The 139,935-nt window shown below is 35.7% G+C and overlaps 17 protein-coding genes and 1 long non-coding RNA gene across 25 annotated transcripts in view; 9 read left to right on the top strand and 9 right to left on the bottom strand.

The window, feature by feature from the left end:
* The window catches only part of LOC108981474, a 4,187-nt gene extending 1,448 nt beyond the window's left edge, over positions 1 to 2,739 (top strand). For both annotated transcript variants that reach the window (XM_018952662.2, XM_018952664.2), the window contains exon 2: positions 1,147 to 2,739. In XM_018952662.2, coding sequence (XP_018808207.2) covers positions 1,199 to 2,494 — 1,296 coding nt within the window. In that variant the 5' untranslated portion in view covers positions 1,147 to 1,198 and the 3' untranslated portion in view covers positions 2,495 to 2,739. The remainder of the gene's footprint in view (positions 1 to 1,146) is intronic.
* Positions 2,740 to 5,948: 3,209 nt separating this feature from the next.
* On the top strand, positions 5,949 to 7,875 carry LOC108981477 (mediator of RNA polymerase II transcription subunit 21). The gene is made up of 4 exons (XM_018952666.2): positions 5,949 to 6,318; positions 6,736 to 6,813; positions 6,915 to 6,966; positions 7,569 to 7,875. The coding sequence occupies exons 1-4, from the start codon at positions 6,103 to 6,105 to the stop codon at positions 7,643 to 7,645; spliced, it is 423 nt and encodes a 140-aa protein (XP_018808211.1). The 5' UTR covers positions 5,949 to 6,102; the 3' UTR covers positions 7,646 to 7,875.
* Positions 7,876 to 11,902: 4,027 nt separating this feature from the next.
* Positions 11,903 to 16,879, bottom strand: LOC108981473 (polyadenylate-binding protein RBP45-like). 2 transcript variants are annotated; one of them, XM_018952660.2, is made up of 6 exons: positions 16,469 to 16,879; positions 14,729 to 15,200; positions 12,801 to 12,856; positions 12,593 to 12,723; positions 12,381 to 12,480; positions 11,903 to 12,283 (listed from the first exon to the last, which is right to left on the bottom strand). In XM_018952660.2, exons 1-6 carry the CDS (start codon positions 16,751 to 16,753, stop codon positions 12,122 to 12,124), a joined length of 1,206 nt encoding a protein of 401 aa, XP_018808205.1. In that variant the 5' UTR covers positions 16,754 to 16,879; the 3' UTR covers positions 11,903 to 12,121. The 2 variants fall into 2 exon arrangements, with proteins under 2 accessions (XP_018808205.1, XP_018808206.1); XM_018952661.2 differs by having other exon boundaries at positions 12,384 to 12,480.
* A 2,514-nt stretch (positions 16,880 to 19,393) lies between these two features.
* Positions 19,394 to 22,545, top strand: LOC108981476. 2 transcript variants are annotated; one of them, XM_018952665.2, is made up of 2 exons: positions 19,394 to 19,602; positions 19,908 to 22,545. In XM_018952665.2, the coding sequence occupies exon 2, from the start codon at positions 19,957 to 19,959 to the stop codon at positions 20,866 to 20,868; it is 912 nt and encodes a 303-aa protein (XP_018808210.1). In that variant the 5' UTR covers positions 19,394 to 19,602; positions 19,908 to 19,956; the 3' UTR covers positions 20,869 to 22,545. The 2 variants fall into 2 exon arrangements, with proteins under 2 accessions (XP_018808210.1, XP_035544709.1); XM_035688816.1 differs by having other exon boundaries at positions 19,420 to 19,602; positions 19,821 to 22,545.
* Positions 22,546 to 24,165: 1,620 nt separating this feature from the next.
* Positions 24,166 to 25,095, top strand: LOC108981472 (15.4 kDa class V heat shock protein). The gene is made up of 2 exons (XM_018952659.2): positions 24,166 to 24,477; positions 24,629 to 25,095. Exons 1-2 carry the CDS (start codon positions 24,339 to 24,341, stop codon positions 24,892 to 24,894), a joined length of 405 nt encoding a protein of 134 aa, XP_018808204.1. The 5' UTR covers positions 24,166 to 24,338; the 3' UTR covers positions 24,895 to 25,095.
* A 963-nt stretch (positions 25,096 to 26,058) lies between these two features.
* Positions 26,059 to 41,662, bottom strand: LOC108981478 (abnormal spindle-like microcephaly-associated protein). The gene is made up of 20 exons (XM_035688998.1): positions 40,877 to 41,662; positions 40,072 to 40,540; positions 39,874 to 39,965; positions 39,530 to 39,643; positions 39,251 to 39,439; positions 39,063 to 39,128; positions 38,782 to 38,838; positions 37,972 to 38,094; positions 37,773 to 37,889; positions 31,862 to 31,969; positions 31,642 to 31,774; positions 30,862 to 30,996; positions 30,129 to 30,305; positions 29,450 to 30,042; positions 29,077 to 29,254; positions 28,748 to 28,989; positions 27,818 to 28,007; positions 27,168 to 27,393; positions 26,905 to 27,060; positions 26,059 to 26,783 (listed from the first exon to the last, which is right to left on the bottom strand). Exons 1-20 carry the CDS (start codon positions 41,558 to 41,560, stop codon positions 26,690 to 26,692), a joined length of 4,143 nt encoding a protein of 1,380 aa, XP_035544891.1. The 5' UTR covers positions 41,561 to 41,662; the 3' UTR covers positions 26,059 to 26,689.
* On the top strand, positions 32,796 to 33,381 carry LOC118348069. The gene is made up of 3 exons (XR_004801216.1): positions 32,796 to 33,010; positions 33,103 to 33,179; positions 33,293 to 33,381. It is a non-coding gene; the product is annotated as an uncharacterized LOC118348069 (long non-coding RNA).
* A 1,408-nt stretch (positions 41,663 to 43,070) lies between the features above and the next one.
* Positions 43,071 to 43,952, bottom strand: LOC118347967 (uncharacterized mitochondrial protein AtMg00810-like). The gene is made up of 2 exons (XM_035688667.1): positions 43,889 to 43,952; positions 43,071 to 43,498 (listed from the first exon to the last, which is right to left on the bottom strand). The coding sequence occupies exons 1-2, from the start codon at positions 43,950 to 43,952 to the stop codon at positions 43,071 to 43,073; spliced, it is 492 nt and encodes a 163-aa protein (XP_035544560.1).
* A 3,134-nt stretch (positions 43,953 to 47,086) lies between these two features.
* LOC108980781 (derlin-2.2) lies at positions 47,087 to 51,876 on the top strand. Its single transcript, XM_018951786.2, has 6 exons — positions 47,087 to 47,386; positions 47,906 to 48,005; positions 49,609 to 49,823; positions 50,095 to 50,178; positions 50,397 to 50,450; positions 51,429 to 51,876. The coding sequence occupies exons 1-6, from the start codon at positions 47,288 to 47,290 to the stop codon at positions 51,609 to 51,611; spliced, it is 735 nt and encodes a 244-aa protein (XP_018807331.1). The 5' UTR covers positions 47,087 to 47,287; the 3' UTR covers positions 51,612 to 51,876.
* Positions 51,877 to 53,927: 2,051 nt separating this feature from the next.
* Positions 53,928 to 60,436, bottom strand: LOC108980782 (tobamovirus multiplication protein 1-like). Its single transcript, XM_018951787.2, has 11 exons — positions 60,094 to 60,436; positions 59,443 to 59,533; positions 59,293 to 59,345; positions 58,558 to 58,650; positions 58,353 to 58,424; positions 57,692 to 57,764; positions 57,308 to 57,353; positions 57,055 to 57,118; positions 55,626 to 55,679; positions 54,634 to 54,711; positions 53,928 to 54,534 (listed from the first exon to the last, which is right to left on the bottom strand). The coding sequence occupies exons 1-11, from the start codon at positions 60,250 to 60,252 to the stop codon at positions 54,442 to 54,444; spliced, it is 876 nt and encodes a 291-aa protein (XP_018807332.2). The 5' UTR covers positions 60,253 to 60,436; the 3' UTR covers positions 53,928 to 54,441.
* Positions 60,437 to 73,797: 13,361 nt separating this feature from the next.
* LOC109014064 (cardiolipin synthase (CMP-forming), mitochondrial) lies at positions 73,798 to 77,042 on the bottom strand. The gene is made up of 8 exons (XM_018996368.2): positions 76,421 to 77,042; positions 76,118 to 76,184; positions 75,950 to 76,024; positions 75,791 to 75,842; positions 75,417 to 75,499; positions 75,218 to 75,292; positions 74,688 to 74,782; positions 73,798 to 74,605 (listed from the first exon to the last, which is right to left on the bottom strand). Exons 1-8 carry the CDS (start codon positions 76,921 to 76,923, stop codon positions 74,512 to 74,514), a joined length of 1,044 nt encoding a protein of 347 aa, XP_018851913.2. The 5' UTR covers positions 76,924 to 77,042; the 3' UTR covers positions 73,798 to 74,511.
* A 2,311-nt stretch (positions 77,043 to 79,353) lies between these two features.
* Positions 79,354 to 85,499, top strand: LOC108979454 (probable serine/threonine-protein kinase PBL23). The gene is made up of 6 exons (XM_035688666.1): positions 79,354 to 79,519; positions 80,955 to 81,136; positions 81,249 to 81,438; positions 81,543 to 81,934; positions 82,269 to 82,462; positions 85,372 to 85,499. Exons 1-6 carry the CDS (start codon positions 79,354 to 79,356, stop codon positions 85,487 to 85,489), a joined length of 1,242 nt encoding a protein of 413 aa, XP_035544559.1. The 3' UTR covers positions 85,490 to 85,499.
* A 14-nt stretch (positions 85,500 to 85,513) lies between these two features.
* LOC109014060 (phospholipase A I-like) lies at positions 85,514 to 97,213 on the bottom strand. 2 transcript variants are annotated; one of them, XM_018996364.2, is made up of 18 exons: positions 96,374 to 97,213; positions 93,367 to 93,514; positions 93,176 to 93,257; positions 92,894 to 93,047; positions 92,584 to 92,793; positions 92,244 to 92,489; positions 91,991 to 92,153; positions 91,607 to 91,867; positions 91,359 to 91,480; positions 90,403 to 90,564; positions 90,045 to 90,237; positions 89,764 to 89,900; positions 89,181 to 89,319; positions 88,308 to 88,514; positions 87,735 to 88,206; positions 87,424 to 87,640; positions 86,910 to 86,999; positions 85,514 to 86,106 (listed from the first exon to the last, which is right to left on the bottom strand). In XM_018996364.2, exons 1-18 carry the CDS (start codon positions 96,914 to 96,916, stop codon positions 85,663 to 85,665), a joined length of 3,990 nt encoding a protein of 1,329 aa, XP_018851909.1. In that variant the 5' UTR covers positions 96,917 to 97,213; the 3' UTR covers positions 85,514 to 85,662. The 2 variants fall into 2 exon arrangements, with proteins under 2 accessions (XP_018851909.1, XP_018851910.1); XM_018996365.2 differs by having other exon boundaries at positions 85,515 to 86,106; positions 93,176 to 93,254.
* An 8,951-nt stretch (positions 97,214 to 106,164) lies between these two features.
* LOC109014061 (cytochrome P450 77A1) lies at positions 106,165 to 108,214 on the bottom strand. The gene has a single exon (XM_018996366.2). It carries the CDS (start codon positions 108,005 to 108,007, stop codon positions 106,469 to 106,471), a length of 1,539 nt encoding a protein of 512 aa, XP_018851911.2. The 5' UTR covers positions 108,008 to 108,214; the 3' UTR covers positions 106,165 to 106,468.
* A 6,247-nt stretch (positions 108,215 to 114,461) lies between these two features.
* Positions 114,462 to 119,773, top strand: LOC109000895 (RNA pseudouridine synthase 6, chloroplastic). 3 transcript variants are annotated; one of them, XM_035688975.1, is made up of 10 exons: positions 114,462 to 114,902; positions 115,404 to 115,532; positions 115,652 to 115,906; positions 115,986 to 116,067; positions 116,402 to 116,517; positions 116,625 to 116,679; positions 116,932 to 117,043; positions 117,958 to 118,127; positions 118,745 to 118,976; positions 119,678 to 119,773. In XM_035688975.1, exons 1-10 carry the CDS (start codon positions 114,673 to 114,675, stop codon positions 119,749 to 119,751), a joined length of 1,455 nt encoding a protein of 484 aa, XP_035544868.1. In that variant the 5' UTR covers positions 114,462 to 114,672; the 3' UTR covers positions 119,752 to 119,773. The 3 variants fall into 3 exon arrangements, with proteins under 3 accessions (XP_035544868.1, XP_018833481.1, XP_018833482.1); XM_018977936.2 differs by lacking the exon at positions 119,678 to 119,773 and having other exon boundaries at positions 118,745 to 119,211; XM_018977937.2 differs by lacking the exon at positions 119,678 to 119,773 and having other exon boundaries at positions 114,463 to 114,902; positions 115,663 to 115,906; positions 118,745 to 119,211.
* Positions 119,774 to 119,833: 60 nt separating this feature from the next.
* LOC109000896 (beta-glucosidase 47-like) lies at positions 119,834 to 126,134 on the bottom strand. 2 transcript variants are annotated; one of them, XM_035688973.1, is made up of 13 exons: positions 125,833 to 126,134; positions 125,660 to 125,726; positions 125,509 to 125,567; positions 123,120 to 123,195; positions 122,942 to 123,016; positions 122,768 to 122,855; positions 121,851 to 122,103; positions 121,490 to 121,605; positions 121,154 to 121,409; positions 120,978 to 121,080; positions 120,780 to 120,888; positions 120,401 to 120,611; positions 119,834 to 119,913 (listed from the first exon to the last, which is right to left on the bottom strand). In XM_035688973.1, the coding sequence occupies exons 1-13, from the start codon at positions 125,986 to 125,988 to the stop codon at positions 119,890 to 119,892; spliced, it is 1,593 nt and encodes a 530-aa protein (XP_035544866.1). In that variant the 5' UTR covers positions 125,989 to 126,134; the 3' UTR covers positions 119,834 to 119,889. The 2 variants fall into 2 exon arrangements, with proteins under 2 accessions (XP_035544866.1, XP_035544867.1); XM_035688974.1 differs by lacking the exon at positions 122,942 to 123,016 and having other exon boundaries at positions 125,833 to 126,133.
* A 2,534-nt stretch (positions 126,135 to 128,668) lies between these two features.
* Positions 128,669 to 132,536, top strand: LOC109012572 (putative receptor-like protein kinase At3g47110). Its single transcript, XM_018994277.2, has 2 exons — positions 128,669 to 131,495; positions 131,799 to 132,536. Exons 1-2 carry the CDS (start codon positions 128,810 to 128,812, stop codon positions 132,299 to 132,301), a joined length of 3,189 nt encoding a protein of 1,062 aa, XP_018849822.2. The 5' UTR covers positions 128,669 to 128,809; the 3' UTR covers positions 132,302 to 132,536.
* Positions 132,537 to 133,311: 775 nt separating this feature from the next.
* Positions 133,312 to 137,190, bottom strand: LOC109012573 (glucose-6-phosphate/phosphate translocator 2, chloroplastic-like). Its single transcript, XM_018994278.2, has 5 exons — positions 136,371 to 137,190; positions 135,882 to 136,107; positions 135,560 to 135,782; positions 134,104 to 134,317; positions 133,312 to 133,697 (listed from the first exon to the last, which is right to left on the bottom strand). The coding sequence occupies exons 1-5, from the start codon at positions 136,884 to 136,886 to the stop codon at positions 133,686 to 133,688; spliced, it is 1,191 nt and encodes a 396-aa protein (XP_018849823.2). The 5' UTR covers positions 136,887 to 137,190; the 3' UTR covers positions 133,312 to 133,685.
* Between the last annotated feature and the right edge of the window lie 2,745 nt (positions 137,191 to 139,935).

The following is a 139,935-nucleotide window of genomic DNA, read 5'->3' as shown; positions in this document are numbered from 1 at the left end:
GAGTTGAGATGGGATGAGTTGAGATAAAAGTTGAAAGTTGAATAAAATATTGTTAGAATATTATTTTTTAATATTATTATTGTTTTGGGATTTGAAAAAGTTAAATTGTTTATTGTATTTTGTGTGGAAATTTGGGAAAGTTGTAATAATTAGATGAGATGAGATTAAATGTTTTTTGTGTCCAAACCTAAATGTCGTATAAGTGGATCAGACCAATAATAAGTGCGTCTTCAAATATTTCATTGCATCATGGTGTTTTAACATTACTATATGACATCTAGAGGTTCAGATGAAGAGAGAACAATTCATGAGTTTTTGCTTTAAATCATAGTTTGGCTACCCACCCAACTTAGCCAAATTTCCATGTCATGAATTCAGCTCTGGCTTCAGGGCTTAACATAGATTATGCAGGTTGAGCTAATTTTATCTCTATAGTTTTTGTTCACTTGCTATAAAAAATTCATTTATATGAAAAAGCTTTTTTTTTTTTATGAATTAGGACGATGGTGGCATATTTACTGTAAATGTGTATTTCTATCATTTTTTACTGTCTCTCTCTTTGTTGCTAAGGTAGCGTTCTAAGTAATACTTTTGGTCTTTTGCAATTTTGGATGCATAATTAGTGGCTCATATTTAGGACATGCGTACAAGTTTTGGTATGGGTTTCTACATGACATGTTTGTAATGGTTGCTTAACTATTGAGGTAGTCCTGCAGATCCCCTCCCTTCCCCCAAAAGAATTGTAGTTTTGTTGGACATGCTACTCTTATCAACATTTTATCCTGCACTAGGATGCTGGTGTTATCGTATCTCCTTGGGTGAATCATTCTAGCACATATGACCATAGCTAAGCTTGGTTCATGTTACTTATATATATAAGTAACATGAACCAAGCTAGACCATATATATATTTATATAAATCAGTCATGGAGTAAGTCGTAGCTCAGCAATAATCATATTGGCACAGGTATATTAATTTATCAATAATCTGAGATAATATGAAAATTGAATATCTTTGCCAATAAACTGAAGCATAATTTAGTGCAATATATGCACTCTTGGTAGTGGTATTTAAAATCAGCAATTTTATATCATTGACCAAGTATTTTGCAAATCATAAAATTGGTTTTTCTTTATTGTTTGCAGGGAAAATTTCTAAGGCCATTGTAAAACTGTCATTTGCATCCATTTGTGCAAGATGGACCAACAGAGTCAAAGAACCAGTTCTTTTTCTCCTGCAGACCTCCCTATGAAACGGAAACGTGGTCGTCCACGCAAGGATGAAAATCCGGTGATTGGGAAGAGGAATCCCATGATGGCTGCATCTGACAGCATGAGGAAAAGTAAAGAAGTAACGGATACAAGTGATGATGTTAATGGTGGCATGGTGGGTCAGGTGGTCACTGGTGTCATTGAAGGTTCATTTGATGCTGGATATCTTCTTAATGTTAAGGTAGGGGACACTGACACTCATCTGAGGGGTGTTGTATTTCTTCCTGGACGGTTCACTCCAATTACGGCAGCAAATGATGTTGCTCCACATGTTAAGATGTACAACAGAAAGGAGATCCCAATTGCAGTTCTCAACCCTCAAACAGAGCTACATAATTCTGTTCCCCTATCAGGACAAGGTGGTAAGCAACCCACTGAGCTTGAAACCCGCGTACCTGAGCTTTCAGATCAATTCCTAACTCCTGAGCTTTGGACTCCAATCCAAAATCCACCCAAGAACGAATCTGCCTCTGTTGTGGTAACTATGGCTGCCGACGTGCCAAACAATGATGCAGGTCTTTCCTTGGGAGGAAATGAAGTGCCACCGCAAACATTGGACTCTGGTCTTGAGAGCCAATCTACATCTACTATGGCACAGCCGGATCATCACAAGGCTGTTGAACATGACGAGGCATTGCTGGAATGTGAAGCTTCCCCACTGATAAAAGGATCTAAACCGGAATCAGCTTCTGGACCAGTTGTTGACATAGTGCCAGGTGTTGAAATTGCTACTAAAGAGCCTCAAATTCAACATCAGGACGTTAGTCTTGACCTTAAGCAGAATGAATTGCTTCATGACGAAGTGAAGAACCCAAATCTTGAACTCCAAACTCCTGTATTTGCGGAACACAAAGCCATGTCTCCTGAACAGATGAAGGAGCCCGTGGAAATTTTGATGGAAGAGCAGGTCTCTCCACAGAAAGATATAGCACAAGATACACAACCGGAGCTTGCTATTGAGACTTTACGTGGAACTGGCGCGTCCCTCTCAAATGGAAGGCCTGCAAGTGATTCTGCTGACGCTGCTGAGTTGGGCTCACACCCAATGTTGCAGACCAGCCAACCGGCAATGATGTTAGAGGGAGAGGTTACTCCAGCAGTGTCCAAGCTTGCCTCCAAAGAATATGTTATTTCAGGAATTATGGAACCCCAGATCCATAGTTCTGGTACCACGAGCAATATTGAAAATGGTGTCAAAGATGACCTGCTACCACAATCTTAGATCCCTACAATAGGACCTGAGAATTTTTCTTGAAATTAAACATAGGAGAAAGGATATGAGGATAGTGTCAGGTTTGATGATAATAAATAGGTAGCAGGACGGTCATGGTTCTCATGGTTAAGTTGACGCTTGAATACAACACTAGTCTCCTCCTATATCTGACAATTCTTCAATGGTTGGTTTTGTTATCTTTGTAAGCTCTGTCAAGTTATTCTCTTGAAAATTAATGTCAGGTTTTATCTTTATCTGGTGATGATTTACCCATGATATTTCTGTAGGCTTTGTGCTTAGTATTTTATTAGTTTTTGGTCCAGCTTGCCTACGCACACTATTGTTAGAGAAAAATTCTACTCACCATCCTCACACCACACATCATACATAATTTTTTTTTTCTTTTACTAAATATATGGTATATGAATAATCAGTAGAGAAATCAATTAGTTAAGAAGAATAAAACAAAACAAAAAAAATCAAAAATATTTGTGGTGTGTAGTGTATGAGGATGATGAGTAGCAAATCTCATCTAATTTACTTAATTATATTATAAAAAAATTCTTATTATAAAGTAGACTTGAAAAAAAAAAAACAATACTGATATTTAGGGATGTAAATTTGAACCGGAAAACCGGTCTGAGACTGGTTCTTGTAACCGTAAAATCGGTTGGACTTGATCCGATCCCAGTTTCATGATTTCCAAGACTGGACCAGTCCCGTTGGGGGAAAAAATATAAAAATTAATATTTTATATATATATAAGTTTTATTCAAAATTAATATTATATAAAATATTTTTTTATACATGAGTTTTATATATAATATATAATTATATATGAAATTTTATATATATAAGTTTTATATATAATATATAATTGTATATGAAATAATTTCATATTATAATTTATAAATTATAACATAAAATGTTAGTCTTAAATATGAACATTTGTAATTTGTTTAATCATATGTTATTAATATAATTATATATAAGACAATGTTATTATAATTAATAAAATAAAAGTTTAATCTTAAATATGAAAATTTAATTTATCATTTGCTTTAAACATAAAATGCATATTTAAATTATTAATAACATTTTATTTATAAGTTTATAACTATACTAATATATAACTAATAATGATATATTATATATAACTAAATAATAACTTTATTAAATAATCACTTTATTAAATAATGATATATTAATTAATACTAAATTACTATACTAATACTATCACTATAATAAATTACTATACTAATATTATCACTATAATACTATCAATAATATAGTTATAATAAATTAAACTCACTATAACAATTAACAAACTCACTATAGCTATAGTTATAGTCTAATATAGCTATACTAATAGTCTAATATTAATATTATTATATAGTTTAACTGATACTAATAGTCTAATATAGATTATAGTTATAGTTATACTAATATAGTTATACTAAATCACTATAACTAATACTAATACATAACTATACTAATAGTCTAATATTAATACTATTATATAGTCTAATATATTATATAGCTATAACTAATACTAATATAGATATACTAATATTAATAGTATAACTATATATAATAGCTATACTAATATATAACTAATGCTAATAGTCTAATATAAACTATAGTTATACATGTATTAATATAGTTATACTAAATCACTTAACTATATATAGTATTAGTATTAGTATATAGTATTATTATGATAGTATCACTATAATAGTATAATATATAGTTAGTATTATAATATATACTATAGTATACTATATATACTATATATTAATATCACTATATATATAATTAATATATACACAAAATATATACCATACTATATATTATGCATATAGACTCAATTTTAGTCCCAAAGGCCAAACGTCGTCGTTTAATACTATTACGGTTACATGCCCCCCCTCCCCCCCGGGCGCTCGAGTCCTCTACCATCTTTGCTCTACCTCTCGAGTCCCTGAGTCCCCGCAGTCGTCTCTCACGCTCAAACCCTCACCATCGACATTGTTGGTCCGTTTTGTTCTCCTCCACTTCCAATTGCTCCCGAGGCTACATAATCACAAATATTGTTTATTTTCCAAATCTTACATTTACTTCATAAATAATTACAATGTTTCAATTCATTGCCAATTGATTCATTTCATTTAGGGTTTTTATCGAATTTACAGATTTGAGATTTAGGGTTTTTTACAGATTTCAAAATCTGATTAGGGTTTAGATTTTATAGTTTTTTTTTTTTTATTTGTATAGCTTCCCACCAAGCTGAATCTGTATTTTATAATTGTGGAATGTATAATTTTATATTTTAAAATTTAGGGTTTATATATGTTGTATAGCTCCCCATCGAGGATGAACATGTATAGTTCCTTATCCAGCTAAAAATAGCTTGATTTCTTTTCTTTTTGTTTTTGTGGGTAATTTTGTTTGTTTGTTCATATATATATATATATATATGTTAGTAGATTTGAACTTGATAAATTTTTTTGGGTTGCGTGGATGTCAATTAGTGATTCTAGTGGTTTGGTTTTATTGTGTGTTCTTGAATCATTACAATGTTTTCTTGCATTGTGTGTATTCTCTATTTGAATTTCTTTATGTGTGTATTATGAGTGTATTCTTTTTGTGTGTATTCTTTATAATCTTTCTTGCATTGTATGTATTTTCTATTTGAATTTTTTGATATTGCATTGATGATTTTTCTTTCTCTATTAATCTTTATTATGTGTGCATTGATATAAGGAACTCATAAGCTTTTTCTCTTGTACTATGTAACGAGAGGTAGGGTACTTTGCCCCTTTGGCTTGTAGTTGCAATTCATGCTTGATATTCTTTTATATCAATTTATTTGGTGTCCATTGAACACTTATAAAAAAAGTCAGTTTTGGTTTTTTTTTTCTTTTTTTTCTTTTTTTTTTTTTTGTGAACTGGTATCAATATTTGCATAACTGCATATTGTAAAAACTTTAATAAGCTTCTGATTTAGGGTATATTTTGTTGTTACAAATTTTTTTCTTTTATATCAGATTTTATATTTTTATAGCAGATTTTTCTATAGCAGTTTTTTTGTTATGGCAGATTTTTTTATAGCACATTTTTTATGGCAGCAGTTTTTTTGTGACAGAATTTTTTTTATGGTAAATGATTAAAACCGGAAAATTGGGGATCAGAACTGGTAAAACCAAAAATATCGGTTTTGAGAAATAATTGATGCGTAATCAATTTTTAAAAATGTAAAACTGATACATACCAATTCAATTCTAATTTTTGTTTAAAATCAAATCGGACCAAACCCGACCAGATTCAACCCTACTGATATTCTATCATAGTTTTGAGTATGATTTGAATCATTTGATTTTGATTCATTGCCGCAGGCCCAGACTGACTATGGATTAAGCCCATATTCCTTTCTAGACAAAGGTACCAATATCCCTCTCTGTAATTCATTTAAACGCCGACGTTCTATTGGCAAGATAAAATAATACTCTTCCTCTCGGAGCTCCATCGTCATCGTCTCCCAGAAGTCGGATCGTGGACCAATTTGTCTGCAAACAAGAAGATGTGATTAGGGATTGTGAAGCTTTGTCTTGCGGAAAAAGATGGACATAATCTCCCAATTGCAAGATCAAGTCAACACGGTCGCAGCTCTAGCCTTCAACACTTTCGGTGCACTCCAGAGGGACGCTCCCCCTGTCCGACTCTCTCCTAATTACCCCGAACCACCACCTAATCCCACCGACGATGCCGCCGAAGCTCCCAACACCTCCGAACAACCCAAGCTCCTCGGCGCCGGTCTTGTCAAGGCCGCTAAACAGGTTAACTGATTTTAGACCTCAAATATTGTCGTGATTTTCCATCATTTTGAACGACATATATACATTCAATTGCATTTCTCTTTTAATATTTTCAGAAAATTAAATGGTTCAAAATTTTTGTTACTTCAGCAATCAGCAGTTTCCTCCTCATACTGGCAGCGGACTACTGAAATTTAGGAAGCATGTCCGGTTATGTTTGAGGAAACTTACTGCAAGTTTGATTGATTTACTCGGAATGAAATTTGTATCAATAGCCAAAAAAGATGTAAAAATTTTCAAATATATGGAAAAACTTTGGGATATGATTACTTGCTTTCTGTTGATCCATCCGCGTAGGATTTGACAATAACATCTTGTTTGTCGACGTATTCGATTCTGTCCCGACTATATGAATGCTAACGCTTTGTGCTTTCGTAGTTTGATGCGCTGGTTGCAGCACTTCCATTGTCCGACGGAGGTGAAGAAGCTCAACTGAAAAGGATCGCGGAGCTCCAGGTATGGAGTTGACTGACTGGCCAACAGCTCTCACATGGTGGATTTTAACAATTTAACATCTTGTCTCTAAAGAGTTTCCAATGTGAAACATGATTGCGCAGGCTGAAAATGATGCTGTCGGCCAGGAACTTCAGAGACAACTCGAAGCTGCAGGTATGTCTCTGGCCTTCTGCATAGTCTAATCTTTCATTAAAATTCATGTACGATTGCGAAGCACTCTCTCATTGCAATTGTTTAGAGGAAAAATAGCCAGAAAGAGAAATTTTATTCAAATGCCTACCAAAAGGTACTAGTTTTGAAAATTACTATTTATTATCTTTTTTATCATCCATTTGGCATCATATGATTAGAAAACTATGTGATATTTTTAATTCCAGACATTTGATGCCACATTAGAGGATGATGAATAGCAATTTTTGCTAGTTTATAAAACCCTGGTTTCTGTCTTACTTGATCTTCGATGTGTGCACGAGCACATGGGATATATGGATGGATCTTCTGTCAAGCGATCCACCTCTTTTAGGCATCTTCAGATGGTCTGGCATCTGTTTTATATATCTCTGGGACACTGGTGTTTGATTTGTAATACAACAATCCTTTATCTGACGCCTATAGAAAAGTGAATAACAAATATTTTGGATGATCATGGTTCTAAGCCAAGACATTTCGCTTTATTTGTTCCTTATCTTGCTAAATGAAAAATAGTTTTGTTACTGCTTGGATGTAAGAATCTCATTGTTTTATGGTGGTGCCAGAGAAGGAGTTAAAACAGGTCCAAGAATTGTTCGGTCAAGCAACAGATAATTGCTTGAACTTGAAGAAACCAGATTGAAGAAAAGTGAAACGCATTGTCTTTTAATCATGCAAAAATATTATTGGGGGATGATTTCAGCTTTCAAAAGTTAGTTGGTGTGTAGTGGAGGTTGTTGATGCAAAGCCTTCTAATTTAGTGACTTCAAATTCAGTGTCTTAAGTTTCAAACTCCAGAAAGATGGTAAAGACAATTTGCCTGTTTGGCATTTTTTCCCCCTCCATATATAAGTACTTATATTTGGCATGTTATTTGACGACCTTAAGAATCATTTGGTGGCCGAACTGACAGTTTTAATTAGGGTTGCATGGACTGAATCAGAGTTGGCATCCAGGAAATCCAACTCCGACTCCGACTTTGTCAAAGTTTGAGTCTGAACCTGATATGCCTATATCTTAAGATATTGACGGGCTACCCTATTTCACACTAGCCATAATGGATAGCTCCAACTCCGACTTACATAGGCTTCAATCATACTCCAACTTCGATTTATCGGAAGCAGAGTTAGATTTTGACTTTTTTTGTTTCATATTTAGCTCATTTTTAACAAGACTTTACGTATAACATATTATTTTTTTGTGGGCTTCCGCGTTTAAGTTTACTAAAAACACTACAAAAAGAAAAAGAAACATATTTTAGATATAAAAAAATAAAAAATATAACTAAAAATATAAAGTAGGCCCTTTAGCCTACTTTTGATATACAATTCATCTTTGGAACGGCATATCCTATGTAATGGGTTTATTGGAAGCCAATAAGAAAGTGATATGCCAGCTAAGCACATATTAACAACTTGAACCGCATCGCACCATAGCAACAAAATGAAACCCTAGGAACCCACCATAGTGCATCGCCTTCATTGACAGAAAATCCCATCGACCAGAAAATGTCACTGACCAGAAATATGCATCCTTGTGAACCCACTTCGACCTCCGGTGAACCCACTTTGACAGGAAATCCCTATGAACCCGCATCGCACCATCTCTGTGAACCCACATCTCACCAGAAAATCCCTTTGCACCATAGCACGTCGTACGACCTTCAATCTTGGTGGAGGAGCTCCAGACCAGACCAGCGCACCACACTGTAGTCGTAGGAACCATCCTGAACCTGCTGCCCTCCACACACTACCCATTTTTTTGTAGTTCATCGACATCTTTTGTTCTGCAAATTACACGGTATGCATCATTCTGCTTCTGGAAAGTTACTGAGTAAGAAGGATATTGCGTAGCCATCTTGCATTATTTGATCTTAGCAGATTGAATTTAACACATTAACCAAATATTTTCCTGATAGTGAATAATACGATCTATTCGATGAAGAATATGAGTTGTTTTGACCATTTGATCTTGTTCTAGCCGTGGATCTCAAAAAGAAGAATATTTAGATTTATCATAAAGTTTTAATATAGGTAGCTAGCTTTGTATCATTTGAATATTAGTCAATGAATTCTATCATGGATCCCCTGGCCAATTCCTCTTTCCCACTTCATTTTTATCTTGAATCTTGACAAAGTAATACAAGCTACCATGTTGTAAGGACCAAAAAAAAAAAGTATCTGTCATGGAGGGTCCACCATAGGAATAGCTTTTCCTACCCCAACGTTCAAGGGTTCATCGTCTTGCATGTCATGGTGTGTGTGTATGTGTATATATACACCATGAACAAAGAAGGCTGCATCTATAACCCTTTTGTCTTTGGTTCTTCTTCTGATATTGCTATCTCTTTCGCTTTTAATATTTTTGGCCTTCATTCGTTTGCGAAAAAATAGATCAGAAGAGAAGATAATGGCAGTAGAGTTGGTGGGAGGAGCATTTCTATCAGCATTCCCACAGGTGTTGTTCGATAGGGTTTCGTGGGAAGGAGAGAGAAAGAGAGCTCCAACAGTGTGTGTTTCGGTGGCTGAGACTTGAGAGAGAGAGAGGAGGAGGAGGAATCCGACCTTGGGAATTTTTTTGTTCCTCTGCAATGCAGTCCACCGTTGGGAGGATATGGGGTCTCTGTGGCAGGCTACCATTGGTTGCTGTTATTTGAAGAATATTGGACATATATGCGTGAAGATGTTCTCTTTGATATAATATCATTCATACTAAAACCGATAACAAAAATAAAAAATAAAAAGAAGAAGAAGAAGAAGGAGGAGGAGAAGAAGAAGAAGATATTATATTATTCATAATTTCATACATATTAGTGTCTCAGGCTCTAAAAAATCAACTAAAAACAATATAAGTAATTGTTCAATGATCTAGCCAAGGCCTAAACTAACACCCAAGGCCCCAAATAACAGCTAACAAGTAGCTAAGCAAGAGCAATCATGAGTCATCATGGTCCAATGGCAATATCCATCATCCAAACATTCATTGCTAAATAAATTACAAATAGGAAACACAACCAACCATCTAAATACAAGCTAGATATTGTATTCGAATCTAGTTACATAATATTAGAATATAGATAATAAATTAATAGACTTATAATATATACATTATACATGGTGTGAAGGAACAGCATCAGTAGTGGTAGTATGATTCTATCCATTCGAGTTTAGGTCTATCGGTGGGTTGTCCTAGACCTTTTTTTTTTTTTTTTTTTATAATAAGTTCTAAACTTTTTTATATAAGTATAGGGACTGTGGTGGCGCGTGAGGAACACGCGCCATGCACCACTCTAGGAGTGTGGTAGTCTAGCATTGCGCGTGGCGATCAGTTGGATCTTAAGGATTTGAGGTCGCTGGCCCCAGAAATGCAGCACGTGGCGGCAACAGGAGCTTCTCGATGCGGTGGCGTGTGGGTCTCACGCTTCTTTGATCCGCTCATATGGCTCACACGCCACTCCGTTCGGCAAAATTATTTGACCGTCTGAAAGATTGGCGGCTAAGGAATCCTGCAGTGGGGCACGTGGTGGTCGCTGGGCTCCGGTAGACAACAGATTGGCGTTTCTCCTTACTTTGTACGAAAAAAAAAAAAAAAACACTGGAAAAAGAAGAGTTGTATAGTATCTGGACTAGCCAGATGGGAATAGGGAGGGAGGAGCCAAAGCTCCATCGCCCCTCTGGGTTGAGAAGACTAGATTTTGTTGGATGGGTTTTGGCTGGGTAGAGAGCAAAACGCTAGGAGAGAAATCGATGATTCCTACTTGAGTAAGGGCCTACTTGACGTTGCATCAAGAGTTTTAAAAAAGTGTTTAAATAATCTTAAAAATCCTATAATTATAAATTTAAGTTGTTTTGAGTACTACATATTAAAATACGTTTTAAACTCAAATACGTTAAAAAATATGTTTAAACTTTCCTCAAACGTGTTTTTCTAAATAATGCAGAACATAGTTCCAATTTTAAAAGACTATCGATGTAAGAAAATACTTATAAAAAATTCATATAATTACAATTTTGCCCTTTGATATTATCATAGGCACAACACTACAACTTTCAAATGACTTTTTATGTCATTTTTACCACAGACATCACTTTTTATATTATTTGCAAACAAATATAACATGTTTGAAAGTATTTTAGATATATAGTTACTAAACAATAAATTATTTTTTAGTAATAGAATTTATTACTTAAGCTCTCAAACTATAAGTTTTATGCTACACGTTATATTATCCACTGCAATCTTAAACATGCACTAAATCTTGTGGGATGCAGTAATTGAGGGTTCAAGTTATTGGCTAGTAACAAAGATGATGAGTGAGGCTCTTGGTGGAGGTCGCTGTGACTGAATACCAGTGTTGGTAGCTAATGGATTGTTCAAGAATGCGATCAAGGCGTCCATTGTGTTGAATTTAGTGTTATGGCAACCGTTTTCTGAAACATATAATGAAATCAGTTTTATTTGACGTTTTAATTTTTAACATTTTTATAAAAAAAAAAAAAAAAAAAATTGTTACTATTCATCTTAAATTTTGTAAAACTCGATCTAATCCTAGACTCACCTCCATGAAGAAGCCCTCTATGAGCTCTCTTTCCCAATCTAACACTCCCATCTTCCCAATTTAGGTTGCTCTCTTTCCACCTCTGGTCGGGGTTGGGCTCAGAAGAGCGAGACCGGTGAGTTTTAACATTCGACTCGTACACAAAAGCCCAATCCTTGAGCTCATTCCAAATCTCGACGAAAAATATATTCGTGGGGGTATTATTATCCAGCAACGCAAGGTTAAGGTGGCCAAAATCATGAACACAAGCACAGCAACAAGAACAGAGAATACTTTCTCATCAATTACACCCTACCATCAACACCATGGGGGTGAAGAGTCCACGCTAGCTCACACAAACCAACCATCAAAGAAAGTACATATGCCTTAGAATTGCAAAACCTTATCAGGAACACAATATTAGCAAGTGAATATGTTAACAAGACACAGAAGAAGAATCGGTCTATATTGGTTTTCCTTGGAAAGGCTAGGAAGAGCATCAAAGTAGATTCAAACAGGATCTCACTACTGAATTTATTTATTAAATTAACAAAACCAAGGTAGCCATAAAAGACAAACTTGTTAGCTATACCCCGCTTGCTGCTGTGGTGCCTGCTGCTGGTAATTTCCATAAGCATATCCATACATGTTGGGATCTTGGGCAGCAGGGGCATATCCATAGCTTTCCTGTCCATATGCATATCCGTAATAGCCACCATTCCACTGGTTTGGATCTGGCTGAAGCTGAACGCCAACAGAGATACCCTTCACATTAGTCAAATTCACGCAAAAATGGAAACTTTGATGGAGAGAGAATTGGAGAGTGATAGGTAAAACTTACCACCTGTTTGTTTGAAGGACTACGACCCCAAGAAAGTCGAATACTTTGTCCACCCAATTGAGTTCCATTTAACATCCTCAATGCTTCCTCAGCACAGCTTCTGATGTATCACATACACAACTTAAAAACTACACATGCTGTACTATTGAGAAACACCACTGTACACATATCGGGTAGATTACTTATTAAAAATAACTGGTAAATTTACTTGCCTGTCAACAAATTGAACAAAGCCACATCGCTTGCCTGATGGTATCTTAACATGTACTAAATGCCCGTATTGGCTGAAAACTTGTCTCAAATGGTCATCTGTAACGTTAGGATCCAAATTGCCAACAAATATCTGCAGCGAAAGTTGTGGAGTAAGAAACATGTTACAATAAAAGTAACCTCAATGCAGGATACAAATTATATACTCACAGTTGTATTACTTGGATCATTCTCGCTTTGGGTCCCTTGAGCATTCTGGTATGAAGCTGCATGTGAAATATAAAGGTGGAATAAAAGGGAAATAAAAAAAGGAAGTTTTTTGGCAAAACATGATTTAAACAGGTCACCAACAATAGCTCTCCGTTACAAAACACAAAAACAAGCAAATAGAGAAATTGAACTACCTATCACTTATAACAAAATAAAAAAAGGCAGCCTATTTTGCAGTCAAAAGCTAACGAGTCTTCATTGGTAAATCCCAACATACCAAAAAGAAATCTCATTAGCAAATTCCAATGAATATTGCCAGTCAAAAAGAGAACTCCATTTGATGCATGACTTAAATTATCTCCAATATTAAAAGCCTAATGATGAATAGCAACAAAGAGGATTGACAGCATAATCCATCTCCCATGAACCACCATAGCAAAAAGATAAAAAATAAAAAACAAACAATTTAAGATCCAAGATGGAGATGCCCAGGAAAAGAAAGAGAAAAGAGAGAGAAGATGGAGAAAGAAAGAGGAGAAGAACAACAAGAAAGCTACCAATAAATTAAACTGCTGTAAAATCTGGCATTAACCACCAAACTTACCATATAATGTCAAGGAAAAATGAAATCACCATCAATAGTTTTATGCAGCCAAAAAATACGATGAAAGACAGGTGGCCAATGCCTGTAGCCATCTCCAAGTGATAAAAACCAATAACATAAACCATTAACCACCAATAGCTTTTAGGGTTTTACAGACAATATATTGTTCACCTGATTCATAAACTACTGAGTCAATATTGCAATCCCAGAAACACTGAAGGAACTTGCCATCTGCCTCCACAGGCAAGAAATGACAAGCTACTGACGAATGATCTACAATTCATCTAACCAGAATAGCCCTTATGAGGAGGAAAATAACTACAAATAACAGCAATATGAAAAAAAACATGGACAGGTGAAGTACCGGCAGAACCCTATTATAAATATGACAGAATTAGGTTGGGGGGGGGGCAAAACAGAAACCAGCCAGAAACGTGCAATTTCTGGCAATTCCAATGATTTTCTAGCTCCACACCTGGAACATATTTTTCTATGGATTGAAATCTATAAACATTGACCAGAATCAAGCATTGTGTAGTGGCAACGAAAACAATAATTCTAGCTAAAACGTAATTGACACAAGGAAATTGGGTAAGATAAATTAAAGAATTAATTATTCTGAAAAACTCTATTAGAAGCACCAACAAAGTGAATAAAACTCAAAAACCAAAAACTCTATTGGACCAATGAAAACTCTCAATAACTAGAAGTCACAAAATGTAACTTGACCGAAAGCTCAACCAAAAGAATGAACTGAAACTTGAATCTGAAAATGTAGCATTAAATGCCACACAAAAGTAAAGGGTAAGACATAACTGGCAAACTGACCTAAGTGAGGCCATGCACTATAAGGGTAACCATTTCAGCTGAAATCAGTTCCAGGCCCCTAGATGACAGAGGCTCTTGACACCCTGCTTTGAGACAACATGAGTTCTATAAGTTCTAAGATTTAATAGCATTTGCAGGGGCCAAATCTTAAGGGAGAGTATAGGAAGGAAATGACTTGAAAGTGCTGCATATCTTCAAGTGCAAAACTTAAAGAAAGCAAACTAAACCATATTGTTTAGAATACAGCAGAAAGAATAACAATTGACTATCTGAAGCTCACCAAAAGAATGTGGCAAATACATACTAACCACGGACACTTTAAACAATGAAAGAACACAGGCTTAGAGTACCGAAATCAAATTCAACTGATCACAACTCTCTCTTAAAATAAAAATACTAAGATTTCACAGGTATCTGATGCATTTTTTTATTTTTTCCATTAAGGCCAGTAAAAAAAAATAACCAGCAAGAGAATTTCGTAACATATTTTCCATACCTTTTGGTTGTTGACCTCCGGTAGTGTTTTTGTTTGTAGCCGGCCCAATTCGCATAGGCCTTGAAGAGCAGAGAACTCCATTCATCTCCGTCATGGCACGCAATTGCTCACCTTCATCTCCAAATTTTACAAAACCATAACCCTTTGTCCGACCAGTGAGCCTATCAATCACAACCTTTGCACCCTTAACTGAGGGATAACGGGCCATGAAGGTCTCTTGTAGCATGTAGTCGGTAACATCAGGAGCCAAATCTCCAACAAATATCGTGAAATCAGGAGTATCATCAGACCGTCTCTCACCCGAACTAAAAGTTGCCCAGTTGAGTCTAAAGTTCTGCCCACCGTTTGGCATTATGGTGCCATTGTACGTTTGAAGTACTCTCTCTGCCCCGGCACGTGTTGAAAACTCAATAAATCCATAACCCTCTGACTGACCGGTCTGCTTATTACGGATCACTTTCACCGATATAATCTGCAAGCACAAACATCTTCCATAATTACGAAAACCAAAATTAAAATCCAGGAATCCTCTAACTTCCCACTTATTTATTTGTGAATTATTACTTAACATTTGGACTAATGATGATATAGTGCTGCTGCTTCAACATTAGCTTTTAAGAATTTTGCTCATGGTATATTCACAAGAATAAACCAACCTTCTTCGTGCTGAAAACATACCAATGAGCCATAAACACCCACAATGTTTCACTACCAAGAAATAACAAAAACATTTATGGGATCCAAAAACTAGCATCAGGAATATTAACTTTAAAAAAATGGCCATAGCGACACAGACACCAGAAAATAAGGAATCAATAAATAGCAACCTTTCACAAAGAAAGGTCAAGAAGGTTGAATGGAATATCATTTTTGAAAGGGACAGTAATGACAGGGAAATGGATGAAGTTAAGGCTCTGCTGGTTAAACTCTACAGTTCAAAATTGGTGCTAGAAAGAGAGGATAGCATGGTGTGGATTCCTGCTGGAAATGCTAAGTTTTCAGTCTCTACTTATTATAGAATTTTGTCAAGCCATAGTAGTTGTGTTTTTCCTTGGAAAAGTATATGGAAAGTGAAAGTTCCCTCTAAGGTTGCTTTTTTCTGTTGGGTGGCTTCTTTGGGCAAAGTATTGGCTACTGATTCTTGTGGAATGGGGTTTTGAGTTGGACAGGATTACATTGGGTAATGCCTAGAGAAGTGGTGGATTTATGTTATGAACCCACTAGGTAGAACTACCCTTGAAAACTAGCTTAATTTAATGGTAGGGTGGAAGGGTTTGAAGGGCTGTAAGAAGGTGGCGAGAGTTTGGAAGATGATTTCTCCTTGTCTTATGTGGTGCATATGGCTTGAAAGAAATGGGAGATGCTTCGAAGATAAAGAACGCTCATTGGGAGATCTTAGGGATTTTTTCTTGAGTACTTTGAGTTCTTGGGTTAAAGCTTTTGTAATGGAGGATAATTTTCTGCAGCTGTTTTAGTTTTCTGGTGTCAGTTTCTTTTCGTTTTTGGAAGTTGTAGGTGTTTCCCTTGTATATGTCCTGTGTACTTGGGCTTATGCCTATTTCTTTGATTAAAATTATTACTTATAAAAAAAAAACAAAGAAAGGTCAAGAAGACGAATCAAACAAATAAACTAATTGGAAACACTAGTAAGGCAATCCGAGATCTTAGAAACCTAAAAGAGAAGATAATAAGTAAACAAGAAAACGTGAAGGAATTCGATGGAGGGGTTGCAGTTTGTACCTCGCCGGTCTGAGAGAAACAAGTGAAAAGGTAGTTCTCGTCCATCCAGTACTGGAGGTCCCCGATCCAGAGGGTGCGGACCTCTTCGGCGCTGGTCGGGTGGGGCTGTTGGGCCTGGGGCTGGACCTGCTGGGGCGCCCACATCTGAGGTGGTGGTTGAGCAGCCGCTGGTGGCTGTGGAGGCATCATCATGTAAGGTGATTGTTGTTGCTGCTGTGGCGGGTATTGCTGCGCCTGTTGGGGCATTATTTGTGGAGCCACGCCCGTCGGAGCAGGTTGCATCATTTTGAGATAGAGAGAGAGAGAGAGGGGGCGCGATGCGGTGAGTGCGTTTTGGTCTGAACCTAACCCTAAAGGGGGAGAGGCAGAGAGTGCGTGTATGAATGTGATGGTATGGGATGGGATTGTGGGGTTAATATTTGACTGGACTGGGTTTATCTCATCTATACTGTACGCTTGGGCTTGGAGATTCGAAGCCAGGGCTTGGGTGGTTGGGCCAATACCCGAGGATATTGTCCGGAGCTTTTTTGTATTTCACAAGAAGTATCAAAGCTACTTATAAAATAAAGAGTTTTGATATACAACTTCCATCATACTTTATGTTTTATATTTTTTTAAATTTTTTAAATTTTAAATTTTTTTTAAATTTATTTTTAGTTTATTCTTTTTAAATTATTTTAAATTTTCTATTCATTATTCATATAATAAATATTTAATAAAAGAAAAAAATAATAAAAATTAAAAATAATATAGAATGTGGAGTGTTAAGAAGTTTTGAAGATTTTTTGTAAAATAAAAGAGTCGGGTACTCTGGTCACAGAGTAGCCTGCTCAATCTTATCACTTTTGAATTTTTTTTTATATTTTTTTAATATATTTAAATATTTTAAAAAAATAAAAAATATTTTAATATATTTAAAATTACTTTTTTAATTACTATGTTAAAAATAAATAAATAAAATTTTAACAAGCGGTATACTTGAACGTATACTTGGAGAGATAAAATAGCTTTTCTCAAAATAAAATAAAAGACTATGACAAAATAGTCTGTTGTAAATTTAACTGTTACGAAATTTTCTTTCTTTAAATGGGCCTGCGACTTGCTATTTTTATGTCATCTCAAACATAATTTTCCTTTTTTCAGCATTTCTCCGTAATAACTTGTCATTTTTCTTTGGAAAAAAAAAAGGTTTTTTACGAACAAAAACGGGAACAAAAAAACCTTCTAGGATTTGACTTTATCTAATTCCAATTGAAACGAAAAATGAAATGGATGAGTATTTTGTGTGTGTGCAGGAATTTATAAACTTGTAAAGGAAAATAAATGAAAAAAAAAACAATTGTTTGAAAAAAATACAAAAATTTGTATTAAGCATGCCTACACTACACACTTGTTTTTTTTTTTTTTGTTCCTCAGCAAATATGTGGTGTAGGATTGTTGAGTAGAACCCATTGTAGTTTGTACTATACATGTTAAGACCGTATTTTGTATGCTCAGCCAATGTTTTAGCATCTCGGGCCAAAATCTTCACTTGCAAACATTTAGAAAGTGGGCTCGGGGTTGTACGGAGGGCCTCCAATGCCAAAATTAGTTTCTTTACACGTATTACGATGGATTTTGTATTTAGAGTTTAGAGAGAGGGCTTTTGTACCAAGTCCCTAGGAGACATCCTATTTTTGATGTTAGAGTTGAGTCATCTTGCCTGTCTACATTTTACTTAAGCATTTAATATGACGTGGCGATTTGGGTCAAGGTCTTTAATGTAGCGTGGCTTCTAATATGACACTTTTAATGCAGCATGATTTCCTGGACGAGTCCCTACAGTGAGTATACAGAGCGGTCACTTTTAATCCCCCGATCAGAGAATGGAAGGTCATTTGCATATTTCGTTCATTCTACCATCGTAAAATCTTTAATGACAAATGTAACAAGGGGACATGGAGTCAACGAGTCTCGTCTATCCTTCATGGATGATTTCCCATGTTTCTTACTCTTCTTTCTTTGGTGCGATTCCGCAACTACAAAGGACCTAAGCCCTTTGGATGGATCTAAAGTCCCAAGATGATGAGACAAACGTTGAACGCTCAGAACTGGGCTTAGGCCCACTCGTGATGAGGTCAGGTGGGAGATCATGGCGAACAATACAAGTTGAGGAATTATATTCATCATTTCCTTAATGAAAAATGCTACTTTACCTATTTAACTTGTCCTTTTATTTTGACACATTGTGTATTTTAATTTTTTTATTTACTTAATAGTTAAGAAAATAACTATTAGTGTATTGATTTTTTTTTTTTAAATGTTCTAAAATATAATAAAAAAATTGAACAAAAGTAAAAATGTCAATCTGGCTTAGCGATCACTTAGAGCGATGCTACTCAGATACCAGAAAATCACCGCTCTTTCTTAATTTTCACTATCTTCATGTGTGATATCTGCTGATTGGAAGATAAATAATGAATGATAACTAATTTTTTAATCGTTTAAGTCCATATTAGAAGATGATAGAATGATGATGGTAAAAGATTGTGTACACAGTTCTCTTACAAAATAGGTGTCCAATTTTTCTTATATTCAAACATAGAGTCGGGCTACTCTGCCGTCTAGAGTAGTCTGTTTTAATTTATCAATAGCTATTTTTTGTAATTATTATTTTTTTATTTTTCTATTTATATTTTTTTAATATATTTAAATAATTTTTAAAAATTAAAAAATATATTAATATACTTAAAATCACTTCTTTAATTATTAAATATATTTTTTTTCCTAAACGATCAAGCGACGAAGTAGAGTGGACAAACTAACTTTTTCCTTCAAACAAAACGATTGCATTTTAAAACCAAAGATTTTACTCATTTAGCCTTGAAAAGTAGAGGATAGTAATTCGCTGTACATATAAATCCATTTTTATAAATCTTTTTTCTTCTCTTTAGTCAAATAATAGTCTCCATAGACCATGACTTTTACCGTGGCGGTTCTTGTCCGTCCCAGTTCCAAAGTAAAACTGGTCGGATGTCCAAAACCCTCCGAATCTGACTTGCTCTGTAACGCGGTCGCTCACTCTCCATTCTCCAACACGCTTGTCTACTGCGTCGACAGAGAACTCTTCACTCAAACCAGACTCCAGAAACCCGGTATGAAGCTCTAACCTTTATATCTTTTCAACATCAGAAAATTCATATACTCTCCGTACTGTTATCATGATTCGTAATGTGATTTAAGGGTCTTTGAGTCAATTATGCGATTCCCGTGACTGTCATTTGTGATCTTCTTTAGAGGTTTAACTTTACAAAAATCGCCAAGTAAAATTATCCTTGTTCCTTTACTTGCGCTATTTCACTGCTCCCTGTAGTTGCAGGGTTCTTGTTTTGGAAACATTGGTCACTGCACGTGAACAAAACTTATGCAGTCATATAACCCTTTGTTATGGGGTTTACAGGTGCATGAAGGTTTAGGAGGTTCAATTCTTAGTTAGATCCGATAACAGCATGGATCTACATTTGAAGAATCTGTTTGATAGATTCCAGGAGCAATTTGGGTCTGGTCCAGGGCTTGGTCTTGGATCTGGGACATGTCTCATGAAGGTGGAGGGTATTGCTCCTAATTTTGTTAAGTCGTTATTTAAAGCTTCAACAGCTCTATGTAGGACTGATCCCTGGAGAAGGTTGCGGCCAGGACATCATTTTGGTATCAAGGTGGGGAAAGATTTGGATTGGTCCGGAAAGAAACAGCCTTTCCCATGTGCTCAATTCATTGGAGGGGATGGTGGGGATATAGGATTCATCATGTTTCGATCCTATAATGATGCGAAGAAGATGACAGGCTCGAGAGAGACTATCCGGGTTCCGAACATTGAGCTTTTAAGGGTTACGTACGAACGTGAGTCATTGATGTTTCCTTCAAATAGGAAAATGATCAAGTCTTTGTCACTGGAAGCATCAGGGACTGATCGTTTTCCTGTAATTGATGTTGCACGTTGCACATCTTCAGGGGATCTTCGTTTTAGGAACCCGACACTGGAAGAGCTTAGGTTTGTATATGCATTCATGAAAGCCACCTCTCTTGTACACCCATTGCTTCAGGTAGATAGGGAAGGTGGTCCAAAGTGGTCTATGTTAATGCACTTTGAACCATTTATTGAGACAGTTGATGTTCAGTGGCCTCCAGAATTGTCCAAGAGCAGTGACCTTGTTGCAGTTACAGTCTCACACCCACCTGGTCAGGCATACGAAGAAAAGGCTACTTCTACAGCTAGCTCTACCCCTACCAAGTATGCAGAACCACCAAAGGAGGATTCTTTTGTTGATGTTAAATTATACTCAACAGCTGGCTGGAGGCAGTGTGATATGTGCGATAAAGAAGTTCATGGAGAACAGTGTCTCTGTTGTGGGCAGTTTTGAGCAGTGGTTTACTGCAGTTCTGTGTGCCAGAATCAGTACTGGAAATGGACACATAAAAGCATGTGTGATCTTTACAAGGTAATGATGGAAAAGCATCTGTGGATCATTTACTTTTGCATTGTGAGGTGGCAAGGGCTTTGTGGGATGGCGTTTTTAGTAGAACTGGGTTGGCTTGGGTGATGCCTTTGAGAGTGGTTGATCTTCTTGCATGTTGGAATTGTTGGAATGGGCTATATGGTTGCTCTCAAGTGGCTGCAGCATGGGAGATGATTCCTTTGTGTCTTATGTGGTATATTTGGTTAGAAAGTAACGAGCGGTGTTTTAATGATAGGGAGCGTACTTTGGAGGAAATTTGGAATTTTTTTGTACACTCTTTATTGCATTGGTTCGTTGCTTTAGTGATTAATGGAGCTCCAGCTCATGACTTTTTGTTGTCTTTTTCTGCTTCTTAGAATGTATTTAGGTGTTTTCTTTTGTATGCATCCTGTGTACATGGGCTTCTCCTATTTCATTCGATTTAATAAAATTGTCTTTCTTACTTATAAAAAAAAATGATGGAAAATGATGAAGAGGGCAGTAAAGATGTTTCATGTTCCCCTGTTCTGCTGACCAGCCTTGTAAATGGCTTGAATTGTTAGGTATCCATCAGAAGGGCATGTGAAGGAGAAGGCGTAGTTGCTATTCTCACTGCCCTTTTGGTCTCCTTCCTATGAAAGGTGGGTTATGGGATTCATGGGTGGGCTTGATGACGAAGAGCACCCTCATGATTGTCAAGTCCAATCCTTCTTTCCGGTTGGTTAGAGTATTATAATCTCAGGTCACTGCCATTGTCAAGTCCTGTTGCTGACATTCTCTCCCACCCTTTGACTGTTTATCACATCTTAACAGCCCTCATATTAGTTCAAAGAACCTTTTACTCAAGGGGAAGGAGGTGATTCTTCATTACCTGGAGCCTGAAGGGGAGTTGGACTGGATGCCAGCATTTGCGGAGGTTGGTCATTTACTCAATGGGTTGGGCAATATACAAATAGTAATGGTGGGACCTGAAGTTCCAACAAATCTATCTGGTACGACGTCAGGAATATGTAGCAGAGTGAGGGTAAATCTTGTGAGGGGTGTTTATCAGGAGGAAGTTGCCTTCTCCGCATGTTAGTGTTGCCATGAATTGTGGATTGGATAGCTATGTGAGTTGGGCTGGAGCTTTTGATTTGATAAAATCCAGGGGCACTCCTGCTTCTTCACAGATCAATCTGAATTACATGTGCAAATGCTAAAAAGGTTCTTCGTAGTGCTGGACTGCATATCACACTACCTGTAATGCCAAATCCATTTCGGGTGAAAAATAATGGGGCTTCTTGCAATCTTCCCTCATACAGCAATGGTTTTGTGCTTGGGGTGAATACATGAGCCAGGAGCCATGAAATGCCTTGGCAAATTTCTGCTGCTCTCTCTGCGAGTTGATGGCAATGACTTGCTTTTGAGACTGGGAGGACAGGTGATGTAATGTGATCAAGTTCTTCATACAATTTAAATTATGAGCTTTTTGATTGTGGACATTCTTAATGTTGTAAAACACTTTTTCATTTTTTTGTTATCAATCTACTGTGAGCAGCTCACAAGTCACCAACAGACATGATCGACTGTTCGTTGCCAATCTCTGGGAATGTGTTTGTTCATAATGCATTTCTTTACTGTGTCCTGCTCCGCATTTGAAATTCCCTTTAACTTTCTTATGAAATTCATCTTAGGATGGCTGCATTTGTTTTTTTTTTTTTGGGGTGGGGGGGCGCGTTTGTGGATTGGAAATTTGGAAGTGTTACTGTGAACCAGTTTGTGAGATTATTGGCTGTTTTTTGTACATCCGCAGTTGAATTTTTTCCCCTCCACTCAAAAATCATGGGTTTTGGTTCAGAAAATGTGGAACAGAATTGGGTAACAAAACATTGGATGATAATCCCTTCTCATTAGTTAGTCTGTGCATTCACTGGATTGTTTACCCTTTTATGAAATGAACCTGTAGACCACTTTTAAGTTAATTGAATTGCTAAATTTTTTAAAACTTTAGCTGAAGCTTCCCAGGACTTTCTGTCTTCACCGGAGTTTCAAAATTGGAGGCACCTCTCTGGTTTAGTACGGATTCCTGATTTTCTCCTCTTGTTAATTTCTCTATTTAAATTAGTGGAGAAACACCGCCGGCAAGTTTGATAAGTTTCACGCCAACTTTTGAGGACCTCACATTGAAAAAGTGTTTTTTTTTTAAAGTGAAATCTATTTTTTTACGAAAGATCGCAGAATTTATCTATTTAAAATTTGTATTTAGCATTACTCTTTTTGCTATAGAGGAAGATAAATGATGCTTGAGATATTTGAAACAAAAAATCTAATTTCAACTAGGACATACCACTAAACCCTAAAACTTCTATTTTTTAACAAAAGTAAAGCAATACCATGCGTGTATTTTTTTATTATAAATAAAAAAAAGCTAGAGATTTCCTCAATGGATTTGATTTAATACCATATTGGTGTTGCCTTCTATACACTCAACCATGTAAAAGCTTCGTTCATCACATCTTACTCAATCTTTCCGAATCGGGGTAGATAGGGGATCTCCAACAGCACAAAGTATCGTAATTGATCAAAGGGTGTTTTACACGTTGGAAAATGCTAGTTTTGGCTCTTCATTTTGTTTCTGATTTGACAGTTGGTACAATTTTTTTTAATGATTTAGAAAGTTACAAATAATGTACGTGTGTATTTTTTAAATATTTAAAAAATATTTAAAAGAAAAAAATTATAATTACACTAAGGGCATGTCCAACAGTAAATGTTTTGGGGCCTAGTAGCATCATCCTTTACACATTATTTTTCTTAGGAAATAATTTATACAAAGGAAAAATGATATTTTTCATCGTGAGTATGTAAACGTCACACAATTTATTTGAAAAGATGAGTAAATAAGAAATTCACATAAAAAAATTTAATTTTTTAATCGTAATTTTTCACTTTTTTTAAAGTGATTATCTGGCACTTATACACTATAACTGTATATAATATTACTCTACTTTAAAATTGTATCTAATATTACTCATCTTATATTACGCCAACTCAAAACTTTTTTTAATAAAAGAATTGAGTTATAAACCATGGAGGCTCGATCTCTAAATATCTCTCAAAGTACGTAAATATCACTAGACGACAAGGTCATCGGCATACCAACTCAATGTTAATTAGCGCCCATTTATGGGTAAATCTAGCATCTCATAATTCTTCAAATCACGACCTCAGAATTTGACACTCATCATTTCCTAAGAATGGCTAATATAGGAGGTAATGTCCCGAGACCTCTGAATCCCCTCCGGCCGACTCCAAAGCCCATACCCCAACTTGGCCTATAAAAGACAACAAACGACCCTCCTTTCCCACCTACAAGCCGAACCCACATCGCACTACTCTCTCTCTCTCTCTCTCAAATGGAGCTCCCAGCTCTCAACCCTTCGCTGCAATATCTCTACCCCACTCATCTCCTTTTCCCCTACCACTTCATCCCGGAAAACTATGTTCACTGGACTGAGACCCCGGAGTCTCACATTTTCTCAGCCGACCTCCCTGGTAAGTCTTCGCTTATATTCGTTCTCTGCTTCCCAACTGGTGGGGAGATAAAAGTACCTGGAGGCTGGAGAGTCTCTGCTTCAACATCATCTTTTTCCCGTTATGTTGTCGTATGAATTGAATAGTACTTCTCTTTTTGTTTTCATGGCAGGCGTGAGGAAAGAAGAAATAAAAGTGGAAGTTGAGGACTCAAGGTACCTTATAATCCGAACTGAGGCAGTAGATGAATCCTCAGAGCCTGCTAAGAGCTTCATGAGGAAGTTCCGGCTTCCGGGCATGATCGATCTCGATGGAATCTCTGCTGGGTATGAAGATGGGGTCCTAACAATTACAGTGCCTAGATTTCGAAGGAATGGCTTCTATATCGACCCGGCAGACAAGCCAGAGCAGCTAGAAGTTGTTGCACGAGCTGCTTGAATTGAAACACATGGGGTTTGCTTAGGTTCTAAATAGTTTAGGTTATTGTAGTGTTTCCAACCATTGGTGGTGTGCACTAGATTTGGAGTTTCTTGAACAAGATTGTTTTACAATATATGTTGGTCCTATCTCTCTAGTTGACTAAGAAGTGTTTACGATTCCTATCGATAATTTATCCGTAATGGTATGGGGTTGAATGAATCTGCCATCCTAAGATTCTATTACATGAACCTAAATAGATTCTGCAAAAGAGTTACCAATATCTTGCGCTTTTTTTCCCCCTCTCAACATACCGTCATATTGCATTTGAATAAGACAATTTGATCGACACTATGAATGCATCTTTATTTCTTCTGTTATGTGACTAATCACAACATTCAATGCATCTTTTTTATCCTCTGCCGTTCTATGGGGAAAAAATAGGAAGACAAAAAGTTATCAAACTAATATCATTGAATTTTGAATTTAGGCAATTAAACAGCTTAAATTGTGAAATGGGTAACCCTCGCTTAACACTGATGCAGAAATCCCCCACCCCTGACCATTATTATCAACTTCCCACCAGCTGCCAAACAGACCCAGATGACCGAAGTTGGCAGTGCTGCACGCTTTTCGAGGACAAAAGCCCGAAAGTTTTAACTTTCTTTTGGGAATTTGTTTCGCAAACTTTTTACGACCACGTTTTGGTGCATCATGCATAATAAACCAACTGGCTATTCAAACGAGCCTTGGCCCTAGCGTCAATAGTTGCCAGAATTTTTTTTTCGAGGAATCTGAATCTCATTTGTTTGCAAAGAGAGATTTGTAGACGGCAGCTATAGGGGCCGCAAGATTCATGTCACAGACCCACATGGTAGTGTGACGTGTCTAATTCACAAGTCTAATAATTAATTGACTAGAATATTTGCAACTTGCCAACTCAACAAGAGTCGGCTATTCTGCCCGTCTACAGTAGTTCGTTCATTTTGAAGCGGTAGAATAATCTATTCATTTTGATTTATAGTATTTTTTTTTATTTTATTTACATTTTTTAATATTTTTAAAAAATAAAAAAAATACATCAATATATTTAAAATCACTCCTTAATTACTAAGCACAAAAAAAAAAAAAAAAAGTAAAACGGTCACTTTGAGCGGTCAAAATAGAAAGCAAAGTAGTGGCAAGTTGCTCAGCTAATTTGGCCTGTCTCTGGACATCACATGAACTCCAGTTTCCAGGCTATACGATCACAAATAAATTCCTCTTTACCTACCAAATTAAGAAGAGGAAGCCATTCATTTTGGGGCACCAATTCAAAAGCAGCCCCAAGGCTCACCCATAGGTCGACTAAACAGTGGGTTAAATCCTGCACACTTTTTTAGGACCTTTTGCCCAAAGTATGAACCACAATTATATATGACTCAGCAAGTAATTTATAGAACAATAAATTAGCCTGAAGGTCCGTTCCATGTGATCTTTCTAGGGTAACGAGGGGGCATGATTCCAACCAAGTGGGGGCAAGATAAGACTGGCAGCTTAAATCTGACAGACATGTTACGAACTTCTTCCAAAAAATCATCTATCAAATCAAGGTACAGAGACAGGCACTGATTATAACAGATTCCTGCAATCTCCCACCATACGACCGTGCACTGATCATGAACGCAGGATAGATCCTGACAACCACAACAATCAAATCTCGCCATGACAGTCAAGTTCCTCTATCGCACTAAACGAACGGGAAATTTCAATGGCGAGTATACACAGCTATATTCCTAACATAAGATATGTCTTTTTGCACTGCAAGCATCATTTGCTAAACTGGACCATTTGCTGCCACTTTTACTACTTGGATAGCCTCTCTTAATCTTCTCTCTACGTTTTCTCTTGCAGCTGGACCTCGTGTATTCCTGCATTAGCAGCATTGATTTGGTATATCACCATATCCTAATGAGCCAGAAATGGATTCATGTTCCCATAAGATTGGGCTGAAGTAAAAATTAATTGGCATTTCTTCTGCCAGAATCTAACCTCTTCTCGTGGCTTGCTTTCCTTGTAAGTTCCTCAACAAGACTCTGAAGCCTTTTTAAATGGGTTGGTAACTTGCGAATGGCTTCAACACCTTTGTGAGTTGAACATATCTTCTTCAAAAGCTCAGAAGCAATGAAAAATCCTTCGTCCTTGCTCCTGAAAAGAGTTATTAAAATATAGGACTTGATTATTCTTTCCCATTATTAATGCAGATGATAAAGAGAAACCCTTGTTCTTCTTGACTCTAAGCATAGATACCAGACCTTAGGAATTCCCAGAGAATGATTTCTACAGATCCATGACTATCAATTAGTGCTTCAACCAGATGTGGATGGCAGGCAAGGTTTCTGAGAGTTGAGAGAGCATGCTTTAGAACCTCCTGATCTGGTATGCTTCTGCTGACCGAACGAATAAGCTTCAGCAAGGTGTTGATTGCTCCCGCGGACACAAGTTCTTCACAACACTTCTGAGAATGTTCAGTAGCCATATCTGTAAGGAAAAGTTGGACCTAAGTGTATGAGTATCTATGATTGCTTTTGTCAGGGTCATCTAGCTCATTGTTACAGCAGTAAGCACACAAAGACAGACTATATTTCTTCTAAATTCTCAAATCTAAAATTCAATCAATTGAATTTAGATTCAGAAACAGACCAAGGACCATATACAATAGTCTTATGAAATATATATTAGAAACTACTACGACGGTCTGTGTTATCTACCAAGAAAGCATGTTCTAGAAGTATCCTTACCCAAGCATGTTCACCATTTAGATCGAAAAATTCAAGAATATGTAAGGCCTAAGAATTTAACCAAAACAATGGAAGGCTTCTGCATTACATTTGAGAGAGTCACAAGAATTGCACACTAAAAATGATGCTTTCACTGTAATTAAACCATCAATCTAAACTCTTACCCAGAGTTGCACAAGTATTAAGAATGCCGCTGACACTTTTCATAGTAAGCAGTTCAGAAAGTGCTGCAAGAAGTCTGTTTATGATACGCCGACTGTCATCCACATTTGTAGAAGACTTCTGCACTCTAACGCGCAAATCAAGAAGCTGCCCTCTTAGCTCTTTACGAGCAAGGTAACCTTTCCAGTAAGACTGTCAAATTAAACACCAATAAATAAGGATACCTTGAATGAACCAACTCCCATAAACAAAGAAAAAGACAGCATACTGTTAAAGTAACTGAATTTACGGCAACTTTGCATATTCATCCAACCTCCTAAAACACAAAACTTTCAAATTATCCTGTAAGTCCCAATAACCATCATGTTACTCTCAAATATGTAGACTGTGGATGATACTATCACTCCAAAATATATCTGAATGATTATTAAAAAAATAAAAAATAAAAAATTGTTCTTCTGCACTTGAAATAAATTCTCAATGGCCACAAATAATCTTGAATTTAACACCCAAAGAATTCCAATGCCAACTGTCTGTCATATCCTGAATTTAACACTGGCCACGAAAGCCACTATAGTATGCACTGGTTCATCAAAGTGGGTTACAGCTAACAGCTTTCCTTCCAAATTACCGTTCTTATACATTACAATTTTCAACAAGAAAATCAGGTAAGGGGGTTAGAAGGTAGGAACAGTTTTCAATCTGTCCAAAAAGCTTAAATCCAGCCTGTAGATCAGTAAGCATTAGCCTTTAGCAGAGCACCTCCTATGATACTCTATACCATAAACCATACTTTCCCACTTGTTCTACCTTATTGAAACGCGGATAACCAAAACATAATTCCTTAAACACCACTTTGTAGCACCCTAGATGCATTATCCAATGCTACCATGCATGTGAAATATAGTAATGCAGGGAAGAATCCAGATTACTTGGATCACAACAATACGATGCTTCTCTCTAGCAGAAATTCGCCTAGAAAGCCATGTACGAAAATGAGACTGAATAATGACAGCAGCTTCTGTTCTTAATTTAAGAAACAAAACACTCTTCCACCACTTTTGCAACTTCACAACTGAGCATAAAAACATTTCCAGTTCAATACTCTTGAGACACCATCTTGAACTCTTTGAGAAGCAGCCACCAGGACTGACAGCACGCATGCTACGAGCCCCTGACACAAACAATTACCAGAAAAATTATAGCATGAAGAACAGCATAACTCTGAACTCAAGCATGTTTATTGATAAGATGAATCTACCTAAGAGCCTTTTCCGAGTAATGTGCCCCCTGACAAACCGTTGAATCTCAAGTGCAGCATGCCTCTGACACTGAAATGCATTCCAGCATATCACATATCGAATAGCACTTTGTATCTTTGTAACAGCCTCTCTTCTGAACAAGAAGTCTCTTCTTATTAACCAACCACGGCAATGTCTCTGGAATCATAAAAGCAAAGTTCAGATTAACTTAATGTTAGAATTAGAGATTACATTTAGTTTAAGCCTTTATCCATGATGATAGAAATGTCGGAGCAAATGAATCTAATTGCATACAGCAAATGTAGCCAGAAACAGACCAAGAAAAATAGTAATTATTTACAACACAAGTATTTTAAATCCAATAGAACATACTTGGATTGCAACAATGAGATGCTTGCGTCTACAGGCTCCTCTCCGGACAATCCATCCGCGTACAAAAGATTGAATAACGATGGCTGAGATGGTTTCAATTTTGTATTGTTGGTAAGCCCTCCAACATCTTGTCATGCGGATATTACTTTGGATTTTTACTGAGGCTTGCTTTTGATTTAGAAATCTTCTTCTCGATAGCCAACCAAGGAAATGACTCTGAATTTTAGTTGCAGCAGAGTGCTGATTGCAGAGAGATCTGCAGATGATAAAATTCTTCCAAGCAAGCTGAATTTTAATCACAGCTTTTGCTTGAAGATCATTTGCTCTATTTTCTTCACACAAGTTTGAACCTTTCTCTAAAGCAACCGCATGAATGTATCCACAACTAGATTTCTCTACAACAACAGAAGCACTGACCATATCAAGAGTGGACTCATCACCAGTTAGAACACTCCCACCGATATGTCTTCGATTGATCCAAGTCCTTGTCGCTCGCTGGATAAGTAACACTGACCTCTTTAACTTGACAAAACTGTGCCTATCAGCAATGAACATCAAATATCTCCCCCCTATTGTTGTTTGTTTCCATCTTCCTGGGAGATTAGCCAAACATATAATCTAGTGAGTAATATGCACAAATGCATATAAAAGAGTTATTGAGACAGAGCAGAGACCATACCACTTGATAACTCCTCAACTCGAATAGTGCCAAAATTTATACAAGTCAATTTATTTCTCACAGTTAACCAAGCTCGGATTACAATTTGCAAAAAAGAAGCAGCATTGACCATCTTCAAGAAATAGCGACGTTCAATCAATCGTCTGAAATGAGATTGTATCACTTTTGCTGCATCTTCTGGTAGCATACAATGATATTGCTCAGTCAGAAAAGGTTTGACTAACAGAACTTTAGATATCAAAGTATGAAGGAAACCAATTATGTAAGGGCCGCATATTTCCATAAAGAATTACCTTTTGAACCACTGAGAGGAGAAAACAAAGTAAATGCATACACGTAGAAATGCATGAAATACCAAATATTGGATTCTCAATTCAGAGAAGTGAATTGGAGGGTAAAGACTACACTGAAGTTTCTACTGATCCAACTTATCACTACTTCAAATAAATAATACAATCAATTAGTCCAGAAAAATTCTAAATACAGATCAGATAACAGAACAAATTATATAATAAGAAAAGAGAGGGAAAAAGAAAAGAAACTTTACAACTCTTTTTAGATAAAATATCAAGCAGACTACCGACATTTTATTGAGGAGATTGATTCCACAAGTTATTGAAACAAGCAGCAGTTAATGAACAGAATAAGGGAACACGGTAGCAAGAAATCACCATTCTTGCTGAAAAAGATCGCAATCACAAGACAAAAAGCTACAGAAGGTCATGACTATTACCTCTGTGAATGCTAATAATGTCTTTGACTGTTGATATGCATGGTGAAGGAGGAGCTGGTTTTGTAACCTTTTTGTCATTTTGTTCAACCATATTTTGCCACCAAGCCTGGATGGCCTTAAACTTTTTGACGGCATCTGTTTGAACAGAGACACATTAGATTGGGAAACAAAAAGGGAAGTACTGGAAGAAGCAAAAGTATCATAATACAAGGAAGCCCCAACTAACTTGCTGACTCTGCACATTCAAATACAACTTGTTTCTTTTTTCCCCTGATAGTACAATTTCACATCTAACTCTTCAAAAATATATAAACATAAAGCACAGCATAGGACCCCACCCCAAGAACCAAAAAACCAAGGAACTTACGGACTTATGGCTTTGTTAGAGAGAATAACTGAGGAAGGCAAATGGTTCTTGTCTCATGAGACAAGAAAGTAATCCGCACCATCACTCAATAGTCGTGTAAAAGTTAGCACCAATCCCCCAAAAATAACATTGAAATTATTATGTAAATATAATGTAACTTGCTTTTATAAATTCATTTTAATGGTGATCTGAGATCTCATTCGTCTAATTCCTGTGGTTTTCTAGGATTGTGCTTTCTCAAAATAGAGAATTGCTACAGCAATGAAGTTGCAGCCATTATAGTACTGACCACATACATATTATCCACTGAATCACTTTGGGCCATATAAATGGAAGGTACTGCTGTATTTGGGCCTCAATTCAGTACCATACCATAAAAATGATCAAGACAGTTATAGTATAGAGAAAGAAACCTTTGGTACTGTGCCAATCCGTCTCTTGATTTTGTACTTCCTCAGAACTGACAGTGCACCGCTCCAGACAGAAATGTTTTCTCTCTTGACTTTTACAATCACAACCTAAGAATTTATGGAAATTCAACTGATCCTAACAAGGGGAAAAATAAAATATAATTTTTTAAGAATGTCACCACTAGAATTTAATTATCAATCAACACAATACTTCAAGCAGTACCATATTTTTCTTCATAACCAGTTGTGATGCAAGGAACACTAGCAGAATGGCCACACTCTGATCATTACACGCACCATTATATTCAAGTATATCACTGATTTGCAGAACCTGTAAAAGAACAATATAACCACTTTGTCTCACAAGATCATATATCAACACAATTCACCAAAAACAGTTAACCAATCAAATTTCTCAGCTTAGCAACATGTCCTACCAATATTAGAGTAACTGTATATACTAACAACACCGCAATTTTTCTCTTAATCTTTTGTCTGTGAGTTCTAATCACAACATTGGTATGTAGGCCTAGGTGCCAGGTACTTGTACCCAGCCCCCTCCTGTGAGTTCTGTATTCGGGCGCCCGCCCATGCAGAAAGGCAAGGGGCTGTAGCTAGGCTGGGCCTTGGTCCTGCCCGGGTTTCACCCATCCTCCCAGCCTGTGTATATATATATATATATTAAAAAAACAATTTTTATAAGGAAATGACGTCGTTTACGAGAGTTTATAAAACAAAATTGTTTCATCATAGGTTTAATTCATCCCCCCCACGTCAAACTCTCTCTCAGGCCTCTCTTCCTCTCAGACTCTCTCTCAACTCTCTCTCAGGCCTCTCTTCCTCTCAGACTCTCTCACTCACCGTTGCCAAGTTCATTTTCTCTCTATCTCACCTTTTTTTTATTGGCACCGGGTGTCCGGAAACAACATCTCGACTAATCATGGGGGTGCACAGGCTCTTGGCAAGGAGTTTCCTGCAAATGTAATTCGAGTAATTCAAGGAAAAAATCTCTCAATCTAATGGCCCTTAGAAATTGTCTGCACCAAGTGAGATTCAAATCTTAGACTTGAAGGGAGTATACCTCCAAACCCAAGGCCTTTGCCACTTGAGCCAACCCCTAGGGATTCTCTATCTCCCCTTGTAGGTATCTCAAAACCATAAGTTCTTTGAAATTCCGAAATCTGATTTTTTATATTTTCAATTTGAGACCCAATCAAGTTTGAACTACATCAAGGCAGCCCAACGATTCGGAATTCATTGTCTCCTAGCACTATGGAGGCTTTGATTTGGATCAAATGGAAGTCAATTCAAGTTCGAGAGGTGATAGACTTTGCGGAGAGCTATGAGGAGGATGTTAATCACCCTAGAAGCAGTAATTGCTCTTAATTCATTTTTTGCTTTTGCTCATAATAGATTGTGTTATGTTTATTTGACAACACTTAACTTCAAATTTAATTGTTGTAGGGACAACTTCGGAAAAAGAGACTCCATCTCAATCTACAATAGTTGCAAATTGATAGTTTGACTTTGATACACTATTGGTTTGTTAATTAATTCTTAGTAGTCTGTACTTATGCTATATTATTTTTTCATAACTGACGTTCTTTTCTTTTTAGACATCATATTATTCATATCCTCTTTTTTTTTTTTTCAGGTTTTATGATGTCACTTGGAGTTGGCAAATGATTTCTTATGTTGTTACCTTTATTATTATTTTTTTGTTTTAATGTATTTCCATTGGTGTAACTGTTGGGAACGATAAGAAGGAAAAGTAAAAAGAAAAACGAAATCAATCACACATGAACACAATGTGACTACGTCCATGAAACTGCAGAGGATTTTATTAGAATGAAAGTCAAAACACACTATGTGGCCAAAATCATTGTATTGTGTGGTGAAACCCTAATTAAAGTCAATTATCGAATATTTTGCTCGAGCGAACTCTCTGTATGATGTCTCACTCGAGCCAACTATCAAGCGAACTCTATGTCTGAAGATCGCTCGAGCAAGTAGTCGAGTGGATGTCGAGCGAAATTTCTGTCTAGCATTCACTTGAGTCACTGACAAGCGAAAAATGAGGCTCCACACTAGACCCAACATTCTCCCACTTGGAGACTCAACCATCGCCTCCAAAACTGAAACCTCAACCTTTGCAACTCATAGCTCCTGTCCTCAGGTTATAAGACCACCTAAAGTTGCGTACAATTTCAATTTCTCAAGTGTAACACCCTTAAGTTAACATATATGCAGGATTCTTGCTTCCACAAATCTTCTCAAGTATCAACAGACCATCATCAAGAAGAGATCGAATAAAATGATATATAATTTGAATATGTTTGGTCCTAGAGTGAAATTATGGATTATTGGTAAGGAATATGGCACTTTAACTGCCACTTTAGAGAGTACCCTTTTCATTTATCTTACCTAACTCCTCCAAGAAACACTAACCAAATCATCTCATTTGAGACTTCGGATACAACAAAGACCACACATTTCTATTTGGAAGTATAATGCACACATCTCATCTTCCCACAATATCCAATGCTTCTCCATCAACCAAATACACTTTACTAAAGTCACTAGCAACATAATTCTGCATGATTTCTCGATATGAATTGGTGAGGAATGATGCACACATCACCTACTCCCACGACATCCAGTACTTCTCCATCAGCCAAATACACCTTACTAAAATCACCAGCAACATAGTTTTGCATGAATTCTTGGTATGAAGTAGTGTGAAATGAAGCTACCGAATCCAAAACTCAATCATCAACCGGACTATGAATTGCAAGTAGAGCATCATGTACTTCCTCGGTCACTGCAATTGCAGCATCATTCTCAATCTTTTTTGGATTTTTGCAATTTCTTTTGAAGTGACTCGTCTTGCCACAATTCCAGCAAGTGATATACTGCCCAGATCTTGACTTGCACCTGCCCCTATTTCTCGATTTTGACCCACCCTTATTTGAGTTCATGTCATGTCCTCTACCCCGAGTGTCAATATTAAGGGCAAAACCCAAACCCAAGGTCTCACCAGAATCTCTCTTGCGCACCTCCTCAACAATAGTCAAATCTCGGATATCATCACATTTCAACTTCGTTTTACTAGCAAAATTGCTCATAGCCATTTTCATGGCCTCCTAACTATTTAGCAATGAGGCCAACAAAATCAAAGTCTAAATCTCATCATCAAACCCAATTTCAATACATGACAATTGATTTGTGATAGTGTTAAACTTGTTCAAGTGTTGAACAACAGACTTACCTTCTGTCATTTTCAAATTAAACAACCTCTTCATCAGATGCACCTTGTTTTTAGCCGAGAGCTTCTCATACATACGAGACAAGGCCGTCATAAGATCTACAGTGGTTTTTCCTTGATAACATTGTGTGCAACTAACCTTGATAGGGTCAACTAAATGACTCCTAGAACCTGTCGCTCTAACAGGTTCCAATCCGCATCTTCCATGTTGTCCGGCTTCACAGAGAAAATGAAGTCTCTTCCCGTAAAGATAATCCTCAATCTCATCCTAGGGGTGGGCAGCGGGGCCCCGCCCCCACTGCCCCGCCCGGCTTCCGCCCCGCCCCGCATAGAGAGAGCATAGCGGGGGCGGGGGGCGGGATGACCCCAGCGGGGCCCCGCCCCACCCCTGCCCCACAATAAAATTAAAAATTTTTATTTATATATATTAAATAAATATATTGTATATAAATATACACAATTTATAAAAGACTTAAAATTATATTCAAGTCATTGGATTGCTTTGGCCTCCTAGGCCAATCTTTATATAGGAGGCCAAGGCAATACAATAGTCATCTTTAAGCAATGTGGGACTTACTACTAAGTCCCACATTGCTTAAAGATGACTATTGTATTGCCTTGGCCTCCTATATAAAGATTGGCCTAGGAGGCCAAATCAATCCAAAATCTAACTCTAATGAGTTTAAATTTTTTTTATATTTATAAATTTTAATTTATTATTTAAATTATATTATAATTTTGGTCTAAAAAAATATTTTTAGACAAAAAAATTTTTTTTTTTAATATAATGGCGGGGGGCGGAGGGATTTTCCTGCCGAGGCAGAGTGTGAAAAACTCTCACATGGTCGGGAGGGGGGGGGTGCACCATGCGGGTAGCACCCCTATCTCATCCTCCAATAAGCAAAATCTGTGCCGTCAGACTTCTCGATTCAACACACCTCACTTCTTCTCCAGCCATCGTCCTTACTCAAACTCGAACCCAGCTCTTGATACCAGTTGTTGGGAACAATAAAAAAAAATAAAGAGAAACAAAATCAATCACACACAAACACAAAATTTATGTGGTTCAGCAACGTGACTACGTCAACAGAGCTGTAGAGGATTTTATTAGAATGAAAGTCGAAATATGTGTGTGTGTGTGTGTGTGACGAAACCCTAATTAAAGTCAACTATCGAGTATTTCGCTCAAGCAAACTCTCTGTCTGAAGTTCGCTCAAATGACTAGTAGAGCGAATGTCGACCGAACTTTCTGTCTAGCGTTCACTCGAGTCACTAACAAGTGAAAAATCGGGCTCCATACAAAAATCCAATAGTAACATTGTTATTCATTCAAGCTATTTGACAATTTGTAACACTTTTAGATTAACTTGTAATATTTGTATATTAATGTGTAATAGTTTATACCACTTTTTAATAGGTTAGGATATTAGTTAGCAACTTTAATAGGTTTATTTATATTTTGAGATAACATTTAGGGCAGGTTTGACGCACAAGACAAAACATAAAATTTTCATCTTATCTCATCTCATCATTACACATTTTTCAAATCCCCATACAAAATATAATAAACAATTCAACTTTTTCAAATCCCAATACACATTTTTCAAATCTCAAAACAATAATAATATTAAAACATAATATTTTAAACTTCAAAACAAAACACAAAAATCTCATCTCACCCCCAAACTTACCCTTAATTTATATATTTTAGATTTTAAAATTTTGTATTAATATATGTAATTTTGAAGTGAAAACAGGTTTTGGGCCAAAATTGGCCCAAAAATAGATTATGGCCCATAAAAAGGTTCTGGGCCCATTGAGCGGACGGCCCAGGGGCTAATCCGCCCACCCAAGCAGCGAGACCTAACTAACCCCCTGCCAGCTGAGGGCGAGGGTTCTGGCTACCCACCTGCTACGGGTGGGTAGCACCCCTATTGGTATGGTCTTTTCCAAAAGTTTTTGGGTTTAACTATATAGTAGAAGCAGTGGGTCCAAATCATGTCCTTTGACCAAAACATTATATATATATATATATATATATTTGAAAAAAAAACCATTGCATCTGGCTTGAAAAGATACAAGTTGTTGCTGAAATCTATGGAAAAGACAAAATCCACAGTTCAAATCAATTTAAAGATATGGAGTTAAATTCATATTGTGGAAATATTTTCGGATGGATTCCACCCAAACAGGAAAATCATTCACTATACCACAGGTCAAAGCAATTTAAAGATATGGAGTTAAATTCATATTGTGGAAATATTTTCATATGGATTCCTCCCAAACAGAAAAATCATTCACTATACTACTCTATGTAAAAATTTAAAAATTAAAAAAAAAAACAGAGAATTTGCCACACTGAACCTCAGTTTTGTATTTGTTTTTCCACGATATACCCAGCCTATCAATATACGGATATAGGACCCATAACTGGTGCTAGACTGTAACACTTTGGAGAAACCAAGATTCACAAACCCAGAATAAATTGTTTCTAGAATTTATACAAAGAACTTGAAGCAGGGTTGCACATATACTAGTTTAAACCTAAAGCAAGCATGCACATCTATACACACATTGTGCATGAATATCTGAACCTTTAAATTGCTTTCTTTTGGAACTTTGATGGAGTTTCAATAGCAACAAATCACACTGCATACCAATAATAATGACACTGGAAATTTAATTGCAACTAAACCTAAATCATTAAAAATATCTTAAAGATCTTTTTAGCCACAGAAATCCAGGAATTTTATACTGTTAACAACATCATTCTAACTTAGGGTAAAATGCCAATGTTTTTCCCAGTGTCGGCAGCATGTACAGATTGATAAGGTGGTTGAATACAATCAGAAAACTATGCAACACTTACCTCAGGAAAATTTCCCAATAATGTTGTCAATTTCTGTGATAAAATAAAATTGTGCACCGCATCTGGATAATCAGTAGCTGACATGATTGATTCTTTACTAGTTGCTTTTTGAGAATCCTGTGAACAAAGAACTAAAATAAGCAAAGAAAGCAGATCTGTACATATACAAGATTAACAAGGATAGAGGTATATAAAACACCTTTAAAGAACAAGAACAATGAAGTTCCTTGCGGAAGTAATAATCAAGCAAGCACCATATGGCTTTTCCATCAACCAATGAAGAATTCTTCTCGATCTTGAAACCATAATTTTGACATATGGCCTGGAAACGCAATTACAATGACTGTCAAGTCAAGATAAATCAGTTTTTTTCTGAATACCTAAAGTATGAACAAATGCAATATGCACATTCCAACAAGCTGACAGTCCAAGTTGCAAGGTGGTGAAAAGAAAAAGGAGTAATGTACATGCAATCACAATTTCAAAATTCATCAGTATTCTAAATTTAGACAAAAAGGCATTAAATAATTGAAGAAAGATAGATATGAGCTCAGATGGCCAAAAGAGAGAAAGAAATTAGTGGCTTTAAATCCAATTGACAACTTCACAAAAAACATGAGAAACTTAGCACAATTACCAGTCATCTTCTTATTGAAACATGGCGATTTCCACCGGGGAAACTGAGAAAAACCCAAGTTCTCTGAAGGTAAAATATAGTGCCACTTCTGTGCTACAGATTTTGTTCAAGTTTTTTACTTAATACTAAACAGAGAAAAAACAATTGATGCCGTGACATGAAAATGCCAGCGATGATAGTATGCACAATGCATTTATGGTAGTTGGATGTACCACCTATATACATAGACAGTCATTTCTTTTTGCCAAATAACGGTGTCAAGGTCATAGAAGAAGATAAATGCTCGATCATTGTTTGTTAGATTGCAAAAAAGTGGTATCTAAGGCATAGATAGAGAATTTCCTAATACAATTTCTCACACGACAGCTATACCTGAACCCAATTCAAAAGCATTTCCAAATGAGTGAAGTTGAGGCCACCTGAGTCCTCCTGTGAAAATGAAAGAGAATCAGCGTACGTTAAGCAAACCAAGTTGAAAACAAAAACAAAAACAGAAGAGGAAAGATAAGATAAGATTATCATCGAGTTCTTTTGGTTTAAACTTATTTCCAAAAATCGGAAAACAAAGAAACTTGAATTTGATGCTTTTTCATGGCTTAAATTCTTTAACAGGTCAGCTAAATAAGAGGAAGCCTATCCTTATTAAGGCCTACCTCGTGAACTCCACGGACTTTACAAATTTCTTCAAATAGAATTGCTTTGTCGATCAGAAGAGGTAGCTGCAAGTTTCATGACAAAGTAAGTTAATTAAAATGAGAATAAGTAGAATACTATAAGCTTTTAAAGGAAACGTCAACCAACTGTTGTGAAAAATTGGGTCAGAGGATAGAAACCGACATACCTGCAAATGAACAAAAATATTCCACAGCAAGGAAAGAATAAGTTCCTTATCTCCTTGAACGACATCGTCTTCCACAATCATCATTCCATCTTCATCACATAGCATCACACTAGCCTGCCTAAGATACTGCAGGGCAATGCCACAATTTGCCAAATTCTTCTTACGAGTATCTGATGGAACAACAATTTTCTGCGGACACAATAAAGAATCAAATTTGACCGGAAAGGAAAAACAATTGTTCGCGGGGGGGGGGAGCGAGAGAGAGAGAGAGAGATCAACCGTGAGGATAGAAGAGTCATGCTGCAAGAGCTGAATGGCTCTACAGAGCCGCACCCCATCTTGGAGCTCCACGAATAAATCTGTAACTCTGAAGTCATATTCAATGAGTGGACTCTGCACAATCATGCACATCAATTCTCAAATGGCAAGCTGAAAAAATCATTTCCATTATGCCTCGTCATTAAAGCTAAAAAGCAAACACTCGGGTGCTAGTCTAAACCAATTTTACAAGACAGCAACACGTACACCCTAGAGAAATATGCATACACAGTTACAAACAGATGGACGCAACCATACCTCTCGCAATATATATCCACGGAAAGCAGCATAATACGAGAACGAACCATATACCTGTTTATAGTAACCTTGTATCCCAATATCAGCAGATGTACTAAAAGTTTACCCTCCCCATGCATTACATCCGATGAAAGAAAATCTGATTTAAACCCCAAAAAAATAGAGACAAAATTCAGCCCACAATGGACAAACTACAGTCAACGGAATCAACAAAAAACTGAAATGATGAATGCATAAATAATTACCTTGGACCACTTGATGGCTCGATTTAATACCAGATTGCACCATAAACAATAACGGAGAGCCCCCATCCAATCCATCGATACCGTACTTAAGGGAAAGGCTACTCTGACATTTAGCTTTATCAAGGATAAGAGCAAGCAGCAAAAATCTCTTCAATATAACATTCCCAAGAGCTTCATAGTAACCAGGTCTATATAGGCCTTCTACCATCTTGTTATAGGCATAAGCCTTTGCAAGACCCGCATGCGAGAAGAACTGCTTCTCAATAATCATTTTCAAAAATGAGATTTCTTGATCGGAATTAACGTCTGCATTGGACAACAAAGAATCGCCACCAAATACAATGTACAATCCAATCCGAAGCCATATCGGATTATAACTCATGAGAATTCTAGTGGCCTTCTCTTTCAATCCAAAATCTGTTACTATAGGGCAATTTGCCTTCATTTTCAACCTCCCTTCATCAATATTCTGAGAAATAAAACATACCAAAATGATTCAACCCCCAATCAGTATTTTTACATGTATACATCAAGAATCTTCCGTGAGTATCTAAAAAACAACATTAGGATAGTCACATCTCAATTAAAGAAATATGCTGGAAATCTGAGATTTAGTTAATAGTAACGTGATTATCACCCTTTATTCTCAGCATGGGTAATGTCCCCAAGCCTTACAGAAGCTGCATTATGAAAACCTCCATTCAACGTAACTCAACCGAGCTTGATACAATTTTATTTTCTCTTGATTTGGCGCGCGCACGCGCGCGTGCTCTCACACACACACAGAGAGAGAGAGAGAGAGAACCTTGGTCACTTGAGTCATCACTTCGAAAATCTGCTTGCAACTCCCCAGGCTCAAATAAACACGCATTCGCTGCTTCAAGTCGTCGAAGCTGCACACATCTTTCAACGAACACCGTAAATTCGAGAACATCGAATCCGAAAACTCGGCAGCGTTCTTCTCCCCGGCCCGCCACAGCAAATCCCTCTGCCTCTTGGGGCTCCGCCACGCGGCATCGACGCCAACCTCGATTCCAGGCCCACTGTCCCTCTTACCCTTCGCGGCCGCACGATCCCCATCGCCACGGATGGGTAAATCACAGCCGCAGGATCCGGGGTTCTCGAACAGGAAGTTGAGCCAGACGGTGAGCGACTTGGCCAGGGATTTCAGCGAGTGTTCTTTCTTGATTAGGGCCCTGCGAGAGGACTTGGACTGCTCGAGCTCGAAGGCCTTGAGCCTGCGGGCCGTGGCCTTGGAGCGTGCCGAGGCGGAGGAGGGTGGAGCGAGAGAAGGGCGGTGGCGGCGTAAGGACGAAGATATGCGAGGTGTTTGTTTGGAGGCAGTGAAGAATTGTGGGCAGGGGGAGTGGAAAATGGGAATTTGGGAAGGGCGTTTGGGTGTCTTGAAATTTGAGATGTCTTTGAGAAGATGAGAAGAAGAAGAGGGGAATGGTGACGGGGAGAGAAATGGCGGTTCTTCGCCTTCCATTGTCGTCTTGATTGAATGTTGTGTAACTCTCCTCGGATTTCTGTTGTAAAGTATGAGATTTGGACCGTTAGGGTGTCTGAACGAAAGAAAAACGGAAGCCGATGATGAGAACTTTGAATTTGAAATGTGTGAAAGAGAAGCGGGCAATGCAATCTATGAGCGTGGGGAATCCTAGTTCGGGTCACGTGCGCGGGCGCTGATATTATGAAAACAGCTTTATAAAAGCCCTCATGGGCCGTGAGAGCGTTACCGGCGTCTCAATTTGAATCGGATTGATTATACCGTTCTACGGATCTCTTATTTGAGAAATCTCAACTTTATAAATACAATCGAAAAAAATAAATTTATGAATTAAGAAATGATATTTGTAGTCATCAGTATATAAGTGTCGTGCAGTCATTTTGAAAAAAATAAATAAATACGATATCCATATGAAAAAAAAAAATTAAATTTTTAATAGTAAACCCTATTTTTTTTTACTGTACGGCGCTTGCGGACTCTATATCTGTATATAATATTACTCTTTATAATATGTACTACATGAAATTAGTCAATTTATGAATTTACTTTTATTAAATGTTTTAGTAATTCTCATTTATTAATTGTTTGAAGATAAAATAAGGTTAAAAGTTAACATATTACATTTAACTACATTAGTTGGTATCAGTTTATTTACCTCACGTATTTCCCTTTGCATAATTTACTCTTGACACACGTTGTAAGAAACAAGAGGGAGAAGTATTTTGCTCAAACTGTATATTGATTTGTATTCAACTTTACAGATAAATAGATGTACAAGAGATTAAGTATAAAAAGTTATACATAAGATAAGCAAATTAATTTGATTGATTCCTAAAATTAAGATGATTCCTTATATTGTGTAAGCTAAATATGGTGAGATATATGTCAATACTCTCTCTCAAGTTGGCACATGGAGATCTGTAATGTCCAACTTGCACGATACATGATGAAAAAGTTCGTGTCCTAAGGATTTGGTGAAGATATCGACGACTTGCTCATTTGAAGAAGTATGAATAGTTTTGAAGAGGCTCGAGCGAATTTTATCATGAATAATGTGACAATCAATTTCAATGTGTTTGGTACGCTCATGAAACACATGATTATGTGCAATATAAAGTGCAGATTGATCGTCGCAATGAAGGGTGAAAGGCTTGGGATGAGAGATGCAAAAATCAGTGAGAAGTTACTTCAACCATGTGAGTTCACAGGTGGTGACAACCATAGCTCAATATCCAGGTTAAGCAGAAGAGCGAGCAACTATAGTCTATTTCTTGGTATGCCATGAGATCGGATTTGTGCCTAACTTAATAAAGTAGCCGGTGGAGGAGCAACATGTGGTGGGACAGCTTGCCCAATTAGAATCAATATAAGCTGTAACACGTAGATTGCTAGAGGAGGAGAAAAAAATGTCTTGGCCGAGACTCCCTTTGATGTAACAGAGAACACGAGTAGCGGCAGTCATGTGAGGAACATAAGGAGCATGCATAAACTAATTGAGAATGCTGACTACATAAACAATGTTAGGTTGAGTAATGGTTAGATAGATAAGGCGACGATAAAGGCAAGGATTAGGGAGGAGAATACCATATTGATTATTGAGCTTCAAATGTTGTTTAACAAGAAAAGAGGCAGTCCGAGCACCAAGTTGGTCACTGTCAGAAAATATGTCAATGGCATATTTGGGCTGATTGAGAAAGATGCCTTTGTGAGAGTGGGCAACTTTGAGTCCAAGAAAACATTTCAGAGAGCCAAGATCTTTTGTTTTGAAATGAGTAAAGAGAATTCTCTTGAAAACTTTGACTTGAGAAATGTCATTTTCAGTAACCAAAATGTCATCAACATAAGCAAGAATAAGAGTGATGCTGGTGTGGGTAACACGAGTGAATAAAGAATTATCTGCCTGAGATCGATAAAAACCTGCATCAAGAAACACAATACTTAGTTTAAAAAACCAGTTACGAGATGCTTGCTTGAGGCCATATAGGAATTTTCTGAGTCGACAGACACGAGTCTCCCCCTGAGTGCAGTATCCAGGTGGTGGGGTCATGTAGACTTCTTCATTAAGATCGTCGTGTAAAAAAGCATTGTTGACGTTGAGTTGATGTATTTATCCAATTTTTGGTAGCAGCGATTGCCAATAAGCAGCGGACAGTGCTCATTTTGGCAACCAGAGCAAAGGTCTTATGATAGTCAAGGCCTTCAACCTAGGTGTAACTCTTGGCAACTAGAGAGCTTTGTACCTCGCAATGGATCTGTCGGCCTTGAGTTTGGTTTTGAAAACTCATTTACACCCAATGGATTTCTTACCAGGAGGAAGAGGTTCGAGAGTCCAAGTGGAGTTATCATGTAATGCATGAATCTCAGCGGACATTGCCTCACGCTAATGGGAGTGGTAGATAGCATCAAAATAGCATGAGGGATTGATACAGGAGGTAAGAGCAGTTAAATAAGTGATATGTGAGGAAGAAAAACAGGAATATGAAAGAAAAGCAAATAGAAGGTGAGTAGTACCTGAGGCCTATGTAGCAGGTGAATACGACGTGGGGCAGATGTAGTCATGAAGATAGGCAGGGCGAGGATGAGAAATGGGTGGTGATGGGGTTGGGGAACGTGTATCGGAGGGGGAGGGGGACTTATGGGATGAAGAAATAGATACAACAAGTTCAAGGACAGGAAAATGAATGATGGGAGGAGAAGAATAGGAAGTGTTTGAGAGATCTTGGAAAGGAAATTTTTGTTCGTGACATATGACGTCACATGAGTAGAAAATGGACTAAATATCAAGGTTGTAGAGTTTGTATGCTTTATGAGTGCTTGGGTAGCTAAGAAAGACACATTTAGTAGTACGAGGAGAGAATTTGTCGCGATGAGCACGAAGAGTTAGTTCATAACAAAGACGCACAAACACGTGAAGAGGATCATAGTTGGGTGTTTTATCAAAAAGAATTTCAAAATGTGATTTAATTTGGAGAATGTGACTGGGAGTGCGATTCATAAGATATACTATGGTGAGAACACAACTACCCCAAAAAGTTAGAGGTAAGTGTGCTTGGAAATGAAAGTTATGGGCAACATTCATAAGGTGCTGATGTTTATGCTTCGCAATGTTATTTTGTTGAGGAGTTTCGATCACCCGTAAACATTCAAAAGGGTTGGTACATGTAAAGCCCATTGGATAGATCACCCACTCCAATTGACCTCATCGATTGTGGGTCATGAAATAAGCAAGTATTAGAAGAAAAAATAATAACACGAGTTTTGAAAGGTAATTTGGAAAATTGATAAAAGATTAAAGGATAGAAGGGAAACAAAATAAACATTTGTTAATGTAAGAGAGGGAGAAAGGACACAAGTGCCCAGTCCTTCGGCTGGAATGTCTTGTTCCATGGGTAGCTAAACATAGTGAGGGGAGGCAAGGCTCCTCAAGTCGGCAAAGGCCTTTCGTCGTTGGCAAATATGGTGGCTTGCGCCATTGTTGACCACCCAGTGGAGGTGCCAATTGCAGGAAAAATTTGAGGTGGGGGAGAAGAGATTACCAACAAAATGAGTAGAGGAAGATGAAATCGGGGAAGGGGGGCGATGGTGCGAGCAAGGTGAGGAGTTTTTGGTACAACTCCGATGACAAACTAGGGACGGGACTTGAAGCCGAGGGAGTGAGAGAGGCCTGATTTGCAGTTGATGGAGGCTGCCCAAGAATGGAGGGGCACGATTTGGCACAAGGCTCTCGACCAGGAGGATAACCCACGATGGTCCAGCAACGGTCGCGCATATGGCCATATCTGCCACACACTGTGCATTTCAGAGGAGGTTTTGGACTCCCAACGATTCAAACAACCATGACAAGCGTCTTCGATGATGACAATCGAAGGTTGAGCAGCCTCTGCTGTTCTTCTTGAAATAAAATAGATAAAACTTTGCTTACTGGGGGAAGGGGCTTCATGGCCAAGATTTGTGTGCAAAGAAAGGCGAAGGAGTCGTTGAGGCTGAGGAGGATGTGGTTTGTTGTAGGGAGGAAAGAGCACGTTTAAGGTGGTAGATTCAGGCATTATTGCCTTGACAGAAACGAGAAGAGAGGTCGAGCCAAACAACACGGGGATCAATATGATACTCAAGGGAATTAGCGAGGGAAGGGCTCATAGAGTTGATGATCCAGGTAATAACCATATCCTTCGTTTGGTTCCATTGAGTGTATTCAGGTGTGGTAGGATCGGGGGGTTGAGGGTGTCATCAATAAAGCTAAGTTTGTTTTTGGCATTAAGTGCTCTGGTCATGGCTTTTTGCCATTTTGGGTAGTTGTTGCACGTGAGGAGACCATTGATGATGATTAAACTTAGAGAATCTGAAGGATGAAGGAGATAAGGGGAGGGAATGGGTGGGGTGGAAGAGTTGGCCATAGGGCAGTGTGTATGGATCGATTTAGGCTGATATCATGTTAAGAAACAAGAGGGAGAAGTATTTTGCTCAAACTGTATATTGATTTGTATTCAACTTTATAAATAAATAGATGTATAAGAGATTAAGTATAGAAAGTTGTACATAAGGTAAGTAGACTAATTTGGTTGATTCTTAAAATTAAGATGATTCTTGATTTTATGCAAGCTAAAAATGGTTAGGTATCTGTGAATACACATTGCACTATTTTTTTTTCTCAAAGTGAATTGTTCTATTTTCCTCCTACTGCCTGTGGCTTGTGGGTCTTGTCCTAATTGTTCCTCTAAATTAGGCTACCTCTTTCCTGAATCATTACGAGGTGTGCTATCTCTAGACCTGATGGGTTGAGGGGCAAACTTCATAGAGGTTTATATCTACGACTTGTCTATGGTTTTTACCCCTTCATTTTATGTGATATGAGATTATATCTCTACACCAAATTTCTGTGTTTTTTTTTATTTATTCTTAGTATGATTTCTCTCTTTCATAATGAGCTTGCAGTTATTTTCTTAACTGGCTTCCACTCCTATGATTTAACTTTTGGAAAAAATTTCGTTCTGGATCTTGCATGGATAAAGAGTTCCAATATATAGGGGAGGAGGGTTTAAACCTCAATAATAAGAATTGTTATAGACACAAATAGATTATATAAAATAAATTTATAAATTGATGTGCTTTCATAGAATTCGTTAGATCTATTTTATAATAAAAATAATTTTACATTCTGACGTACCATATCAAACTATATCAATAATGTTATATACAAATTTAGAACGTTTAAAGTGAGTCCAGTTCCTTAAAAAAAAAATTCACCATAAAAAAAGATGAATCTCATATTTTTCAAATTGTCTGGACCAAACTTACATGCCTAGACCTACATAAATTATTTTAAAAAGCAAAATAAAATTCATTGATGAATGGATTAATTCTAGAATCTTTCCTAATAAACTTGTCCACAAACTCGAGATAAGGATAAGGGGAGAGAGAATGCTTGGGTCACACGTGGGCCACTGAGGGTTGTCCACATACAGGCATAAGGCCCATTTTCTGTTAGGCAATGGGCCTTCCGAAAGCAGGCTATTCGCGCGTGCAGATTCGCCTGTTCTTGTCGTCCTTCATTAATAATAGTTTATCCATCTCTCCCGTCCGCTCTGTACCCGATTCCCAAAACCCAAAGCTCCTAATCCCCTTAGTGCTAATTACGTTCTAGTCAGAATTGCAGAAAACTTGGTAGAAAAAGTTGTTACAAGAAAATTGAGATCGGAAAATATTGGAATGGCTCAGGCAATCGAGGAATGGTACAAGCAGATGCCTGTAATCACCCGCTCCTATCTCACAGCCGTTGTTGTCACCACCGTCGGTTGCTCCCTTGACGTATGTACATTTCTCTTTTCCTTTAAACCTTTATCGCTCTAGGAAGGTGTCAAGGGCTTAATGTGCTGAAATTATTTGGATCTTGTTTTTTATATATATACATATATATATTTATATATTGAACTTTGTCGGTTTTGTTTTGTGGGCTGATAGGGTTGTATGGTTTGGTTAGTCTTCAACCGGTTTTTATTTTAAAATCAGTAATTCTCAATTGTATTGTGGCCAATTTTTCATTTTGTAGCCTTTTGGCCTTTGGGTGATCTGAATGATTAACTAGCGATGGTGTAAATGATACCCATCCGTTTCTAGTGCTGCTGAGTTTATATTCTTTGATTGATTGTTATTGGATTTTTTGTAGTTTCGGAAAGTTTTGGCTTTTCCTTCTCAATTTTTGCTTGGGTAGTTGCAATCATTTTTGTTTTCTTTTTCCTGTTGTCCTGGTAGTATTTAAGGAAGGGGAGCTGGAAGTGTGCTAGGTGAAGTAACCGGTTACTAATTCACAAAGTTAAAATTTTGCAGATTATATCACCATATAAGCTGTACTTGAATCCTCTGCTAGTGGTCAAGCACTATCAGTTCTGGCGTCTCGTCACCAATTTCTTGTACTTCCGGAAAATGGGTAAATTTTTTTTCAGCTTCATTCTTGGAAGTTTCATGTTGATTGGCAGTGACATTTGCTTTAGTGGGATTCTGATTTTTAATTTTAACGTAGCATAATTTGTCTTCACGGCTTCAATGTTTCCTCTCAGTAGTTCGTACTTTTGTTCTCTAACGTTTACAATAAAAGTTTGACATGATGATGACAAAGCTGCAAGAGTGTATGAAAGAGAAGAAATCTTGAAGAATATTGGAAATAGGATGGTTCAGAGGGCTATCTCCCAACAACTTTGGGATTTTGTTTTTGTTTTTCTGCTTGAACTTGTTTTCCGTGTTATGTTAGTGAAATACCATGGTTGTTGTCTGTGATGTGGTTGTTTTTTGCAACTTGAGTCAAATGCAAACCATGTGATGGTTGTTACATAAAGTAAGAAGCCTGTGGTGTGCATTCACTTCTAATCTTTCGCTCTTTCCTCATTCTCTCTGCATGGACTCATGCTCACAGCTGCTCAAGTAGTCGGTTTGATTACCATGGTGGGCAATGTCATTGTAGTTTGATGTGCTATTTTCAAACAAATTTCAAGGCCTAAGAAGAATATGCTAATTCAGTCCTCTATGTGAGGCATATTGTCGTGGAATATAGTTGGTCAGTTTCATTTGTTTGGATGGTTTTGGTCCATTGGATTGTATATGGGATAATCTCGTGTTAATTTAGAAGTTTTGTTGATTGTGGTGTCTCTAATCCTAACTATGTTTTCCCCCTTTTTTCAGGTTCTCCTTGAGAAAATTTTGAATATGTATATATTTATTTTTCACTTAAGTGGGAGTCTGTAGGCAAAGTGACAATCTTCCTGGGTTGTTATTTTTTTAATATCTAGCCGACCCTATATTGGCAGCACAGATTCTATTCGAACACTTAGCCTGTTGAAATAAAGTCTCTTGTTACTTATCAAAAAATAAAATTTATTTGCTTGTTGGTAAGGATTTATGGGTAGTCACCACATTGTTGCTATTTGGAAGATGATTCCTTTATGTTTGATGTGGTGCCTAAGGCTGGAAAGGAATGAACGATGTTTTGATGATAGAGAACACTCGTTGGGAGAATTTAGAGAGTTTTTCTTTCAAACTGTGTCTTGGGGCTTAAAGTTCTTGTATTGAATGGGGATAATCTAAATGATTTTCTTTTAGCATTTCCTAGCTCCAAGTCCCTAGCTTGTATTTAGGTGTTTCCGCTTGTATACTCCCTGTGTACTTGGGCTATGCCTATTTACTTGCCTTAATAAAATCTCTTATTAGTTATTAAAAATAAATAAAATAGTCTCTTTTACTCATAAAACAATAAAGTCCCTTGCACATTTTGACATGATGGCTTCTTGCCATCAGGCACCCTCTGGACTTTCCCCATTACTAATACAATAGTTTATTAAGCAAGAGTTATGTTTCTGTTTTCCGCTATTCATTCGTGTTACTGAATCTAGCACAGTAGAACATCCATACTCCTGATGGATGTATCTCAAAGACTATGCTTCCAATAATTATTTATGTAGGTTATTTGAATTCTGATTGAGGCCAAGTAATCACCAGTTTCTGTAATTTTAAACATGATTTTAAACTTGGTACTGCAGACTTGGACTTTATGTTTCACATGTTCTTTCTCGCTCGATACTGCAAGCTCCTTGAAGAGAACTCGTTCAGGGGAAGGACAGCTGATTTCTTTTACATGCTGTTATTTGGTGCCACTGTTTTAACTGGAATTGTTCTTCTCGGGGGCATGATACCTTACTTGTCAGAGTCGTTTGCAAAAATTATATTCCTGAGCAATTCATTGACATTCATGATGGTTGGTTTCTTTCTTTTTTTAGATATATTATTGCTACTTTCCCTACAATTACTACGAATTCTTTTTCAATGGCAATGCCATCTAGCAGTCATAGTATGATGGAGAAGAGCAAAAAAAAAAAAATCATTAAATGTCAGTTAAACTAAGTTATTCTTACCTTTGCTTTGACTAGATTTCTCCTGGTTTAATAAGTTTAGTGATTCATGTCTCGAATGAAGCCATAAGGATTATACTTTGCCAAATAGTCTCATTACTCTTTCCTGTTTTACAGGTCTATGTGTGGAGTAAACAAAATCCTTTCATACATATGAGTTTCTTGGGCCTTTTTACTTTCACAGCAGCTTACCTACCATGGGTGAGTGACCTTTTATGATTGCCTGTATTATCTTGTTGGATTGGTATCCTGTTTGAACTTATAATTACATTGGTATCATTGCTATTTATTTTATTTTTCTGTTCATTATTCAAAATTGAACCTGAGACATAAGTTATTGCGATCAAAGGTTCTACATTGTAGTTAATCTTTCCCCACCTAATAAAGTTTGTAATGCCTATTTCCTTGTTTTCCTGCAGGTTCTTTTGGGATTCTCTGTGCTTGTTGGTGCTAGCGCTTGGGTGGATCTACTGGTGAGACTCTGCACCAAAGTTGAAATATCAAATTGATAGGGCTGCTAGAAACGTCCAGCAAAACCTTGAGCTACCACATATCTAGTTCCGTAATTTCTTTATTCCTCCTGAATGAATGCCTTACATAATGGGAGAAGCCTAGACCTAAGGACATGAGATGCATACAAGAGGGAAAACTTAGGAGGCGAAGGAAAACAAGAGATAAAATCTAAATAAGAAGAAAAGTTAGAACTATTATTACCCAACCCAGACATAAGTTGTTATTATGACCCGACCCAGACATAGATTGTTATTAGCACTGTACTAAGCTCATCCCTTGTCTTCTCACATTCTTCAAAGTTCCACGAATTGTGTTCTTTTCACATGTGCTACCTTGCACGTGAAGGAACCATATATAGAATACCGAGGTCCATACTGTTCTAGCTACTTTGTAGTTTGTCGAGAGATGATTAGCTTTTCCCCTTCTCTTCTTGAACACAAAACACCAATTCATCGCTAAAATTTTTGCCTCTGAGTATCCGCAATTAGTATATTCTCTAGTGCAGCAGCCCACGCTAACAATGTCACCCATAATGGAGCTTTGTTCTGCAAAATGCCCTTCCACAAAAATGAAGCCCGCAAGTTGCAACATATGATACAAATTTCTGACGTAAACTTTATTTTCTTAGACTAAGCCCATGAGATCCTATCCTCAACGCCACCTTTCATCCTAATAGTATACAAGAGATTAAAGAATTAGACCCGTGCTGGGATTAACCTTGTATAAAATTACTGCAGTAGTCTTAGCTGGATGAAGAGAAACGAATTTTGTATGGGATGGATGGTACCACCCAGATGGTTGCCTTGTGATGTGTTGCCACTGTAATCTTTCATTAATGTGTAGACTCTCCTATTTATCGCCCGCCTTTATCTGCATCTTTACCCCCCAACCCCCTTTATGGCCCTTCCATGTCAAACTTTCTGCCTTTTCATTTTCAGGGAATGATTGCTGGTCATGCCTACTATTTTCTTGAAGATGTGTATCCACGGATGACAGATCGTCGGCCCTTAAAAACTCCATCGTTTATTAAAGCACTATTTGCAGATGAGCATGTTGTAGTGGCAAGGCCTGGAAATGTACGTTTTGCTCCACCACCTGCAGAGGATGTTCTTCAAGGTTAGTCAAGACTGAGAACTGGACTTATGGTAGCTATCCCTCATCAGGCATCAGAAACGGTTAACCATCAACAGGAAGCTGTTGGTTCTGTAATATATTAAAGTTTACGCTGATGTGCTAATTGCTTCTTGTGCATTTGTTTAATTTAAGGTTTAGCAAACATATGATCAAAGGTTTTACTAAAATTTCAGAAAATTGTTGTTCCTTTTATGATTTGTCACACTGATCTCATTTCTTTTTCTGCAAGTCGGTCTTCATTTCTTTTTAATTTTTTTCTGTTGTCATGGGAAATATGAATTTGGTTTCTGGTTGTTGTTCTTTCAGTCTGTTCCTGGGGGAGGAAAAAAGTTGAAAACCACAATACTTTGTTTGATTTTCTTTTCCACTCCTTTTATTCGTCTTTTTTATGCTATTTTACGTGCTGGAGGATTTGAATGATCTAAGTTTTTCCAGTATGGGTAGGGTAAGCACACATTTCACCACAATTGTCTTAGGAGACAAGCTTAATTTGAATGTAAACATTTATGTAGTGAAATGAACCAGTCTATTTGATAGCCTGCTCGGTACTCGTTCGGTTAAACTCGAATCGAACTTAACTCGTAAAAAAAAAAGCTCGTTCGTGAAAGCAGACATCTGCTCGATTTGTAAATGTCATATACACAATAAAATTCGACTCGACTTGGCTAAAACTCGTTAATGCTCGCTCGTTTATGCTTGAGTCGACTCGTTAGTTCGACTCGATTAAAATTCATTCATATATTGAAGAATATATACATACACTTATGTATATATATATGTATTAGCGATATATGTATTAGCGCATAACACTTTTATAATTAAATATATAATATATAATATATAATCTAATTACTTATGTCTGTATAGTGAATATACTTCGTAGGTATATTTTATAATTTGTATAATAATTAGTCGATAGAATTTAATAATTTCATATACTAGTATGTGAGAACTATATATAAAATTAATATATGCTATTAAGTGTATGTATTAATAATATATGATGGCATATAATATATTGTTATTTTAGATAAATATCAATTAGTTAGATATTAATTATTTATAAATTTTTTAATTCAATAGAGGTTTTACTTGTTAGTTATATAAATTCAATATTAGATCTTTTATTTATTTATTTAATTTATTAATTATTAAATCTTATTCAAAAAATAAAAAATAAATAAACAATTTGAGCTCGAGTTCGAGTTGAAAGTTTAGCTTATCGAGTCGAACTCGAACAAAGAATAAAAAAAAAATCTCGATTTCAAACTCGAGTAATTTGAGTCAAGCCAAGCTCAACAAGCCAAAAATCGGATTGACTCGGCTCAGCTCGATTACAACTCTATTTGTGAACACACACCGAGTGTGAAGAGAGGAGAGATGAGGGACTCTTTGGCTTTTTCCTTTTTCCTACTTGATGCTTTTCCTACCATCAAAGTTTTGTTTTGGTTGTGCCCTTTTGGGGAGACGGGATGGAGGGAGCTTGTAATCTAAATGGGTCGGATGATTTCCCAATCCTTTACGGGAATTCCGACATCGTCTTGTACAAACAAATTTAGATTGATCTAGAGAATTATACATGTTCGATCTCAGATACTCGGATTTAATTTGAAATAGAAATGATGGTGATGCCCACTGATCTTGTACCTGTTCAGTGGTGGAAGGAATACAGAAGCTTGCTCTTCATTGTCACGATTGATCGATCAAACCTTCAATTGGTGTTGGGTTATGGCACCATCCCGTTATTTTTTCCCCTTTGTTTCGAGGGTGAGATAGGGAGATTTGAACCAAGAACATATCCCGACCATATTTTGCTAAGGTAGATTATTAATATTAATAAAAAAAATTAAAAGAAAAAAAAAAACAGATATGGTAGTGACTAGTGGGTGTTAATTGACTCGACCGGTACAACTTGTTGAACTTCTTGTCCTTGTTTAGAGAACTTGAGATTGGATAATGAAAATGTTTCATCTCATCTTATTTCATCATTATAAAATTTTAAAATTTTCACATAAAATATAATAAACAATTCAATTTTTTTAAATCTTAAAATAATAATAATATTAAAAATAATATTCTAATAATATTTTTTTCAATTTTCAATTTTCATCTAAAACCATCTCATCTCATCTCATCTCACTATTCAAACTACGCCTGAAACTCACCCAACAAACTCCCAATGAATTAAACAAAACAAAAGAAAAAAAGAAAAAGAAAAGAAATTGAGAAATTTTTTAAGCATAATCCAAAACTGAAGGCATGTGAACTCACCAAATAAGAGCATAAGCCCAGAGTCGGGCAATAACTAAACAAAACAGAAATTACATTTCAATCTAATAACCTTATTCATGGCTCAACTCAAAAGCATTAAATTCAAATTTACAATGCTTCAACACTAAATGCCTAAAAGTCAACTACAATTATCGTGTGAAATGAAATATAGGGAACAAATAAATATGTTTCGAATAACCGTTCAGCACACACCACAACACCATGATTATTAAAGGCTAAACCACATACTAAAATGAGACCTACAACACCAGAATTACAAAAAGCTTTCTCTTTTTCCATCTGTGGACCAAACATCACTTTTAACCAGCCTTGAATTCAAATGATCCAAGCAGAATTGAAGAAATGAATCCCAACCAGCAAGCTGCAAACAGCTGAGAAATATACATGAAAAAACATAAAAAAGAATAGCTGCATCATGAGCCATCCAGAATACTACATCTGGATTTTCTTTTCTTCTTGGCTCTCCTCCTGCTCAACTCCGCTAGGATCTAACCCACTAAAAAAAATCACTCGTGTGCATCACTGTCAACGTATGGGGTGGTATTGGGCTGATATTCTCTTCGGAGGCAACTTGCGCAGGATGTAGAGGACTAGAGCCGAAGGCAGGATTTCAACCAACTGTAATTTAAACAATTTTTTTTTTTTTTTTTAATTTAGGTGAAAATACCAGAAAGGGAGACAGAATAAGATCTCCAAGTAACAAGCTTAGTAGAATACCATGTAGTAAATCAAGTTTAAGATAGGATGATCCAAGACATCAAGTGATGCATCTGAATCAAAAGCAGATAAAATGACCTGCATTTTGTGAATTAAGTTAGAGGCGGATGTATGCTTAGGATAATAAAAAAGTTTCAAAACACATAAACAAAGTTGTGGTCATGAGACTGTCTTCTTTTCACTATGACAAATAATTACGAAGTAGAATGTCTCAAGTTTATATGCGCTTAGATCAAAGTTCAGGAGCTGATAGGATGAATATTCTAGATCAGCAAGAAATCCTCTTACACTCGCACCCTACCATATTGTTAATTCAATTTCAGATTAAACCTGGGAGATCAACAGTGAAATGTAGCTTCAGCTCATCCTACAGGCTCAATCATAGGCAAAAAAACAAAAAGTTGATTCTCATTTTTAATACACATGATCTCCAATTCTGCTTCGCCTATTTCACATTATATCTTGTTTTACTCGATCCATCTCCAACATCCTCACATAAACTGCTATGCGAATTTATAAAAATATGTTCTCCATTTCCAATCGTTGAGAACAAAAATGAAAGCTCGCCTTGTAGTCATTAAATCAAAATAGAGAAGCTACTTGTGTGCTGTACAAATATAATCTGAAACAAATACAGTAGATGCACCTATTCAGATTTTCATTTTGTCAAGAAAAAAGAACTGCACATTGTTTCAAGATATCAAATGCACCAAGCCAGCTCATAAGATAATTTCTTATCCAGTCAGTTGAAATTTCAGTTCTGTTTATGATATTTTGTAGATTAAATTTACCACTGCAAGTTTGCAACTGTTTGGATTTATAACTAGACCAAGATTCAAATAATAACGGGTGTTAATGATGCACAGCCTACACTATGGTATACTATGAATGCGCGAGGCAGAAAGAGTTGCAATTTTCCTAGCACTACTAGAATTTAAAATATGCTTCAAAGCCCTCAATAAAAGTAGTGCAAAAAATAGTTTGGCACTTACGACAAAGCATCTTATAAGAAAGCAGGTGAAACATATAGCTGTAACAGATCCAACCTGAAACAAAAAGAACAATTTGCATTAATAAAACCTAGTTTGAATTGAAGGACTTGTTTTAATAAGTAAGATAAGTTTTATTAATAACCAGAGAAAGTACTGATAAAAACAATTAATGGCGAAGGAAATTAGAAAGGCACAATCAAAGTACACAAGGGATATAAAACAGATAAACCTATTGAGAGAAAGAGAAAAGAACAGGAAAATCCTAGAAAGAAAAGGATTTTACAAAGATATCTTCATTGATCTACTGTTTAAATTTCCTTGGATTTGAAGAAAGTTGCATGGTAGAAACTTAAAAGGATTTACTTTGGTGGCAAGTATGACCAGACAGCACACCCCAATTGGATAATTTAATCTTTATCACACAAACTTTGATAAAGCAACAGCATCTTGCACTTAGGAAATTTTTTTATCTTCAATGTTATGGCATAGATTTTAGTGAAAGTTACACAGAAGCTGGCCAGCTGTAGCGACAAAGATCCATTTGCCAACAAAAAGTGTTGATATATAACTAATAAAAGCTCATGAGGATTCACACATTTCATTATAATGAAATATGCTTTTAGTTATTCTTATGCATCTGATGTGTAGATCTAATAGCCATGATTTCTGACTATGGTTCTATATCCTTCTAATAGCAGAAATGCAACATATATGCATAGCTATAACAAACCAAAGCATGCAATATATAAAGGGACATACAAAACTGATCCCATCATAAAAAGTGGTCCAATTAGGTTGTCTCAAACTTGTGATCACCTAATGGATCTACTGTCTACTAAATGACCAGAAATATAGGGCCAAAAGTTCTTCAAAATGTATGCCTGTTAAATGGTTGTATCATAAGACACACTTAGAAAACGTAAATATAGTAATCAACATAAAGATGATCATCAGGACAGACACCCTCGTAGAGTCCAATGCTGGGAAAAAATGTAGACTTCATTCCACATAGCCTGCTTATTACCATGCTTATGGCAGTATCAATAGGGCAAACATAATAAGAGCCCCTCTCTCTCTCTCTCTCTAAGTGTAAGAGTGCATATGTTCTACCAGATATATTGAATTCGAATTGCTATAGAACACTTGTTATTGTTGCTTATACAGTACAGAGATGCAAATGCACATGAAAAAACTGGAAACACATTCCAAAATGACAATTTCAAGTTCATTCAGATCCAATCCGGTCGCTAATGCTATACTAGATCCAAAAATATAAGATCACCCCATTGTAAATGGAAGTTGGTTAGGTTCAGTTTCCCCCAAATAATGTCACTAAGAAAACAAGCAAAGAGGAGAAATTATCGCAGGAAAAAATTCTAGCAATTATGTTTATAACCCATCAGACAAACTACAGAGCGAAGGCACATGCCTCATGAAGCTTCTTCCTTCTTCCTTTTGATTCAATTGGAAAACGTCTCAACATGAAAAATAACCTGGAAACATTTTATATGTAAATCCAAAAGAAGAAAACGCAGAAATAAAGCCCCAAATATAGATACCAACATGTAGCAAGAATTGAAAAAGTGACAAGTGCTGAATGGTAAATACTATAAAAATCAATATGATGCTCTTATAAAAATATAAAAATAAAATCAACATGGTGCTGAACAGTGAACACTCACCTTCCTCCGTATAGCAAGAAACCTAATGCAGCTATAATTGACACGGCTGGAATAAAAACATGTGATATAATAAGCAAAAATGATTAAATGGAAGAAACAACACTTAGAATGTTTGGTATATTTTTTTATGAGTAATTATTAGGTGCTCTCGGAGTACAGAGATGTGGGACTCTCATCCTATTACGGGATGCCGTGACATAAAAAATTAGTACTTATGTAGGCAATTTTAATGGCATGACATTTTATGATAGGATAGAATTATCACGTCTTCCATATTCCGGGATACCTAATAACCTTCTTATTTTTTAGATGGCAAATGAAGTGTCAATCTCCAGAAAAATTGACCATGAGAAAGTTGCAGCATCATTGGATACAAGGGCTAACCTGCAATAAATATCTTTCCAATGAATTCAACAACGTTGTTGTCATTGATCCAAATGTATATCCAGATGCAAACCTGATGCCAAAGCCTCAATTTGGTTAAATCCTTCTTAAAAGCAGAAAGTAAAATTATATTTCAGTAGTGGCCCTTGGGGGCCTTGTTTGGGGCTGTTTATGCTATTTCTTTCAAAAGAAGTAAAGAGTATGATGCAGTTGGACAAAGGTTTCAGAAATGATGGAAATGTTTTTAATTTAGGAGCTCTTTATGACATTCTTGATCCATTAATGGAGGCTGGATTTTGTAGAAGAGAAAAGACATATTTTATTTTGCCATGAGATTAACAACACAGGAATTATTGGAAGGTTAGCAAGTTGGCCCATGTATGAGATAGTGTAAAATGATTCCTTCTGTCTGAATAAAATCATAACCTGCTAAAATAAGTACCAATAAAATGTACTCCAAAAAAAAAAAAAAAAGAAAAAAGAAAAGGGAGAAAACAATTAAGAAAGAAGAAAAAATAACTATCATCATAAGAATTACATGAAAAAATGAGTAAAATGCTAAAAGATCACATTTCTGATGCAGATCCTAGAGATCGACAAGCTAATTGGAACATCTATAAAGCAACTGATGCAGCATAAGTAAGTGAGAGATTAACTGTACCTGTATAAAATAAACTCCAGCATTAACTGAGATATAAACAATCCTGAGCTTATCAGATGGTAGACTTCTTGCCTGTCCGTTAATAGTACCAAAAAGGTTAACATTCCCCAAACCCCCAAAGGTCTACGTCTGACTGGAGTGCAAAACTGGCCTTACAAATTCTGATAACAACAATCCTTTTTTGCATGAGGAACATTTTACTTGCCTGGTGATATATCTCTGCCCAAAAAAGGACAAGGAGTGTGTATGTAGAGAAAAATAGAAGACCTGGAAGATCCAATAAGACCGAAACTAGAACCTGGTTCAAGATGCAGGAGCTCTATGTCAGTAGACTAAACTTGATACTTGGAGAGAACATTATTTACTCTCTGAAGTTTGATATATATATATATATATATTTATATATTCCTTTTTAAATGCTAATTTTTACCCATAAGGCTCAACAAAAGAGTGCATCTTACATATCTTTTTCCTTTTATAGGTTCTTACATTATATCATGAAATCTTTTTGAGAGTAAAAACAACAGAGATGCTCCATCTTTGTGACACTTTCTCATATAAATGAGAGGTCTTTTAATTTGATACCTAGCATCTTTAGACTATGAAGGAGGTTGAGCTTTGTAAAACAAGATCCCAAACTTTGTATTTCCGAAAAGAAAAGGGAAAAGAGCGTGCATCTGTTTGTTTAATAATGCTTAAGAGTGGAGATAAGTTTTAGTCATTTCCTTTTGGTTTGCTTCATACTTTTCAAACTATGTGGAGCTCTACAATTCAGAAAGATGAATGGTGGAAAAGAAATAAGAAAGATCAGCTGATCACATTCAAGTCCTGGAACTATCACTGTACAAAACTCAAAAGCCAATGCAAGTGTCACATCACATAGCATGGTTAGCTTAAATACTTTTGGAGTTCTGGAATTCTCGTAACTTGACAAACTAACCTTTGGGTGCAATACAAACACTTGCGTGTGAAATCCAAACACAATTGCACGTACTGCGACATAAGAAAGGCATAATCAAAGAATGTAAATTATATCCAAATGAAAAAGTATATCAAAGAGTCCCAACGCCACCAGCCTTGACAATATCACCTCCATTAACAATGAAGTTCATGAGATGGAAAACTTTCTGCGTTGTCCAACCATATTCAGGCACTCTCAACTCAATCCTTATTAATTGAATCTGCACATCACGAAACAGATACCCAACTTCAGAGATTCCCCTTAAAAACTTCAAACAAGTTTCCTTATCTTTTCAGTATAGAAATGAAGCATATCTTTTTCCTTTAACAAATCAATTGGAGTCAAAATATTCCGGAAAAAGGGCATAAATTGAAAAAACAACAGAAAAGAAATTAGAAAAAGAATAAACCAATATGACCTGATACCTATTTAGACTATTAATCAGAAACTATTTGGAAAATGAAGTTATTCAACAAGATCTATTAAAATCCGAAAAATACCCATGATTATATGTCCAACAATAAGTTCAATCAAGTCAGAACAACTTAGGAATTTCACAACTATGGTGCTAGATGCAACTACTAACTAGTGTTTTCGCATGTAACAGCCCATCACTAATGTCACTATCACACTCACTCAACTTCTAATGATTGTTAACAGTGAAAATGGAACAAAGGAGACATTTACAACAGTTCCCAATCTATCATTTTCAAATCCCAATATATCATATACACATGTACAGAGGAAGCACTAGTTAAAGAGAGAGAGAGGAGGGGGGACCAGGGCAACTGAGGAGACGAGGGCGTAAGCTGCGCAGAGAGTGTAGAAGATCCCGTCCTGCCACCTAGTGGAGTCGTTGATCTGGTCCCACCAGCTGGAAAGAAGAGCTCCGACCACCCCAATCTCTATGGGCGTCGAGCTTAGTGGCATTCGCGCCATTCCGCCCCAGGTCGTGAAGCTCCTCCGAGAAGAGCTTCCACACAGAAAGTCAATTGTAGTCTGAGAGAGGCCCCAGAAACTGAGAGCCGAAAAAAAAGAGAAAAAACTGCTCGCGCACAAACAAAAATTCAAAGCCACTGAGAGAGAGAGAGAGAGAGAGAGAGAGGGTTTGGGAGAGGAAGGTTCTACCAGACGGTCAGGGGATTGGCTTTCGGAGGGGCCATTTGGTTTGGTTGCTATCACCTAAGCTTCTACTGGGACGTGCCTACTTTTATCGTGCTACTCCTACTTGTACCACATTACGGGTTTTAACTGTTTTAGCCTTTTTTATTATTTTGTAATTGCCTTTTTTCTTGCAGATACGTATTCCACTTGTACCTTTTGGACAACTCTACCCCCTACTCTACATTCTAATCCCAATTGCAATAGACACGCAGCATGAAGCGTGGTGTGCACTATAATTAACTCCCATGTCCCTAATATATATCATTTTATTAAAATTTAAGATAATTTAATTCAAAATGTCAGTTAACGAGCATTGGATTATTTGAAATATTTTGTACTTTTTCTCACCTTTTATCGTCTGTTCTCGCGTGGTGTTCGCCTAGGCAGTTGTTTTTATCCTTTTTTTTTTTTAACAAATAAAAAAAATATCAATACATTAATAATTATTTTATTAATTAATAAATAAATAAATACACAAATAGTCAAAATGAAAAACAAAATAAAAGGATATACGAGTATTATTCTTTTTTAAATACTACATTTAAATATTTTCACAATTAGATTAATTAAATACAATTAGAGCATTTAAAAATCATTTATTCTCACCTCAACTCAAACCTATAAACATTTCGAGTCAGATTCAACGCGCGTTTCATATGTTATCGTATTTATACTCTCTTTCAAATGAAATACTTAACACATTTAACGGATTTATAAGTTTATAACACTAGTATAATTTGTCCATGTAAAATCAAATGCGACAGAAATACGACAGAGTTTAGAGTTAAATTTATTTATTGCAAAAGAGAATAAATATAATTAATTTAAGAATTGTGCTACACATAAAACCTATCACTTATAATATAATTCATTATAATTAAAAAAAATAAAACATTAATTAGTTTTTAGTATGATTGATGTGAAAAGCTTCCCATCAACGATGTGTTGGATATGTAAAAAAATAAGACATCTAAATAAATTTTTTATAATTTTTAAAAAATAAATTATACAATTTTAAAACATATAAATTTTGTACATAATTTAAAAATAAATAAATTAAGATTTACTTAAGAAAAAACTAATTTTTAACTGCTGTACCTTGTCTAAATTAGTTTTGAGATCTCGATTCGAGATAGAGATTTTTATGTTTAATTAATAAGGTAATATGAGATTACTTTATTATTATTTATAAATTATTTATTTATTATTATTTATTACTATTCACAAATTACGTGAAGTACTTAACGTTCACGTGTTGCAAGTGAGAAGAAGCGGTAGGATTTTCCCCCACTGGGGACCACACTCAACACAAGCTCAAATAAAGAGGGCCGCACTAGGAAGAGGAAGTACTATTTTGACGGCAAGGTGACATGAAGCTGCTTCTTCAATGGATAACGTGGCTGCCTGGACGGTTAGTCGGTTGTGTGGGGTCTGTGGTATGTTTCTTCAATGTTCATGATTGAGTCAGATCGATTAGGCGATGTATGCACCATGCATAATAACTTCCTTTTTAATTTTTTTTTCTTAATTCTTATTTATTAGTCAGCAAATATATTAAGTACAAACTATTACGTTATCGCTGATTTAGTTATATAAAATTAAATTATCTTATCTTATTTTATTTTATATAATTATTATAATTTTTTTAAATTCTCATATAAAATATAATAAACAATTTAATTTTCAACAAAACATCTCATCTTATATCATCTGAACTGCGTAACTAAACGAGATCTAATAACTTAATGTTGAAAAAATTGATGCATTTTTCCAAACAAAGAAGAAGAATAATAATATTTAACTATAATTTTAACATATAACACTAACAGATTATATATTATAATGCAATCAGAAAATACTGAAAATAGAAACGCAGATTAATTAAGCACACGGATGCATTTAAATGTTGAAGAAAATGGAATGATCTCTCTCTTTATTTGGGGGGTCTTAAATTTTAATCGTTGAGGGAGGCATGCACAGGCACAAAAAGATCAAGTCGGCATGCATTGTTTCATATACCGAATCCATTTATGAAAAGTTCAACATTTATAAATGTTAACCTTAATTGTCGGCATATATATATATATAGTTTGGTTTATCTACTTTGCTAAGTAGCAACTACCGCTCCGCCCACGGCGCACGAGCTTGTAAAAAGTGCCGCATCCTCTCATTTGACTGACTGGAAGCACGCACGATCTTTTCTTCGTTTGACAATCCGTGTCTTTTATCATTGGAAGTGACATTTGAAGAGCATTCTTGAGAGTTGAGGGAGGTTCTCGACAGATAGACCCATGAGTCCTTGTTCCTTTATCATTTGTAGAAAAGTCGTAGGATTTCAGTCCCAATTAAGTAAGACGTGCATGCTGTCATGCACACCACTAGTTTGGAGAAAGAATGAATATTAGTTGAAGAGCAGTAATATAAGGCAACGCAAGCAATTTACAATCGCACATTTGAAGGAATGAAAATCCAACATTGTCCGGCTTCTGTGAGTCCGCGTGCCGCACCTTTCCTCGATCCTCGTCCTTTGATTTGCGTTGCACATAGTTCATGATTAGACCGTTCATTCATTTGACCTTATATTATTATTTGTTAACGTAATGTGGAAACTAGCAAGGTTCGAAATGCTGGCAGTAGTAGCATCTGCCATCCTCAAAATTATCAACAAATATCTAATTGTCAAATATATCATCTCACAACCGTGCTTCCCATTCCATTACCAGTATATCTGGCGGCTTTGACTTTGAGACTAACTAACCAATTTTTGAAAAATTACTAACAGGCATATTTAGGAATTGTTTGGTTACGTAAATGAGATAAAAATAAAAAGTTAAAAGTTAAATAAAATATTATTAGAATATAATTTTTTAATATAATTTTAATTTAAAAAAATTATAATAATTATATAAGATGAGATAAATATATATCCAATCTCAGCAAACCAAACCAAGCTTTAGTTTAAAAAAAATGATAAAAGTAAGCTTACTAACTAATTTAGTTTGACGTGTTACTTTGGATTGTAATTTTATTTATTTATTATAAAGTAGATATGACTTCACACATTGAGTTACATTAATTTAAACATTTGTTTTTATAAGATTATAAAATAGAATTTATCAATTATAAAATATTCTTTTAAGTATAGATAATATGATACTCTCCTCTTGCTATAAAAAAATGTACCGTTGAAACTTTTAATATATTGACTAGGTTTTAATAATATGACCTTTGGTTTCAAAAACAAAAACAAAAAAATAATATGGCCTTTGGTCAGTCTTATTTTCAAGGATATTGTTTCGTACACGAGTCTCTCGTGTATAAATTATTTTGCAATCTTTAATGATGTTTATGTGATATTATTTGATTTGCATAGAAACATCTTATAAATTGAACTAGATCATGTATTGAGTTGAAAATATAATTTTTATCATAGATTTTACTTTTAAAAAAATTCAATATAAAGCCTATTCGAGTTGGATCCGGGGCGCAATGGTAGCTTGTTTGACTCTAGATTAGAAGGGTGCGTGTTCGATTCACGTACGTCGGGTTCAATTGAACAGCCACTTGATGGTGCCTGCGCTGTTTATATCGAATGGTTATCCTTGGCCGCGAGGCAGTACTAGCGCATGACGCCTTACAATCGTATTTTCCAAACGTGGTGCATCACGCAGCTGGAGTTGCCATTCTTTCTTGTTCCTCCTGATTAACGTTCAATGTAATATGCCTGCAATTAAGATAGAGTGCTGAATATTTCCCGCACCACTCGAGATCAAATATCACCTCAAGACATCTCAAGCTTGATAGTTTAGTGGAAGACCAGCGAGTGTTCCTTCGTGATTGCTTCTCGATATATGAGATTAGAATTGAAATATCAGAAATAGAGCTGAATATTTCATGCATCACTGGAGATTCAATATCGTGATGATGTCATCCCAAGGCTAGGGATATGATAAATTGAAAGAACCTTTTTGTAATAATAATATGCCATGAATTTGTTGGGGCCAGCATTTTAATGGCAGTAGGGTACAGAGATTGTATGTCGAATATTGGATTCTTGGGCACCAACTAGACATTTGGGTTGTCACTGCAAATTTCAGTGTCCAATATTTTGGTATTGACAAGATCATATCCCTATAGTGGCCCTGACCCATAGAAGAAAGCGACATTCTAAGCTTAGTGCTTTGTGGGCTCTCGCGACAAAGGTGTCCATGTTATATCTAAGATCACTACTCGGTTGGATGAGAGGGATAGGTAGTCTCGCTGCTTCTTTCTTTTTTTGCATCGCTTTATATATATTTATGATGATTAAAAAAATATATGAAAAAAAAAAAAAAAAAAACAAATAAAATATACATTCAGGATATATTTTTGAATTATTTTTTCGTTAGTTGTAGTAGTTCTCTTTAGTTAATTAAGAATATTATCATATTTAAATTATGTTAAAACTCTAATTATTTATATAGTTATACTTTTTTAAAAATATTTAACAAAATTTCATCATTTATTTAATGACGAAATATTAGTATTTTATAAATTAAATTTGATAATTTATTTATGATATGATATTTATATGTTAATTATCTATTTTAAATTAATTTAAATCAGTATTTAAATTTTTACCATTTGATCAAATTTGGAGAGTTATGATGAAGGCTTAGATTTAAATCTAAAAAAAATTCATTCTCGTCTCGCTTTCTCTTTTTCCCTCTCTCACCTTTTTTTTTTACCTAGTGATTAAGGAATTGTTTTTTAATGATGTTGTGAATTTTTTATTTTTTTAAAAAATGTTTATGATGATTACAAAAATACATGAAAAAAATAATAATAAATAAGTGAAATACACATTCAGAACATATTTTTGGACTACTTTTTCGGTAGCAGTTCTCTTGTAATAATTTTTGTGATATTTTGTGGTGATTTTGTAAAGAGGATTGCTATGAGGATGTAGAGATGGACGAAGAAGATAAGCGTAAAATAAGAATACTGTTTATCATTGTTCATTATTATTCATCTTACTATTCATCAGACGATGCACACTTTTAAATATAAGGAGATATATATACACACACATATATAAAAGGTTAATTGGCATCCTAGTATGGTAAGGTCGGCAATGACAGAAGCGTCAGATCGGCCAGACGACAGTAATTAATTAGTTCATATTTTTTTTACTGTTTTTGCTATTTATTTGATTCAGTGATTGCGCTGATCTCTAGAATGGGCTTGGTTACTTTGAAATTAGTTGTACTTGTGTAAAATCCTGTATGGCGTAAGATTTTCTAATTGATAAAAAAAAGTACGTTTGCCACATCTGTCAAATTGAAGAAAAAGATAAAGTGTAATTTCGAATATTAAAATAGTCTAATGTATAAGAATAAAATTATTATTTATTTATGTTCATCATTTATTATGAAATTTAAATTATATTAAAAATTCAAATTAATTAGATAGTTTTTTTCTCTTAAAAATGTACAGTAAAATTTTATCATTTATTTAATGATGAAAAATTAGTATTTTATAAATTAAAATTGATTTTTAGTGTATGATATAATAAACAGTAATAGGATATGTGAAAAAAACATGCGAAGAAAAAAAAAACAGCTTCTTTATTGTTCATTTAAAACTCAAAAATCAATATTGTTTCCCACTTTTTTTTTCTTCCTCTCTCTCATTCCCTACACACGATTGCAGTATTACGTCGCACATTGGCATTCACATTGTTCATCATACTGTTGATGAACAGTAATAATATATGCGAGAAAAAAAAATGCTTTACTGTTCATTACTATTGATAAACAGTAATTAACAGTATACATATAGACGCTTTTAAGTAATAGGCAAATATATATATATATATCTATCTATATATATAAAGCGTCTATGAGACGGAAAACCTTGTTTTAACGTTTTCCATTATTTTCCCGTTAAAAATTATTCCCCTCCGTTAAACAACTGTATTCTCAAATTTGATGCACATTTATTTTACGTCTATTTATTGATTTTGCCGTTTTCTCATATTTGATGTCCTTTTATTGGTCAAATCTGATGCCCATTTATTGGGTCTTTTACGTCTATTTATTAATTCTTAAATTATGAGAAATGAGAATATTAAACGTCCATTTATTAAACGTCTTTTACGCCCATGGTGACATTCATTGTATTTACTTCTGCTGATTCAAATCTGCAATTAACAGTTACATATTAAAATAAAATACAGATGCATAAAATTTAAAGAATAACAAAGCATCACAGTCTTCTCAGCCAAAGAAATTCTCCATGTTTCTCCTTGAGTTTGTATTCATCTTTTTGCTGTTGGAAGCTACCTGAGATTTACATATTCAAATTCCGCTGAGTTTGAGGTAATCTTTTGTATCTTTATCTATCTGCCTTATGTAAACATCTTGGTTTTCTCTCATAAAACTTAATAAAAAACAGGAAAATTAATAAGTCCACCGCATATTCAGTTTATCTTTCTGCTGTGTTTCTCTCAAATTAGGTGTGAAGCAGTGCAGTGGTGCAAAATTTTGGAGGAGAAATTTAAAAGGTCAGGCTAACCACCTTTTTTGTGTTCATAGTATATCTATCGTGTAACTATGTTTTGTGTTTATAGTTTGTAAGTCTAACTAGCTTTTGTGTGTTTGTAGTATATCTATATTCTAGCTATGCTTTGCATTTATAGTTCATATAAAGGATACCAACAACCAGATATAAACCTAGAGAAAAAAAAGAAAACCATGTGTGCATACTGTTGAGTGGCATGCTTGTGCTTTCAAAGAAATTTAAGAAAGAGAACCACATAGAATTAAAAAAATTAATTCAAAGCAACCATGCTGATATAATGGCAGATTTGAATGGCAGATACAACGTTCAATACTTAGATATACAGATTTGAATTACAATACAAGAGTACCTTGATTGGTCCTAATAGTTTAGCCCAAATATAATGGCAGTGGGCACATTGGTGTTTTGTCAAATGTCAGTTTCCGTTTTGGGTATACTGCATGCAGTCATGGGTCTTTAGACGGTGAAAAACAAAAGAATACATAGTAAAGTGTGCTAAAGCTAGCCAACTACCCAAAGCAAACATGCAAAACAAAATAAAAATAGAAAACAAACATCAAGGAAAAAAAGATGAGAATGAAAGGAACATACTGATTTCAGAATGAGGAGAGCTTCAGTGCAATTTTTCATGAAAAAAATAAACTATCAATACAATACAAACCAAGAAAATTAAATCCATAAGAAAATAAACAAACCCAGAAAAAATAATTTGTATTTTAACAGATTTGAATTACAAATACTTGGATATACTACCATTACTTCAACGTTCAAATCTTAAATCAATTATGTTCAAATCACAAAGCACATTAGAATGGGAAAGACTTGGGAAAAACAAAACATCTAATTTTGTTCGAATCAATTATGTTCAAATCACAAAGCACATTAAATCACAAATCACAATTATGTTCTGCCATCCTTTTACTACCATATCAGTATGTGCTTAAAGTAGAAGTTAATTTAATAGGGAAAAACAAAACATCTAATTTTGAGATTATGAAGAAAATAAACAAACCCAGAAAAAATAATTTGTATTTTAACAGATTTGAATTACAAATACTTGGATATACTACCATTACTTCAACGTTCAAATCTTAAATCAATTATGTTCAAATCACAAAGCACATTAGAATGGGAAAGACTTGGGAAAAACAAAACATCTAATTTTGTTCAAATCAATTATGTTCAAATCACAAAGCACATTAAATCACAAATCACAATTATGTTCTGCGATCCTTTTACTACCATATCAGTATGTGCTTAAAGTAGAAGTTAATTTAATAGGGAAAAACAAAACATCTAATTTTGAGATTATGAACTTGCTTATGCTCATGGGTCTGTGTTTTTGGTGTTTCTTTTTTCAATTTTAGATAAGAAAAAGTAAAACTGACTGTAAAAATTGAGTGTGCGTGTGTAAAAACTGAGTGTGCGTGTGTATAGTGTATATATATATATATATATATATAAATATTGGAAATGTATGGATCACAAACTCTCCAAACATCAAGGAAAAAATTATGAGAATGAAAGGAACATACTGATTTCAGAATGAGGAGAGCTTCAGTGCAATTTTTCATGAAAAAAATAAACAATCAATACAATACAAACCAAGAAAAATAAATCCATAAGAAAATAAACAAACCAAGAAAAATTAATTTGTATTTTCATAGATTTGAATTACAAATATTTAGATATACTACCAATAAATATTTACATGAAAATATTAATCATTTGGCTGGAACATGATTAGCAATATAACCTAGATCAATATAACCTATGTGAGCTAATTTAGATCAATATAACCATGATACAGCCCCATTATGGCTAACACTCACGGTGAGGAAATCACAACAGATTAGCAATTAGGAAGTTCAAATTTTCATATCTTCAGCCCCAATATTCATGTAAAAAAAAATCAAAACAGACCGTCATGTAAAAATAGAAATAGCTGGATTTTACCAGGCTTACAACTCTTCTCCTTGCAGAGAACTTCACGAAGATATTCAAAACGGCCCTGAATGAGCAAAAACACAAAATCAAAAATAAATCGTCAAGCACAAAAAAAAATTACAAACACAACACGTGACAGGCTGGAAGGAAGAAACTTTATAATTTCTTATCTTGGTGGAGGTCCAGATTCTAGAACCCAGAACATACAAAAAAAAAAGGAAAAAACAGAACAAAGAACCAACGGCACTCGCGGAGGGAAGAAAGCCATCAATGAACAACTAGAGATCCCGATTCCAGAACCCATAACTAAAACAAAAAACAAACAAAACAAAAAGACAACGAATATTGGAGTGACAGTTTAAAAAAAAAAAATACACAGAATCACAAGAAAAAAAAAAATACCACCTATTTCTTCATTTACATCCAAACACAACATACAAGAAAAAAAAATGAAACAACGTAAATCAGAAAATCCTTAATAATTAAATTACTTCTCTTTGACTTTTAATTTTCTCGGCAAACAAACACGCTGAATTGAAAACCTAAAATTATCCATACCCGTACGTATCGTCTGGTGGGATCTTTCTCCACAATCTCACCAGCCAGAACCTCACATTTCAGACCCGCAACAAACTCCATTGCCAAAAAACGACGGCAAATTGCAACGAGAACAAAAAAGGAAGGAAAATCGAGAGAAAAACCGATGAAACGCTATGAAAACAGTTTGGTTCTGAAACCAAGAAGACGAAGAAGAATGAGAGGCTCTTCCGAGAATGCTTCACAGGAGATCGGGAGGGATGAGAAATGGAAAGAGAGAGAGAGAGAGAGAGAGAGAGAGGGCTCTGTTTAGAGCAAATATGACACACTTCCCGTAAGATAGAGAGAAAGAGTTGAGTTTCTAGACGATCGAACGGATAGAATTCACTATTCGTGTGTTTTCTCTGTATGAAACCGAATGGTTGATGTGGTTTTAGTTTGTGTTTTTTCAATTGGAGTGGACGATCAGGATGTGATTTTGGAGTGGTCACTCGGATTATGATTGAACATAAACACAACTCAATTTATTCTAATTCATCATTATAATTTTTTTAAATTTTAATACAAAATATAATAAATAATTCAATTATTTTAAATTTTAAAATATTAATAATATTTTATCATTTCTACTCAACTCAATTCATTTCAATATTTAAACAAAGTCTTAATGTATTCTCTATACATCAGAGCCGGAAGGGACACTTCCATGTATTACAAAAATAAAGTTTTATAAGTCATTTTTACTCAACAAAAAGTTGTGCACTGAGAAAAGCATTTGGATAAAAATAGCAAGTAGAAATGAATAAAGTAAAAAAATAACGACTGCATGAAAAAAAAAAAAAAAAAACTTGAAAACAAACATTCAAAAATAAATTCAGACATTTTTTTAGAAAACAAACATGTAAAAAAATGACTTGTATAGACCAAATTGGCCTCTTGAAACCTACAAATAAAAGGAAGAAAGATTTTTAACCTATATTTTTTAAATTTTAAAAATTTTAGGATAAATTATATATATAAAAATATTTAATCAATTAAAAAATAAAAAATCATAACATTCAAAATAAGAAATTAATAGAGAAATATTTTAAATAATTATTAGAGAAATAGTTGGCAGTTGCTTGTAAAAAAAAAAAAAAAAACTTGAAAACAAACATTTAAAAATAAATCCATACATTTTTTTCGTAAAACAAATATGCAAAAAAATGACTTGTAAAGACCAAATTGGCCACTTGAAATCGAGAAATAGAAGGAATAAAGACTTTTAACCTATGCATTTTTTTAATTTTAAAAATTTTAGAATAAATTATATATATATAAATATTTCAATCAATTAAAAAATTAAAAAATCATAACATTCAAAATAATAAATTAATAGAGAAATATTTTAAATAATTATTAGAGAAATATTTTAAATATTCTCGAACGTCATCCTAGAATACAATTATCTCAAATAACTGCATAAGATTATGGATGAGGTTTATTTATAAGACCGTGTTATAACTTCAATTAATGCTTTTCTTTAGCTTATGATGTTAATTTATATGACATAAACATTACTTTGTTAATTAATTAAGCCTAAAAATTATGTCCTTATTAATGAAAAGTTAATTCTTAAAAAGATTAAAACATAAACTAAGCAAACGTGTATATATATATATATATATATATATATATATATATATATATACTAGTATAAGATGTGTATGTCCAATTGAATGTTTTCTATATTTTTATCTCATTAATAAGATACCTTTTTAATTCACAAAATTTTTACAAGTAGATAAAAAAAGTTACAAATTTGACTAATTTTTTTTTTCTTTCAGCCAATCACTCATTAACTGAAATCTACATTAAATTAGCTATCACATACTCTATAATAATAAAATATTATTATTCTTTATTATTAATATTTCTTTAATTAAATTATATAGATCAACATTACTTATATTATAATTCGTTGATAAAATTATTGCATTATCATTTACTTTGGACGATGCATGATGGATGCTTTAATCAGTCATCGGTGAGCTATTGAAAGAAAACAAAGAAATTGAGAAATTTTATACTTTCTTTTATCTCCTGTACTCTCTTACCCAACAACCAAACAAAGAAAACCTAAAAGAAATACCTTACGTCTTTTGATGAATTTTAGTTGTTCATTGTTTGAGTCACTTTGTTTTTTGGACGTTGCTACGTCCACAGAAGAGTTTTACCAAAATTTTTTATTGAACGTTACAAATTTTTTTTTTTAATTTTTTTCACTATTTTTTAAACTATTTAAATATTTTTTAAAAATAAAAACAATCACATATTCATTTAAAAATACTTATTTAATCATTAAGTAAAAAATTAAAAATTAAAAAAATCTTGGTAAAGGATTTCGGTATACATGTTCTGTGAGCATAGTATTTTCTTTCATCAAAACCCAAGATCGGCAACACCATTTCTCCCTCACGCCACCTCTCCTTAGCCAGCCGCCACCGCACGTCGATAGTACCACGAAATGTAAAAATAATATGATTTTTTAAATAAAATTAATTAGTCAATAATTTAATGCATAGGAGCAGAAAAATAAATTTTAACAAGAATTATAATTATAACAAAATGTTACAGTAATATGAGTAATATGAAAATTAAAAGATTTTGGATATTCTAGCAATAGTTTTCTTAGCAAAATATATGAATTGTAAAATTCAATCACACTACTCAATGACCCAGGGAGCATTGAAAAAATACATAGTCTTTTATTTCTATATTGCTCTCATATTTTTTCATCATTAAAGTAAGTATCTTCTATTCTGGAAACTCCAAAAATATTATAATGGTAGAAAATCATTTTATCTAAATGATTTTAGTTAATTAAAAATATTATGATATTTAAATTATATTAAAAACTCTAATTATTTATATGATTTTACTCTCTTAAAAATATTTAACAAAACTCTATCATTTATTTAATGATGAAATATTAGTATTTTATAAATTAAAGTTGAAATTATATTTTAATTATCTATTTTAAATTAATTTATTTTTAATGTTTTAACCTCCAATGTTGGATCAATTATGGAGATTCAAGATGAAGGATTGAGATTTAGGTTGTGTTTGGATGTTGAAGTGAGTTGAGTTGAGTTGAGTTAAGATGATAAAATATTATTAGAATATTATTTTTTAATATTATTATTATTTTGGGATTTGAAAAAGTTGAATTATTTATTATATTTTGTATTGGAATTTGAAAAAGTTGTAATGATGAATTGAGATGAGTTGAGAGGAGTTTGACAACCAAACGAAGCCTTAAAGTTCTAAACCCTAACTTTTCCTCTCATTTTTTCCTCTTCCCTCTCTCTCCTCCCTCCCTCCAGCCGCACGCCCCTCTCCCTCTCGATCTTTCTTCTCCTCAGCTCCTCCCAGCGCCACCGACCGCCACTACAGCGCCACCACCAAGCTCAGCCACCGACGACCTTCCCCATGCCGATCTCGTCCCCACAGAGCTCTCTCTCTCTCCCCCTGCAACAGGCCAAAGCCCGTAACCCTCTCTCTTCCTCTACATGCACTGGTTTCTCCCTGTAGCGCCACCGTTAGCCACCCCCACGGCACCGCACCACCACCAGCAACCTCGTCCTTCGCCGACGATCCCTCCACTTCCTCATTTCCTCCAATCGACGACTCCTGTTTGTGATTTGTTTATAAACTTGTGTGATGATTTTGTGATTTGTGTGGTGATTTGTGTCTCTAGCAGCGCCACCACGAGGCACTGTGGGCCTCCCCCTGTCAGGCCACCGATCCACCACTGCTCCAGCCCAGCCCAACGTCCCTCTCCCATTCTCTATCTCTCAAGCTGCAGCCTCCAGCCATCCCCGTGCCTCCACCAGCTACCTTAGATCGCCACGGCCCATGTCCAAGCCCACCTCCCTTAGCTACTGCCTCTGTCCCCTGTACCACCGAGTGAAGAGAAGACCAAAAGAAGAAGAAGATGCAGAGATGGTGTTATGCAGAACATGCATATAGTAAATGACAAAAACAATAACAAAACCATAATAAGACTGAAACACAAAGGGCACAAATGGAAGAAAAATGTGTCACTGTTCATTCATGTTCATGTTTATAGCCGCTTTTAAGTATAAGGGGGATATATATCTTTTCCATGCATCAGGATTACGCCTGTTTTGCTTTTCAATTGGGTCTCAATACTCGAGGAAAATTGTAAAGTCCGAAAGCTTACTGAAAGAGCACATGCAATTATGTGAATCGACGAGTAAAACTAGTCAAAAATTAACATTAACGTTTAATTCATTTAACACCACATTGACGCAATTGGCTTCAAATAAATATGCCTTGTCTATCAACAAGCAGCTTAAGGATTGCCTGCAATCTGCTTCAATCATGGCAGGAGAATTGAAGCCGATTTCATTTCTTAAAAGTTCAAAACACAAGTGCTGAGACGATGGAATGCAACAGACAGACACTCGTTCAGTTGATCCCGAGATATTCTCGGTGGCTTGGGAACTGTACTCATTTGCTCGTAATCATTGAAAAGAACCATCCCATCAGCAAGATTCAGAGACTCGAAACTGACGTCTGGTTTATCATCAAAGGTTCAGATTGATCGTAGTGGTCCGTGTCATCAAACAATTTGAAATTGCCTTTTTTTTAAGTACAGGTCCGAGTCAAATGGCAATAACTTGAGGCACTTCTTTTTACACTCTTTCAAACTCCAGGGCTCTGAAGTCTTTAAGAACTTTCTCAACAGAGAAGAAAACCCTATATCTTTTATTATCACTCTATCATAAATTTGCCAATGCGAGTATATAATTTACACGCAAAAATTTCTTTGTTGGCAATGAGAATTGAGCTCTCCCTCCAAACACTCCCAGCTCCCACAAATGCAGCTACCGTTACTTCGTCCTATCTTTGAATGGTGCTGCCCATTGAAATATTGTAGACTCGATGGGTGTTCATCAGTTCTTTACAACGCAGAGATCCATACTAAGATTTCCTACTGATCATGGCAGATCTGTTCCGCATGTGTTGCGCTCCATATGCTGCAGTGGAAGCCACTGTTGTTGAAGCCACTAACCAACTGCATCACATTAAATGGACATAATGCTATCAGATTATCAAAAGAATCAAAATTCAGAGCGCCAGAATGGAGGCTGAACTACCTCAAATACGTGATATATGTTTGAGTATCTTCGGTTCCAAACTCAGGTTGAAGAAGAGCTCCAGCCACTAAAACCAACTGGAACACTGTATTAACCTGTCATGATTGGGACTACTCGTTAAGCAACCTGGACGAACTCTTTAACAAAATTAGCCTAGCCTACTTTGCGAATTATCTTTTCCTCCAATCTATGAAGCCACCAGCATACTGGTGATCTCTTAAAATGGTTTACGACATTTCATACTTTACTAAATATTTCATTCATAACAAAGAAAAAGAAGCAGATTATTCATCCAAGAATGGGAAAAAAAAGTTATAGAACTTCACAGAATAACCTATTTCCCGTCTGACTGTCAATTTCAAAAAGATTTTTTGAATAGTTGTCTCACTGTCCATTTTGTGACCGGTTGTCTAACTGTCCATTTCAAAAAGATCATCATCATAAAACCCCCTTTGACCTAACTAATTTACACATCATATTATTACTACCCCATCCAGCACATAATTAGATTGATGAAAGTCAATTCGTACCTTGCTAATAAAGAGAGGCTCGACCTTTTGGGGATGGGAACCATCAAGGTTGAAGAAATCAAACCAACTTTTCCACTAAATGAAGAAGAAATTAAACAGCACCCATTAAGATTTCAACTAAATTACTAACAGGACTGTCAAGTGGAGTGATAGAAGTAGTACTATAGTCTATAACAAAGTTCAAGTTAGGCTATATTACCTCCCAACCAAAGCTATTGCCTCTTTGATATACTGCACCACCAATGAGAAAAACATCTCGCAACACAAGTCCAACAAGTCCAGCTTCACAATCCAAAAACCAAATAAGATTCATTTTCCCCAAAACATTTATATGATATATTTGCATTCAAATCAGTCTTATTATAAGTGCACATATATACTGCCATCTGACATTCATTAAAACCAATCATTTTTCATAGTAAGACAACATTGTTGCCATAGCCTAATATAACATGTTCAAATGCAAGGGCAAGACTATATGCTTATACAGGCACTTTTGACTACTTTTTTTTTCTGCAATGTGTTTTTTCTTTTCCGGGCAAGAGGGGTTGGGGAATTTCCGAAATTACTTACGGTGCAGAAGATCCTTATGTACCATTGCCAAAGCAACACATCCAATAAGAACCTGTATTAAGAAGGCAATAATAAATAGACAATATTCAGCCACAAGGAAGGTTAAAGGAGCAAACAGCCAAAACCATCAAGCTCAGAAGAAGAGGCTTGGAATTTTACCTTGTCAGCGAGGGGATCAAGGTAGGAACCCACTACAGAATCAATTCTCATCTTCCTGGCCACGTATCCATCTAGCTGCATGATGGATGAAGAAAACGAAAAGCATTTAACCTCTTATTTTTGAAACATGGGGTTGTCTTCCATCAAATAATAAGAGGCGTGCCATACCCAGTCAGTTGCCCCTGAGATAGCCAATCCCACCATTGCCGCAGAATACCACTCATTCGTGATCATCCTGCATAAAGATTGGAAATCACAATTACAGTACAATACAATTAGAAGTATAAATATAAATTTTTAAGGATAAGGAAAAGATTGAGTACACAAGCTGGAGTTATATTAAAATATTATATATATATATATATATATATATATATATATATATAAACCAATTAACTCACGATCTTAACAAACTAAAATCGTGATATTATATATACAATTAACTCACGATCTTAAAAAAAAAAAACGCACCATCCAAGCACTGGACCGGATAGCAACCGACTCATGGAGATCAAATTCGGCAAGTTCACGAAACTCTCCACAAAAGCGTCAGCATGCTCCTTGGACGGTTCGACCCGATCCAACACGGCCTGCCCAGGCGAGGCGGACCCGAGGCCCAACTTGATGGGAAAAGCGGTCCTGCTTCTGAGAAGATTGAGGTTCAAGTTGAGGGCCTGAACCCTGCGCAAAACGACAGCGTTGCCCTGGAGGTAGAGAGGCGTGGCGGACTGGGAGAGCTTCCAGGGAGGGAAAGAAAGGAAGAGAGGGCCATGAAAGGGCGTGATCCATTTGGAGAGAGGGGAGAGGAAGCGAGAGGGAGTCGAAGAAGGCAAGCGAAAAAGAGGGTGAGAGAGAGAGTGCGAGAGAGGGAAATACGGGAGCGGGATTGTGGAGGATGCGGCGGTAGCAGTGAGGAAAGTTCTGGATCTCTTGTTGTTTTTGATTAGGGCTTTGAAGGACCTGAAAACCACCATGTTTGTAGTAGCATTTCTCGTTTTAGGGTTTTGCAGGGGGGAAGCAATGCCACCTGCAATGTGACTTCCTACAGTCCCTACGATATGTCCAACTGCCACAAAATCCACACGCCACGTGTTTATGTAGCTGACTTGGCAAATTTTGTAAGGAAAATGCTGGAGGCTCCCGCTGGGAGCTCCCGTTGGAGTTTTAGTGTATTTTATATGTATATTTTTTAATTTTTTTTTTATATAGATGTTTTTAATAATTTTTAATATTTTTAAAAATAAAAAAATTTATAATATTATTAAATAATACTTTCTTAATCAAGAAGTAAATAATTAAAGAAATATTTTTTAATAATTTTTTTTTACTTCTTGATTAAGAAAGTGTTTTTAATAATATTTTATATTTATTTTATATTTTAAAAATATTAAAAAATATTAAAAAAATTTATATAAAAAACAATTAAAAAAAAAAACACAAACAAATACATGCTACAGCACCCAGCGGGAGCCCCCAGCGGGGACTGTAGCACTATCCATTTTGTAAAGGAAAATGCTAGAGCTCCCGCTGGGAGCTCCCGCTGGAGCTCTAGTGTATTTTTTTATGTGTATTTTTTAATTCTTTTTTTTATGTAGATGTTTTTAATGATTTTAAATATTTTTAAAAAATAAAAAAATTTATAATATTATTAAATAATACTTGCTTAATCACGAAGTAAAATATAAAAAATTTTATATAATTTTTTATTTTACTTCGTGATTAAGGAAGTATTTTTTAATATTTTTTTTTTTACTTCTTGATTAAGAAAGTGTTTTTAATAATATTCTAAATTTATTTTATTTTTTAAAAAATATTAAAAAATATTAAAAAAAATTATATAAAAAATAACTTAAAAAAAAACACATACAAAAATACACTACAGCCCCAGCGGGAGCCCCCAGCGGGGCTGTAGCACGATCCTTTTGTAAATGTTCTATTTTGTATGAAGTTAACGATGAAAACTAATTTTGTTCAAAAAAAAAAAAAAAAGACGATGAAAACTTATTTAGAAATGATCTGTACAACCTTTGACAAGCTTGAGCTGCTGTAAAAAAAAAAGTAAACGACACCTTAAAAAATATAAAAAATTATATTTTATTAATGAGTTCACTTTTTTATTAAAAATTTACATAAAATTTATTTATTTAGAACATCCTCATTAACTTGATTAAATGTATCTTTTAAATTTAATTAATATCACATTTTTTATATTTATTTATTCTATTTAAATTTAATTTCCATATTAGATTAGTCATTTACTCTCTACATAATAATAAAATATTCTTAAATTAATAATTTTTTATTTAATTTATTTATATCATATTTTATAATTCTAAAAAATTAATATTAATAATAATTATATTATAATTAAATTAATATTAAAAAAATCATATTTTCAAAAGTTATTTAATGTTAATAATAAGAAATATTTGATTAAACTAATCTAAAAATCTATCTAAATTTCTTAATTACAAATCAAATAATATTTTTGTTTGAAGTGAGAAATTAGTATTTTAATATTTAGTAAATCAATTGTGATTATTTATATTTGGTCAACTATTATAGCAGAAGTCTATCTTATTTTAGATTTTAGCCAATTTAATGTGAAATATTTTTGATATTAATTATATAAATTTTAATTAATTTTTTTATTTAGGCTTCGTTTGGATCTCAAACTCATCTCAATTCATCATTACAACTTTTTTAAATCTCAATACAAAATATAATAAATAATTCTACTTTTTCAAATTTTAAAATAATAATAATATTAAAAAATAATATTCTAACAATATTTTATCATCTCAACTCAACTTAACTCAACTCACTTCAACATCCAAACACAACCTTAACCAAGCCAATATGAATGTTATAAAAATTTGTATCCGGCATTATTGAGCTTACTTTAATAAATCTGAAGACGGGAGGAACGAGGTGCAGCCGATTTCGGGCCAGGCCAGGGTTTGAGTTAAGAGCTGAGCCTAGCCCGAAAACTGAATATCGATGTCGGGCCCGAGATCGCTGAAATGAGCATGGGCTCTCAGCTCTCTTGGGCCCTGGCAACTGTAGGAAGGAAAGTTCAAAAGATTGGTTTTTTTTTGTATATATATATATATATATATATTTAAAAAGATAGTTATAGTTGGTTATTCTACCAAAACAGCCTAAACCACTAGAGACTAAATTAAGCAGAACTTAGCTAGTAGATTGGCTCTAGTAACCAAACTGTTATATCGTCTCCCGACAAAACCCCAAAAGACATGTTCCCTTTTCCACATTAATGTCTTCAGTTTCTCCGAATGCCATAACATGAGCAAGTATAATATCCAGAGTGTTCATGTCTCTTTTAATTGTGTACGTGCATGTATCAGTTCGGGTTTGATAATGAAGTCAGCTCCTGAGGAGTTATGAAGGAGTTTGTAGATCAAAAGGGTTTGCAGGAGATGGACTGCGTGTCGTGCTGCAGATCATCGCATCGACCCGAAGTTTCTTGGAAAAAGAGAAACAATCGATATGATGCTAATGGCCCGCACACATTTGCCTCCGTTGTTGCCAACTTCTCGATGAAATCAGGTATTGTCCAAGACTTTTAATAATGTTTTAGGACATTCTTTTTAGTCTTTGTTACACAAATATTACGTACATATATATATACTAGTAAGATGTTACGTGCCTGAGGCACGTATGTACAGTTCAAAGCACTAATATATTTTATTAAAATAAAAATAAAGTACATATATCTTATTATTTTATTACTAATATATATCTTAAAAACTATTGAAAGATAGGCTATTTGTAAATTATTATAATACTTTCCTATTATAATGAATACAAAAAGACAAATCTACATAAATCTGTTTTCCTATTATAACGTATTTTCAAATTGGAAATTGAATCCATGATTATTATTATAATAAATCTACTTTATTAACATATTTAAATATATTAATAGTGGAATAGAAATAAACAGAAATCATAAAAGTAGTCATAAATAGAATGTAAATGAAAATACAATTGTATTCCTGTGTTCTGTAATTATTACAAACGGATGGAAAATTAATAAAAACCAGCATATTCCGTTAAAACAAGAAATTTATGTTAAAATAAGAAAATTCCGTTTCATAGGCTCTTTATATATATAAAGAGAGATATACACATCATTGCAGCAATTAAAGATGTTGCCTAGCTCTTAAAGCATTCTTATTGGATTAGCTAAAAGTTAAATCCAATGAGTATTTAGCTATTAAAGAGTAAAATATTCTCACATTAGATTAGTCAAATTCCAAATATTTAGAATTTAGCTACAGTGACTTTCAAAAGTTTTTTCAAATTTGAAGATTACTGTACATACATGATACATCAAATATATATTATATTAATTATTTCTCTCTCCCTTTCTTTCTATTACATATTTTATCATAATTAATATATTTATTTGACTTAGTGATATATTAATTTAATAAGAACATGATTATTAATTAACAAATAATAAGTAGAATAGTAAAATATGATAAAATTAAATAAATTAATAATTAAAAAAATTAAATATTTTTAAAATTATTAGTTATTCATTATCATATAATGAATAAATGTATAATCTAATGTGGAGATTTAATGTAAATAATCAAAACAAAATTCATCTTATATTATTTTATTATTATATAATGAAAAAATAGCTATTTCAATGTAGAGATTTATATGAATAGAATAGTCAAAAGTTAAATTTCTCTTACATTCATTAAAATTGTCCTTTAACTTTGATTAATCCAATAAGAGTGCTCAGGACATTAATTCTCTACGTACTGCAGATATTAGAAGCATTTTAAAATGATTATTTCAAATTTTCTCTGGATGAAACTAATAATTAAATACATGGTACTTTCATTAGATCTTGCAGCTGCTTCGAGTTGTTTCGGCTGAATTATTGATTTGAATCGTACTGCTTAAGAATCCTATATATTCAGATAAGATTACACTTGCATGCATTCCCATTTTTATCTATTTGCAGGAAGCAGCAAGTATAGGAGTCTGGCTGAAGGGATACTAAACGTCGGACATGCAGAGATTTCTGCTCGGGTTTTCACGTTTTATGAATTGGCTGCTTCAACTGACAACTTCAATCCTGTTAGTCTGTTGGGCGAAGGTGGATTTGGGAGGGTGTACAAAGGATACATAGAGAGCATTGATAAGGTCTCTCTCTCTCTCTCTCTCTCTCTCGGGCATACACTTCCATCCTTGTGCATGCAACTGCATCGTCCCAAAATGACTTCTGCAATTTCATGCTTTGATTTATTGTGTTCAGGTTGTGGCTGTCAAGCAACTCGACAGAAAAGGATTGCAAGGAACTAGAGAATTCTTTGCGGAGGTTCTTATGTTAAGTCTGGTTCATCACCCAAATCTTGTTAACTTGGTTGGATATTGTGCAGATGGCGATCAAAGAATGTTAGTTTATGAATTCATGGCCAATGGGTCTTTGGATAATCACCTTCTAGGTATTCCTAAGCATGGCTTTAATTCATTTAATTGAATCAGTGGGCTTCATGGATTCATGACCAATCTTGTGTAACAATACCAATTAATTTATCTAATTCCACAGATTTATCTCCAGATGAAGAACCTTTAGATTGGTACACCAGGATGAGAATAGCTGAGGGAGCAGCTAAAGGACTAGAATACTTGCATGACTTTTCCAAACCACCGGTGATTTATCGTGACTTTAAAGCATCTAACATACTATTAGATGAGGAATTCAAGCCGAAGCTCTCTGATTTCGGACTTGCTAAGATAGGTCCAACAGGAGGCAAGGACCATGTATCTACAAGGGTGATGGGGACATATGGTTACTGTGCACCTGAGTATGCTTCGACAGGTCAACTGACTACAAAGTCTGATGTTTATAGTTTTGGAGTTGTGTTTCTGGAATTAATCACAGGTAGAAGATCTATTGATCCTGCAAGACAAACTGAGGAGCAGAACCTTGTGACTTGGGTATGTTCATAAGCAGAACTTGACTCCACAAAACTTTTTAGTACTTATCTACTTGCGTAGACAACTACCTTCTTTCCTCGCTGGCTGGTTAGAACATATATAGGTTATCACTTTCACTGTCATCCTTACTTTACATGAACTGATGGAAAAAATTCCTCCCAATCGACTGACTGTATAGTATTCATCTTCTAGACCTTTTTGTTCTCTTTTTTTTTTTTTTTTTTTCCTCGAATGACAAATAGAATGTTAGGTTCCTTGCAGTTTGTTAGATGTTTTAGGTACGCAGTTTGTTGTTGAACAACAACTTAATAAAATCTTAATTTTCATCTTGCAGGCACAGCCACTTTTTAATGACAGAAAAAAGTTTATATTAATGGCCGACCCTCTGCTAAGAGGAAGGTACCCTGTAAAGGGCCTCTATCAAGCTCTTGCAGTTGCTGCAATGTGTCTCCAACAGGAAGCTGACACCAGACCTTTGATTGGTGATGTTGTAACCGCTCTTGAGTATCTATCCAAGCCGAGAAATGTGCTAGGGATTCATTAAAAACATGACAGAATTAAAATAAGCCTCTACTAGGATGCGAACACCTGACCTTTGATGGGTGATATATTGTAACCGCTCTTGAGAATCTAGCAAAGCCTATAAATGATGAGAGAACGTGCTTCGAATTCAGCAAAATAAAATGGAACTGCAATAGACCTCTACTTCTGTTTGTCTTTTCTGGATACATGAAAACATTGTACGAATCAAATAAGTTATAATAGTTTCAGTCCTAGTACAGATCAAATAAGTAAAAATTCATTCCTGCACGGGATGAGAGGTTCACAGACTTGGCAGCTTTTTGCTATAGCTCACAATCTCTCTGAATGCCATATCAATAGAATCTAGCAATCTTGATTTGATTCAATCCTTTTTCATTGTGTTGGAAGATTCATGTGCTGATCCTTGGCGGGAACTTCAGACACAGTAACATTGCGGGCAATTAAAGCTTTCGAGTCATTGCAAGCTTTCATACATATAAGAATTACCAGGATAGTTGTTGGTTTCCACAGCAGGCACACCACAATCTCCAAGAGAAAACAAGAAACTCCAGCATTTGGTACTATACCACTCCAAGAAAGCACAATCTTTGAGGATTATTATCAGATTTAGCCATCAGCCTTGGAGCATCTGAAACAGCATGATGTTCAAAAAGCTGTCCTTAATGGATCCTTACGCTCACTCTGACACCATCATTCAAAAAGATTGCACTTAACATAGGTGGAACTGACGAGAGAGATATCATCCTAGAAGGTCTGGACTAAAAACATAGGAAAAAAAAAGAAAAGATAAACAAAGGCAAAAAACATTGTTTGAGCCATAGAACAAAAGCTTAGGAAGCATCATCTAGACATGCAAGTCATTCTTGAGGATTGTGTAATTGTAACCGGGGATTCTGTTCAGCCGATTGCTTTCAGCAACTTCAACAACCGAGCACATCCTTGGCAGGATTGCATTAGTGCCTCTGATCCGCTTCTTCCTTCTCCATGTCATAATCAAGAACCAGAAACTTGGCCTGGAATGACCATTGGTGGAAGCCACGTCCACAATCTGCCGTTGAGGCTTTCGGGAGCTTCCATATCGATCTATCTCGAGGTTTCTGAAATATTCAATTTCCTTTCTGACAAGTGATCCTACAGTGCCTCGAGTGCCTATTGCAACTGGAGCAATTGCAGCCATTTTCTCAGGGAATTGGGTGGTAGTGGTGGGGGCCTTATACTGCATTTTGTAAGGTTTATAGCAATGTTTTGAATACCGTACCGGATGGCGTACCGGTCAAGACACTGGAACGAAATATTTCGGTACCGGTACCGTTTCGTGTACCGTTTCGGGATAGTCGATATATGAATAAATTATATATATAAATATATATAACAATTATATTCTAAAATAATAGTTTATATATGAATAAATTATATATAAATACATACATACATATAAATTATAAATAGTCTAATCCAAAATTGGGGGTCAAAAAATAAACTTGTAGTTTGAAAAAACGAAAAAAAAAAAACACAGGCCGAAATATCGGCCGGTACCGGACGAAATATAGGCCGGTACAGGCCGAAATTTAGGCCGAAACGGCCGGTATTTTGGCCGGTACGGTATATATCTAGTACCTGTACCGGCCGGACGGCCGAAACGAAAAATTTCGGCCGTACCGGCCGGTACGGTACGAAATTAAAAACAATGGTTTATAGACTATAGAGGCTTGTGGGTGAAGAAAGTTGGGGCCTGGGGCTTTATCAGAATGAGAATTGCTTTGAATTTTGTTGGAGCATCCTACTTTAGCCACTCAAACATGCACTCATTCAAATGCTTTCATGTCAAAGTGGACAGCATGAAATCTTGCATAATTGAAGTTCTAAATAGGGACATTTTCATCATAGCCTCCTTGTGTTTGCAATGAAAGCATGACTTTTTTCCGGGTAAATTCTTTAACCCTTTTGACTACTTTAGGATGGATCGATCTTTCTTTTTTTTTTGGTACGGACGCGGCAAGTTTTCTGAATTTTTATCTCTCTTGCCAAAGCTATCATGTATGGACAAAATAGAAATACCTCGTGCTTTTGATTTTTCGGTCATCATCTTTGTTGGGTTAAACGTCTTGTCCTTCCCATTTCACTGTCCTGCTGATATCTTTATTTCATTCTTTTGCTTTTTGATTATTAGTATCAAATTGTATACCTTTATTCCAATCTTGAGCGTCTATTTTTCTATTATATGGAAAGTGGACTGTGTGGTTGTTTGAGTAAAGACCACGTTATGTGGCAGGTGCTCATACTAGCAATTGATCGGAACTCATTCAGTGCAGTGAAGCGACATAAATGATTTTCTTTGCTTTTAAAAAATAATAACTTTCTTCATAGTTGATAGAGTTGTATAGTTATTGAAAAAGTATTTTGCTGAATGGTTTATTCATCCACTTATTGATAATGCCTTGATCATCTCAATTTAAGAATGTTTACACACACACCCCATTTTGAGTAGGCCAGATTTGCATTTTAAAGTCAATTTCAATGGGACAATTTAAAGACAAAAGGAAACCATTGGGACTTGGGTATGTGCTTTAGGATCCTTAAAGTAAGCGCACAATTTTGTATCATCATCAGGTCAATTACTCTCATTCTCTGATTTTAACTCTCTGATATTAACAGCTTCTATTTCAAATAGCCAATGTACGAGGAACATGGCTTACAAGCTTTTGCACCAGCTACAGGTCCTCTCGGCACTGCACTTGAGAATATTTCATCAATGGACAAAATTCATAATTGCAAGCCTGAAAAAACTACTTTTATTTGTGAGAAGATAAGTCAATTATTACTATTGTAGCCATTTCTTTCCTTCTAAAATCAAATCACATTGCAACACTCGAATAATGACAACAGACAAAAAGATCAAAGGCTCTCTCTCTCTCTCACATAAAATTGAGTCAAATAAAGAACAGCGCTTGGGGAAATTCAAACCCATGTCTGTACCATTCAAAATGTAGACAGCTATATTCACGTTCATGATATCAGTTACAAACAACAATTTTTTTTTAGTAAGCCTCAAAATTGGATGTTCTCTCTTATTTTCTTATATACCTCTAAAATATGCTCCCCTAAGCCGGTGTTCATTTTTGCTTGATTTATTTTTTGTTGACTACGAGTTTGATTTTTATGTATGCTGTTTATTTAACAACCTGCTATATACTGGGGAGATGGCATGAATACCTTAACCTTCGATGTGTGGCTAGAGCATGTTGCAGAGCAACATCTACACTCTTACCATCCCGGAACAATGAGTCATATAATTCACAGACAAACTGTGACAATTCATCCTCATCTTCATCCCGAAAACCTGTAAAATGGTCCGCGCTTTTCTCCAGGTCGCTATCTTCCCAATCACTCACTGGACTGGCAGGTTCAGCTTCTTCATCTTCTGCCTCTTCCTCTCCAATCTCAAACTTCCCATTTTCATAAGTATCGAACTCACCTGATCCATGAAAGTTTGTCAGCTGCATTTCAGGGGGTTCAGTTGAAGAACATAAAACAGCTTTGGCACCAGAGTCAAGAAAGGCCTTGATCAGCGTTGGGTTTAGCCCATATGTCCCCGTGCAAATTATGATCCTATCCCTCCAAGCTCCAACCTACAAGTATTCAAGAAAAAGCATCAGTAGCTACATCAACAAAAAGATAATATTAATGCAACATTGGCCCTACTACATTGTCCTCGTTTGTTTTCACATCTCTTGTCAACTCATTTTATCTAATCATTACAACTTTCTCAAATTCCCACACAAAATAAAATTAATAATTTAACTTTTTCAAATTCCAAAACAAAAATAATATTAAAAAAATATTTCTAACAATATTTTAACCAACTTTCAACTTTTATCTCAACTCATCTCATCTCATCTCATATGTAAAAACAAACAAGTTACTAAGGAGCTATGCTTTCTCTTGGCAAAAGGGAGTGCCCAGAAAGATTATAAACAACATACATGGAAAAGAATAAACTTATTATTATTTTTTTTTATCACGAGGAATCCCAGAAACCGTGCAAACACAACATATCTTTTAACCAGTTAAACCCTAGACCCATGTAACACATCCCCATCACATGGATCGGGAAAATCATCGGCTTTTCAACAATGAGATGTGACCCCTAGAAATTGCTTGCACTCAAAGGTTCGAACCTTAGACCTAGAGGGGCATACCACCAAGACCAAAGCCCTTACCACCTTTTTTTAGCCCTTTCCACTTGGAGACAACCCCTAGGGGTTAAAAGAATAAATTAATTCTTAAAATCAACATCTTTGTATTGCATATTAGTGCTTGCCAAGAAGTACATGATGCTTCAATCAATAGAAGAACAATACCTTCGAGAGCTCAACAAGATTTTGAAGAAAAGGGCAAACTATTTACATGTGAGTGAAAGCCAAGAACATACCATCCAACGAACATCATCGGGAGTTAAATGCATAGAAGGGACTGTTCTACGAAACATATATGCCCCAATTTCTTGATCATCTTCCATGACCTTCAAAAAAGATCAAACAATGATTAGACCAAATTCAATAATTTGATAACTTCCTACTAGCAATAAAAGAAAGAGAAGTGCTACAGCTGCAATGAGATCCTACAAAAGCAAACCCAAAAATTGACATGGCTTCATATGATACATTAGATCTACTTCATAATAAAAGTAGTTTTACAATCTAGTGTACCACATCAAGCCACGTTAGTTTGTGGATTTACTTTATGTGGAATCTCTTTGTAGCTAAAACATTTCTCTAAAAAAAAATATCGGGAAAAACATAGGTGTCGTTTGGATTCGAATATGAGTTGAGATGGGTTGTGAATAGTAATGAGATTTGTGAGTTAAAGTTGCTGAATAGTAGTGAATAGTAGTGAGATGAATTGAGATGGGCTGTGAATATAAACGAGGCCTAAAGGACACATACTTGGGTTTGGCGTCCTACATAACGGTGGACGATGCCTCCAATTTGGAAGTATGGTCTTAATGCAACCAAATCAGAAACAGTTGAAATATTGCTAAGGAGTGATGCCTCCTTTTTGTGACGTCTCCGCATCATAGAAAACAAGCTCAATTTAACACTTTGCAAAAATTTATCTGCTAGCTCTCCAGGTTCAGCAACCACAAATACATCATTCTGCCAACTAAAGAAACAAGTAGCCAGTAGGTCAGGAATAATAGACAGAAGCAACATCAACTTGCATAAAATTGCAACTGAAGTAACAGGGGCTCATTTACCTTAAAATTGAGCCAATAGAATCATTTTGAAGGGACAAATGTATTATGCCCACTTGCGGCGAGTTCTGTAATTTCTTGTGCAGTGATTGTACAGGTAAAGAAAGCTGTCTAGGCCCAGAAGGAGAATTTGGTGGCGATGCAGCTGCCTTTCCAGATTGACCATCTAAGCTTAAAGGTGGGACCATATCAATTCGGCCAACCCTCTGAGGGCCAAAATCAGGACTGTATAGAAGTGGGCTCGATGGGAAGCTTCCAGTGAACAGAGGTGATGTAAAAGGTGTTGGGAATGTTGTTGCTGGCACTGTGTTCACAGACCCTGAAATCCCTTGGATGAGGGACAGCCGTATTCCAGTACGGGAACAAAATGACTCTAGTGCTCGTGCATGGTGCGCAGTTCTTCTTGAATCCGGACTGTGTGAAGCTTCAACGAGGAGTACATTACGCCTCCAACCAAGAGAAGGTCCATTCACATCTAGCACAGCAGAAGACCATAAGAACTTAAGTTCCAGAGAAAAAAGTTCCTAAAAAGATCAATTTCAACTGACCCAACTACAAAAATAGTAGTGCCAGTACCTACACCTGACCCCTTTGCCTTGGGGTAGTGCTGAACTCTCAAACTCTCTGACCACCTCTCATCATTTTGGTAAGGAAGAAGTAGTCTCTCACAGACATTCTTGAAGGCCTGAGAATTAGTTTGGATGTATTCCTCAACTGCCGCTTCCAGCTTCAGCCAGACAGCTGGATCAGTCTCATCCAGTTCCATATCACAGCGTTCATCAACTGCGATGGTAGACCAAGTCCAATAACGATGTGAGAATCAGAAATTTCAGTAAAAGGCTATTCAAGGATAGTAATAAAACAAATAAGAAAATCTTTTACATCCATGCACAGGCTGCATAGTGGTGATCATGAATATTTGACAGCTCGAGCTCAGCTCAGCCAAAATTAAGGGAGCTCAAGCTCAAAGCCATAAAATTCTAGCTCTGTTGGCTCACCATACACTAACTAGAATCACTAGCTTCTATGGCTCCTCTCATTAAACAAGTTAGAGATGCTCAAAAAGGATCACAGTGAATCCGATCTCAGCTGCCGAGCTCTAAATATTCTATAAAGTCTGAGAAGTCAGATGATGTAAAAGACAGCACCAACATGGGTTTTTTCTTGTTTGTCTTTTCATGCAAATTCAAGTTCAATGGATTAATATTTTAAGCAATCAGCAATACCATGGCAGCATGGTGAGCTTACCAAAACAAACCCCGAAGCACAAGTGGTAAATAATTATCATTTCATGGAGGCTCACAAACCCTATGAGCCGACTCAGATATGGCTCGAGCTTGGTTTATTCAATAATGACCAAGCCAACTGAGGCGTCCAGGCAAGTTTAGCCCATTTACAAACCCATCCCTCCCTTTGAACTTATACAGAATCCCAACGTAAACAATGTACCAGGATTAAACCGAAAATACTGTATTTCAGGGAGCATAGGCAGCAATGCACTTAGAGCTTCCTCTACCCGATCTACAGAGCATGCACTCTCAATCAACACTTGTCCAGTATCCAGATAACGCCAACCACCTTTCCGCACCTGCAACAGCAGGGATTTATGAATTAATAATATAAAGCAAGTCTCACAGAAGGCTAGAGACAATATTAAATATTTAAAGATCAGAATAAACTAGTATCAACAATTTCTTTGTTACTCAGAACATGAAAGAAACGGAGTACTCCTACAATATATTTTAAAAAGCATAGTACTTCTGAGATAGCATAATTGTATAACGGTCCTCGCCTAGAAAGGTTTCTCTTGTATCTTTTCCTTTTTCTTTTGTTTTTTATTTAAAAAATCAAGAGTGTTAAGAGTTCAAGCACTTTGATTGGGGAATGGCCATGATGTTCAGGTGTTTTATATGTGCTAGGTGCAGATGAAAATAAAGCTTCAATAAGAATGGAGTTCTAATATAACAAATTTTCTCTTGCCCTTATTTTTTTTTAAAAGCAACAAAAAAATGCAGAAAAAGTGAGCAGTTACCTTTGTGGGGACAGAACCACACCCAATGGAAACTAAGCAGTCAATTCTTGTGTCAGGCCAAAGAAGTTGTGCTTCTCTTATGGCAAAAATAGTAGGATTATTTGCCACTATTGCACCATCTTGCCAGCGTAGGACATCTACAGAAATTAGGAGGAAAAAAATGACACAATCAAAAGAAAATTGACAATAAAGAGGGAAAACCTCCAACGCACTAGTCATGAAAGGAATGGTGGCAATAGCCAAAAGATGAGTAAAGTAAAACAATTAAAAGGAAAGAATACCATCTGAGAAATCATCAAGATAATATGGAGCAGCAGAAGATGCTCTTATAGCTTGCCATACTTCATGCTTACAACTTCCAATAAAAGCGCTGCGCTTATAGCCAACTTGAGCATCCGTAGCAGGCAACACTAGCATAGAAGTTCCTGAACTTTCAGAGATTGCGATAGGCACCTCTAGTGTTCCAGCAGGGTACTGCAATTTAGGATGGAAAAAAAAAAAAAAAAGGGATGATTCAGAGAGACTACCAAAAATTCCCAGCTAGATGCCACCTACAGATGCAGCATAATTCCCAGCTACAATGCCAATATTAAAGTAATAATTGATCCAAATGGAATAAAACAGGGACTCTAAGTATACCTGATAATTACGAAAAATGAAAGGCTGAGCCGGTGCAACACTCACTAAGGTTGCTACAACAAAAACTTTGGGAATGTTTTTCACTGCAGACTCTATTAGAAGGTCTCCATCATCATCAGCACACATTTCCTGTAACAACCTCTGGAACTGATCTGCACTGTGCTGCAAGACAAAGTTTTATGGTGTCTTTTTCGAAGGTCTAGGGGGTAATATAAACACTTAACATAAAAAAACATAAATTTTAAAATATAATACGTGGAACTGTTTCAAATAATGAATTTGATTCATCTAATAAAATTATAAAATCTGGAGAATCAATGTGATTCACTAAAGAAAAAATAATCAGAGTTGTAACACTGCAAATTATTTAGAGTAAGCAACTTAAAGAAATAATTTTTATTTATTTAAAGGCTATTCTCCTACACCTTCCCACCCCAAAAGAAAAAGAAAAATCTAGTCAAAGCATTCTGAAAGATACTGAGCATGTTTGCCTAACAAAAATCTCGAGAATTTTGAGAGTTGTTTTGTTTCTGTGTTTGTAAAGTGATGAGGCGCATTGAAACAAGTTTGGAATAATTGTTTTGTGAAACGTGTGTTTTTTGAAGTTTGTGAAAGTCATGGGGTCCACTAAAAGTAGAAAAGTTATGCCTTTTTTTTTTTCCTTTTTTGGTTTTTTGTTGAAGTGTTTTGATTATTTTGGGTTTTTGTGAAAGTGGCGAGTTCTACTATATGATTATATGAAAATTATTTTGGGGGTTTAAAACATATTTGCATTGAAAGTTGAAGATAAATGAAAAACAAAATGTTGGCAAGATTATAATTAATTTTCTTTCAAGAACTCTTACCTATGCATGCCTCCACATAAAAATAATATCATAATATTCGTGAGATAAAAAGGCATATTGAAAGAAAATATCAAGCAAATAAAGCACAAATGAGAGAAGAATAACACGTACTTTTGATCCATGTACAACCACTCTAAAACTCTGTGATGAACTCTTATAAAGCTGATCCAACTTTTCTCTCCAAGTTGCAGCTTCATTGTCCTTGGGCACAGAATCAGCAAAGACAAGTTTTCCTAAGATTCCATAAATTCAAAATGAAATAAACAAGTATTCCTAATATTCCATAAATTCAGAATGAAATAAATAACTTGAAAAGAAAAAACTTTATACGTACTACTTTCTGAATTTAGCATACTCACCAAGATTTTTGTATATTTCCTCACACTGTTCCAAGGTCATTAGCTTGATACCAAGGGCAACAGCTAGCATGCCACCCGTTGATGTTCCACAAATAAGGTCAAACATCTCGTGTATCCGCTTTCCAGTTCCCTTCTCAATTTCTTTAAGGATCTGTACAGTTGCCATACCCTTCATGCCACCTCCATCCATGGAGAGTATGCGCAGTCCTTGCTTTGCCACTGGTCTACCTTTTATCGAGCGCCGTAGATTTTCATTCTCCCCTGAAATGACACAAAATGAACACACCTATCAGGTTAAACAAGCTAAAAAACAGAGATGATATAGATGCAAGAACAGGCGAAGAAATCGCAAGGTACAGAGCATATTAGATCCAAGAAACAGACCAAGAATTGCTAATGCACGAGCTGCAGCTTTATTCACACGTGATTCAGGTGCAACTGTCAAGCGCAAGAGAAGTTCCCGCAAACTTTCAGAAGTAACCAGAATACGGCGATTCTCCAAACAGAAGGCCAAATTCCCAACAGCTAACAAAGCTAACCTTTGTATCTAAAGATAAACCTCAAGTATTAGTTGATCATGAGATAGAATTCAAGCAAGTAAACCCAATCTATTATGAGAAGTAAATAGAGAGCTTGCCTCAGGGTTTTTATGGGCACATAACAATTTTAACGACTTCAATACATCCTTACTCAACATCTTCTGAGCTACAGTGCCAGATGCAAAAGCTAACTTTGCCACAACTTGCAATACAGATATTACTTCTTCCTGACCGATAGATTTCAGCACTGTTTCAATGGGTTGCATGATGTCAGCTTTTATCAACTGCATTGCAACAGAAACATCAGCAGCAAGAGATGAAAGAGCAGAGCATGCCTGTTCAACCTGTAAAGACGTAAGAATTATTAAGACCATGCCAAAAAGAAGAATATGAACAAATGAAATTTTAGTTGCAATTGCAAGAATTACCAAAACATACCACATGATGGTTGTCACTACTAATCATACTTATAAGCTGCCGCACTGCATTCTCATCTTTTCCAACAACTACACGGTTTCCTTGGTCTTGCATTATCTTTGCTAGTGCCGATGCTAGTAGAGGATGATGACAAGAAGAAAAGCGGAATATAAGAGAGAAGAAGGCACTTAGCTTATGTCTAGATGCAACAAAATAAGAACCGTTTTCCATCTGCAATTAACAAAGAAGGTACATATGTTCAATTTGATACGTTATCTACACTTGAAAGATAAAGCCAAAAGACCTCCATTAGGGCTGTATTCATTAATACCTCTATTTGAACATGCACTGATCTTAAATTTTCATCTGCTACAATCCTGATATTTGCAAGAGACAAATGGCGAAGTTTGTGCAATGGCAAAATCTCAGGAAGGAATTCAAGAGGATTACCAAAAAGCCTTAGAACCCGTAACTCGGCCATTGCCCTACCATAGAAGAAAAGGTAACATAATTGAACATTAGCCCAGATAAAAGTTCTAGACTTTACAACTTTTTCAGACCAGAAAGTAGAACAAAGTGTGAACTGAATCGTGCTGATTTTGTATAAAATGACCTGAAGTCAAGGAGTGGCCGAACAAGCTTGTTATGTTCCAACGATAGTTCCACTAGTTCAACGCACTGTCTTAGCTCTACTGCTTACATTCCAACAAAAAATGCACTATGAGGTCAATTCTTTTGTTCTAAGGGGAGATTTACATAATTAAACAAGTCAATAAAAGATATACAACATAATTCCACGCGTACCAGGTACTGAAGCCAGCATGTTGTAATCAACCCTAAGTGCTTTTAAACTTTTCAGCTCACCAAGCTCTGATGGCAGAAGTGTAAGTTTGTTGTTATCAAGGTATAGCTTCTCAAGATGTGGCAAGCGACTTATCTCTACCGGGAATACCTGTCAACAAATAGTTAGTAATATGCTCAACTCTTTGTTTTTAGAAATATGCTCAACTCAAATAACCAAGTCCCAGGAAAACATAGAGTTTGACCTCTGTATTGAAACACATGAAGATGCGGACTTATCTCAAGATAAACAACCCAAAGTTATCTCAAAGGACACCGCAACTGACATTCAAAACAGAGAAGATAAGGGAACTGATTTTTTTTTTTATAAGTAATAAGATAAGGGAACTGATGATAAGATCGAATGACTCAAATTTGTATTTCAAATGTAATCTATCTCTGTAACAAACCTTTGTAATCACAACTCTATAAATTCAAAGTACAGCTCCCAAATATTGTTGTGGGAAGCATATTCAAACTAAACTTCTTTATGGTATCAAGAGCCTCTTGACCACCGTCTCTCATGTCAACTGATGGTTCTCTCTCTTCCCCTCCCATCAACCCAACTCACCAAATCACTCTCAAACTAAATCGAGATAATTACCTCTCTTGGAAAGCTCAGCTCCTACCATATCTTCGTGGCCAGAAGCTATTTGGCTATTTTGATAGCAGCAAACCTCAGCCACCTCAATTCCTTCCCCCCACCTCATCTTCTTCTCAACCCACTCCTAGTCCTGCCTATGATTTCTGGTTTGAACAAGATCAACTCATACTCAGCACTCTCATTTCCTCTCTTGTTGAACCTCTTCTTACACAAATATTTGGTCTGCAAACCTCTCGAGAGTTGTGACTTGCCTTAGAAAATATGTACTCATCAACTTCTCGCGCTAGAATCATGCACACCCTATACCAGTTAGCCATCTTAAAGAAAGGAAATCTCCCTATTCAAGACTACTTTCAAAAAGCTAAAAATCATGTTGATATTCTTTTTTTTTTATAGGTAATCATCGAAATTTTATTAATAGAAAATCCCAAGTAAACAGGTTACAAGAGAAGAAATCTAGTTAGGGTTTACAGACGAAAGAAGAACATTGAGACAAAATCATGTTGATATTCTCTCAACCATTGGTCATCAACTTAGTGAGTACCAAGTCATTTCCCCTATTCTTGCTGGTCTTCCAACCGATTATGATTCTCTCATCACTTCAATCAACACAAGATTAGAACTTATGTCCTTGGATGAACTATTTGGAAATCTGTTAACTCATGAACTGAGGCTTGAACAGCTTGCTGCTTCTCAAGATCCTGGCGTACCATCTGTCAACGTGGCTACTCGAGGCTCCTCTTCCATAGGTTGTGACTAGGAGTGTAACCAGTCCAGTCCGGTCTGATTTCGGACAAAATTTAGGACCGAACTGGTATGCACCAGTTTTGCATTTTCGAAAACCGATTACGCACCAGTTACCCTCCTAAACCGGTACATCCAGTTTTACCGGTTCCGGTCCGATTCGGTAGAAATTGGTGGCCGTGACCAAGATTCACTAGAGTTGTCCAAGATTGGGAGGTGGGTGACATCACTGATTTTTACAGCGTGTTATGTGCTGAAACTAAGGGGAGGACAGATTACTCTGGACATGCACAGGGAACAAGAAATTTTCAGTTTGCTCGCACTACAGGGCCCTAACAACTCCTACTCTTAATGCTTTCCCTTGGAAGAACATTTGGAGGAGCAATGTCCCCCTCAAGGTAGCTTTCTTCGGTTGGTTGGCTCCCCATGGTAAAATTCTAACTATAGACAAGTTAAGAAAGCGTGGATTCTACATAATGAATTAGTGCTTCATGTGCAAACACAACAGTGAATCAGCGGATCGCCATCTTCTTCATTGCAAAGTAGTTTAGGTATTATGGGATGAAATTCTCTCTAGGCTCGGCATCACATGGGCTATGCCCAGGAGGATGATAGACTTATTGTCTTGTTGGCGAGGGATTAGGGGCAATCGTCAGATCGCTATATGGAAGATGGTGCCTTTATGTTTAATGTGGTGCATTTGGACCGAAAGAAATAGCCGCTGTTTCGAGAATAGGGAACGCTCTTCGGATGGTTTTAGGGCTTTTTTCTTTCATACATTGTTGCTTTGGGCTTCTTCTATTATATTGAATGGAACGAGTCTTAATGACTTCTATGCTACTCTCCATAGTACTTAATTTTGTAATTAGGCTCTTTCCTATATACTTCCTGTGTACTCGGGCTTTGCCTATTCACGTGGATCAATAAAACCTCTTTTACCTATAAAAACAAAAAAACAAAAACAAAAAAAGTTTGAACATATACTTCTCTAAAAGATGAGTCAGTGTTTTATTCAGCTACAATTACTAGCAGCACATTTAATTATTGATATTAGTTAGAATGGAAACATTGTTCAATAACTGTAGAGCAAGACAATATCTAGCACCTGCCAATTACATCTTCGCCAAAGTTCAACTATTAAACAGGAACTTGGCTATGCCTCCTTTTCCTATGAATTAAATTTCTTGATTAACTATTAAAAAAAAAACAGGAAGTTGGAAGAACTATGGAATCCCATTCTCTACTTGAGACCACATATTCCCTCTTGCACCACGGCCATATTCCAATTCACTAAAAGAGGGAAATAATAGATTCTGTTATTCTGTCATCTTAAAAAACTCCGCCTTCCACGCATTTCAAAGTATCATATCAAAGAAAACTGCCTAGAAAAAAAATTACATTTCACAAAGTGTGTTGGCTTTGCCTTATCATAGCTCGTGTAGCCCAGTTGATAGGAAGCCAGATTTTTTCTTACGCCCAAAAAAAAAGAAAAGATATTGAATCATATGAATTATGAAGTACAATCAATGATGAGAGACATAAAAAGAAGAACGAAGACCCATCCTCCCGCTTATGAAAAAGCAGTATTCTAGACAATTCTAGAGGAAAAAAATAAAGGCTCACCGACAAGCTGCAGCCGCACAGACTGAGCACAGTGACGCTCTTCCAATGCTCGCCGCAGGAGACACTGTCGGCCACCCCCGGAGTCTGCGGGGCGAGATTCGACCTTAGCAAGCGCGTCAATACTCCGGTCCCATCGCTCTGCTGGCCCGACCCGGCGGACTTGGTCATCGTCACGACCCGCAGAGGCTCTCTCCGCTTCACCACCCTCATCTCCAAGCATACATTTTCCAACGCCTCCGTCTCCGCCTCCTGGGGCCTCAGCTCCACCTCCACCATGTCCTGCGGCATCGGCAACGCCACCATGAGCTGCGACTGGAGCCTCAAAACCACTTGATCCTCGTCGTCCCCGGCAGACCAATCCAATTCGATCCGAAAGCCCAACTCCTGGTCCTGAGATACGATCGACGCCAGAGACGACGAAGACGAGCTCGACGAAGATGCCGACGACGTACGACCAGACGTCTCCCCGGGCTCTTCATTACCGTAATTCAGCCTGAGGTGGAAGATCTCAGAGGATCGCTTCCAGCCCAATCCCCAAGACATTGTGAACTGGATCGGAAATTAGGGTTCCAAGGCGATCTGATCGGACGGTCGTGAACGGAGATGAAGTGGCATTTCGGATATACTAGCATAACATCAAGATGATCAATTCTGTTCTTGAAACAAAAAATGGGATCCAAGATTACAAGTAATGAATCGGTATTAGGGTTAGGGATTAGAGAGGAAGTGGATGAGGTTAATGGCGGGAGAGAGACGCCAGTGTTGAGGTTTACAGAGAGAAGAAACGCCTAAAACGGAAACAAACTTGCAGGTCTTTCCGTCGTTTTGGGCTGTAGGGCGGCGTCGTACTTGTTTTACTCGTTGTTTTATTTTTTCTCAGAAAAAAAGTAAATAAATAAGAATTTTTCAAAAGCTTTTCTTTCTGAATTTCAATCCAAATGTCAAAAAGACTGATTGATTAAATTTTACAAAAAGAATGAAATTAAATTAGAGAAATTTAAAACATAAAAATAAAAACATTTTTAATTATGAGATATTCTTTTCAATAACAATTCTGCTATATGTACTCGGTATTGGGTATCGACGTTGGGTACCTGTTGCGAAATCGGCTGACGTGGTTAATTGCCACATCAGTCGATATTATTTAAATAAATAAATTAAAAAAAACCAAATAGATATCACAAATAAATATGGTCTAACTCATCTGACTGACTGCAAGTTTTTTATTTTTTGGAATTGGAGAGCGAAACCAAATAAGATGATTTTAACTTTTTCCCTAGCTTTTCTTTGCTAACAAACATGGAGAGATTGAGAGATATAGAAAGAAAAAACTTTGATGAATTGTCTAACCTGTCACTAGGAGGAGATCCACCTTTTTGTGAAACAGAGTTAGCAACTCTCTTCGTCCCAGCCAGCACCCAAATCGGTCTTAAAAGCAAATCAAATCCATCCTAAATAAAAGCTGTTGTTTTGAAAATGATTTTTTGGGTAGTTATTGTATGAGTGATTGCCTTGTTCTTTCATTTTACAACACTATTTGGATAAAGTCTAAAAGGATAAAAAAAAAAAACCTATGGGTACAAGGACTTGTTGTTCAGAACGAAATGGGTTCCTTCCGTTTTTGCAAACCTAGAACCTGCAAGGCTCCCACAATTTCCAAAAAAGTTTACATTTAAACAAGACGAAAATTAAGGAGTTCTTCTCTGAAACATTTATTTTGACAGTGAAATCATAGATAGTCTTATCCATAGCCGCTTTGGCGTTAACTGCCAAAGAACGAGATTTCACAAGGAACCCATCAAAAGTTGGTTGTTATAGAGAGAGTCCGATCTAAAAAATGTCTGATTTGGAGGACCCCATCGAGGTTTTGAAGGATGGGATCGATAAAGACATTGAAGGCCATAGAGGATAAGAAGTTGGAACATTTTTTATATTTTTCGTAAGGATCGAGAGGTGCTAGCTGTTTTGGTAAATGAAAAACTCTAGAATAACGCAGTTACTCCTCCACGTTTTGGTAGATGAACAAAGTTTTTTAATAACGCAGCATTTCATGTCCACATGGAGGCCTGTGTATGCAGGGGTTACTCCTCCCGTATGCAAATAGACTTTTTCTTTCAATAAATAACTTTAGCTCTTTTTGTTAAACATGCTTTTCTCCATACATTTCATGCTCCCTAGTAGTCAGTACTTCATGAAATTCCATACAGTCGTATGAAAGAGTGAAACAGAATAAGGTTATGCATTGGTACCGATTTATTTTGTTTGATCCTGTCTAGAGTTTGAAAAATCCGGGATGGGTATCCGGATTTTATATCCGTCCCAATATGAATTAATCAGATAGATAATATATTTAGACTGCATTATAAATTTGAATAGGAATCTAGATATCTTAATCCATATTTTAATCTCCTACTAAATTGGGTGATTGGTATCGGTTTTGGAATTGGCTTATTCTTTCTAATTAATTATGAGAAAGATGATCAAAATGTGCTTTGGAAAAGACTACTGAGGCAAAGATGGACGATCAAAAACACAAAAGAGGTAGGATATGCATTTAATAGTTGCATCTAAATTCCCTCTCTGCATAAAAAAAGTTGATGGAGTACGTTGGTATCCAAAATATTCTAATAATAGGACTAAACCGTTTACATTGCTCAGTCATGGTCCGAATTCCCACCCTTCTGACTATAGACATGCATATCATTCCTCAAATCAGTTAAAAATAAGAGTCGGGCTGCGTAGTAGCCTGCTTGATTTGACTGTACAGTATTTTTTGAGTTTTTATTTTTTATTTTCTTTTCATAATTTTTAAATATATTTAAATATTTTAAAAAAATAAAAAAATATATCAATATATTTAAAATTATTTTTTTAATTATTAAATAATAAAATAATAAAAATTTCCGAACAGTACACTTGAGCGATAACATAAAGATAGCAGAGTAGGCTTTTTCTAAAAATAAATCACAAAATTGAAACGTGCTTGGTGAAATGTACAGACACAAGAGGTCCCAATAAGAAAGCAAGAATGGGCTGAAAGAAACAACACGAGTTTGATTCACTGAGCTAGGCCTGTCGGCTGTCTGCAACATGTGATCGATTTTTGTGCCTACCTAAGCTTTGGGCCTTGAAGGGTGACAAACCAACAGGGCAAATGAACTCCTAAGTTGAGAGCCCCATTTAATTCAAGGGCTTGCTCTCTCTCTCCCTCTCTCTCACATAAGAGATCGATCTTTCCCCCGCTGCATAGAGACGACTATAGTCTTTGTAGGGGAAGTTAATATGAACACCAATTATACTTACCCTCTCTTTTCTAAAGCAAGATGAGAATTCCATGATTAAAAAATGGGACAGATGATGGGATTACTTTACTAAACGAGGGAGTTACAAGAAGATTAGTCAATTACAGGGGTCGTGGGATCACAAGAAGTGTTTGAAATATAAATATTTATTGCTAATGTCTAAAAATAGCACAAGAGTCCGAAATGGAAGAAAGATAAATTCACGACCCCGTTGAGGTTGTTCGGGCCTCGATCGATGTTGTGTGGAGCCTTTCGGCAGTGGTTCAGTACGGATTTACGGTGTCCGCGCATACATCCATGTCAGTGAGCAGTAAATAAATGCAGAAAAAATAAAGAAAAATGAATACACAGATTTACGTGGTTCGACACTAGACCTATATCCAAGGGGTTTGGGAGGAGATAGTCTACTATAATATGATTATTTTACAGTCTCTCATTGCCTCGTATCCTCATTGTACAATAGATATCAGAAAACTATCTTATTGTAGAGATCTCATTGTTGGAGCTCCTGTCGTGAGGTTGAAGAAGCCTTCCATGAGAAGTCTGGCCTAAAAAGTCCCTGAAGTCATATATGTCCATGCCTTTTATCTCTTGTCTCATTTGCTTTATGTCATATCACCATCTTTCCTTACACTCTATTTCTTCCTTCCTGATGAGTCCCCCCTCCCTCATTTGGGCTGGGCCTAGGAAACACTATGGGCCAGTTATATTTTATCCTTTACACTTCTCATAATATTGCAGAAGGCGGACTAGCTAGCAAGATTGTGTATAAAGATGACACTTTCATAGATTTTATATAAAAAAAAATGGTATTTACAGTCTTAGAACATACAAACTCTGTGCACTCTATTTGAAAAGGTAGGTAAGTCTAAGACTCACATGAAAAGTTATTTTTTTAATGGTGAACCATATTTTTTTTCAAAAAAAGTGTGAAGAACGTACACAATCTATGCCTATATTTAACATTATTATTTTGTAAATGAACCATATATGAAGAGAGGTCATTGAAGATCACATTATGACGTATTTGTGTTGCATGGCAGTGACAACATCTAGTAAATGTCCTTAATTTTAGTATAATGTTGTTCATTATTCCACGTGCTAGGACATTCTAATGCATGCATGGTTAGGAGTGCTGCTTTTGTTCGGGATAGAATCACTATATAATTCTCAATCCGGCCTCTTGTAACAAGAATTTTGTATTTAACTTTTAGAAAAAATTGATCGCCTCTCCATAAGGACTACGTAGTTTTTTATCCCAACCACAAACAATCGAGGGATCATGAATTAATATATACGCGATAGCAATGCCCCAGCTTTGTGTGAACCAAATTGCTCGAAAGTGGTGGGAATATTGCTTCTAGACTGGCGCTAGTGATATTTATGGATAAGAAATAAAATAAAATTAAGCATGCAAGCATGTACTGTCCATATTACATGCATACCTATTAATTATAGAGGATACATGTGAGAAATGATCATCAACACATGATCTCAAATCACAAACTATTTTTTTCCCCCTTTATCTCTAAGAAAAGGACTGTACACATGGCATCATCCGATTGTTAAGAACTTTTGATCACTGAAAACACACTTTCTACCAACAATTTTTTTTTTACACTTTGATCATTATTAAATTTAATATACTACATCCCTTTAATTATTAAAAATGGAAAAATAGCCTTATTATCTAATTTTAACCATTGAAGTTGATAAAAAAAAAAAAAAAAGAGTACTAAGTAAGAACATGATCATCATGTGATGTGAAATATATAATTTTGACACTCAAATAATTTCATGGAGAGTACTACATATTAATTACAACTTTTTGCTAATTTAAAAATGTAAAGTGTGTAAGTTTTAGTAGTATTTTGTGCAAAAGTAAAATGTTTTGTTAATTAGTTGTAGGATGGAAAATATTTTTTTTTTCCATTCGTCGTCAGTACTCGTATAATTTAAGGTTTTTTTTTTCCAAGCCGTTGTTGGGTAAAATATGTACTGTATGACAAGCCATTAATTGCATAACCTATTATAGCCTTGTAACATTAACTTCTAACATAAATTACTTCACCTACCCAACGTGCCATTTGCCTTATCCCTCTCCATTATTCAAACCTACATTTTTTTTGGGTTTTAACTGCGTCCACTAGATCTCTGACAAATTTAATCCATGCATGGTCCTGCCATGTCCTGCCATGTCAGATTGACATGCATGTTAAGTTTATGAGCTCTGTTATCCCGAAACCTTACACCGCATACCAATTTAATTCGTAGTTGCCAGCCTGATTTTTTTTTTTTTTTTTTAAGCAAAACTCTAACAAAAGAGTAATTATATATACAATCGTAAAGTCTATAAACGTCGCATAATCGTTTTAAAAAAGAGTAAAATTCATTATTAAAAATTTAATTTTTTTTATGTGAATTTTATATTTTATTCATTTTTTTCAAAACAATTCCGTGATGGTTACATAAATCACAGTTATAACTATCTTTTTTCCTAACAAAAACGCATCCCCCAAAAGCAAACTTTGTGCAAAGATATACATCGACCGGCCTCTTCCTAGTTCCAAGCCATCATCATCCCTTATGATCCCATAACAAGTCCCATTATCAATCCCAGACAAACGGCCACATAAGCATTCTCGAAACAATTTTTATATTCACAAGTACTGCTAAAATATTAATGCTATATCTTATATAGTGGGTTAAGTGAAATTTGTAATTACAGTTCATATAACGTACACATATATGACACAGGTCGCGCGCCCTCTTGTTGATAAAGCAAAGCCAGACGGGGAACATATATAAAAGGCTATAATTTATGTGATTTTCTCGTGAAAATGTTTGATGGAAACTCATCCATGCATGAAATATTAGAGCAAAAATTAGAAACAAACCCCCCCAAAAAAGGTAATTGACCTAAACAAATCTATCTACGGATTCTTGATGCATGTTCCTAGCTAATGGCTAGGGATCATAATATAACCATGCATGCATGAAAGCAAAAAGTAAAATAAAATGAAAACTAGAGTACCAGTAAAACGAAGACTTACTCCATTCTATGAGAAAGAGGGATGAAATTGTACAACTAAAAAGCAAAAGGACTACTTGTCATTGAGAACCTGCATCCAATACGCGCCATGAATACCTCCTTTCAATTTGTAACACCCTTCATACAATACCTCTTTTGATCAGGAAGAAGACCTTGAAACCCTTGGTGAAGTCATTGGAAACAAAGTCGAAAGTTGTGGCTATAGGATTCTCTTGGCGTCATCATCGGCAACAGATCATGCAAGTAGAACCTTTTCTGTCCAATGGCCTTTTTCTCCTCTGATGACCTTCCCAGAGATGGTGAGGAGGATTTTTCAAACGGATCTTCTCCATTCAATGGGGTCATAGGGCTAAGACTAAGAGCAAGTGAAGGAGATTTGGGTAGGGGGAGAGATTCAAAACCATACTGCAACGCGGGAAGAACCAAGCATTCGAAGAAGCGGCATATAGATCCTTCTTTGTTCCTGATGACCCGTGACGTGTCTCTTAAATCGGGTTCGCCACGTAAGGGGGTGTGGCCGTATGCGACAGGAAGACCATAACGGTGTATTGATAATTATATGTTAAACATGTTTTTTTTTATAGCTTTGCAAGCAATGTAGCAAAAGGTTATCTCTATTTCAAATTTGAGAAATATTTTAGTCATAACATTTTTTTACAAAAACCAATATGATTCAGTGTATTACGTTAGATTATAAAATTACTTTTATTATAAAGTAGATATAACGTATTATATGAAATTATATCAATTTATAAGTTTATTTTTTTAAATTTTTTTTTGTAACTGTAACACTTCTCTTCAAATTTTGATGATCAACAATATTGTAATATTACATTTGTTTCCTTTTTAAAGATCCAAGAAACTTTCGATCGCGATCTACGTTAAGATTTTGTTAATATTTATTAGCTTTTCAATAGACTTAAAGTTAAAAACCTTAAATCATCAAATCGGGAATATTGTTAATTGATATATGTTTCGGCTCAAGTTGCCGCGGTACTTATACAACGGATCGACAAAGGCCTAGAGCTGCTGGAGATCGACCGAGTGCGCTGATAAATGAAAGAAAGAAAAAAAAGCATATATGCAACATGCATGCATATATAGGCTGGGCATGCATTCCATTTTTCAGGTTTAATTTTTCTCGATCGGCTGGGAATTAATTAATATTGTCTTTAATTAATTTGTTAGAGATCAGGCTGTAAATTATTATGAAAACTTAAAGACGTGAAAATTTTACAACGAAGTTAAAACAGCTGTAGCATGCAGTGAGCAATATTAATTATTTAATTTCCCTTGCTGGTATTAAATAGACAGATGAATGGCCGATCGATCCAGTACGTACTTTACTGATCTATGAACATGCAAAATTTATAAAGAACCAAGGACAGCTGGGGTACTCTATTCATGAGCTAGGGAAATAATTAAGGGAGCCTTTAATTTATTATACGTGCTTTATGTACAGTGCTGGTCTAGTGGATTTATCTTTTAGCTTGTTTAATTGAGAACTTAATTCTCACTTATCAGAGGATTCCTATCCACGTGCGTGTAATTATTAGAAATATTTTAGTTATTGAGACATTATACAGTACAACAATATTAAATCTATAAATTAATACAATTTAATATGATATATTAGATTATATAATTATTTTTATTATAAAATAAATTTAAAAAATTACATAAAATTATATTAATAATTTAAATTTATTTTTATATAATCATGATTTAGCCGATCAGTCTGAATTCTCATCGCATCGTACTTGGAATCTTTTTTTTTTCTTTTTTTTTTAAATGCTTCACGTGCCCGCGGCAAGTGCCCACACGTGCATCGATGGTCGGTGGATCAGTTAATAGCCTTTGAACCTACCGCGCGTGCATCGATCGATCCCCAAATATATTTATACCTAATTATTAATAACTCTTGAATATGTATGCATGAGACAAGACCTACCACCTTAGTTAGCATTTATGATCATTTCATAATTACGTACGTTATTAGTTTGATATATAGTGATTTCATGTCGCGATCAAAGAGTTATGTTAACTTACCAAAAAAGTGCGCATGATCAAGAAGTATATATAAAGCTCGTCCTTCGTCCCAAGTTCCAAACCCTTAGCTTCTCGATCGTGCATGCGAATGATCATTTGGTGTTAAAATACATTAACGATAAAAATATATATATATATAAACACAACACATGACGAGTAATTCTATATACAACAATAAAGTACGTAGATATTGCGTAATTATTTTGAAAAATAATGAGATTCATTATTAAAAAATTAATTTTTTTTATATAGATCTCATGTTTTATCTATTTTTTTTAAAAAAATTACGCGACGGTTACATAATTTACAGTTACAAATATCTTTTCTTATATATGATTGCTTTCACGCGGCCATTCATGATATGGAAGAAGGCGGCGTGCATCCATCCAATATTGGAACGAAGCCACCAATTCCTTAATTTTTATGGTTTTAAATTTAAGTGATATTTAGATAATAAATTAATATAAAAGTTGAATAAAATATTATTAAAATATTATTATTATTTTAAGAATTGAAAAAATTAAATTATTTATTATATTTTATTTAAAAATTTAAAAAAATTATAATATTGAGATGAAATATTTTTCCTATTCAAACGAGACCTTCGTCGCTTGGTTGATCCGAGGGGATTTCCACTCAGCATGGTTTTTTTTTTTTAAATTATATCCACTACAAATTTTACTTTGCGAGTTTCAGGAGACAACTTTATTTTTGTAGTTGGAAACTTTTAGTAGCATATAAATTGCAATATTCAATTGGTCAGGTGCATCGATCTATATATATACATATATACGCGGCCATGCACCTTTCATTTCTAACAAAATATTCCTCAAGTCTTCAACTATATATATTGATGATCATGTTAAGGTGACAGAGAGTGTTTCCCCGGTGTTTCTTTTGATCACTCGAGTGGTGAAATTCATGAATCGCGATTTTCTGAGACTTTTTTGTATTCTTCAACGAGCGAACGAACGAGCACCCATGATAAAATGAACACATTAATTAAATTATTAATTCTAAAAAATAAAATTCTATACATCATATTATTATAATACTTTCATCTCATTATAATAAATATATCACGTCGGTAGAAAAAAATAAGATGAGTATTAAATATAACATTACTCTCTTCTCAGAATGTCGATCGACCTTGTACGTATGATTCCCAATTTACCGACAATTACACCGACGATTGAATCCGGTCCTGACTCCTCACCAAACATTTTTAATTTTAGACCAACAAGAATATTATTACGTACATGCATATATATATATATATATATATATATAAAATATAATCTCCACGAAAGCAACCATGCATAATTAATTACGATCGATCAGCTTGAAATGAGCTAATAATAAACTTCGATCGATCTACAGTGTATAATGGTAATTATAGGGACAAACCCTAAATATTAATGTTCTTTTTCCTTCCTGATCTCATTATATATATATATATATAGATATAATTATAAAAGCTCAAATAATTAATTAGCTAGCCTAGTTCCTTTCTTAATTTTTGGCTAAGTAAATGCATGCCGCCCACGACTAGCTTAATTCCGAAAAGCTTATTCATACACACAAGAAGCTAATTAGAGGGTTAGGCGCTAGCTAGCAGTACTAAACCCTGGCCCGCCCCCACACAGCATTATCCTATATCATATAATAGCAGCTACTAGCTAGCAAGCTTAATTAACCTTTCACCCTAGGCAAGATCGTAGCCTTGAGAGGGTCCTTCATCACAACAGTAAAAGCAAAAGTTTCTGTCGGGTCGGGTGGGGCTCCGGGAACAGGTAGCCACTTGAAAGCATGCACCATCCTAGCCAGCAACAGATTCACATGCAGCGTGCCCAGCGTCATCGCCGGACAAATCCTCCTCCCGGCACCGAATGGCACCATCCTCACGCTCCTCGTTCCGGTCACGTCCACGTCAACCCCGTCACCGTCTAAGAACCTCTCCGGTCGAAACTCGTCCGGATCTTTCCACATACTCGGATCCTCAGTCAGCCATGCTGTGTAGAATTCCACGCTCGCGTCCTCCGGTATCGTGTACCCGCCGAGCTTGGTCTCCTTTGTCGCCGCGTGCGATAGCACAAAATGGCTCGGTGGGTGACGCCTGAACGTTTCTTTGACCACTGCCCCGAGATAACTCATCTTCTCTACGTCACTCTCGTTCACCACACCGTCTCTCCCAACATGTTCAACTATTTCCTTGTATAGCTTCTCTTGAATCTCTTGGTTCATAACCAAGCGAAGCAGCGCCCACTCCGCAGTCGTAGCGCTCGTGTCCGTCCCGGCATTGATTACTTCAGAGCACAACGTCACAAGCTCTTCTTCTCCTAACTTGCCTCGACCCGGCACTTCCAAATCAAAAAGCGAGTCTATGTAGGCAGCTCCAATGGGGCTAGCCATCTCCGCTCCACCATCACCACTAGGTTTTCCACCGCTCTTCACGAAAGCCCTTCTCCTCCTTATCAGTGGAACCAAACACTCCAACTGTTTCTTTCTCAGCTCTTTAGCGTATTTCAGGTGCTTGCGGAACAACGGAGTGAACACGGGCAAGAAGTCCGGAAGCTTTGGTAGGGTCACCAACATTACTTCCTTTAGTATGCTTTCGATCTTTTTAATCTCATCTTCGGAGATTTTCGCGCCGAAGCAAAGACATATTAGGACGCTGCATATGGTGAGCCTGCAGTTGCTCATCACCTCGACGAAGCCTTGCTCCGTAGCCTCTCTCTGGAGCCTTTTCTCGTGGTTTTCGAGTGCCCATTTCCTTATCCAACTGCACTGCTTTATTCTCATCGGGTTTATTAGCTCTGTCACGAAATTTCTGCGTAATGTCCTCCAGAGAGGCCCATACTCGGCAGAGTTGATGGCGCATTTACCGACGCTGAAAAATAGCCGGATCGGCGAGTCAGCCGGCCTGCTGGCAAATTCCGGGCCTCTCTGTACTAGGGCTTCGTGGATGAGCTCGGAGCTGGTGACAATCACGAGCGTGCGTTGGCCCATTTGCATGGTGAAGATTGGACCATATTTCTCACGTAAATCACGCACGACAAAGATGAATGGACGGCGCTGGAGGACGACTTGGCCGAGGTTACCCAGAATCGGCCAGCCCGGAGGGCCCGGTGGTAGGTTTTTGGACCCACCGCCGGTGACGGACCAGTACCTCCACCAGAAACGGAGAAAGATTAGACCTAAGAAGATGACGAAGAGATCCACGAACTCCATTCTTAGAGGAGAGATCAAAAGGAGGAACTTAATGATCTGGTATATAGAATTTGGTGGTAAAGGGATGGATAGTATTATATAGATCAAGGAGAAGTGGGCTAGGTGGTTGTGCGTGGATGAATTTGGTGTACGAAACCAGCTTGTCGTATTAAATTTTAAATCAGATGCATTGATTACTTTGAAATCAAATATGCACCAGTGATTTATGGGACTGTTAATTTGATGCTGAGATTACGTCGCTGCACCCGATTATTTTAGGTCTTTTGGTTTTTTCGCGAACTGTTGACTTCACAGGGTTTTGGAATTCGGAAAAGAAAGAAATGTTTATTGGTCCATATTTATGGGGCCGTGAAGAACTAAGAATGGAGGTCGCCGGACAGGTGGCTCGAGGTGGGGTTGGTTGTGGTTGAGATTCCATTATAGCGTACCAGGCCAATAATTAAGAGCTAGGTGGGTAAAATATATATATAGAAAGAAGCAAAAAAGAGTGAGAAATATTCTCATACCAACTGAGGTGTAGAATATTAATGGCGGAGTCACGATATTTATAAATAACGTACGTCTTGTATTGAGACAAAAATAATACTAATCATCATTCATTTAACTCAATATTTCCGAACTTAATTTCATCATGGCAAGTTTCATATATATCCGTGCATCCTCCAGGCCAAGGTCCGATCTCGAACATATATAAATCATGAATATAATTTATATTTTTGCAGATACAAATATTAAAAATCATGTCTGCAGGACCCAAACGAAGCATTAATTTGTAACTTTTATGACTTGTTACGTACATACAATTTGTGGAAAGGCACAAGTAATGGCGAGAACTTGTCTATTTGTTTGCACAGTACTGTACCTTTAAATGCATTCTGATAGTCGAGCTGAACTATTTATAATATCAATTAATTAAATTACATTTTGTACATGAAATTGCGCCCTAGCCTGTCATTAATTTATATTTCTTGAGAGTTTATAAGGTTGCCATCACAGAGATATTTATGAATATTGCTATCTGATTCGATTCGGGGCGTGAGCGGCCAGTGATCAGCTGTTGATTGCTAAACACAATATAAAAGCCATTCTAATGTCATTAGACAAAGTGATCCGATATATATGATCATGATCTACCCAAGTGATCATATTGTTAGTCATATTTAAGTTATATCCTTGTCGACCTGTTAACGAATCCTTTCTGATCTAAATTACATGAAAGATCTAATCCAACGCCATCATGCAATATTATGTCGAACCCGGCCCGCAACGTACGGGACTTTCTCAAATTACGTTGAAATTGCATGATTTCCATCACGGGGATCGTGCATTGCTCTACGTCCTTTCACGGGGTTGGCAGTTTGATCTATTGGAGGAGCAAAGTCTCGTGCACCACATGAGGCCATGAATAATTGGTTCGCTTCCTGTGACATTAATATTTGATGCTATCGATCTATCATGCTGCAGGCTAGTCAATATTGCTTAATTATGATCTCCTCTCTCTATTTCTTTGAGTTTTCATCCTGCATTTTCCCCAGCACAAAAATAAAACAGAATATTTTACTGCAGTAACGTACTGATCATCCTGGGTTCAATCAAGTAGCCAGTGCGCGCGACACGGTTGGTTGGGAAGATGAGCTAGAAATTTACGAAACCTTGACTTTAAGCTGATAGAGGCGAAGTTCAAGTCGTGTTTACATGATAGATACTTCTCCAAGTGGTGTTCTGAAAACTTTTTCCTGTGCAGAGTAGTCTGAGATTTGTATCCACGTGTTGCTGACAGTGCGCGCATGGTGCAAAGTCCCAATTAAACCACAGCCATGACCATTGCGGCCTATATATACAGAGTCAAGAGTCAAGAGGTTCATGAATGGTCTGGCATTCTGCATGCTGTCTGTACTCTGTATGCTTAAAAAGTCAGTCAGCTACTAAAAAATTAAAAGATTTTGGTGGGATAAACAGTCAAATTAAGGAGCTGAATCCTGACATAAAATTAAGGATGGTTTATGAGAGAGAAGGAAATCTTGGAATAGACGTTCACGAATCCCATTAATCTATTCAGCAGAGTCATTATCAAATACCGCTTTTACATGTTAGAGGTTCATGAGATGAGCTGCAGAGCAGCCTGAAAGCATTTAGTAATTAATTTTCATTTTTTTTTCTTCGGAAACTTTACTACAGTCATCCAGTTTTGGCTGTGATCACTTTTTTTTTTTTTCCCTTTAAAAAATAATAATTCGAAACACTACGTCTATGCTTCTATGGACCACTAGCAGAATTATAGTCTTGCCGCACTGCATTTATTGTGGTTTTGCCAACTTGAGTCCCCTTCTCTAAGAACTCTGGACTGGCACATTAATGTTGCCAGTGGGCATTACAGTACGTCCCTCCTGGCCATCAGCTTCCAGATCTGGCACATAATTTTCTCAGCAGGTGAGTATGGTGGCCTGGTCTGGGTAACCATGCCATTGCAAATGTTTTTTAAAACAATAATGCCATTGCTAGTCATCTTTTCAATCAAGCGGATGGAGATATAATCAAGGCATTCATTAGCAAATCAGACTAATTTCCCCAATAGCAAACCAGGAAATTGCCTCGGATATATAATATACATATTTTTTAATTATAAAATTTTTTACAAAAATAATTTAATAAGATGTATCATAAAATAAATTGAACCGTAATATTAGAAAAACTCAAACGATCGAGGGAACTAATTATATATGTTCAAAGTCTACACGTCAGTTCAATCAGATGATTTAAAACATGGACATGAATGACGTTGGTGGCACGCGTATAATTATAAGTAGAAATGGTCTCAAGGGAACAATATAGAACATAGAACATATATACAAATAGCCAACAAAATGTTTCTAACAGCCAACAAAAAGTGCAATTTGCACTACGCCGGGCACTGGGCAGATGCAGTTGTCAAATTTGGACGGCATAATTCTAACGTGTATATATATATTATATATATATATATCGATAAGGGTTTTACTAGATAGAATTAAGTTCGTGCATCATATTGCATACCGATCAGTATATTTGAGCTCATGAGATACATAAATCTTATTATTTCATTTCATTTTATCTCATTTTATTATTATAATTTTACCAATTTTTTATATAAAAATATAATAAATAATTCATTTTTTTCAAATTCTAAAATAAAAATAATATTAAAAAATATATTCTAATAATATTTTATTCAACTACTATTTAAAATATATCATCTCATTTCATTTCAGCCAAATTGTCTATCCAAAACCAACTATATTTCTTTAATATTTATGTGCATTTAAAAAATAAAAAATAAACACAAATTCTTAAAAAAAAAAAATACAAATACACTTATTAGGCATCTTTTGGAATTTAGACTTAACTAAATTATTGAACTGAGATCAATTTAGTTCAGTCTAATTTTAAACTAATACTAACATCTAAATACTCAACTCTTAAATCACTAACCTCATCTCAATTCAAAATTTATTTATATGTGGAATCCATAATAACTCAACATCTCTTTGTATACGAGATTCAATTTTTTTTTAACTTTTCATAAATATATTTAAATTTCTTTTAATAAATATTTATATACATTTAACCTTATTTTAAATATATTTCATAAAATTTATTCTATTATTTTAATTTATTATTATTTATAAAAAATTTAATTTATCTCAATTCGATTCAACATAAACGAGGTGCAGAGTGAATGTCGTGGACGACAAAGACCATGAGGTTGATTTATGTTCGAACTAGATTTGACAATGACTTAATTATAAGTCAAACACAAATTATTAGAGTTACCGAATTGAGAGAAAAAATAATAATAATACCACGTGATCTGTCTTTAGGTGTCCTCACATTTTCCTTCGTTTATTTCAAGATACTGTTTATAGGAAACCTACCCTAAAATGTAATAATTCACGTGTTTAATCTATAAATTCATGTCGCTGTTATTAAAAGAATAATGCTTTTATTTGTCTTAAAATTTATTATTTTTAACTATATATATTATGCAGTAATTTTCTTTTTCTATTAACCATTTAAAATATTATGCTATATCATTTAGGATGACAAAAATTTAATTATTTCGTAATGTTCAATCGCTTTATTTAATCACATCTTTATAATATGAAAAAAATTTAATTCATTAAAATATCTTATAAAAATAAATTTATAAATTGATATAAGCTAGCATACTATATAAGATTATATAGTTTTTTTTATTATACAATAAATCTAACTTATCGATCTGTAACGCCCCAACCTAACATCAAACCCAAGCCAAGCATGAGTACTATATATATATACATATATATATATATATATATATAATATGTATGGAAAGCCTACTTGAGATTGAACTAATAATTTCATAATAAGCTACTGGCCTAAAATTTATTTTGGCAGACTATGGATTTTTTTATTGGGAAATGCTTTGGGTCCCGAATTCAGGACCCAAAGTGTGTCCCGAATGTTTTTTTTTTTTTGAATGATTAAAAACATTTTTTTTAATGATATTGTAATTTTTTTATTTTTTTTAAAAATATTTATGATGATTAAAAAAATACATAAAAAAATAAACAAAAAAACAAAAAAAATAAAATGCTTATTCGGGACACAAAATGGGTCCCGAATTCGGGACCCATAGCAGTGCCCTTTTTTATTAGACTTGATAATTAGGTTAAAATTATTTGATGTTTTATGGACCAAGTATAACCTATTTATTTGGTAATTGGCCAAAACATTTATTGGGAAGAGTTTGATTATTTTAGAAGTTGAGTCGAGACCCATTATTATTTATTAAATACTCGATATATGAAAATACGGACAAACCAAAGAGATTATTTATTTATAGGTAGGGATGTAATGTGCTTACATAAATAAATGCATGCAATAGATTTTATGATTAATAAATCAAACTAAATAAATAATTAAAGCCTATAATTAAAACCAATTGTTCCATTTAAGTCTGGCTCGCCTGCTCGTACTGATCATCCAAGATACTTCATGAAAGATCTACACAACTAAAGGATTAAAAGGCATATTTGTAACATATCAAATCTAGAGGAAGAAACCAAAAGCCAACAGCTAAATACTTTCATATGAAATAACAAAGCCAATGGAGAAAGAAAAAGCCGTGCGACAAAAGGTATAGGCTCACCGAAAGAAGGGCATATAGCAGCAGAATGGTGGCTTAGCTGAGGTTGATGGCAACGACTTCCATGCATGCTGGTGAAGCTCCTAGTGTAAAAGATAGTTAGAAAGAGGGAGAGACGAAGAAGATAAAGCAGAGGGAGATTGGCGGGGGCTTACCGGTGCGGCAGGAGGTTGACGAAGAGTGCTCGAACATCATTTTCTGTGGTTGCTTAGGTGGTTTTTGGTGAGATGGGGTGGATGCCTCTAGTTCATGCACATGGCTCTCTTTCGTCTTTCGGCATTTGATGGCTCATGGTGGCTGATTCTCGTGGTCGTGACGTTGTTCTAAGGCTGAGGGCTGAGGGAGGTGCCGTCACATGGCTACGGCGTGGAGGAGACAAGTGGTGCAATAGTGGGCTGTCCGTAGCCGCTTCGGTGTGGATGAGAGAATGTATGGTAGTGCTTTGTTTTGATGGGCGGAAGGCAGGGGTCTTAAGGTTACAACTTGGTGGTGGATCTGACACGTAAGGTGGTGCCATTTCGTCTGGAGTCCTCATTGCGCTTGGGTTGCAACCGAAAAGATGGAGGTGGGAGAGTTTTGCACAGTGGAGGGGAAACCAATGCTGGTGATGTCTATGGTTTAAGTTTGTTTGCTTGTATTTGACAGTGGCTCCACTGTGGTTTATGACAAAGCAAGGGCTGAGATGTGGGAAAGGCTTGTTGTTTTGTTTGTCGATGGAGGACGTTGCTGCATGATGATGGAGATAGTGTAGCCGTGAGTATAACTGTTGCAATTTTGGGAGGATTTCTAAGGAAGAAGAAGAGTTCTAAAAGGAAATGCTCATTTTTATTTCGACGGATACATAATGAGCAATGTTTGAGAGGAAAGGGAGAACGTGGAAGTTATAAGTATTTTCCCTATACTCATTCTATTAGAATAAAATTAATAACAATAATAATCTAAATTAAAATTAATAGTGTATTAATGACATAAAAATTTGATAAAAATGACAATAGTTTAACAATAACAATAGTAGAATGTTATAATAATATAAAAATATATAAAACTTATTTTATGGCCTGTTTTAGGATCAGGTTGTTACATAAGCCCATTCACTAAAATCAGGTTGTTATATTAGCCAAGTCACTACTCAAGACTTGGGTCAAAAGTTTTGAAATGAAGCTACCTAATTATCCCAAAGCCCATACCCGTTTACTCTAAACTGTGAGGCCTAAGGTCCAGTGTTTAGTTATAAACTCCCCATTATGCACGTCTCCTTCCACTAGGATTCACGGCAGCACACAAAATTCCTACCTTCCTCATTTCACTCGGGTTTAAGGGCTTCTCATCCCTCACTTTCGTAAAAGAACTAGAATAACGAATCAGGCCTAATATCTTCCGCCGAATGCCGTCCTGATCCATTCTTCGCGGAAGCCCTTACTCATATAAACCCGACCCGTATCCTAAAACCTTACAAAATCTGCTAATACCTCACCTCAACTCTCACAGGACCCTGAAGATGGGCTCCGCGAGTTTTGCTTCAATCCTAGCCAATGGCTGCCGGAGTTTTAGTTTGCCTATGGCTCTTGTGCGCACGTTAGCAACCACCCACGCTGCTTTCGGTAAGCACTACGACAACAAGCACGTGACGGCTTGGTCTTCGTCTTCTGGGTGTTCACAAAGCAACGGCAGGGTGTTTGCATGTGCATCCTCAAGTTCCGGCGTTACCACCGCAGCTGCTGCTAAATGGTACTCAGGATGTCACAATTTGACTGATCGTATATTGTTGGACTCCCGTAAATTTGGCTTAGTATTTCGGCTGCAATCAATTTTGCTTGCCGTCGATTGGTTGCTAATAAAACTGAGGAAAGTACAAGAATATGAAGATTTTAGTGCTATACATAACTTATACGGTTTCTTTCTTAACGGATAGTTCAAATTTTCCATAACTACTGCTTAAATTTGTTGAGCGTCAAAGTTTGGCTTGTTTGCTGGTTGAAATTATATTTTCAATCAAGTTATTTGCAAATTTTTCCGGCACTTTTTTTTTTTTTTGGTGAGAAAAGACTTGAGAAATGAAGTCTTGAATATTGTTTTTATTTCGCCACACCATCTGCTGTTCGTTGTTTTTTTTTTAATGAACCTTCTTGGTCTTATTTTTCTTTTCGATCTTCATAAGTTGGATTTTTACTTACTTTTTAGTACCTGTTTATTGGATTCCCGACTCTAAGACGTAATTTTTTGTTTAAGCTACCCTGAATACGATCGGTTGCTTCCATGTCCCTCACAAAATGGCCCGCCAAGAGTTGAACATTTGGTTGTTTCAGAAGGAGTGCCTGTTCTGGAATATATCTGTAAAGCTCTGGATCTTCCTCCTCTGTAAGTACTGCTCTGATTTCTTATCATTACTTTGGAATTGACATTATGTTGTATGCTTCTTCATTGCCTGTTACTAATCCGGATGAAGTAATAAATAGAGACAATTTCATTCTTTGAAGGTTTGTTGCAGATCTCATCCATTTTGGAGCTGTATATTATGCCCTTGTATGTCCAAAGCCTCCTCCAAGTGCTACCCCTGAGCAAATCAGAATATTTGAAGAAGTTACAGCGCCATCAGTATTGAGAAAGAGAGCTTCCATCAAAGGGAAAACAATACGAGAAGCACAAAAAACTTTTAGGATAACTCATATACACCAGTTCGTTGAAGCTGGAACATACTTGCGAGTGCATGTGCATCCAAAACGCTTCCCAAGGTTGAGCATAATTTTTGGCAGAATGTACTATCATTTTTACTTACATGATACTTGTTGACATGATTTGAATCATAATCAGGTGCTATGAAATTGACTGGAAATCAAGGATCATAGCTGTGGCCGAGTCCTATGTGGTTTTGGACAAACCTGCTGGAACATCAGTATGTGACCAATCCATTAACTTTTCAATTGATTTTATGTGACTTAGCCTTAGTTGTGCCTCAAGAATGGATCTCCTTTAGCATTATTTGTATGACGGAAAATCCTTGAACTGAATAGTTACAACATAAATTTTCTACTTTTGCTTTTGTCCTCTCTTCTGAATAAAATGAAATCTAAGACAATGAATAGTCGAAGTTTGTTAATTTCAGTGCTCATTATCATTGATATAACATTTCTTTATATTTGTGATTAGTTAATTGATTGCTTAAGGATTTTATGATTTTTTGTTAATTTTACTTATCAAAGAAATGATTCTGTGCTAATTTTTATCAGGTGGGAGGAACAACAGACAATATTGAAGAAAGTTGTGCAACCTTTGCCACTCGTGCCTTGGGTTTAACAACCCCTTTGTTGACCACCCACCAGATTGATAATTGCACGGAGGGCTGGTAGTGCATATTAGATTATATATTAGCAATAGACCTTATTTTCATTTTTTTCTATGCTCTTATTTTCCTTATTTGCTTATAAGTAATGGCTTGTAATTTACTTGCAGTGTTTTGTTAGCAAGGACTAAGGATTATTGCTCAGTTTTTCATGGTAAAATCAGAGTAAGTTATATGATATCCTTTTTAGGTTTAAACTGGACTCAAGTAGTCCTACTCATTGGAGCGTCCAAGTACCCTGGAGCTGCAAAGGGCCCCTCAAGTGGTGTGCCCCGCTCTGTGAGGACGCCCTCCTCACAGAGTAAATCTACAAACTGAATTCATATCCATTTTCTATACACGGTATCTCTAATTGATATTTATTTGTTTTTCTTCTTCGGGTGTTATTCTGAACTATATGATTCTTCCTGTCGTCAGGAGAAAAAGGTGAAGAAGCTGTATCTGGCTCTTGCTGCTGCATCTGTACCAATTGGAGTGATTACCCACTACATGCGTCCAATAAACATGGCTCCAAGACTCATTTCAGAAGGTAGTCATCTCAGTCAAGCATCAAAGTTTAACTATAAAAAAAAAGGTCAAGCATCAAAGTGGTCATAGGAAATTGGTTCAAACCTTTGATCAGTTGCATCATGTTATCTCAAATGGGCATTAATCACTTAACCTTTTGATGCTATAGTATCCAAGAGGCATGCAAAGACATGGATTCAAAGTTACAATTTTCTTTATTCTTGTCTCTGGCAGATGTTTCCAAACCAGTTGAAATGAACAAGATGTTTCCAAACCAGTTGCTCAAATAGCACTTTTAATCTTATGAAAACTACTCTTGGTTTGAGCCAGAAAGTTAAAGAAATATATCTTGTGAGCTACCACACAGAATTTAGATGATGATCTTATTTTTATCTGGCTCTTCTGAGCTGTGTAATGAATGAGAATAGTAGCCTAGTTGCTTGTATCCGAAGAAAGAGGATATGCTCCCAAAAGGAATTTGCAGATTATATCAATTGGTTGGACCGTAGGCTAAGCGTTCTACTTCATTGGCGAGGTCAAGGATGGCCTGGCTGTGCCAATTAAAAGAATAGAAGAAGCATTTAACTCCTTCATGCATGCTCGATTATATCAATTGGTTGGACCATAGGCTAAGTGTTACTTCATTGGTGAGGTCAAGGATGGCCTGGCTGTGCCAATGAAAAGAATAGAAGAAGCATTTAACTCCTTCATGCATGCTCCACCTTCACACTCTTGTAACACGTTTGCTCATTTTAGGAGAATACTTCCTGCACAAACTCCAGTTTCTGATGCGTTTTTTTCCTTTCAGTAACTGTTTTGGAAAGTCCATTCTTAAATCAATTATTTCTGCAACTTGTATGGTTAAGAAAGTATTCTATGATGTTCTATATGGGTTTACATGGTGTGGATTGATCCCAAAAAGTTTGTGGCATGCAGATTTTATCAAAGGATGGAACTTTTGTCAACTTGAGGTCTTGGAATGCAAAGAGGTTCCATGGCCAAATGCTGTCATTGAAAACCAATATTGCATTGAGGATTGTGGCTGGCCCTCCAACGATATTGCATATGAATGTAAAATCAACCTTCTGACTGGTCGGACTCATCAGGTTTTTCACCTGTCCCTTTCTTTTCTAATTTGATTAGCATTTTTTGCATCAATCCTGTGGACTCCATGAAATTTTAGAAATAAGTAGTAGTTTTCGGTTATCAAAATTTCCCATCTCCTGTGGAGACAACAGGTATTATTACCTCTGCAAATTTCCTGCACTCCCAGACAAATGTTTCTTTTAGTGTTGCTTTGCTAAAAGTACCCTTCGATTCGAAAGGAAAATTTCAAACTTACCTCAAAAGCAGAAATTTTCATGGAGGATAGGGTTTGAGATTCAGAGGATATTGTCCAAAGACTTTTAAATTTTGGTATTTTGATTAAGCTTTAAATGAATTGACTCAGAATATCTGATGGTGTCCACATGGTAAAGTTAATTCATGTTGGTAGAACCGTTGTTCTAGAACTTTGTTTCTATCAATTTTATGGTTCTTTGGTTCAAATAAAGAAGCTATTGAAAAGTCAATATTGAGCAGACTTTATGGCAGTTATATTTATTCACGAATAGCTTTGTTGGTATTAGATGCTATAAAAGGGAGGGGAGTGAAAGGGATCCCTTGATAATATATGTGAGAATATTAGATCTACTACTATCAAAATAACAGACTGAATATGCAGATTCGAGCACAACTGGCTGCCTGTGGTGCACCATTAGTTGGCGACTCAATGTACATGCCAGCTGCAATTGCGGAGATGAATAATCCTGGGCTTAATCCATTTGGAAAATACAAGAAACATTATGCAAGTGAGACAGATGAAGCAATGGCTGTTATGGAATGGATTTCACGGCATGGAAAGGAACCAAAGGTCGCAATTGGTCTTCAAGCATGTCAGATCTCGTGGGATGAAGGTGAACTCATGTATAAGGCTGGGTCTCCTTGGTGGAGACATGAAATAGCTTAGAATAGGTACTTCTAGATAAGGTTCAACTGCAGGGCCCAGTAATTTCCTTCAGATAATGGAGGTCCATGTCATGAAAGTAGTTCACTTCATCTCATGAAAGTAGTTCTGGTAGGATTGTAAGGAGAAACGAGAACTTGGTTAGTTCTCCACTAAAAACAGTTAACATCATGCTTGGTTAGTTATGGGTGCAAACAATCATTTGGGGCCACACCTTCTGGTGAAAAGCTGGTGAAAAGCCAGCGATTTAACCAGTTCCGTGTAGGAAAATTTCCGAAGGTGCGGTGCACAGGACCGGGGTTCACTCTGCAGGGGTGGGTCCAAATGGCCCTGCCTTGGAGAGGTTCCCCAACATTAAAAAAAAAAAAAAAAAGGGATGAAAATTCTGTGTTGGGTCAAGTGCCATCGCCTATGGAATTATATTCTCTCTCTCTCTCTCTCTCTCTATATATGTATATATATATATGTGAGTGTGTGACTTCGATTAATTTCTATCCTTTCCTAAGCAGTGTCTGCAATGGAGGTTGGGTATAATCTCCTTCTCCACTTGCCCTGTTTGTAGTCTATTATTTATTGACAAACTTTTCCCTTTTCTTCAAAGCTAAATACGTCAAGAATAATATGTCACCTTATGCTTTGTTTATTGTTCAGAACATGAATACAAAATAGTGTCAATATTGGTGCTGTTGCTGATTTTGTCCTGGCATCAAAGACCTTATCCTTAGTGATGAACTGCTTGTACCGACTTGCTGAGAATATTGGTTCCTTTAGTGTGGCATAATCAACACGATGAAGTCCAAACCTTATTGTGCATCCAAACGTCCACAGGAAGTTGTCAAGCAAGGACCTGGCAAAGTACACCCTCACATCTGCTCCTTTTCTAATATCTGAGAGAGGAAACAAGAAAGACGATAAGAATGCATGTGTTCGTCTTTCACACCTCTCTTGTATCAAGAGCAGACACTCTCACTATGAAATGATGCACTGCCTACCCAAAGACCAGGGCAAAGATGATACAAGTCGAAGTGGAAATGGTAAGTACTTGATCTCCTTTGAGGAACTTTGTTGAAATCTAAACTGAGTAAGTGGCACATTGATAGTAATACAAAACTGGGTGGCTGTTGTAGTATAATTGGGTCCAAGCACACATGTATGGCTTTCCCAACAATATGTTTGCCCAAAAACCTTTTAGTACACTTTGACATGCAATGGTTTCATGACAAAATCTAGATATAGCAGTAACCAAATTTACAGCAGTTGCCCACAAGCCCTAAATTTAAGATTCAGAAAATCAGGGTGCTATTTCTGGTGAAATTAAACTTGAAAGTTGTACAAATTTAGTTGCTATATATTCAGGTGCCCCCATCTATTTACCTTTTTCTTGATTAGAACTGAGCGAGCACTAGCATTTTGTGCCTTATGGCTAGCAATGAACTCTTTGTACCAAGTCGCTGATAGTCTTGGAGTTCTCTTGAGAGTTGCATAATCTACATGGTGAAGCCCAAACCGAAGAGTATATCCAGATGTCCACTCAAAGTTGTCAAGCAAGGACCAAGCAAAATACCCCCTTACATCTGCTCCTTTCCTGATCATATTTACCAAATCCGATACAAATCATAATAGATATTTAGTCCCAAATATTACTAATGTGGGATTCCTTAACAGTAAGCACCTCGTAATTGTCCCAAATAGACAATTCGAGGCATAAAGGGAAGCAAAGCCTCTAGGGCCAGCGATAGTTGTCTTTTAATACCTCATAGCTTTTGCTAGAGCTTCTAGGTAGCCGTTCATGTACTCCACTCTCTTGACATCATGAAGTAAAATTTCCATGGTGGAATTGGGATTATCATTCTCGCCAAACCCTACAAGATCCTCTAGATTTATGTTAAAAACTTCTCAAAACACATGGAGCAAATTACTGAAGAAGCTTCAACGTTGGTTTTGCACTCACCATTTTCTGTTATAAACATTGGAGTGTTGTTATATCTCTCTTTTATGTACGTCACTATCTTTTCCATTCCTTGAGGATAGACAAATAGCCAGTCAGCTGCCGTCTGTGTCGGTATGAAGTCTTAGTAATTTGGGAAAACGAAAGTTGTGGTGGTGTTGATAATGGAAATTACATACCGGCTCTCCAATGAAGATGCCGTTCTTTTGAGCAGTTCGTAAAGCAAAACCTTCCGTTTTAGAAGCTCCTGGTCCCGGTTCACAAGGAGAAAATATGCAGTCTTTTACGTAGAAACTGGTGTAGTGATTGATGCCAATGAAGTCCAATCCATTCTTCAGCTTCTCCAAATCGTGCTTGGAAAATGTAGGCAAATCAGATTGAAGAATTTCACGCATTTCCATTGGATATTTCCCGTGTATAATTGGGTCTAAGAACCTGCATTGAACTCTTAGATTAAGTTAGAGCTTGCCTCTACGGACGATTGTGGATATCAGTTATAGATAGGAATTGGTTACCAGTTCATGTAGAAAGATTGAGCTCTCCCAGCTGCTGCCTTGTCTTCTAAGGAGTTGCTGATGGGTTCATACCACAAAGCATTCAAAACAATTCCAATGCTACCTCCTTGCTTTTTCTGGATGTTGAGTGGGAAACAGTTCAGTGTAGAATAAAGCTGGCTGTAGCGTTTCATTAGGGAAATGTTACAAAAATAAACTTGCAAACTGAAGTAATGTGGTATTGTAAGTTTACTTTAGTAAGATAGATTCTTTGTAGATGTATCACTTCTCTTTCATTAATGAAATCTTCTATATTTACAAATGTGACAGAAATCATCCTTAAGCAGTAGATTCTAGGATGTGATGACATTGAATTATATACCTGGTATTTGGTTCGATAAATATCAGCAGCAGCAGCATGGGATAGGATCATGTTATGGGCCGCAATGAAAGGCTCTTTCTCTGAATCCCCACTGCTACAATTCCCGAATGGTTTGGAGCAGCGAGATGGTGGGTAAATCCCTGATCTGTAACCACGAATCACCACTACATTCGGCTCATTGAAAGTGACCCAATACTTAACCCGGTCCCCGAAGAATCTAAAACATATATCTGCATAATATTTGAAATCCTCCCTGTACAAATAAAACTGACATGTTACCCCTCTAATATCTGTTGATTGCCAAATAGCTAGTACACTTTTCTAATTATGACCATTAAGATGGATAACATACAGGTTAAAATAGGTAACCAGATACGATTTTAATGATCGAATTTAGATAGAGATATGGTTAAGACTGCAACTCTTTGATAGTTAGATGGTGCAACTTATTGGGTGGTCTTGGGCTATCTCAATCTCAAAGCTATCTCAAGAGGTGAAATTTTTTCACAAACTTATAAACTGACCACCAGCCATTTTCACAACCAATGTGGGACAACGCTAATAATCTTCCCCTCACACATTGCGCAGGGGTCGGAGCAGGGACAACCCATTTCTCCTGCAGACTGTTGGACCGAGATTGTTGGTAAACTGGGGTTCTAATACCATTATTGGGTGGTCTTGGCTATCTCTCAATTCCAAAAACTAGCTCAAGAGTTGAAACTTTTTCTCACACTTATAAACTGACTACCAGCTCCTTCCACAACTGAGGTGGGACAACACCAACACAACTGACATAGTTTAGGGTGCTAAGTGTAAGTACTTGGTAACTGAACATGGAAAGTGTATTTTTCTCTAACATGAGACACATATGGCCTAAAACTGTTTTAGCAATAAATTCAGAAAATATTTCCGCTTACTGCACTTTGGAATTCAGCCAAGATCCATATATATCTTCCAGTTCCTGAGGGATGTCATAGTGAGTCAATGTCACAAAGGGTTGGATGCCTGAAACCAGAAAAATGAGAAGGAAAATAAAATATCAAGGAGAGGAAATCAGGAAACATATGTTTTCCAATGTCACCACAAGTGACCTTTACGCAGAAGAGTGTTTATTAAGGTGTTATAATGCTTGATGCCAGCTCTATTCACATTTCCAAATCTTCCGTCTGGTTCAAAGATAAGAATGGAGTGAGTAAGAGGTGGAAATACAAATACCAACCCCTGCAATTAAGTTAGAAGGATATCCCTTTGAATGATTGAAAAACTTACTTGGAAGAATTCTTGCCCATGATATAGAGAAACGATAGGTGTTGACTCCTATATAATCCATGAGATCTACATCTTCCTGTTTACTCACATCATAGCAAACCAAGTTGATCAGATTTTGTATAACATTTTCTACTTTGATTTTTTTTTTTTTTAAAAAAAAAACATTTTGTAGCCTGAACTACTACTACATTTTCAATCGGTATCCTTAACTATTGGCACCCTAAACCATCAAATCGTGGTGATCTTAACACCCAGATTTTAATCAACGTTCAAGTTGCTAAAGTTAGATGGCTAAGGGTGTCAATTGCCGGTTTTGATTATTCATATATCAATAAACCAAAAGCCATAACACATCTTTGGCAAGTCCCATTATAATATGGTAAAACCTTCTTCTAATGTCAAGACAAGACTGCTCTCTACTTTAGTTTCGGTTTGGATTAGAAATTTACTCAATTCATTTTATTTTATCATTATAATTTTTTTAAATTCTCATATAAAATATAATAAATAATTTAATTTTTTTAAATCTTAAAATAATAATAATAATATTAAAAATAATATTTTATTAAACTCATCTAAAACTATTTCAATTCATTTAAATTCATCTCTAAATTCAAACCTAAACAAATCTTTATAGAGATTCCTTGCAATGTTTTTCCTAATTTTAGAGCACTCTCATTGGATTAGCTAAAGTTAAAGTACATTTTTGATGAATGCAAGATGAATTTAGCATTTAGCTATTACATTCACATAAGTTTCTACATTAGAATAGCCATTTTTTCATTATATGACAATAAAATAATATAAGATGAATTTAATTTTGACTATTCACATCAAATCTCCAAATTGAATTATCCATTTATTCATTATATAATAATGAATAATTAATAATTTTGAAAATTTTTTAATTTTTTTAATTATGAATTTATTTTATTTTATCGTATTTTACTATTCATAATATTATATATTAATTAGTAATTGTATTCTAATTATATTTTTTTAATTGTCATTTAAAATGAAGAGAGAAATAATTGATATTAAAAGGAGAAAGAAAGAAATAATATAAAAGGGATTTGATGAATGAATAGTGTGTTTCAAATTTGAAAATTAGTTTGGATATTACTGTAAGTATATTCTAAATATTTAAAATATAGCTAATTCAATGTGAGCAATTTACTGACCTAATAGTTAAATTTTCATTGAATTTAACTTTTAACTAATCCAATGAGAATGCTCTAATATAATCCACTGGATGGTGAGAATGGTTCGCTTTATTGCCTGCTATATTCAGGTACTGATGGTAGTCTGATCGAAACAAAATCAGATGCTGAATTTTCTTGGCTGCAATTATGTTACTTTAGATTTGTCTAGTTTGTTTTTGTAAGTGAGATAAGATAATATAATATAAAAGTTAAAAATATAATAAAATATTATTAAAATAAATTTTTTACTATATTATTTTTATTTTAAAATTTTAAAAATAGAATTATTTATTTTATTTTATATAAAAATTTAAAAAAATTATAATAATAAGCGAAGTGAATTAAAAAATTTTAAGAAAACAAACGCGACCTACGTGTCATCATTGTACCATGTGCGATTATTGTATCCTTTTTCTATTTGCCGACCCCTCTAATTATCTTGGAGTTGACATCACTTCATAATACGAAAATAATTGCAAGGGAAAACCGACCTTATTGGCTCAAATAAGTCAATAAAGTATTGATAGGCTGATAGCTACCGGAAGCAACAAGAAAGGGATCTCTGATCCAAAATTTATATATATATATATATATATATATGAGTAATGATAGAGAGAAATTATTATAACAGTGTATACTTTATATTTACTGCGTGACTACTTTTAATTGATTGTTTCCAACACTTACTTAGAGAGATGCGTGGTCTAGATGATGCCACATCATGTGTGCAAAATAGATACTCTCAATAATGACTTCTATCTATATTTATTCTATATAAATATATATATATATATATATACACACACAAACTATCAGACTAAAAGTAGATGACAATGACACTCGTGGTTTATAATTTATCAATTGACTAATCTTAGCTATGCACTTCGAGAGGTTGATCACATCCACAAATCAACAGTCTACTTCATTTATTTGGTAGGATTCAGGTGTATTAGCCGCCAGCACCTTGCAGTTTGCACCTATATCACGAATATGTACACCTAAACTCATGATTTTGTGATTGGTTGCAATGAATTCAAGTCCAACTCAGATTGGCCTTGTGTTTGAATTGAGTTCAAGTTTTAAGGACAAATTCTTCATCACCTTTCTCATACTAATTGCCAACAGAAAGAAAGTAAAAGAGGAAGCTCATGAGGATTAATTAATTCTCAACGTGTCAATATAGTTACCGGGTACCGATGGTAATGATCAACAGCAACATCTCCATTACTTCCATCCTCTATTTTACCTGCAACAAAAAACCCAGACCACAAGAGGAAAAGATTAGGGACAGCGGAAGAAAGCTGGAAAAGGGTATCAAAGCAGCAAGACATATGCTACCAGGCTTATGAGTGAAAACATCCCAGTTGTTGATGCCTTTGCCATCACTTAAGACAGCACCTTCAAACTGCAAATGGAATAGAACATAACAATATGTTGGTAACTAAAACAGTCTTGATTCTCTAGTGTGTTTAAATGAACTTGAGAGAGAAGGGAGTGAAAGGCAAGGAAACCTGATAAGAAGAAGAAGCCGTTCCGAAGAGGAAGTTGCTTGGGAATGGACATGAATCTGCACTTCCTTTTAGAGAGGTGGGGTCACACGAAACCATTAGAATTGAAAAGCAAGTCTTGAACACAAAGAAAGCACGCAACAATAATGAAAGCTCCATAACAAGAAGTGTCCTCTGCTCCTGATAGAATGGAACCTTTAGAGAAATTATGGAGTTGTAGGCTTGCGAAGGTGAGAATTTTTGTAGTTTAAATGCTAAGTATCAGAATTGGAATCTAAACCAGCAGTAGAAGAAAGGCCACCTAGACTTTCTAATAATTGATATCAACGTATCAATCAATGATCAAATACACTCATCCGACTCAATACAAATTGAGGCTTAAGATAAAATTTAAAGTGAGTAATTCGTAATTATAATACAATAAAATATAAATTATTATATGAAATATTTTCGAACTTTTCAATAAAATGAAATTTTATTTAAAATTTTTAAATACAATTTTTGTGAATTTATATTTACAACAACTTAGAATGAGGTTTCTATGCAGATTTTGTGCCTCAATTTAGCAAGATCTGAAAACAATTATTTAAAATATATATAATTAATTGTATTACTTATAAAAAAAAATTAAATTCATTATATTAAATATTAAATTTAGTATTATGGAACCTTGCACACATTAAAAACTATAAAAATTATTTAAATTTTATTTAATAAAATGGTTTTTATTTTTACTTTTTTAAAAATTTTTAAAAAAAAAAAACACCTCATTTTTATTTTTGAGCCCTTACATAAAATGGAGCCTTAGACAATAGCCTAAATGGCCTTACCATTAAGCCTGCTTTGAATACATGACAATTGACATGTCTTTGAGACATGCATGCACCTTCAGTTCTGGCTAGGGGTGGAGGGCAGGTCACCCTCCCGCCCCGGGTATGGTGTAGGTAAGTAGCTTAAGATTGCGTTTGGATGTTAAATTGAGTTGAATTGAGATGAAAGTTGAAAGTTGAATAAAATATTATTTTTTAATATTATTATTATTTTGAGATTTGAAAAAATTAAATTATTTATTATATTTTATATTAAAATTTAAAAAAATTATAATACTTATATAAGATGAGTTGAAATAAATTTGAAATCCAAACTGGACAGTTTATAATTCCAAGCGGGCTGGTTCTGGGTAGGGTACCCTTCTACTCGGTTTTTACTCCGCCCACCCGTATGCCTACTAAAAAAAAAATAAAAGAAAAAAAAAAAAAAAAACCTCCTAAATTTACAGAATCTCTCCCTCTCTTTTTTGTCCCCGTGCCTCCAAGTCCCTCTCATTTTCTCTTATCCAATTTTTTCTCTTTCTACGAGCCATCTTCTTCCCATGTTTCTCCTCATCTCTTTCTTGTCTTTTCCTACTACTCCTCTTCCTTCTTCGTCTTCTTCTCCCTGTTTGGGCAAAACCTGCAACCATGACTGTGGATCACTCGTGCTAGAGACTAGCAGCCATAGCCGAAAGTCACTCGAGCCAGAGACCGGCAGCCATGATCGCGGGTCATTCGAGCCAAAAACCAGCTGCCATGATCGCGGGTCGCTCGAACCAAATCTATGTTTTCCATTTATTTTTTCTTTCGTGTTCTTGACCTAGATCTATATTTCCAACGAGAGTCAGCCACTGTGGGTCTTGATTAGTGATCATTGGGTCTTCTATGGATTCCTTCAAGGCCCATAAAGCCGTTGGTCTACAATTTAAGGCTCGAAAACCAACTTGATTCAAACTGATTTGATCGAATTTCCATCGCTTGGAATCGAACCGATTTTAGTACATTGTGATCGATTATAATCGTTTTAAAATTGATTCGAACTTATTCTAAACGATTCAAAACTGTGTTTCTTTTTTTATTATGTCTGAGAAATGAATTTTGTTTTATTTTTTATTTTATTGAAATATAATAAAATTAAACATATATTAACTTTTTCATCTTTATACTCAAAAAGAAGGGTAGAAAAAATTGAAAGATAGAATATGAAGTTATTTATTTTATTTAGTTGCACGGTTAAAATTAGAATATTTGAATAAATATTTTGCATAAAAGTTGTGACTGTACAAAAAATATTCATTGTCATGACCTGATATCTTAATGATATTTATCTCTATCAAGAATGTTTGAGACAAAAAATGAGAGCAATTGAGGTTAAATAAATAAATTATATATTTATTAAAATAATTGAGATTCATATCATAATTTTATCATCATATTTAAACTCTTTTATACATGGTTAATGTCTAAAAAGAAAAAATATTTATAATCGTGAATTGTACAACCGTCGCGTAATCGTTTTGAAAAAAAATAAAATAAAATATGGGATCTACATAAATTTTTTTTTTTAATAATAAATTTTACTTTTTTTCAAAATTATTACGCAGCATTTATACACTTTATGATTGTATATGGAATTACTCATGTTTAAATTACATTATGTATATTTTTAATTTTTTTATTAACATCGAAATATCCCATACAAAAGTGTGTTCAATTTATTGAATCATTAGACTAATTAACGAGGCATTTTTCGATTTTAAATTCGATTCTTATTTTTAGATCCGTATTCTACGGGTTCAACGAAAACGGAGCAACCACGTCTACGACTTTAGGGAAGACCACAAAGTCAAACAGCAAGTCTTCAAGTTCTTCAATGCAGCTGGAGGACTAGATGATCAGCTCATCAAACGGTCGGCAATGCAGCACTCAAATATTAGTCATCCGTTTTTTTTTTTTTTTGAAAGAGTTGGAGGCTAACTTGGAGCCACATCTCCCCCCCTCCTCAAGATAAGAAAGAAAAACAAAAAACCAAGTGTTCAAAAAGACCATATCCTCTCAACCTAAGGACCCAAGTTTGAACTTTGAAGGCATCCGTTGTTAGAGAGAAAATCCTGAAAGAAGAATCCATTAATATTTCCCAGCGTTTCTGTTTCTCCAAGCAAATATCAATGAAGCTATGTTCATTACCCTCTGCATATTTGCACGTCATTCTACTCCTTTCTTTAACCATACCTTGCTTACAACCGATCACAACTGCTACTGCCGCTCCGACGAACGAGAGTGATCGTTTAGCTCTGGTCAAACTCAAAGAAATGATAAACACTGATCCTCATAACATTTTGAGCTCCTGGAGTGAGTCTCTCCACTTCTGCAACTGGTACGGAGTTTCTTGCGGCCATAAGCATCGAAGGGTCACCGCCTTGCTCCTACAAGGCTGTGCTTTGAGCGGATCCATATCGCCTTACATTGGCAACCTCAGCTTTCTTAGGAGCATCGACTTCCAAGACAACTTCTTACAAGGAGAAATACCAAAACAAGTAACTCTTTTGTTTCGACTGCAATATCTATATCTTCGGAGTAACTTGTTCACAGGGGAAATTCCAAGAAACTTGACCAATTGCCCAGAACTCAGAGTCATGGATTTGGAAGTGAACAAACTTACAGGGAGCATTCCTGCTGAGCTAGGCTCTTTGAGGAGGCTTGAGACGCTTATAATTCGCTTAAATAACTTGACAGGAGGCATCCCACGTTCTCTGGGAAATATCTCTTCACTCCAACAACTCTCTGTCGCAGACAATAATTTCTGGGGAAATATTCCCTATGAAATTGGCCTTTTGCCGAGGTTGTCTCTCTTCATAGTTGCAGCCAATAATCTGACCGGTACGATCCCTTATTCCCTATACAATAGATCAACTTTGAGTAACATCCAAACCGCACGTAATCGACTTACTGGCACTCTTCCGGCCAATATAGGTCTCGCTCTCCCAAATCTCCAAATTTTGTCCTTCTCTACAAATAATTTCTCAGGTCCAATCCCAGTTTCACTATTAAATGCTTCTCGACTTGAAGCACTTATCCTCTCCCGAAACAATTTCGTGGGACAAGTTCCAGCTCAGTTTGGAAACCTCCTACATCTCAAGCACCTTCGTGTTTCTGGAAATAATCTAGGAAGTAACTCAGCAATGGATTTGGATTTCATAACATCTTTGGGAAACTGCACCAAACTGCAATATCTCCAGTTTGGTGATAACAATTTTGGAGGTAGTTTAGCCAACTCTATAAGAAATTTCTCGATGCAACTCGAGGAACTGTATATGGCCGGAAATCAGATATCAGGAATTATTCCTGCAGCATTAGATAATCTCATCAATTTATACAACCTAGACATGTCGCAAAACTTGTTCGAAGGCACCATTCCTACCTTTATTGGGAAGTTTCAAAAGCTGCAAGGATTGCATTTGGATGGAAACAGATTGTCAGGAAAAATACCATCCTCTATTGGCCGTCTCACTGGATTAGTCAAACTTAACTTATCAAGAAACAAATTGGAAGAAAGCATTCCATCGACTTTTGCAGACTGCAAGAACTTGCAGGAGTTGGATATTGCAGAAAATAATCTTAGTGGAGCCATACCCAAAGACATTATGTCTTCCCAATTACTAGTACTCAACTTATCACAGAACTCATTATCTGGCATCCTGCCTGTGGAAATAGGTAATTCAAAAAACATTTACCTATTGGATGTCTCTAGAAACGAACTCTCTGCTGATATTCCTAATACTCTTGGAGATTGCTTGAGCCTGGAGTATCTTTACTTGCAGGGAAATTCATTTCTAGGAGCCTTACCTCAATCTCTGACTTCTTTGAAAGGCCTTAAGTATTTAGATCTTTCACAAAACAGCTTTTCAGGACAAATTCCTGAAGATCTACAGAAACTACCAGTTTTGGTACATTTGAATCTTTCTTTCAATAATTTGGAGGGCAAGGTACCGACTGAAGGAATCTTCCATAGTGCAAGGGCAATATCATTGACAGGAAATAAAAAGCTTTGTGGAGGTATTCCTGAATTGCATCTGCAAGCATGCGGCATCAAAACTAGAAAGCAAGGAAAATCCCATGCTTTCAAATTAACTCTCAAAATTGTTACCGGGGCTTTATGTTTCCTTCTGTTTTCATCCTTGCTGTATTATCTTTATCGGAGGAGAAAATTAGAAAAGAAATCATCTTCTGTACCCTCAAAAACTGACCTGCTTTCAAATGTTTCGTACAAGGAGCTTTATCAGGTGACTGGCGGATTCTCTCCCAGCAACTTAATTGGATCCGGTAGTTTCGGTTTTGTATATAAAGGATTTCTTCATCATGAAGGGACGATGGTTGCTGTCAAGGTCTTGAACCTTCATCGAGAAGGAGCTTCTGAAAGTTTCTTGTCCGAATGCAATGTGCTAAGAAATATACGACATCGGAACCTTGTTAAGATTCTAACATGTTGCTCCAGTGTAGACCACACGGGTGATGAATTTAAAGCCCTTGTTTTCAAATTCATGTCAAATGGAAGCTTAGAGAAGTGGCTGCATCCAGATACAGTCAGTGAAAATCAATCAAGAAACTTGAGCCTTCTTCAAAGACTAGACATCGCAATTGATGTCGCTTCTGCACTGCATTATCTGCATGACCACTGTGAAACACCAATTATTCATTGTGACTTAAAGCCAAGCAATGTTCTTCTTGACAATGACCTGATTGCTTATATAAGTGATTTTGGTTTGGCAAGGCTTCTCTCTCCAAAAAATGACCTTTCTAAATACCAAACCAGTTCAGTTGGAATAAAGGGTTCTATTGGCTACGCTGCTCCAGGTAAACAAGTACTTAGATCTTAGATTTTCCTTTCTGAATCCTGGTCTATTTTTATCATTAAATATATAGAAGAGAAAGCTTTTGGTTTGTGAAACTTTATGAATACTGGCACCTTTTATCATCAAATTTCCCAAAAAGTGTCACAAGTTTTGATTTTAGAATGCAGGCTCTCTGTCCCGTTTCTCTCCATAGATTAAATAAAACATGTATCCTCTAAGTATTGAATCCAATATATTTAAGAGCATCTATTTAACAGACATCATCACCACATTAACCATGCATATAAAATGTATGATTTTGCAGAGTACGCGATGGGTGGCGAGGCATCAACACAAGGAGATGTCTATAGCTATGGCATATTTCTGTTAGAGATGTTCACGGAAAAGAAACCCACTGATAAAATGTTCATAGACAGTTTCAACCTCCATAACTTTGTTAAGATGGCATTGCCAGAAAGACTTGTAAATGTTGTTGACCCAAACCTTCTCGCCAGAGAAGGAAATGAAATAGCGGTTGCAACGAAAGATGATTATAACTCCCACGACCAGGATGACATTGATGTCGAGGCAAAAGAAGAAAGGTGCTACATTGGGAATTTAAGCCAGGTGAATGAAAATGTGCACAAGTGCTTGCTTTCAGTTTTGGAGATTGGCCTTTCTTGTTCATTAGAATCTCCTAAAGAAAGAACAAGCATGGGGGATGTCACCAATGAACTACATCGGACCAAAAATGCTTTTCTTGGTATTGAGATCGACGGACGAGGAACGAGGAAAATTGCCACAACACATTTTAATTTGGAAATTTAGCCAATCACAACAGTGATAGAAGATGTTAAATGCTGTAAGTCAGATAATTATTTCAAACTGCAAGGACAAGACTTGTTCTGCAATGTCACTTGTTAAGAGAATTCTGTGCGTTTGATCTCCCCCACACGGCCACACCTATTGTTGTCGTCAGTTCTTCTTTTTTCTTTTATTAATTTTTAGTGATTTATTTTTAAATTATTTCTCTGATACCAAGTTCTATCAAGATTTATTTATTTCGAACGTATTTTTTGGATTTTTCATTTTTTTACAGTTTAGATCCTTAATTTTTTTTTTCAAGTTAAAATGTAGGAATTAAATCTTAAGTTTTCGGTATATCTATTTTTAGGAATTATCACTTTTTTCTTGAATTATTTGAGTTGCACTTGCGAGAAATTCTTTGTCGAAGACTTGGGCACCTGTAATGGCTCTTTTAGAGCCAGTTGTGGGCTCCCATGCTTCCTTATCTAACAGGCTGGGCTTGCAGAGTGGCCGACTATGGATCTAGTGGAACAGGCCATGTTGCTCCAGCCTGGTGAAAGCCTCCACTAGTGCTCGACCAACATGGGTGTTGGTCTTGAAGGGTGAGGTATGTTATGATCCCACATTGGTTAGAAGTCAAATGGTATGTGTGGATATAACTTCGGGAGCATCTCCACCTAGCAAGCTGGTTTTCTAGGATATGAATCTTTGAGCCATATATGGACACATAACAAAACCATTACAGCACCCCTAAAATTAGTCAGGACTTTGTTCTTGAACACAAGATACCAATAAAAAAAAATTATTTTTAATATATATTCCTGCATGTACTTTGGATGTTTTTTCTGCATAACGCTGTGGGCCTTTTCCCCCCAGTATATTTGGGGATCAAAAGGACCAGGATATTCGCCTAATGGACTGGAAAAACTCTATTACACAGGACTGCGTTTTGAAAATAGGAGAAGCAAAGGGCCAAAGAAATAGGCCGAAGACCAAACGCTCAAGCCATATGACCCAAGATAAAATTAGGGAACAAAGAAAATGATAGTGGGATTTCAACATTGCTGAGGAAAAAACAGAGAAGCCTCAAACATTGAAATTCACATAAGTTTGAACTAATAAGCAGTCCAGAGGATGCATAGACCAAAGGAAGGTTTAAGAAGGCAGGACCACAACGCCTACAGCTACAAGTTAAGATGCTGCATTTCTTTGGTAATCTCATTTTCAGCCCGTGAAAAATTGACCCTACGCTATCTATACTACATTACATTCTCAACTCGTGAGCAAAGGAAATAAATGGAAAACTTTCATCTAGAAACCATTCTTGTTATAATATGATCAAAATGCGTCATTACTATGATCTTCAAGGAGAAACTCTGCCGAGTCCAATTGACCACAAACTTCCTTACTGCTTGGCCTGCTCACAAACATGATGCAAAGTTTATCAGCACATGCCAGAATCTATAATAACACTAATTCAAGGATCTATGCAATAATTTGATGAGAGGTCACTATGAGTAACACTAAAATGTATCCTCATACAAACTAAATGGGTTGAGGCTTAAATTCTCTTGGGTAAAATATGAGAGTTCCATAAGCAAGAAAGATGGTCACCCTAGGAAGTTCCCTCCCTTTTGTTTAGTGACCCTTTGTGAGATGCAAAGGCTGTTCTGCAGTTATTGTCCGTACACAAGCAAGTTGCATGTGAAGAATGCAAACAAAAAGAAACTTTGTCCATACACATCATTATGCACTTTGGTCCCAAGAGAAATCTCAAGACCCCTAAACTATCAAACTTAATCCGTAAGGAGATGAGATATTACCTGCGAGTAGAGGAAGGTGCCAACAATTGCGATGGCAGCTCCAATAGCATTGATGGGTTGGACAGGTGTGTGGAAGATTATGATGGATGCAACTATCACGGATATCCGCTTCATTGTGTTTCCTATGCTAAATGTCAAGGGAGAAATTTGATCGAGAGACATGTATGAAACTTGGTTATATAAATGGTAGAAGACACTCTGGGCTGCCACCCACCTGCAAAAGTTCAGAACCACATAGTATTCTTAGTCAAACATCAACAATGAAAGTGTGCTTATATATCTAGCGGCAAAAGATCATAGCCATTCAATAATAAGAACCATCACACCAACATTGCCACATCAAACATCCAATACCTAGCTAGGAGGGAACAACATTCCTACTCATCAGCTGACATAAAAGAAAATCCAAGATATCGACTTGTTTCATGTCTAGTATACAGTGGTCATGACATTAGATATTCCACCAACAGCTAGAATATACTATAAATTACAACCAGCAGGTAGTTGATCTAAAAGCAAAAATAGTAATAATAACATATTAATGAAATAAAAGATTTCTCTGACCATCATTCAGACATGCAGGGGACGATACTAATTCAATCGGTGGACATTTCTATTCAAACCACTTTAATAAAATCAGAACACCCATAACAGCGTTCCAAATTTAATATTTATAGCTGTTTTGAAGAAACACAATTTCCCAAGCAATTGAAATGAAGTTTAAGGTTGCATTTGGATGTTGAGTTGAGCTCAACTTAGTTGAGTTTTTTATGAACAACAGTGAGTTGAGTAGTGAAGGGAGTTATGTGGGGCCCATCTAAACTGAGTTTAAAATGTATTTGGATGTTAAGATGAGTTTAATACTTTTTATGAGAAATTGAAAAAGGTTGTGGGTCCCACATGTAAGAAGGTTTTGACTTTGAGTTGGAATGAGTTTAGTAATTTGAGAGTTGGGTGATTGGATGTTAGATTCAGCTTGAAAGTAGACTGAACTCAATTGAGCTCAGCTGAGTTTAGGAACCAAACGCAGCCTAAGCTCTATGTTCCTACAAGAAATTGACTAGACTGATCCTAGATTATACAACTGAAACATTTTAATTGCGTCTTTTGACTTATCTTCTACAAGCCTAAAACAAGGTGAAATTACTTTTTACGAAAAAAAATAAAAGGCATCAATTTGGCATCGAAATCTACCATCCTAAACTTGGTACCTTCAATAAGTCTTAGTTGAAGGTACCATATGAAATGATTGAAAAGCTCCATTAAACCAGATACATCAAACCAGGTGAAGATGATCAGGTGACCTCCATTAAGTCTTAGTTGGTAACCTCCATTAAGTCTTAGTTGATAGATACATCAAACCAGGTGAAAATGATCAGACAATTGAAATGCACAATAGCTTAGATAAGTAAAAAACTGTAACAATTCAATGAGGCTAATAGGCAAGTAAGATTACCATATGAAATGTGGTCCAATCTGAGAGATGGCTTTTTCCCATCCAACAGCCCACATCTTGGGGCCCTCTACGGCAATGGCAAAAGGTGTAAGAATCAATAGCGACAGCAGAGACAGACAAGCATAGTAGTTCATCCCACTAACAGACTTGCCCTTCATCCCTTTCTTTGAGAATATGTTCCGAAACACAAATGCTAGATTTGATATCATCGCCCCCATAAACCCTGACAAATATTGCAGAACATATTTGAATTCAGAACACCAGCCAATCATTCATCAACATTTCATTTAAATCCTATCCGCAATTGACTAAGTTTTCTCACCAGTCATGTTGAAATTGAGCTCGGTCACAGCGGCAAGCGCGCATCCTCCAATAATTGGCAAGAGTGACAGATAAACCTGCACCGGGAACATCTGACCTAGCAAAAACCTTGAAACCAAGACGCTGAAAGCAGGCTCGCCACTCTTTATGATGTGGGTGAACGAAACAGCAACTTTCGACATGCTCACCGTCGCTGCTACATGCCCAATTGTGTGCGCCACCGCGACCTACAAACAAGAGAGATAAGCGACTCAGTAAAAATTAATCGGAGTCCCAAAACCACAAAATGTTCTGTTTGGTGCCAAGAAAACTAAGAAAAATCACGCAAAAAAAAAAAAAAAAAGAACAAACGCCATTACGTTTACCAAAATGGTAGCAATAATGGGAGATACTTTTTTTTATCTTTTCGTGTTCTACTCTAAATTTCGCGAAGCACGATTCATTTCTTTCTTTTTTGTATAATTGATTCAAAAGTTACGAGCTTTCTTACCGGAAACAGAGTCTTCCAGAACTCCAAATCGGTTTTGGGAGCCTCGGCGATCCTCGTGGCCCACGATATCAGCATCATGAGCGACCCAGTTGCCAGCGAAAGTGTGGAAGTGAGCCACGGGTAAGGAAAAGCATTCAGAACCTTCTTGTTGTATATATTGAAAACCACATTCAGAGCCCACCAGGTGGCGAAATATATACCAATTTTCAGCTTCTGAGCCGCCTCGAACCGAGCCTGATCGTCCGGAAGCTCGATGTTAATCTCAAGCGGCAGAGACCGGTCGGCTTCGTAGGCCTTGCATTCTGTTCCGCGCCTCTGGGTTTTGGTCGGCAATGCGAACTTCTCAATGGAAGAAATGTAAATGGGTTTCTGGGAAGAGACTGCGTGGTTAAGGCTCCGTTTACCATTTTGAGCAGTTGGTAGTGAAAGAAACCGAGGCTTTGGAAGAGGAAGCTTTCGAATTATGGATTCTGAGGACGGGAAGGATGAGGCTGTGAGCTTCACTGAAGAGATCATGATGTCTGTGTATGCAAAAATCTAAAATGAATCCGGAAATCTAGATTGGCATTTAAGTACGCAGGAAGTGGAAGGGATGGTTCAAGAGACTTTCCTCGGGGTGTTTGTCTAGTGAGAAAACGTGAGAGTTTAGAGGGACTTTTGAGAACAGAGGAGATGAAAAAGAAGAATGGGCTGAAGGATTGAGAGGTTGCTGAGTCTGAGAGAGAAGAGAAGGTGTTCTGAGAACAGAGGAATCTCCCTGAAAAAGTGAGGGAATGTAGGATATGGAGGAGAGTTTTGAAACCGTCTTTCCTTGGAAGGAAGGTGGGAAGCAGAACAAGTAAATATATAGTTGGACCGAGGCGGTCTTGGGAAACTTATTTTATTTTATTTTGGAATTGTTAGAGAGGATGGGCTGTGTTGTAATATCTGAGGTCAGTGGGGACCTACTGTTTTTGGTGTTTCTGCCTAACAATTTCTAGTTTGCTTCCTTGGAGAATTTTAGAAACTTGGAAAATTAGAAAGATTGAAAGTTCAAAATTAAAATCTTACCAATATAGTTAATATATTAGCATCTTGATTTCTAGTTTTTGGTTTATCATCTTTCCCTTCTCTTCTTCTATTATTTCTATATCCAATAATAGAAATCTAAAAACTTAGGACGTTTGGATGCAAAGATGAGACATAGAATTTTTAAAATCTCAAAACTTTTCATCATTTCAAAAAGAAAAATAATTTGTACAACCCTTAAATAGACAAGCTTCATACAAGCTTTTATAAAAAAGTAAATTCCATTATAAAAAAGTGTAAAAAAAACTATTATTTATTAATAAGACTCATTGTTTTACAAAAGGTTTGTATGAAATTTGTCTATTTGGAACTTGTATCTAATATTACTCTTTCAAAAAATACTCAAGTACAAAATACATTTTAATTTTAGATTTTTAACTTTTTCTTTTAATCATTACCTAATCATTATCCAAACACAAAAATTAATACAATTTTTATAAATTTCAAAACAAAACACAAAAATCAATACTATTTTCACAAACTTTAAAATAAAAATTATATTTAAATAATTTTTTAATTTTTTAATATTTTTATTTAATTTTTTCTCTCACATCTCCCAAAATTCAATGAAATATATTAATTTAAACTATTTTACAACTATTCACAGAATTATGACATATTTAAGAAGAGAATAATCAAAAGTGCCTTAGCACATCAAAAGTGGGGATCATGGTATATGTACCCAATTTCTCTAACCATTTGGCAAAATATTCTAAATTTTTAAAATCTATCTGCAATAAATACAAACTGATCTTTGGTGAAAATGTTTTAGCAAGATTCTCTTGGGTGTCGGTCAATTTTTCGTGACAAATTTTTCTTCCCCAACTTGGTTTCGTTTGATCAATTCAGGTTAATTTGCTGGGGAAGAGACATACTTCAGTTTGATATTTTTCTCCTCCTTATCCTCATCAGTATAAAAAATTATTGATATGTGAGATGAGATCATAAAATAATTTATAAATAATAATAAAATTATTAATTAAAATTAGATGAGATGTTGCTTGATTATCCAAACCGGCCCTGCACACGATCGTTGCTTTATTCAAGCCGCCAAGATTGATGGAACTGCACATGACGTTCCTCTTAGCACTGCCAATTCTTCACCGCAAATTATTCCTCGTAAACATGATGTCTTTATTTACGAAACTAGTTGAATCATTCTAGCCACCAACATTGATGGAACACACATGGCACGACGACAAACCTTTTAGCCTGCCAATTCTTCACCGTGAATTGCTTGCAACAATTCCCAAGACTACTACACACGACAAGACATTGAGTTCATCGTCTGTGAACTCATGGAGAATATGAAAGACATGCATATTAACCTGGAGTTTGTCTGTGACGGGCTCGGGCAACCAGTATTGAACACATGCCAAGTTGTTGCTCAAGTATGCGGTGATGCTGATTTCCAATGCTTCTCAACACGGCAAAATATTTCATTTTTTTTTTTTTAAATTTTGGAGAGGTTTTTCGAAGTATTTTTTTGACGGCTGGAGCTAGATAGATTTGAATTGGGTTGGTCCAGTTGTTATTGACAATAACAGGTCTGTCTTGTCTCCATGCACTTGTTCTGGATGTCTTTATTTCGGAATTGAACCCAAGCCCATGATGATATAGGCATCAGGCATGTGTGCATGTGTTTGATTGATTGTTTGTTTGTCTTTCTAAGCGTGCAGCTAGGCGTGTGTTTGAGTCGTGAATCCAATGTTTGTATAGGGGGGGACCATGTTGTTAAGGTCGTTTTTATGTTAGGTGGAGATGCTTGATACTGCTTTAGGGCACGTGAAATCTAAGGCTGAGCAAAGTAGCATCTCTCCTCCTCAACTTCTTCGAAGGCGGCTAGCGACTACTATTCCCAAGACACATAGTAGTTAGCAGATTTAGATGGAGTGGGATTGCAAAACATTTATAACATTTAGATTAAATTTTGTCAAGTTTCGTTTGGTTCTTAAATTTATCTTAACTCATCTCAATTTATTATTATAATTTTTTTAAATTTTAATATAAAATATAATAAATAATTTAATTTTTTTAAATTTAAAAATAATAATATTAAAAAATAATATTCTAACAATATTTTATCATCTCAACTCAACTCAATTTAATAATATTCTATCAATATAAATAATATGAGATATACTTTATATATTTATCTTTTATTTTTTCAAATTTAGGCTCGCAGATTAAGGACTTAGACGCTCGCAGACTCTAACTGGGATAGTAAGTTTAATTCATATATGATATATGAATTTGATCATACTAAGGAGTGGTTTGGATTTAGATATGAGTTGAGATAGTTTGTAAATAGTAGAATAAAAATTAAGTTATTTATTATATTTTATGTAGAAATTTAAAAAAGTTATTTTGAGATTTGAAAAAGTTAAATTATTTATTATATTTTATGGGAGAATTTGAAAAAATTGTAATAATAAGATGAGATGAGTAGTATGTGGCACATTCATCACCATTATGATTATTTAATAATGATAAATGT

This window comes from Juglans regia, chromosome 3 (genome assembly GCF_001411555.2).
Source record: "Juglans regia cultivar Chandler chromosome 3, Walnut 2.0, whole genome shotgun sequence".
Lineage (NCBI taxonomy): Eukaryota > Viridiplantae > Streptophyta > Magnoliopsida > Fagales > Juglandaceae > Juglans > Juglans regia.
Note: the sequence above shows the minus strand (reverse complement) of the source record. Positions and strands in the feature narration are given on the sequence as shown.

Bases quoted from the DNA above. Each gene is read 5' to 3' on its own strand.
- LOC108981477 (XM_018952666.2), top strand. From the start codon at position 6,103: ATGGACATAATCTCCCAATTGCAAGATCAAGTCAACACGGTCGCAGCT. The intron at 6,319-6,735 runs GTTAACTGATTT...GTGCTTTCGTAG, and splicing joins TTGTCAAGGCCGCTAAACAG to TTTGATGCGCTGGTTGCAGC. The intron at 6,814-6,914 runs GTATGGAGTTGA...ATGATTGCGCAG, and splicing joins AAAGGATCGCGGAGCTCCAG to GCTGAAAATGATGCTGTCGG.
- LOC108981473 (XM_018952660.2), bottom strand. From the start codon at position 16,753: ATGATGCAACCTGCTCCGACGGGCGTGGCTCCACAAATAATGCCCCAA. The intron at 15,201-16,468 runs GTACAAACTGCA...TTGTGCTTGCAG, and splicing joins GTTTCTCTCAGACCGGCGAG to ATTATATCGGTGAAAGTGAT. The intron at 12,857-14,728 runs GTATGGAAAATA...TTTCACATGCAG, and splicing joins CGGAGGTCAACAACCAAAAG to CTTCATACCAGAATGCTCAA.
- LOC108981476 (XM_018952665.2), top strand. From the start codon at position 19,957: ATGGATCTACATTTGAAGAATCTGTTTGATAGATTCCAGGAGCAATTT.
- LOC108981472 (XM_018952659.2), top strand. From the start codon at position 24,339: ATGGAGCTCCCAGCTCTCAACCCTTCGCTGCAATATCTCTACCCCACT. The intron at 24,478-24,628 runs GTAAGTCTTCGC...TTTTCATGGCAG, and splicing joins TTTCTCAGCCGACCTCCCTG to GCGTGAGGAAAGAAGAAATA.
- LOC108981478 (XM_035688998.1), bottom strand. From the start codon at position 41,560: ATGGAAGGCGAAGAACCGCCATTTCTCTCCCCGTCACCATTCCCCTCT. The intron at 39,644-39,873 runs GTTCGTTCTCGT...ATGATTGTGCAG, and splicing joins TTACTATAAACAGGTATATG to AGTCCACTCATTGAATATGA. The intron at 29,255-29,449 runs GTATGTTCTATT...TTATGATTCCAG, and splicing joins ATCTCATTGTTGCAATCCAA to AGACATTGCCGTGGTTGGTT.
- LOC118347967 (XM_035688667.1), bottom strand. From the start codon at position 43,952: ATGTCCGCTGAGATTCATGCATTACATGATAACTCCACTTGGACTCTC. The intron at 43,499-43,888 runs GTAAGAAATCCA...TTCTTGATGCAG, and splicing joins TCTCGAACCTCTTCCTCCTG to GTTTTTATCGATCTCAGGCA.
- LOC108980781 (XM_018951786.2), top strand. From the start codon at position 47,288: ATGGCTCAGGCAATCGAGGAATGGTACAAGCAGATGCCTGTAATCACC. The intron at 47,387-47,905 runs GTATGTACATTT...AAAATTTTGCAG, and splicing joins CCGTCGGTTGCTCCCTTGAC to ATTATATCACCATATAAGCT. The intron at 50,451-51,428 runs GTGAGACTCTGC...TTTCATTTTCAG, and splicing joins GCGCTTGGGTGGATCTACTG to GGAATGATTGCTGGTCATGC.
- LOC108980782 (XM_018951787.2), bottom strand. From the start codon at position 60,252: ATGGCGCGAATGCCACTAAGCTCGACGCCCATAGAGATTGGGGTGGTC. The intron at 59,534-60,093 runs GTCCCCCCTCCT...CGTGATGTGCAG, and splicing joins TCGTCTCCTCAGTTGCCCTG to ATTCAATTAATAAGGATTGA. The intron at 57,765-58,352 runs GTACAGTTAATC...CTTTGGCATCAG, and splicing joins CTGGAGTTTATTTTATACAG to GTTTGCATCTGGATATACAT.
- LOC109014064 (XM_018996368.2), bottom strand. From the start codon at position 76,923: ATGGTGGTTTTCAGGTCCTTCAAAGCCCTAATCAAAAACAACAAGAGA. The intron at 75,843-75,949 runs GTAAAATTCCAA...TTCTTAATACAG, and splicing joins TTGATCCCCTCGCTGACAAG to GTTCTTATTGGATGTGTTGC. The intron at 75,500-75,790 runs GTAAGTAATTTC...TGGATTGTGAAG, and splicing joins ACATAAGGATCTTCTGCACC to CTGGACTTGTTGGACTTGTG.
- LOC108979454 (XM_035688666.1), top strand. From the start codon at position 79,354: ATGAAGGAGTTTGTAGATCAAAAGGGTTTGCAGGAGATGGACTGCGTG. The intron at 81,137-81,248 runs GTCTCTCTCTCT...TATTGTGTTCAG, and splicing joins ACATAGAGAGCATTGATAAG to GTTGTGGCTGTCAAGCAACT. The intron at 81,439-81,542 runs GTATTCCTAAGC...CTAATTCCACAG, and splicing joins TTTGGATAATCACCTTCTAG to ATTTATCTCCAGATGAAGAA.
- LOC109014060 (XM_018996364.2), bottom strand. From the start codon at position 96,916: ATGTCTTGGGGATTGGGCTGGAAGCGATCCTCTGAGATCTTCCACCTC. The intron at 93,048-93,175 runs GTCATTTTATAC...CTTCTATGGTAG, and splicing joins CGGCCACTCCTTGACTTCAG to GGCAATGGCCGAGTTACGGG. The intron at 90,238-90,402 runs GTATACTTAGAG...CCTAAATTGCAG, and splicing joins TCATTTTTCGTAATTATCAG to TACCCTGCTGGAACACTAGA.
- LOC109014061 (XM_018996366.2), bottom strand. From the start codon at position 108,007: ATGGAGTTCGTGGATCTCTTCGTCATCTTCTTAGGTCTAATCTTTCTC.
- LOC109000895 (XM_035688975.1), top strand. From the start codon at position 114,673: ATGGGCTCCGCGAGTTTTGCTTCAATCCTAGCCAATGGCTGCCGGAGT. The intron at 118,128-118,744 runs GTTTTTCACCTG...CTGAATATGCAG, and splicing joins TGACTGGTCGGACTCATCAG to ATTCGAGCACAACTGGCTGC. The intron at 118,977-119,677 runs GTGAACTCATGT...TTTATTGTTCAG, and splicing joins TCAGATCTCGTGGGATGAAG to AACATGAATACAAAATAGTG.
- LOC109000896 (XM_035688973.1), bottom strand. From the start codon at position 125,988: ATGGAGCTTTCATTATTGTTGCGTGCTTTCTTTGTGTTCAAGACTTGC. The intron at 123,196-125,508 runs GTAACTATATTG...GTGAGTAAACAG, and splicing joins ATCATTACCATCGGTACCCG to GAAGATGTAGATCTCATGGA. The intron at 123,017-123,119 runs GTAAGTTTTTCA...TCTTTGAACCAG, and splicing joins ATGGGCAAGAATTCTTCCAA to ACGGAAGATTTGGAAATGTG.
- LOC109012572 (XM_018994277.2), top strand. From the start codon at position 128,810: ATGAAGCTATGTTCATTACCCTCTGCATATTTGCACGTCATTCTACTC. The intron at 131,496-131,798 runs GTAAACAAGTAC...ATGATTTTGCAG, and splicing joins TATTGGCTACGCTGCTCCAG to AGTACGCGATGGGTGGCGAG.
- LOC109012573 (XM_018994278.2), bottom strand. From the start codon at position 136,886: ATGATCTCTTCAGTGAAGCTCACAGCCTCATCCTTCCCGTCCTCAGAA. The intron at 136,108-136,370 runs GTAAGAAAGCTC...TCTTGTTTGTAG, and splicing joins TCTGGAAGACTCTGTTTCCG to GTCGCGGTGGCGCACACAAT. The intron at 134,318-135,559 runs GTAATCTTACTT...GAACTTTTGCAG, and splicing joins ATTGGACCACATTTCATATG to GTGGGTGGCAGCCCAGAGTG.